Here is a 144179-nt window from a genome sequence, read left to right as displayed (position 1 = left end):
TCTAAAAATGATGTTGCTTCCACTTTTTAAAAATCAAGCCTTTTTGGTGCTGGGAGGAGAAAACGCTTTACTCCGCAGTCAGGAAAAATGCTGCCCAGTAAACAAAAATGTTTTTTAAAGAGAAATTTTTTTTTTGAACCCAAATGCAAAAACGGACACCAGGAGGAGTTTCAGGATGAAATTCCATGTCTAAAAATGGTGTTGCTTCCACTTTTTAAAAATCGAGCCTTTTTGGTGCCAGGGAGGAAAACGCGTGAATCCGCGGTCAGGAAAAATGCTGCCCAGGAAACAAAAATGTTTTTTAAAGAGAATTTTTTTTTGGAAACTAAATGAAAAAACGGACACCAGGATGAGTTTCAGGATGAAATTCCATGTCTAAAAATGGTGTTGCTTCCACTTTTTAAAAATCTAGCCTTTTTGGTGCTGGGAGGAGAAAACGCTTTACTCCACAGTCAGGAAAAATGCAACCGAGGAACCAAAAATGTTTTTTAAAGAGAAATTTTTTTTTTGAAACCAAATGAAAAAACGGACACCAGGATGAGTTTCAGGATGAAATTCAATGTCTAAAAATGATGTTGCTTCCACTCTTTAAAAATCAAGCCTTTTTGGTGCTGGGAGGAGAAAACGCTTTACTCCGCAGTCAGGAAAAATACAACCCAGGAACCAAAAATGTTTTTTAAAGAGAAATTTTTTTTTTGAACCCAAATGCAAAAATGGACACCAGGATGATTTTCAGGATGAAATTCCATGTCTAAAAATGATGTTGCTTCCACTTTTTAAAAATCGAACCTTTTTTGGTGCCAGGGGAAGAAAACAAGTGACTCCGCGGTCTGGAAAAATGCTGACCAGGAACCATAATGTTTTTTGAAGCCAAATTTGTTTTTTTCAACCAAATGCAAAAACGGACACCAGGAGGAGTTTCAGGATGAAATTCCATGTCTAAAAATGGTGTTTCTATTACTTTTTAAAATTCAAGCCTTTTTGGTGCCTGGAGGAGAAAACGCTTTACTCCGTGGTCAGGAAAAATGCAGCCCAGGAACCAAAAATGTTTTTTAAAGAGAAATTTTTTTTTTGAAACCAAATGCAAAAACGGACACCAGGATGAGTTTCAGGATGATTTTTCATGTCTAAAAATGTTGTTGCTTCTACTTTTTAAAAATCAAGCCTTTTTGGTGCCAGGAGGAGAAAACGCTTTACTCCGCAGTCAGGAAAAATGCAGCCCAGGAACCAAAAATGTTTTTTAAAGATAATTTTTTTTTTGAACCCAAATGCAAAAATGGACACCAGGATGATTTTCAGGATGAAATTCCATGTCTAAAAATGATGTTGCTTCCACTTTTAAAAAATCGAGCCTTTTTGGTGCCAGGGCAAGAAAACGCTTTACTCCGCAGTCAGGAAAAATGCAGCCCAGGAACCAAAAATGTTTTTTAAAGATAATTTTTTTTTGAACCCAAATGCAAAAACGGACACCAGGTTGAGTTTCAGGATGAAATTCCATGTCTAAAAATGGTGTTGCTTCCACTTTTTAAAAATCGATACTTTTTGGTGCCAGGGGAAGAAAAAGTGTGACTCCGCGGTCAGGAAAAATGCTGCCCAGGAAACAAAAATGTTTTTTAAAGATTCATTTTTTTGAAACCAAATGCAAAAATGGACACCAGGATGAGTTTCAGGATGAAATTCCATGTCTAAAAATGGTGTTTCTATTACTTTTTAAAATTCAAGCCTTTTTGGTGCCTGGAGGAGAAAACGCTCTACTCCGCGGTCAGGAAAAATGCAGCCGAGGAACCAAAAATGTTTTTTAAAGAGAATTTTTTTTTTAAACCAAATGCAAAAATTGACACCAGGGTGAGTTTCAGGATGAAATTCCATGTCTAAAAATGTTGTTGCTTCCACTTTTTAAAAATCAAGCCTTTTTGGTGCCAGGAGGAGAAAACGCTTTACTCCGCGGGCAAGAAAAATGCTGACCAGGAACCAAAATGTTTTTTGAAGCCAAATTTGTTTTTTTCAACCAAATGCAAAAATGGACACCAGGATGTTTCAGGATGAAATTCCATGTCTAAAAATGATGTTGCTTCCACTTTTTAAAAATCGAGTCTTTTTGGTGCCAGGGGAAGAAAACACATGACTCCGCGGTCTGGAAAAATGCTGACCAGGAACCAAAATGTTTTTTGAAGCCAAATTTGTTTTTTTCAACCAAATGCAAAAACGGACACCAGGAGGAGTTTCAGGATGAAATTCCATGTCTAAAAATGGTGTTTCTATTACTTTTTAAAATTCAAGCCTTTTTGGTGCCTGGAGGAGAAAACGCTTTACTCCGCGGTCAGGAAAAATGCAGCCCAGGAACCAAAAATGTTTTTTAAAGAGAAATTTTTTTTTTGAAACCAAATGCAAAAACGGACACCAGGATGAGTTTCAGGATGATTTTTCATGTCTAAAAATGTTGTTGCTTCTACTTTTTAAAAATCAAGCCTTTTTGGTGCCAGGAGGAGAAAACGCTTTACTCCGCAGTCAGGAAAAATGCAGCCCAGGAACTAAAAATGTTTTTTAAAGATAATTTTTTTTTTGAACCCAAATGCAAAAATGGACACCAGGATGATTTTCAGGATGAAATTCCATGTCTAAAAATGATGTTGCTTCCACTTTTAAAAAATCGAGCCTTTTTGGTGCCAGGGCAAGAAAACGCTTTACTCCGCAGTCAGGAAAAATGCAGCCCAGGAACCAAAAATGTTTTTTAAAGATAATTTTTTTTTGAACCCAAATGCAAAAACGGACACCAGGTTGAGTTTCAGGATGAAATTCCATGTCTAAAAATGGTGTTGCTTCCACTTTTTAAAAATCGAGACTTTTTGGTGCCAGGGGAAGAAAAAGTGTGACTCCGCGGTCAGGAAAAATGCTGCCCAGGAAACAAAAATGTTTTTTAAAGATTCATTTTTTTGAAACCAAATGCAAAAATGGACACCAGGATGAGTTTCAGGATGAAATTCCATGTCTAAAAATGGTGTTTCTATTACTTTTTAAAATTCAAGCCTTTTTGGTGCCTGGAGGAGAAAACGCTCTACTCCGCGGTCAGGAAAAATGCAGCCCAGGAACCAAAAATGTTTTTTAAAGAGAATTTTTTTTTTTAAACCAAATGCAAAAATGGACACCAGGGTGAGTTTCAGGATGAAATTCCATGTCTAAAAATGTTGTTGCTTCCACTTTTTAAAAATCAAGCCTTTTTGGTGCCAGGAGGAGAAAACGCTTTACTCCGCGGGCAAGAAAAATGCTGACCAGGAACCAAAACGTTTTTTGAAGCCAAATTTGTTTTTTTCAACCAAATGCAAAAATGGACACCAGGATGAGTTTCAGGATGAAATTCCATGTCTAAAAATGATGTTGCTTCCACTTTTTAAAAATCGAGCCTTTTTGGTGCCAGGGGAAGAAAACACATGACTCCGCGGTCTGGAAAAATGCTGACCAGGAACCAAAATGTTTTTTGAAGCCAAATTTGTTTTTTTCAACCAAATACAAAAACGCACACCAGGATGAGTTTCAGGATGAAATTCCATGTCTAAAAATGGTGTTGCTTCCACTTTTTAAAAATCGAACCTTTTTGGTGCCAGGGGAAGAAAACGCATGACTCCGTGGTCAGGAAAAATGCTGCCCAGGAAAGAAAAATGTTTTTTAAAGATTTTTTTTTTTTTTGAAACCAAATGGAAAAACGGAAACCAGGATGAGTTTCAGGATGAAATTCCATGTCTAAAAATGATGTTGCTTCCACTTTTTTCAAAATCGAGCCTTTTTGGTGCCAGGGGAAGAAAACACATGACTCCGCGGTCTGGAAAAATGCTGACCAGGAACCAAAATGTTTTTTGAAGCCAAATTTTTTTTTTTCAACCAAATGCAAAAACGGACACCAGGATGAGTTTCAGGATGAAATTCCATGTCTAAAAATGGTGTTGCTTCCACTTTTTAAAAATCGAGCCTTTTTTGGTGCCAGGGGTAGAAAACGCGTGACTCCGCAGTCAGGAAAAATGCTGCCCAGGAAAGAAAAATGTTTTTTAAAGAGAATTTTTTTTTTGAAACTAAATGCAAAAATGGACACCAGGATGAGTTTCAGGATGAAATTCCATGTCTAAAAATGGTGTTGCTTTCACTTTTTAAAAATCGAGCCTTTTTTGATGCCAGGGGAAGAAAACGCGTGACTCCGCAGTCAGGAAAAATGCAGCCCAGGAACCAAAAATGTTTTTTAAAGATTTTTTTTTTTGAAACCAAATGCAAAAATGGACACCAGGATGAGTTTCAGGATGAAATTCCATGTCTAAAAATGATGTTGCTTCCACTTTTTAAAAATCGAGCCTTTTTGGTGCCAGGGGAAGAAAACACATGACTCCGCGGTCTGGAAAAATGCTGACCAGGAACCAAAATGTTTTTTGAAGCCAAATTTGTTTTTTTCAACCAAATACAAAAACGCACACCAGGATGAGTTTCAGGATGAAATTCCATGTCTAAAAATGGTGTTGCTTCCACTTTTTAAAAATCGAACCTTTTTGGTGCCAGGGGAAGAAAACGCATGACTCCGTGGTCAGGAAAAATGCTGCCCAGGAAAGAAAAATGTTTTTTAAAGATTTTTTTTTTTTTTGAAACCAAATGGAAAAACGGAAACCAGGATGAGTTTCAGGATGAAATTCCATGTCTAAAAATGATGTTGCTTCCACTTTTTAAAAATCGAGCCTTTTTGGTGCCAGGGGAAGAAAACACATGACTCCGCGGTCTGGAAAAATGCTGACCAGGAACCAAAATGTTTTTTGAAGCCAAATTTGTTTTTTTCAACCAAATGCAAAAACGGACACCAGGATGAGTTTCAGGATGAAATTCCATGTCTAAAAATGATGTTGCTTCCACTTTTTAAAAATCGAGTCTTTTTGGTGCCAGGGGAAGAAAACGCGTGACTCCGCGGTCAGGAAAAATGCTGCCCAGGAAAGAAAAATGTTTTTTAAAGATTTTTTTTTTTTGAAACCTAATGCAAAAACGGACACCAGGAGGAGTTTCAGGATGAAATTCCATGTCTAAAAATGGTGTTGCTTCCACTTTTTAAAAATCGAGCCTTTTTGGTGCTGGGAGGAGAAAACGCTTTACTTTGCAGTCAGGAAAAATGCAACCGAGGAACCAAAAATGTTTTTTAAAGAGAAATTTTTTTTTTGAAACCAAATGCAAAAACGGACACCAGGATGAGTTTCAGGATGAAATTCCATGTCTAAAAATGATGTTGCTTCCACTTTTTAAAAATCAAGCCTTTTTGGTGCCAGGGGAAGAAAACGCGTGACTCCGCGGTCAGGAAAAATGCTGCCCAGGAAAGAAAAATGTTTTTTAAAGATTAATTTTTTTGAAACCAAATGCAAAAACGGACACCAGGATGAGTTTCAGGATGAAATTCCATGTCTAAAAATGGTGTTTCTATTACTTTTTAAAATTCAAGCCTTTTTGGTGCCTGGAGGAGAAAACGCTTTACTCCGCGGTCAGGAAAAATGCAGCCCAGGAACGAAAAATGTTTTTTAAAGAGAATTTTTTTTTTGAAACCAAATACAAAAATGGACACCAGGGTGAGTTTCAGGATGAAATTCCATGTCTAAAAATGGTGTTGCTTCCACTTTTTAAAAATCGAGCCTTTTTGGTGCCAGGAGGAGAAAACGCTTTACTCCGCGGTCAAGAAAAATGCTGACCAGGAACCAAAATGTTTTTTGAAGCCAAATTTGTTTTTTTCAACCAAATGCAAAAATGGACACCAGGATGAGTTTCAGGATGAAATTCCATGTCTAAAAATGATGTTGCTTCTACTTTTTAAAAATCGAGCCTTTTTGGTGCCAGGGGAAGAAAACACATGACTCCGCGGTCTGGAAAAATGCTGACCAGGAACCAAAATGTTTTTTGAAGCCAAATTTGTTTTTTTCAACCAAATGCAAAAACGGACACAAGGATGAGTTTCAGGATGAAATTCCATGTCTAAAAATGGTGTTGCTTCCACTTTTTAAAAATCGAGACTTTTTGGTGCCAGGGGAAGAAAAAGTGTGACTCCGCGGTCAGGAAAAATGCTGCCCAGGAAAGAAAAATGTTTTTTAAAGATTCATTTTTTTGAAACCAAATGCAAAAACGGACACCAGGATGAGTTTCAGGATGAAATTCCATGTCTAAAAATGGTGTTTCTATTACTTTTTAAAATTCAAGCCTTTTTGGTGCCTGGAGGAGAAAACGCTCTACTCCGCGGTCAGGAAAAATGCAGCCGAGGAACCAAAAATGTTTTTTAAAGAGAATTTTTTTTTTAAACCAAATGCAAAAATTGACACCAGGGTGAGTTTCAGGATGAAATTCCATGTCTAAAAATGTTGTTGCTTCCACTTTTTAAAAATCAAGCCTTTTTGGTGCCAGGAGGAGAAAACGCTTTACTCCGCGGGCAAGAAAAATGCTGACCAGGAACCAAAATGTTTTTTGAAGCCAAATTTGTTTTTTTCAACCAAATGCAAAAATGGACACCAGGATGTTTCAGGATGAAATTCCATGTCTAAAAATGATGTTGCTTCCACTTTTTAAAAATCGAGTCTTTTTGGTGCCAGGGGAAGAAAACACATGACTCCGCGGTCTGGAAAAATGCTGACCAGGAACCAAAATGTTTTTTGAAGCCAAATTTGTTTTTTTCAACCAAATGCAAAAACGGACACCAGGAGGAATTTCAGGATGAAATTCCATGTCTAAAAATGGTGTTTCTATTACTTTTTAAAATTCAAGCCTTTTTGGTGCCTGGAGGAGAAAACGCTTTACTCCGCGGTCAGGAAAAATGCAGCCCAGGAACCAAAAATGTTTTTTAAAGAGAAATTTTTTTTTTGAAACCAAATGCAAAAACGGACACCAGGATGAGTTTCAGGATGATTTTTCATGTCTAAAAATGTTGTTGCTTCTACTTTTTAAAAATCAAGCCTTTTTGGTGCCAGGAGGAGAAAACGCTTTACTCCGCAGTCAGGAAAAATGCAGCCCAGGAACTAAAAATGTTTTTTAAAGATAATTTTTTTTTTGAACCCAAATGCAAAAATGGACACCAGGATGATTTTCAGGATGAAATTCCATGTCTAAAAATGATGTTGCTTCCACTTTTAAAAAATCGAGCCTTTTTGGTGCCAGGGCAAGAAAACGCTTTACTCCGCAGTCAGGAAAAATGCAGCCCAGGAACCAAAAATGTTTTTTCAAGATAATTTTTTTTTGAACCCAAATGCAAAAACGGACACCAGGTTGAGTTTCAGGATGAAATTCCATGTCTAAAAATGGTGTTGCTTCCACTTTTTAAAAATCGAGACTTTTTGGTGCCAGGGGAAGAAAAAGTGTGACTCCGCGGTCAGGAAAAATGCTGCCCAGGAAACAAAAATGTTTTTTAAAGATTCATTTTTTTGAAACCAAATGCAAAAATGGACACCAGGATGAGTTTCAGGATGAAATTCCATGTCTAAAAATGGTGTTTCTATTACTTTTTAAAATTCAAGCCTTTTTGGTGCCTGGAGGAGAAAACGCTCTACTCCGCGGTCAGGAAAAATGCAGCCCAGGAACCAAAAATGTTTTTTAAAGAGAATTTTTTTTTTTAAACCAAATGCAAAAATGGACACCAGGGTGAGTTTCAGGATGAAATTCCATGTCTAAAAATGTTGTTGCTTCCACTTTTTAAAAATCAAGCCTTTTTGGTGCCAGGAGGAGAAAACGCTTTACTCCGCGGGCAAGAAAAATGCTGACCAGGAACCAAAACGTTTTTTGAAGCCAAATTTGTTTTTTTCAACCAAATGCAAAAATGGACACCAGGATGAGTTTCAGGATGAAATTCCATGTCTAAAAATGATGTTGCTTCCACTTTTTAAAAATCGAGCCTTTTTGGTGCCAGGGGAAGAAAACACATGACTCCGCGGTCTGGAAAAATGCTGACCAGGAACCAAAATGTTTTTTGAAGCCAAATTTGTTTTTTTCAACCAAATACAAAAACGCACACCAGGATGAGTTTCAGGATGAAATTCCATGTCTAAAAATGGTGTTGCTTCCACTTTTTAAAAATCGAACCTTTTTGGTGCCAGGGGAAGAAAACGCATGACTCCGTGGTCAGGAAAAATGCTGCCCAGGAAAGAAAAATGTTTTTTAAAGATTTTTTTTTTTTTTGAAACCAAATGGAAAAACGGAAACCAGGATGAGTTTCAGGATGAAATTCCATGTCTAAAAATGATGTTGCTTCCACTTTTTTCAAAATCGAGCCTTTTTGGTGCCAGGGGAAGAAAACACATGACTCCGCGGTCTGGAAAAATGCTGACCAGGAACCAAAATGTTTTTTGAAGCCAAATTTTTTTTTTTCAACCAAATGCAAAAACGGACACCAGGATGAGTTTCAGGATGAAATTCCATGTCTAAAAATGGTGTTGCTTCCACTTTTTAAAAATCGAGCCTTTTTTGGTGCCAGGGGTAGAAAACGCGTGACTCCGCAGTCAGGAAAAATGCTGCCCAGGAAAGAAAAATGTTTTTTAAAGAGAATTTTTTTTTTGAAACTAAATGCAAAAATGGACACCAGGATGAGTTTCAGGATGAAATTCCATGTCTAAAAATGGTGTTGCTTTCACTTTTTAAAAATCGAGCCTTTTTTGATGCCAGGGGAAGAAAACGCGTGACTCCGCAGTCAGGAAAAATGCAGCCCAGGAACCAAAAATGTTTTTTAAAGATTTTTTTTTTTGAAACCAAATGCAAAAATGGACACCAGGATGAGTTTCAGGATGAAATTCCATGTCTAAAAATGATGTTGCTTCCACTTTTTAAAAATCGAGCCTTTTTGGTGCCAGGGGAAGAAAACACATGACTCCGCGGTCTGGAAAAATGCTGACCAGGAACCAAAATGTTTTTTGAAGCCAAATTTGTTTTTTTCAACCAAATACAAAAACGCACACCAGGATGAGTTTCAGGATGAAATTCCATGTCTAAAAATGGTGTTGCTTCCACTTTTTAAAAATCGAACCTTTTTGGTGCCAGGGGAAGAAAACGCATGACTCCGTGGTCAGGAAAAATGCTGCCCAGGAAAGAAAAATGTTTTTTAAAGATTTTTTTTTTTTTTGAAACCAAATGGAAAAACGGAAACCAGGATGAGTTTCAGGATGAAATTCCATGTCTAAAAATGATGTTGCTTCCACTTTTTAAAAATCGAGCCTTTTTGGTGCCAGGGGAAGAAAACACATGACTCCGCGGTCTGGAAAAATGCTGACCAGGAACCAAAATGTTTTTTGAAGCCAAATTTGTTTTTTTCAACCAAATGCAAAAACGGACACCAGGATGAGTTTCAGGATGAAATTCCATGTCTAAAAATGATGTTGCTTCCACTTTTTAAAAATCGAGTCTTTTTGGTGCCAGGGGAAGAAAACGCGTGACTCCGCGGTCAGGAAAAATGCTGCCCAGGAAAGAAAAATGTTTTTTAAAGATTTTTTTTTTTTGAAACCTAATGCAAAAACGGACACCAGGAGGAGTTTCAGGATGAAATTCCATGTCTAAAAATGGTGTTGCTTCCACTTTTTAAAAATCGAGCCTTTTTGGTGCTGGGAGGAGAAAACGCTTTACTTTGCAGTCAGGAAAAATGCAACCGAGGAACCAAAAATGTTTTTTAAAGAGAAATTTTTTTTTTGAAACCAAATGCAAAAACGGACACCAGGATGAGTTTCAGGATGAAATTCCATGTCTAAAAATGATGTTGCTTCCACTTTTTAAAAATCAAGCCTTTTTGGTGCCAGGGGAAGAAAACGCGTGACTCCGCGGTCAGGAAAAATGCTGCCCAGGAAAGAAAAATGTTTTTTAAAGATTAATTTTTTTGAAACCAAATGCAAAAACGGACACCAGGATGAGTTTCAGGATGAAATTCCATGTCTAAAAATGGTGTTTCTATTACTTTTTAAAATTCAAGCCTTTTTGGTGCCTGGAGGAGAAAACGCTTTACTCCGCGGTCAGGAAAAATGCAGCCCAGGAACGAAAAATGTTTTTTAAAGAGAATTTTTTTTTTGAAACCAAATACAAAAATGGACACCAGGGTGAGTTTCAGGATGAAATTCCATGTCTAAAAATGGTGTTGCTTCCACTTTTTAAAAATCGAGCCTTTTTGGTGCCAGGAGGAGAAAACGCTTTACTCCGCGGTCAAGAAAAATGCTGACCAGGAACCAAAATGTTTTTTGAAGCCAAATTTGTTTTTTTCAACCAAATGCAAAAATGGACACCAGGATGAGTTTCAGGATGAAATTCCATGTCTAAAAATGATGTTGCTTCTACTTTTTAAAAATCGAGCCTTTTTGGTGCCAGGGGAAGAAAACACATGACTCCGCGGTCTGGAAAAATGCTGACCAGGAACCAAAATGTTTTTTGAAGCCAAATTTGTTTTTTTCAACCAAATGCAAAAACGGACACAAGGATGAGTTTCAGGATGAAATTCCATGTCTAAAAATGGTGTTGCTTCCACTTTTTAAAAATCGAGACTTTTTGGTGCCAGGGGAAGAAAAAGTGTGACTCCGCGGTCAGGAAAAATGCTGCCCAGGAAAGAAAAATGTTTTTTAAAGATTCATTTTTTTGAAACCAAATGCAAAAACGGACACCAGGATGAGTTTCAGGATGAAATTCCATGTCTAAAAATGGTGTTTCTATTACTTTTTAAAATTCAAGCCTTTTTGGTGCCTGGAGGAGAAAACGCTCTACTCCGCGGTCAGGAAAAATGCAGCCCAGGAACCAAAAATGTTTTTTAAAGAGAATTTTTTTTTTAAACCAAATGCAAAAATGGACACCAGGGTGAGTTTCAGGATGAAATTCCATGTCTAAAAATGTTGTTGCTTCCACTTTTTAAAAATCAAGCCTTTTTGGTGCCAGGAGGAGAAAACGCTTTACTCCGCGGGCAAGAAAAATGCTGACCAGGAACCAAAACGTTTTTTGAAGCCAAATTTGTTTTTTTCAACCAAATGCAAAAATGGACACCAGGATGAGTTTCAGGATGAAATTCCATGTCTAAAAATGATGTTGCTTCCACTTTTTAAAAATCGAGCCTTTTTGGTGCCAGGGGAAGAAAACACATGACTCCGCGGTCTGGAAAAATGCTGACCAGGAACCAAAATGTTTTTTGAAGCCAAATTTGTTTTTTTCAACCAAATACAAAAACGCACACCAGGATGAGTTTCAGGATGAAATTCCATGTCTAAAAATGGTGTTGCTTCCACTTTTTAAAAATCGAGCCTTTTTGGTGCCAGGGGAAGAAAACGCGTGACTCCGCGGTCAGGAAAAATGCTGCCCAGGAAAGAAAAATGTTTTTTAAAGATTTTTTTTTTTTTGAAACCAAATGGAAAAACGGAAACCAGGATGAGTTTCAGGATGAAATTCCATGTCTAAAAATGATGTTGCTTCCACTTTTTTCAAAATCGAGCCTTTTTGGTGCCAGGGGAAGAAAACACATGACTCCGCGGTCTGGAAAAATGCTGACCAGGAACCAAAATGTTTTTTGAAGCCAAATTTTTTTTTTTCAACCAAATGCAAAAACGGACACCAGGATGAGTTTCAGGATGAAATTCCATGTCTAAAAATGGTGTTGCTTCCACTTTTTAAAAATCGAGCCTTTTTTGGTGCCAGGGGTAGAAAACGCGTGGCTCCGCGGTCAGGAAAAATGCTGCCCAGTAAACAAAAATGTTTTTTGAAGCCAAATTTTTTTTTTTCAACCAAATGCAAAAACGGACACCAGGATGAGTTTCAGGATGAAATTCCATGTCTAAAAATGGTGTTGCTTCCACTTTTTAAAAATCGAGCCTTTTTTGATGCCAGGGGAAGAAAACGCGTGAGTCCGCGGTCAGCAAAAATGCTACCCAGGAAAAAAAATGTTTTTTAAAGATTTTTTTTTTTTGAAACCAAATGAAAAAACGGACACCAGGATGAGTTTCAGGATGAAATTCCATGTCTAAAAATGGTGTTTCTATTACTTTTTAAAATTCAAGCCTTTTTGGTGCCTGGAGGAGAAAACGCTTTACTCCGCGGTCAGGAAAAATGCAGCCCAGGAACCAAAAATGTTTTTTAAAGAGAATTTTTTTTTTGAAACCAAATGCAAAAATGGACACCAGGGTGAGTTTTAGGATGAAATTCCATGTCTAAAAATGATGTTGCTTCCACTTTTTAAAAATCGAGCCTTTTTGGTGCCAGGGGAAGAAAACACATGACTCCGCGGTCTGGAAAAATGCTGACCAGGAACCAAAATGTTTTTTGAAGCCAAATTTGTTTTTTTCAACCAAATGCAAAAACGGACACCAGGATGAGTTTCAGGATGAAATTCCATGTCTAAAAATGATGTTGCTTCCACTTTTTAAAAATCGAGTCTTTTTGGTGCCAGGGGAAGAAAACGCGTGACTTCGCGGTCAGGAAAAATGCTGCCCAGGAAAGAAAAATGTTTTTTAAAGATTTTTTTTTTTTGAAACCTAATGCAAAAACGGACACCAGGAGGAGTTTCAGGATGAAATTCCATGTCTAAAAATGGTGTTGCTTCCACTTTTTAAAAATCGAGACTTTTTGGTGCCAGGGGAGGAAAACGCGTGAATCCGCGGTCAGGAAAAATGCTGCCCAGGAAACAAAAATGTTTTTTAAAGAGAATGTTTTTTTTGAAACTAAATGAAAAAACGGACACCAGGATGAGTTTCAGGATGAAATTCCATGTCTAAAAATGGTGTTGCTTCCACTTTTTAAAAATCTAGCCTTTTTGGTGCTGGGAGGAGAAAACGCTTTACTTTGCAGTCAGGAAAAATGCAACCGAGGAACCAAAAATGTTTTTTAAAGAGAAATTTTTTTTTTGAAACCAAATGCAAAAACGGACACCAGGATGAGTTTCAGGATGAAATTCCATGTCTAAAAATGATGTTGCTTCCACTTTTTAAAAATCAAGCCTTTTTGGTGCCAGGGGAAGAAAACGCGTGACTCCGCGGTCAGGAAAAATGCTGCCCAGGAAAGAAAAATGTTTTTTAAAGATTAATTTTTTTGAAACCAAATGCAAAAACGGACACCAGGATGAGTTTCAGGATGAAATTCCATGTCTAAAAATGGTGTTTCTATTACTTTTTAAAATTCAAGCCTTTTTGGTGCCTGGAGGAGAAAACGCTTTACTCCGCGGTCAGGAAAAATGCAGCCCAGGAACCAAAAATGTTTTTTAAAGAGAATTTTTTTTTTGAAACCAAATACAAAAATGGACACCAGGGTGAGTTTCAGGATGAAATTCCATGTCTAAAAATGGTGTTGCTTCCACTTTTTAAAAATCGAGCCTTTTTGGTGCCAGGAGGAGAAAACGCTTTACTCCGCGGTCAAGAAAAATGCTGACCAGGAACCAAAATGTTTTTTGAAGCCAAATTTGTTTTTTTCAACCAAATGCAAAAATGGACACCAGGATGAGTTTCAGGATGAAATTCCATGTCTAAAAATGATGTTGCTTCTACTTTTTAAAAATCGAGCCTTTTTGGTGCCAGGGGAAGAAAACGCGTGACTCCGCGGTCAGGAAAAATGCTGCCCAGGAAAGAAAAATGTTTTTTAAAGATTTTTTTTTTTAAACCAAATGGAAAAACGGAAACCAGGATGAGTTTCAGGATGAAGTTCCATGTCTAAAAATGGTGTTTCTATTAATTTTTAAAATTCAAGCCTTTTTGGTGCCAGGGGAAGAAAACACATGACGCCGCGGTCAAGAAAAATGCTGACCAGGAACCAAAATGTTTTTTGAAGCCAAATTTGTTTTTTTCAACCAAATGCAAAAACGGACACCAGGATGAGTTTCAGGATGAAATTCCATGTCTAAAAATGGTGTTGCTTTCACTTTTTAAAAATCGAGCCTTTTTTGGTGCCAGGGGAAGAAAACGCGTGACTCCGCAGTCAGGAAAAATACAGCCCAGGAAGCAAAAATGTTTTTTAAAGAGAATTTTTTTTTTGAAACTAAATGCAAAAATGGACACCAGGATGAGTTTCAGGATGAAATTCCATGTCTAAAAATGGTGTTGCTTCCACTTTTTAAAAATCGAGCCTTTTTGGTGCCAGGAGGAGAAAACGCTTTACTCCACAGTCAGGAAAAATGCAGCCCAGGAACCAAAAATGTTTTTTAAAGATAATTTTTTTTTTGAATCCAAATGCAAAAACGGACACCAGGATGAGTTTCAGGATGAAATTCCATGTCTAAAAATGGTGTTGCTTCCACTTTTTAAAAATCGAGCCTTTTTGGTGCCAGGGGAAGAAAACGCGTGACTCCGCGGTCAGGAAAAATGCTGCCCAGGAAAGAAAAATGTTTTTTAAAGATTTTTTTTTTTTGAAACCAAATGGAAAAACGGAAACCAGGATGAGTTTCAGGATGAAATTCCATGTCTAAAAATGATGTTGCTTCCACTTTTTTCAAAATCGAGCCTTTTTGGTGCCAGGGGAAGAAAACACATGACTCCGTGGTCTGGAAAAATGCTGACCAGGAACCAAAATGTTTTTTGAAGCCAAATTTTTTTTTTTCAACCAAATGCAAAAACGGACACCAGGATGAGTTTCAGGATGAAATTCCATGTCTAAAAATGGTGTTGCTTCCACTTTTTAAAAATCGAGCCTTTTTTGGTGCCAGGGGTAGAAAACGCGTGGCTCCGCGGTCAGGAAAAATGCTGCCCAGTAAACAAAAATGTTTTTTAAAGAGAAATTTTTTTTTTGAACCCAAATGCAAAAATGGACACCAGGATGAGTTTCAGGATGAAATTCCATGTCTAAAAATGGTGTTTCTATTACTTTTTAAAATTCAAGCCTTTTTTGATGCCAGGGGAAGAAAACGCGTGACTCCGCAGTCAGGAAAAATGCAGCCCAGGAACCAAAAATGTTTTTTAAAGATTTTTTTTTTTGAAACCAAATGCAAAAATGGACACCAGGATGAGTTTCAGGATGAAATTCCATGTCTAAAAATGGTGTTGCTTCCACTTTTTAAAAATCGAGCCTTTTTTGATGCCAGGGGAAGAAAACGCGTGAGTCCGCGGTCAGCAAAAATGCTACCCAGGAAAAAAAATGTTTTTTAAAGATTTTTTTTTTTTTGAAACCAAATGAAAAAACGGACACCAGGATGAGTTTCAGGATGAAATTCCATGTCTAAAAATGGTGTTTCTATTACTTTTTAAAATTCAAGCCTTTTTGGTGCCTGGAGGAGAAAACGCTTTACTCCGCGGTCAGGAAAAATGCAGCCCAGGAACCAAAAATGTTTTTTAAAGAGAATTTTTTTTTTGAAACCAAATGCAAAAACGGACACCAGGTTGAGTTTCAGGATGAAATTCCATGTCTAAAAATGATGTTGCTTCCACTTTTTAAAAATCGAGCCTTTTTGGTGCCAGGGGAAGAAAACACATGACTCCGCGGTCTGGAAAAATGCTGACCAGGAACCAAAATGTTTTTTGAAGCCAAATTTGTTTTTTTCAACCAAATGCAAAAACGGACACCAGGATGAGTTTCAGGATGAAATTCCATGTCTAAAAATGATGTTGCTTCCACTTTTTAAAAATCGAGTCTTTTTGGTGCCAGGGGAAGAAAACGCGTGACTCCGCGGTCAGGAAAAATGCTGCCCAGGAAAGAAAAATGTTTTTTAAAGATTTTTTTTTTTTGAAACCTAATGCAAAAACGGACACCAGGAGGAGTTTCAGGATGAAATTCCATGTCTAAAAATGGTGTTGCTTCCACTTTTTAAAAATCGAGACTTTTTGGTGCCAGGGGAGGAAAACGCGTGAATCCGCGGTCAGGAAAAATGCTGCCCAGGAAACAAAAATGTTTTTTAAAGAGAATGTTTTTTTTGAAACTAAATGAAAAAATGGACACCAGGATGAGTTTCAGGATGAAATTCCATGTCTAAAAATGGTGTTGCTTCCACTTTTTAAAAATCTAGCCTTTTTGGTGCTGGGAGGAGAAAACGCTTTACTTTGCAGTCAGGAAAAATGCAACCGAGGAACCAAAAATGTTTTTTAAAGAGAAATTTTTTTTTTGAAACCAAATGCAAAAACGGACACCAGGATGAGTTTCAGGATGAAATTCCATGTCTAAAAATGATGTTGCTTCCACTTTTTAAAAATCAAGCCTTTTTGGTGCCAGGGGAAGAAAACGCGTGACTCCGCGGTCAGGAAAAATGCTGCCCAGGAAAGAAAAATGTTTTTTAAAGATTAATTTTTTTGAAACCAAATGCAAAAACGGACACCAGGATGAGTTTCAGGATGAAATTCCATGTCTAAAAATGGTGTTTCTATTACTTTTTAAAATTCAAGCCTTTTTGGTGCCTGGAGGAGAAAACGCTTTACTCCGCGGTCAGGAAAAATGCAGCCCAGGAACCAAAAATGTTTTTTAAAGAGAATTTTTTTTTTGAAACCAAATACAAAAATGGACACCAGGGTGAGTTTCAGGATGAAATTCCATGTCTAAAAATGGTGTTGCTTCCACTTTTTAAAAATCGAGCCTTTTTGGTGCCAGGAGGAGAAAACGCTTTACTCCGCGGTCAAGAAAAATGCTGACCAGGAACCAAAATGTTTTTTGAAGCCAAATTTGTTTTTTTCAACCAAATGCAAAAATGGACACCAGGATGAGTTTCAGGATGAAATTCCATGTCTAAAAATGATGTTGCTTCTACTTTTTAAAAATCGAGCCTTTTTGGTGCCAGGGGAAGAAAACACATGACTCCGCGGTGTGGAAAAATGCTGACCAGGAACCAAAATGTTTTTTGAAGCCAAATTTGTTTTTTTCAACCAAATGCAAAAACGGACACCAGGATGAGTTTCAGGATGAAATTCCATGTCTAAAAATGGTGTTGCTTCCACTTTTTAAAAATCGAGACTTTTTGGTGCCAGGGGAAGAAAACGCGTGACTCCGCGGTCAGGAAAAATGCTGCCCAGGAAAGAAAAATGTTTTTTAAAGATTTTTTTTTTTAAACCAAATGGAAAAACGGAAACCAGGATGAGTTTCAGGATGAAGTTCCATGTCTAAAAATAGTGTTTCTATTACTTTTTAAAATTCAAGCCTTTTTGGTGCCAGGGGAAGAAAACGCATGTCTCTGCGGTCAAGAAAAATGCTGACCAGGAACCAAAATGTTTTTTGAAGCCAAATTTGTTTTTTTCAACCAAATACAAAAACGGACACCAGGATGAGTTTTAGGATGAAATTCCATGTCTAAAAATGGTGTTGCTTCCACTTTTTAAAAATCGAGCCTTTTTTGGTGCCAGGGGTAGAAAACGCGTGACTCCGCGGGCAGGAAAAATGCTGCCCAGTAAACAAAAATTTTTTTTAAATAGAAATTTTTTTTTTGAACCCAAATGCAAAAATGGACACCAGGATGAGTTTCAGGATGAAATTCCATGTCTAAAAATGGTGTTTCTATTAATTTTTAAAATTCAAGCCTTTTTGGTGCCAGGGGAAGAAAACGCATGTCTCTGCGGTCAAGAAAAATGCTGACCAGGAACCAAAATGTTTTTTGAAGCCAAATTTGTTTTTTTCAACCAAATACAAAAACGGACACCAGGATGAGTTTCAGGATGAAATTCCATGTCTAAAAATGGTGTTGCTTTCACTTTTTAAAAATCGAGCCTTTTTTGGTGCCAGGGGAAGAAAACGCGTGACTCCGCAGTCAGGAAAAATACAGCCCAGGAAGCAAAAATGTTTTTTAAAGAGAATTTTTTTTTTGAAACTAAATGCAAAAATGGACACCAGGATGAGTTTCAGGATGAAATTCCATGTCTAAAAATGGTGTTGCTTCCACTTTTTAAAAATCGAGCCTTTTTGGTGCCAGGAGGAGAAAACGCTTTACTCCACAGTCAGGAAAAATGCAGCCCAGGAACCAAAAATGTTTTTTAAAGATAATTTTTTTTTTGAATACAAATGCAAAAACGGACACCAGGATGAGTTTCAGGATGAAATTCCATGTCTAAAAATGGTGTTGCTTCTACTTTTTAAAAATCGAGCCTTTTTGGTGCCAGGGGAAGAAAACGCGTGACTCCGCGGTTAGGAAAAATGCTGCCCAGGAAAGAAAAATGTTTTTTTAAATTTTTTTTTTTTTGAAACCAAATGCAAAAACGGACACCAGGATGAGTTTCAGGATGAAATTCCATGTCTAAAAATGGTGTTTCTATTACTTTTTAAAATTCAAGCCTTTTTGGTGCCTGGAGGAGAAAACGCTTTACTCCGCGGTCAGGAAAAATGCAGCCCAGGAACCAAAAATGTTTTTTAAAGAGAAGTTTTTTTTTTGAACCCAAATGCAAAAATGGACACCAGGATGATTTTCAGGATGAAATTCCATGTCTAAAAATGATGTTGCTTCCACTTTTAAAAAATCAAGCCTTTTTGGTGCCAGGGGAAGAAAACGCGTGTCTCCGCGGTCTGGAAAAATGCTGCCCAGGAAACAAAACTGTTTTTTAAAGAGAAATTTTTTTTTTGAAACTAAATGAAAAAACGGACACCAGGATGAGTTTCAGGATGAAATTCCATGTCTAAAAATGGTGTTGCTTCCACTTTTTAAAAATCGAGACTTTTTGGTGCCAGGGGAAGAAAACGCGTGACTCCGCGGTCAGGAAAAATGCTGCCCAGGAAAGAAAAATGTTTTTTAAAGATTCATTTTTTTGAAACCAAATGCAAAAACGGACACCAGGATGAGTTTCAGGATGAAATTCCATGTCTAAAAATGGTGTTTCTATTACTTTTTAAAATTCAAGCCTTTTTGGTGCCTGGAGGAGAAAACGCTTTACTCCGCGGTCAGGAAAAATGCAGCCCAGGAACCAAAAATGTTTTTTAAAGAGAATTTTTTTTTTGAAACCAAATACAAAAATGGACACCAGGGTGAGTTTCAGGATGAAATTCCATGTCTAAAAATGGTGTTGCTTCCACTTTTTAAAAATCAAGCCTTTTTGGTGCCAGGAGGAGAAAACGCTTTACTCCGCGGGCAAGAAAAATGCTGACCAGGAACCAAAATGTTTTTTGAAGCCAAATTTGTTTTTTTCAACCAAATGCAAAAATGGACACCAGGATGAGTTTCAGGATGAAATTCCATGTCTAAAAATGATGTTGCTTCTACTTTTTAAAAATCGAGCCTTTTTGGTGCCAGGGGAAGAAAACACATGACTCCGCGGTCTGGAAAAATGCTGACCAGGAACCAAAATGTTTTTTGAAGCCAAATTTGTTTTTTTCAACCAAATGCAAAAACGGACACCAGGATGAGTTTCAGGATGAAATTCCATGTCTAAAAATGGTGTTGCTTCCACTTTTTAAAAATCGAGCCTTTTTGGTGCCAGGGGAAGAAAACGCGTGACTCCGCGGTCAGGAAAAATGCTGCCCAGGAAAGAAAAATGTTTTTTAAAGATTTTTTTTTTAAACCAAATGGAAAAACGGAAACCAGGATGAGTTTCAGGATGAAGTTCCATGTCTAAAAATGGTGTTTCTATTACTTTTTAAAATTCAAGCCTTTTTGGTGCCAGGGGAAGAAAACGCATGTCTCTGCGGTCAAGAAAAATGCTGACCAGGAACCAAAATGTTTTTTGAAGCCAAATTTGTTTTTTTCAACCAAATACAAAAACGGACACCAGGATGAGTTTTAGGATGAAATTCCATGTCTAAAAATGGTGTTGCTTCCACTTTTTAAAAATCGAGCCTTTTTTGGTGCCAGGGGTAGAAAACGCGTGACTCCGCGGGCAGGAAAAATGCTGCCCAGTAAACAAAAATTTTTTTTAAATAGAAATTTTTTTTTTGAACCCAAATGCAAAAATGGACACCAGGATGAGTTTCAGGATGAAATTCCATGTCTAAAAATGGTGTTTCTATTAATTTTTAAAATTCAAGCCTTTTTGGTGCCAGGGGAAGAAAACACATGACTCCGCGGTCAAGAAAAATGCTGACCAGGAACCAAAATGTTTTTTGAAGCCAAATTTGTTTTTTTCAACCAAATGCAAAAACGGACACCAGGATGAGTTTCAGGATGAAATTCCATGTCTAAAAATGGTGTTGCTTTCACTTTTTAAAAATCGAGCCTTTTTTGGTGCCAGGGGAAGAAAACGCGTGACTCCGCAGTCAGGAAAAATACAGCCCAGGAAGCAAAAATGTTTTTTAAAGAGAATTTTTTTTTTGAAACTAAATGCAAAAATGGACACCAGGATGAGTTTCAGGATGAAATTCCATGTCTAAAAATGGTGTTGCTTCCACTTTTTAAAAATCGAGCCTTTTTGGTGCCAGGGGAGGAAAACGCGTGAATCCGCGGTCAGGAAAAATGCTGCCCAGGAAACAAAAATGTTTTTTAAAGAGAATTTTTTTTTTTGAAACTAAATGAAAAAACGGACACCAGGATAAGTTTCAGGATGAAATTCCATGTCTAAAAATGGTGTTGCTTCCACTTTTTAAAAATCGAGCCTTTTTTGGTGCCAGGGGTAGAAAACGCGTGACTCCGCGGGCAGGAAAAATGCTGCCCAGTAAACAAAAATTTTTTTTAAATAGAAATTTTTTTTTTTGAACCCAAATGCAAAAATGGACACCAGGATGAGTTTCAGGATGAAATTCCATGTCTAAAAATGGTGTTTCTATTAATTTTTAAAATTCAAGCCTTTTTGGTGCCAGGGGAAGAAAACACATGACTCCGCGGTCAAGAAAAATGCTGACCAGGAACCAAAATGTTTTTTGAAGCCAAATTTGTTTTTTTCAACCAAATGCAAAAACGGACACCAGGATGAGTTTCAGGATGAAATTCCATGTCTAAAAATGGTGTTGCTTCCACTTTTTAAAAATCGAGCCTTTTTGGTGCCAGGGGAAGAAAACGCGTGACTCCGCGGTCAGGAAAAATGCTGCCCAGGAAAGAAAAATGTTTTTTAAAGATTTTTTTTTTAAACCAAATGGAAAAACGGAAACCAGGATGAGTTTCAGGATGAAGTTCCATGTCTAAAAATGGTGTTTCTATTACTTTTTAAAATTCAAGCCTTTTTGGTGCCAGGGGAAGAAAACGCATGTCTCTGCGGTCAAGAAAAATGCTGACCAGGAACCAAAATGTTTTTTGAAGCCAAATTTGTTTTTTTCAACCAAATACAAAAACGGACACCAGGATGAGTTTTAGGATGAAATTCCATGTCTAAAAATGGTGTTGCTTCCACTTTTTAAAAATCGAGCCTTTTTTGGTGCCAGGGGTAGAAAACGCGTGACTCCGCGGGCAGGAAAAATGCTGCCCAGTAAACAAAAATTTTTTTTAAATAGAAATTTTTTTTTTGAACCCAAATGCAAAAATGGACACCAGGATGAGTTTCAGGATGAAATTCCATGTCTAAAAATGGTGTTTCTATTAATTTTTAAAATTCAAGCCTTTTTGGTGCCAGGGGAAGAAAACACATGACTCCGCGGTCAAGAAAAATGCTGACCAGGAACCAAAATGTTTTTTGAAGCCAAATTTGTTTTTTTCAACCAAATGCAAAAACGGACACCAGGATGAGTTTCAGGATGAAATTCCATGTCTAAAAATGGTGTTGCTTTCACTTTTTAAAAATCGAGCCTTTTTTGGTGCCAGGGGAAGAAAACGCGTGACTCCGCAGTCAGGAAAAATACAGCCCAGGAAGCAAAAATGTTTTTTAAAGAGAATTTTTTTTTTGAAACTAAATGCAAAAATGGACACCAGGATGAGTTTCAGGATGAAATTCCATGTCTAAAAATGGTGTTGCTTCCACTTTTTAAAAATCGAGCCTTTTTGGTGCCAGGGGAGGAAAACGCGTGAATCCGCGGTCAGGAAAAATGCTGCCCAGGAAACAAAAATGTTTTTTAAAGAGAATTTTTTTTTTGAAACTAAATGAAAAAACGGACACCAGGATAAGTTTCAGGATGAAATTCCATGTCTAAAAATGGTGTTGCTTCCACTTTTTAAAAATCGAGCCTTTTTTGGTGCCAGGGGTAGAAAACGCGTGACTCCGCGGGCAGGAAAAATGCTGCCCAGTAAACAAAAATTTTTTTTAAATAGAAATTTTTTTTTTGAACCCAAATGCAAAAATGGACACCAGGATGAGTTTCAGGATGAAATTCCATGTCTAAAAATGGTGTTTCTATTAATTTTTAAAATTCAAGCCTTTTTGGTGCCAGGGGAAGAAAACACATGACTCCGCGGTCAAGAAAAATGCTGACCAGGAACCAAAATGTTTTTTGAAGCCAAATTTGTTTTTTTCAACCAAATGCAAAAACGGACACCAGGATGAGTTTCAGGATGAAATTCCATGTCTAAAAATGGTGTTGCTTTCACTTTTTAAAAATCGAGCCTTTTTTGGTGCCAGGGGAAGAAAACGCGTGACTCCGCAGTCAGGAAAAATACAGCCCAGGAAGCAAAAATGTTTTTTAAAGAGAATTTTTTTTTTGAAACTAAATGCAAAAATGGACACCAGGATGAGTTTCAGGATGAAATTCCATGTCTAAAAATGGTGTTGCTTCCACTTTTTAAAAATCAAGGCTTTTTGGTGCCAGGGGAGGAAAACGCGTGAATCCGCGGTCAGGAAAAATGCTGCCCAGGAAACAAAAATGTTTTTTAAAGAGAATTTTTTTTTTTGAAACTAAATGAAAAAACGGACACCAGGATAAGTTTCAGGATGAAATTCCATGTCTAAAAATGGTGTTGCTTCCACTTTTTAAAAATCGAGCCTTTTTGGTGCCAGGAGGAGAAAACGCTTTACTCCACAGTCAGGAAAAATGCAGCCCAGGAACCAAAAATGTTTTTTAAAGATAATTTTTTTTTTGAATCCAAATGCAAAAACGGACACCAGGATGAGTTTCAGGATGAAATTCCATGTCTAAAAATGGTGTTGCTTCTACTTTTTAAAAATCGAGCCTTTTTGGTGCCAGGGGAAGAAAACGCGTGACTCCGCGGTTAGGAAAAATGCTGCCCAGGAAAGAAAAATGTTTTTTTAAGATTTTTTTTTTTTGAAACCAAATGCAAAAACGGACTCCCGGATGAGTTTCAGGATGAAATTCCATGTCTAAAAATGGTGTTGCTTCCACTTTTTAAAAATCGAGCCTTTTTGGTGCCAGGGGAAGAAAACGCGTGACTCCGCGGTCAGGAAAAATGCTGCCCAGGAAAGAAAAATGTTTTTTAAAGATTTTTTTTTTTGAAACCAAATGGAAAAACGGAAACCAGGATGAGTTTCAGGATGAAATTCCATATCTAAAAATGGTGTTTCTATTACTTTTTAAAATTCAAGCCTTTTTGGTGCCAGGGGTAGAAAACGCATGTCTCTGCGGTCAAGAAAAATGCTGACCAGGAACCAAAATGTTTTTTCAAGCCAAATTTGTTTTTTTCAACCAAATGCAAAAACGGAAACCAGGATGAGTTTCAGGATGAAATTCCATGTCTAAAAATGGTGTTGCTTCCACTTTTTAAAAATCGAGCCTTTTTGGTGCCAGGGGAAGAAAACGCGTGACTCCGCGGTCAGGAAAAATGCTGCCCAGGAAAGAAAAATGTTTTTTAAAGAGAATTTTTTTTTTGAAACCAAATGTAAAAACGGACACCAGGATGAGTTTCAGGATGAAATTCCATGTCTAAAAATGGTGTTGCTTTCACTTTTTAAAAATCGAGCCTTTTTTGGTGCCAGGGGAAGAAAACGGGTGACTCCGCAGTCAGGAAAAATGCAACCCAGGAACCAAAAATGTTTTTTAAAGAGAATTTTTTTTTTTGAAACCAAATGCAAAAATGGACACCAGGGTATATTTCAGGATGAAATTCCATGTCTAAAAATGGTGTTGCTTCCACTTTTTAAAAATCAAGCCTTTTTGGTGCCAGGGGTAGAAAACGCGTGACTCCGCGGTCAGGAAAAATGCTGCCCAGTAAACAAAAATTTTTTTTAAATAGAAATTTTTTTTTTGAACCCAAATGCACAAACGGACACCAGGATGAGTTTCAGGATGAAATTCCATGTCTAAAAATGGTGTTGCTTCCACTTTTTAAAAATCGAGCCTTTTTGGTGCCAGGGGAAGAAAACGCGTCACTCCGCGGTCAGGAAAAATGCTGCCCAGGAAAGAAAAATGTTTTTTAAAGAGAATTTTTTTTTTGAACCCAAATACAAAAATGGACACCAGGGTATGTTTCAGGATGAAATTCCATGTCCAGAAATGGTGTTGCTTCCACTTTTTAAAAATCAAGCCTTTTTGGTGCCAGGGGTAGAAAACGCGTGACTCCGCGGTCAGGAAAAATGCTGCCCAGTAAACAAAAATGTTTTTTAAGGAGAAATTTTTTTTTTGAACCCAAATGCAAAAATGGACACCAGGATGAGTTTCAGGATGAAATTCCATATCTAAAAATGGTGTTTCTATTACTTTTTAAAATTCAAGCCTTTTTGGTGCCAGGGGAAGAAAACACATGACTCCGCGGTCAAGAAAAATGCTGACCAGGAACCAAAATGTTTTTTGAAGCCAAATTTGTTGTTTTCAACCAAATGCAAAAACAGACACCAGGATGAGTTTCAGGATGAAATTCCATGTCTAAAAATGGTGTTGCTTCCACTTTTTAAAAATCGAGCCTTTTTGGTGCCAGGGGAAGAAAACGCGTGAGTCCGCGGTCAGGAAAAATGCTGCCCAGGAAAAAAAATGTTTTTTAAAGATTTTTTTTTTTTGAAACCAAATGAAAAAACGGACACCAGGATGAGTTTCAGGATGAAATTCCATGTCTAAAAATGGTGCTGCTTCCACGTTTTAAAAATCGAGCCTTTTTGGTGCCAGGGGAAGAAAATGCTTTACTCCACGGTTAGGAAAAATGCAGCCCAGGAACCAAAAATGTTTTTTAAGATAATTTTTTTTTAAAACCAAATGCAAAAACGGACACCAGGATGAGTTTCAGGATGAAATATCATGTCTAAAAATGGTGTTGCTTCCACTTTTTAAAAATCGAGCCTTTTTGGTGCCAGGGGAAGAAAACGCGTGACTCCGCGGTTAGGAAAAATGCTGCCCAGGAAAGAAAAATGTTTTTTTAAGATTTTTTTTTTTTGAAACCAAATGCAAAAACGGACTCCAGGATGAGTTTCAGGATGAAATTCCATGTCTAAAAATGGTGTTGCTTCCACTTTTTAAAAATCGAGCCTTTTTGGTGCCAGGGGAAGAAAACGCGTGACTCCGCGGTCAGGAAAAATGCTGCCCAGGAAAGAAAAATGTTTTTTAAAGATTTTTTTTTTTGAAACCAAATGGAAAAACGGAAACCAGGATGAGTTTCAGGATGAAATTCCATATCTAAAAATGGTGTTTCTATTACTTTTTAAAATTCAAGCCTTTTTGGTGCCAGGGGAAGAAAACACATGACTCCGCGGTCAAGAAAAATGCTGACGAGGAACCAAAATGTTTTTTGAAGCCAAATTTGTTGTTTTCAACCAAATGCAAAAACAGACACCAGGATGAGTTTCAGGATGAAATTCCATGTCTAAAAATGGTGTTGCTTCCACTTTTTAAAAATCGAGCCTTTTTGGTGCCAGGGGAAGAAAACGCGTGAGTCCGCGGTCAGGAAAAATGCTGCCCAGGAAAAAAAATGTTTTTTAAAGATTTTTTTTTTTTGAAACCAAATGAAAAAACGGACACCAGGATGAGTTTCAGGATGAAATTCCATGTCTAAAAATGTTGCTGCTTCCACTTTTTAAAAATCGAGCCTTTTTGGTGCCAGGGGAAGAAAATGCTTTACTCCGCGGTCAGGAAAAATGCAGCCCAGGAACCAAAAATGTTTTTTAAGATAATTTTTTTTTAAAACCAAATGCAAAAACGGACACCAGGATGAGTTTCAGGATGAAATATGATGTCTAAAAATGGTGTTGCTTCCACTTTTTAAAATTCAAGCCTTTTTGGTGCCAGGGGAAGAAAACGCTTTACTCCGCAGTCAGGAAAAATGCAGCCCAGGAACCAAAAATGTTTTTTAAGATAATTTTTTTTTGGAACCCAAATGCAAAAAATGGACACCAGGATGAGTTTCAGGATGAAATTCCATGTCTAAAAATGATGTTGCTTCCACTTTTTAAAAATCGAGCCTTTTTGGTGCCAGGGGAAGAAAACGCGTGACTCCGGGGTCAGGAAAAATGCTGCCCAGGAAAGAAAAATGTTTTTTAAAGATTTTTTTTTTTTTGAAACCAAATGCAAAAACGGACACCAGGATGAGTTTCAGGATGAAATTCCATGTCTAAAAATGGTGTTGCTTCCACCTTTTAAAAATCGAGCCTTTTTGGTACCAGGGGAAGAAAACGCGTGACTCCGCGGTCAGGAAAAATGCTGCCCAGGAAAGAAAAATGTTTTTTAAAGATTTTTTTTTTTTTGAAACCAAATGCAAAAACGGAGACCCGGAGGAGTTTCAGGATGAAATTCCATGTCTAAAAATGGTGTTGCTTCCACTTTTTAAAAATCAAGGCTTTTTGGTGCCAGGAGGAGAAACCGCTTTACTCCGCAGTCAGGAAAAATGCAGCCAAGGAACCAAAAATGTTTTTTAAAGAAATTTTTTTTTTTGGACCCAAATGCAAAAATGGACACCAGGATCAGTTTCAGGATGAAATTCCATGTCTAAAAATGATGTTGCTTCCACTTTTTAAAAATCGAGCCTTTTTGGTGCCAGGGGAAGAAAACGCTTTACTCCGCAGTCAGGAAAAATGCTGCCCAGGAAACAAATATGTTTTTTAAAGAGAATTATTTTTTTGAAACCAAATGAAAAAACGGACACCAGTATGAGTTTCAGGATGAAATTCCATGTCTAAAAATGGTGTTGCTTCCACTTTTTAAAAATCGAGCCTTTTTGGTGCCAGGAGGAGAAAACGCGTGACTCCGCGGTCAGGAAAAATGCTGCCCAGGAAAGAAAAATGTTTTTTAAAGATTTTTTTTTTTTGAAACCAAAAGAAAAAACGGACACCAGGATGAGTTTCAGGATGAAATTCCATGTCTAAAAATGGTGTTGCTTCTACTTTTTAAAAATCGAGCCTTTTTGGTGCCAGGGGAAGAAAACGCGTGACTCCGGGGTCAGGAAAAATGCTGCCCAGGAAAGAAAAATGTTTTTTAAAGATTTTTTTTTTTTGAAACCAAATGCAAAAACGGACACCAGGAGGAGTTTCAGGATGAAATTCCATGTCTAAAAATGGTGTTGCTTCCACTTTTTAAAAATCGAGCCTTTTTGGTACCAGGGGAAGAAAACGCGTGACTCCGCGGTCAGTAAAAATGCTGCCTAGGAAAGAAAAATGTTTTTTAAAGATTTTTTTTTTTTTGAAACCAAAAGAAAAAACGGACACCAGGATGAGTTTCAGGATGAAATTCCATGTCTAAAAATGGTGTTGCTTCTACTTTTTCAAATTCAAGCCTTTTTGGTGCCAGGGGAAGAAAACACATGACTCCGCGGTCAGGAAAAATGCTGCCCACGAACCAAAATGTTTTTTGAAGCCAAATTTGTTTTTTTCAACCAAATGCAAAAACGGACACCCGGAGGAGTTTCAGGATGAAATTCCATGTCTAAAAATGGTGTTGCTTCTACTTTTTAAAAATCAAGCCTTTTTGGTGCCAGGAGGAGAAAACGCTTTACTCCGCAGTCAGGAAAAATGCAGCCAAGGAACCAAAAATGTTTTTTAAAGAAATTTTTTTTTTGGACCCAAATGCAAAAATGGACACCAGGATGAGTTTCAGGATGAAATTCCATGTCTAAAAATGGTGTTGCTTCTACTTTTTAAAAATCGAGCCTTTTTGGTGCCAGGAAAAGAAAACGCTTTACTCCGCAGTCAGGAAAAATGCTGCCCAGGAAAGAAAAATGTTTTTTAAAGATTTTTTTTTTTTTGAAACCAAATGCAAAAACGGACACCAGGAGGAGTTTCAGGATGAAATTCCATGTCTAAAAATGGTGTTGCTTCCACTTTTTAAAAATCGAGCCTTTTTGGTACCAGGGGAAGAAAACGCGTGACTCCGCGGTCAGTAAAAATGCTGCCTAGGAAAGAAAAATGTTTTTTAAAGATTTTTTTTTTTTTGAAACGAAAAGAAAAAACGGACACCAGGATGAGTTTCAGGATGAAATTCCATGTCTAAAAATGGTGTTGCTTCTACTTTTTAAAAATCAAGCCTTTTTGGTGCCAGGAGGAGAAAACGCTTTACTCCGCAGTCAGGAAAAATGCAGCCAAGGAACCAAAATTGTTTTTTAAAGAAATTTTTTTTTTGGACCCAAATGCAAAAATGGACACCAGGATGAGTTTCAGGATGAAATTCCATGTCTAAAAATGATGTTGCTTCCACTTTTTAAAAATCGAGCCTTTTTGGTGCCAGGGGAAGAAAACGCGTGACTCCGCAGTCAGGAAAAATGCTGCCCAGGAAAGAAAAATGTTTTTTAAAGATTTTTTTTTTTTTGAAACCAAAAGAAAAAACGGACACCAGGATGAGTTTCAGGATGAAATTCCATGTCTAAAAATGGTGTTGCTTCTACTTTTTAAAATTCAAGCCTTTTTGGTGCCAGGGGAAGATAACGCTTTACTCCGCAGTCAGGAAAAATGCAGCCCAGGAACCAAAAATATTTTTTAAGATAATTTTTTTTTGAAACCCAAATGCAAAAAATGGACACCAGGATGAGTTTCAGGATGAAATTCCATGTCTAAAAATGATGTTGCTTCCACTTTTTAAAAATCAAGCCTTTTTGGTGCCAGGAGAAGAAAACGCGTGACTTCGGGGTCAGGAAAAATGCTGCCCAGGAAAGAAAAATGTTTTTTAAAGATTTTTTTTTTTTGAAACCAAATGCAAAAATGGACACCAGGATGAGTTTCAGGATGAAATTCCATGTCTAAAAATGGTGTTGCTTCCACTTTTTAAAAATCGAGCCTTTTTGGTGCCAGGGGAAGAAAACGCGTGACTCCGCGGTCAGGAAAAATGCTGTCCAGGAAAGAAAAATATTTTTTATAGATTTTTTTTTTTTGAAACCAAATGCAAAAACGGACACCAGGATGAGTTTCAGGATGAAATTCCATTTCTTAAAATGGTGTTGCTTCTACTTTTTAAAAATCAAGACTTTTTGGTGCCAGGGAAGAATACGCTTTACTCCGCGGTCAGGAAAAATGCTGCCCGGGAACCAAAATGTTTTTTGAAGCCAAATTTGTTTTTTGAAACCAAATGCAAAAACGGAGACCAGGAGGAGTTTCAGGATGAAATTCCATGTCTAAAAATGGTGTTGCTTCCCCTTTTTAAAAATCTAGCCTTTTTGGTGCCAGGGGAAGACAACGCTTTACTTCGCGGTCAGGAAAAATGATGCCCACGAACCAAAATGTTTTTTGAAGCCAAATTTGTTTTTTTAAACCAAATGCAAAAACGGACACCAGGATTAGTTTCAGGATGAAATTCCATGTCTAAAAATGGTGTTGCTTCCCCTTTTTAAAAATCGAGCCTTTTTGGTGCCAGGGGAAGAAAACGCGTGACTCCGGGGTCAGGAAAAATGCTGCCCAGGAAAGAAAAATGTTTTTTAAAGATTTTTTTTTTTTGAAACCAAATGCAAAAACGGACACCAGGATGAGTTTCAGGATGAAATTCCATGTCTAAAAATGGTGTTGCTTCCACTTTTTAAAAATCGAGCCTTTTTGGTGCCAGGGGAAGAAAACGCGTGACTCCGCGGTCAGGAAAAATGCTGCCCAGGAAAGAAAAATGTTTTTTAAAGATTTTTTTTTTTTTTGGAAACCAAAAGAAAAAACGGACACCAGGATGAGTTTCAGGATGAAATTCCATGTCTAAAAATGGTGTTGCTTCTACTTTTTAAAATTCAAGCCTTTTTGGTGCCAGGGGAAGAAAACGCTTTACTCCGCAGTCAGGAAAAATGCAGCCCAGGAACCAAAAATGTTTTTTAAGATAATTTTTTTTTGAAACCCAAATGCAAAAAATGGACACCAGGATGAGTTTCAGGATGAAATTCCATGTCTAAAAATGATGTTGCTTCCACTTTTTAAAAATCGAGCCTTTTTGGTGCCAGGAGAAGAAAACGCGTGACTCCGGGGTCAGGAAAAATGCTGCCCAGGAAAGAAAAATGTTTTTTAAAGATTTTTTTTTTTTTGAAACCAAATGCAAAAATGGACACCAGGATGAGTTTCAGGATGAAATTCCATGTCTAAAAATGGTGTTGCTTCCACTTTTTAAAAATCGAGCCTTTTTGGTGCCAGGGGAAGAAAACGCGTGACTCCGCGGTCAGGAAAAATGCTGTCCAGGAAAGAAAAATATTTTTTAAAGATTTTTTTTTTTTTGAAACCAAATGCAAATACGGACACCAGGAAGAGTTTCAGGATGAAATTCCATTTCTTAAAATGGTGTTGCTTCTACTTTTTAAAAATCAAGCCTTTTTGGTGCCAGGGAAGAGTACGCTTTACTCCGCGGTCAGGAAAAATGCTGCCCGGGAACCAAAATGTTTTTTGAAGCCAAATTTGTTTTTTGAAACCAAATTCAAAAACGGAGACCAGGAGGAGTTTCAGGATGAAATTCCATGTCTAAAAATGGTGTTGCTTCCCCTTTTTAAAAATCTAGCCTTTTTGGTGCCAGGGGAAGAAAACGCTTTACTTCGCGGTCAGGAAAAATGATGCCCACGAACCAAAATGTTTTTTGAAGCCAAATTTGTTTTTTTAAACAAAATGCAAAAACGGACACCGGGATTAGTTTCAGGATGAAATTCCTTGTCTAAAAATGGTGTTGCTTCCCCTTTTTAAAAATCGAGCCTTTTTGGTGCCAGGGGAAGAAAACGCGTGACTCAGCGGTCAGGAAAAATGCTGCCCAGGAAAGAAAAATGTTTTTTAAAGATTTTTTTTTTTGAAACCAAATGCAAAAACGGACACCAGGATGAGTTTCAGGATGAAATTCCATGTCTAAAAATGGTGTTGCTTCCACTTTTTAAAAATCGAGCCTTTTTGGTGCCAGGGGAAGAAAACGCATGACTCCGCGGTCAGGAAAAATGCTGCCCGGGAACCAAAATGTTTTTTGTAGCCAAATTTTTTTTTTAATCCAAATGAAAAAACGGACACCAGGATGAGTTTCAGGATAAAATTCCATGTCTAAAAATGGTGTTGCTTCCCCTTTTTAAAAATCGAGCCTTTTTGGTGCCAAGGGAAGAAAACGCGTGATTCCGCAGTCAGGAAAAATGCTGCCCATGATCCAAAAGTGTTTTTTAAAGCCATTTTTTTTTAAAATCAAATTCAAAAACGGAAACCAGGATAAGCTTCGGGATGAAATTCCATGTCTAAAAATGGTGTTGATTCCACTTTTTAAAAATCGAGCCTTTTTGTTGCCTGGGGAAGAAAACGCGTGACTCCGCGGTCAGGAAAAATGCTGCCCAGGAAAGAAAAATGTTTTTTAAAGATTTTTTTTTTTTGAAACCAAAAGAAAAAACGGACACCAGGATGAGTTTCAGGATAAAATTCCATGTCTAAAAATGGTGTTGCTTCCCCTTTTTAAAAATCGAGCCTTTTTGGTGCCAGGGGAAGAAAACGCGTGACTCAGCGGTCAGGAAAAATGCTGCCCAGGAAAGAAAAATGTTTTTTAAAGATTTTTTTTTTTTTGAAACCAAATGCAAAAACGGACACCAGGATGAGTTTCAGGATGAAATTCCATGTCTAAAAATGGTGTTGCTTCCACTTTTTAAAAATCGAGCCTTTTTGGTGCCAAGGGAAGAAAACGCGTGACTCCGCAGTCAGGAAAAATGCTGCCCACGAACCAAAATGTTTTTTGAAGCCAAATTTGTTTTTTTCAACCAAATGCAAAAACGGACACCAGGAGGAGTTTCAGGATGAAATTCCATGTCTAAAAATGGTGTTGCTTCCCCTTTTTAAAAATCGAGCCTTTTTGGTGCCAAGGGAAGAAAACGCGTGATTCCGCAGTCAGGAAAAATGCTGCCCATGATCCAAAAGTGTTTTTTAAAGCCATTTTTTTTTAAAATCAAATTCAAAAACGGAAACCAGGATAAGCTTCGGGATGAAATTCCATGTCTAAAAATGGTGTTGATTCCACTTTTTAAAAATCAAGCCTTTTTGGTGCCAGGGGAAGAAAACGCGTGACTCCGCAGTCAGGAAAAATGCTGCCCAGGAAACAAAAATGTTTTTTAAAGAGAATTATTTTTTTGAAACCAAATGAAAAAACGGACACCAGTATGAGTTTCAGGTTGAAATTCCATGTCTAAAAATGGTGTTGCTTCCCCTTTTTAAAAATCGAGCCTTTTTGGTGCCAGGGGAAGAAAACGCGTGACTCAGCGGTCAGGAAAAATGCTGCCCAGGAAAGAAAAATGTTTTTTAAAGATTTTTTTTTTTTTGAAACCAAATGCAAAAACGGACACCAGGATGAGTTTCAGGATGAAATTCCATGTCTAAAAATGGTGTTGCTTCCACTTTTTAAAAATCGAGCCTTTTTGGTGCCAAGGGAAGAAAACGCGTGACTCCGCAGTCAGGAAAAATGCTGCCCACGAACCAAAATGTTTTTTGAAGCCAAATTTGTTTTTTTCAACCAAATGCAAAAACGGACACCAGGAGGAGTTTCAGGATGAAATTCCATGTCTAAAAATGATGTTGCTTCCACTTTTTAAAAATCAAGACTTTTTGGTGCCAGGAGGAGAAAACGCTTTACTCCGCAGTCAGGAAAAATGCAGCCAAGGAACCAAAAATGTTTTTTAAAGAAATTTTTTTTTTTGGACCAAATGCAAAAACGGATACCAGGATGAGTTTCAGGATGAAATTCCATGTCTTAAAATGATTTTGCTTCCACTTTTTAAAAATCGAGCCTTTTTGGTGCCTGGGGAAGAAAACGCGTGATTCCGCGTTCAAGAAAAATGCTGCCCAGGAAAGAAAAATGTTTTTTAAAGGTTTTTTTTTTTGAAACTAAATGAAAAAACGGACACCAGGATGAGTTTCAGGATGAAATTCCATGTCTAAAAATTGTGTTGCTTCCACTTTTTAAAAATCAAGCCTTTTTGGTGCCAGGGAAGAATACGCTCTACTCCGCGGTCAGGAAAAATGCTGCCCGGGAACCAAAATGTTTTTTGAAGCCAAATTTGTTTTTTGAAACCAAATGCAAAAACGGACAGCAGGAGGAGTTTCAGGATGAAATTCCATGTCTAAAAATGGTGTTGCTTCCCCCTTTTAAAAATCGAGCCTTTTTGGTGCCACGGGAAGAAAACGCGTGACTCCGCGGTCAGGAAAAATGCTGCCCAGGAAAGAAAAATGTTTTTTAAAGATTTTTTTTTTTGAAACCAAATGCAAAAACGGACACCAGGATGAGTTTCAGGATGAAATTCCATGTCTAAAAATGGTGTTGCTTCCACTTTTTAAAAATCAAGCCTTTTTAGTGCCAGGGAAGAGTACGCTTTACTCCGCGGTCAGGAAAAATGCTGCCCGGGAACCAAAATGTTTTTTGAAGCCAAATTTGTTTTTTGAAACCAAATGCAAAAACGGACACCAGAAGGAGTTTCAGGATGAAATTCCATGTCTAAAAATGGTGTTGCTTCCCCTTTTTAAAAATCGAGCCTTTTTGGTGCCAGGGGAAGAAAACGCGTGACTCCGCGGTCAGGAAAAATGCTGCCCAGGAAAGAAAAATGTTTTTTAAAGATTTTTTTTTTTTGAAACCAAAAGAAAAAACGGACACCAGGATGAGTTTCAGGATGAAATTCCATGTCTAAAAATGGTGTTGCTTCTACTTTTTAAAATTCAAGCCTTTTTGGTGCCAGGGGAAGAAAACGCTTTACTCCGCAGTCAGGAAAAATGCAGCCCAGGAACCAAAAATGTTTTTTAAGATAATTTTTTTTTGGAACCCAAATGCAAAAAATGGACACCAGGATGAGTTTCAGGATGAAATTCCATGTCTAAAAATGATGTTGCTTCCACTTTTTAAAAATCGAGCCTTTTTGGTGCCAGGGAAAGAAAACGCGTGACTCCGCGGTCAGGAAAAATGCTGCCCAGGAAAGAAAAATGTTTTTTAAAGATTTTTTTTTTTTTGAAACCAAATGCAAAAACGGACACCAGGATGAGTTTCAGGATGAAATTCCATGTCTAAAAATGGTGTTGCTTCCACTTTTTAAAAATCAAGCCTTTTTGGTGCCAGGGAAGAGTACGCTTTACTCCGCGGTCAGGAAAAATGCTGCCCGGGAACCAAAATGTTTTTTGAAGCCAAATTTGTTTTTTGAAACCAAATGCAAAAACAGACACCAGAAGGAGTTTCAGGATGAAATTCCATGTCTAAAAATGGTGTTGCTTCCCCTTTTTAAAAATCTAGCCTTTTTGGTGCCAGGGGAAGAAAACGCTTTACTTCGCGGTCAGGAAAAATGATGCCCACGAACCAAAATGTTTTTTGAAGCCAAATTTGTTTTTTAAACCAAATGCAAAAACGGACACCAGGATTAGTTTCAGGATGAAATTCCATGTCTAAAAATGGTGTTGCTTCCCCTTTTTAAAAATCGAGCCTTTTTGGTGCCAGGGGAAGAAAACGCGTGACTCCGCGGTCAGGAAAAATGCTGCCCAGGAAAGAAAAATGTTTTTTAAAGCCATTTTTTTTTAAAAATCAAATTCAAAAACGGAAACCAGGATAAGCTTCGGGATGAAATTCCATGTCTAAAAATGGTGTTGATTCCACTTTTTAAAAATCGAGCCTTTTTGGTGCCAGGGAAAGAAAACGCGTGACTCCACGGTCAGGAAAAATGCTGCCCAGGAAAGAAAAATGTTTTTTAAAGATTTTTTTTTTTTGAAACCAAAAGAAAAAATGGACACCAGGATGAGTTTCAGGATGAAATTCCATGTCTAAAAATGGTGTTGCTTCTACTTTTTAAAATTCAAGCCTTTTTGGTGCCAGGGGAAGAAAACGCTTTACTCCGCAGTCAGGAAAAATGCAGCCCAGGAACCAAAAATGTTTTTTAAGATAATTTTTTTTTGGAACCCAAATGCAAAAAATGGACACCAGGATGAGTTTCAGGATGAAATTCCATGTCTAAAAATGATGTTGCTTCCACTTTTTAAAAATCGAGCCTTTTTGGTGCCAGGGGAAGAAAACGCGTGACTCCGCGGTCAGGAAAAATGCTGCCCAGGAAAGAAAAATGTTTTTTAAAGATTTTTTTTTTTTGAAACCAAAAGAAAAAACGGACACCAGGATGAGTTTCAGGATGAAATTCCATGTCTAAAAAAGGTGTTGCTTCCACTTTTTAAAAATCGAGCCTTTTTGGTGCCAAGGGAAGAAAACGCGTGACTCCGCAGTCAGGAAAAATGCTGCCCACGAACCAAAATGTTTTTTGAAGCCAAATTTGTTTTTTTCAACCAAATGCAAAAACGGACACCAGGAGGAGTTTCAGGATAAAATTTCATGTCTAAAAATGGTGTTGCTTCCCCTTTTTAAAAATCGAGCCTTTTTGGTGCCAGGGGAAGAAAACGCGTGACTCCGCAGTCAGGAAAAATGCTGCCCAGGAAAGAAAAATGTTTTTTAAATATTTTTTTTTTTTGAAACCAAAAGAAAAAACGGACACCAGGATGAGTTTCAGGATGAAATTCCATGTCTAAAAATGATGTTGCTTCCACTTTTTAAAAATCAAGACTTTTTGGTGCCAGGAGGAGAAAACGCTTTACTCCGCAGTCAGGAAAAATGCAGCCAAGGAACCAAAAATGTTTTTTAAAGAAATTTTTTTTTTTGGACCAAATGCAAAAACGGATACCAGGATGAGTTTCAGGATGAAATTCCATGTCTTAAAATGATGTTGCTTCCACTTTTTAAAAATCGAGCCTTTTTGGTGCCTGGGGAAGAAAACGCGTGATTCCGCGTTCAAGAAAAATGCTGCCCAGGAAAGAAAAATGTTTTTTAAAGATTTTTTTTTTTGAAACTAAATGAAAAAACGGACACCAGGATGAGTTTCAGGATGAAATTCCATGTCTAAAAATTGTGTTGCTTCCACTTTTTAAAAATCAAGCCTTTTTGGTGCCAGGGAAGAATACGCTCTACTCCGCGGTCAGGAAAAATGCTGCCCAGGAAAGAAAAATGTTTTTTAAAGATTTTTTTTTTTTGAAACCAAAAGAAAAAACGGACACCAGGATGAGTTTCAGGATGAAATTCCATGTCTAAAAATGGTGTTGCTTCTACTTTTTAAAATTCAAGCCTTTTTGGTGCCAGGGGAAGAAAACGCTTTACTCCGCAGTCAGCAAAAATGCAGCCCAGGAACCAAAAATGTTTTTTAAGATAATTTTTTTTTGGAACCCAAATGCAAAAAATGGACACCAGGATGAGTTTCAGGATGAAATTCCATGTCTAAAAATGATGTTGCTTCCACTTTTTAAAAATCGAGCCTTTTTGGTGCCAGGGAAAGAAAACGCGTGACTCCGTGGTCAGGAAAAATGCTGCCCAGTAAAGAAAAATGTTTTTTAAAGATTTTTTTTTTTTTGAAACCAAATGCAAAAACGGACACCAGGATGAGTTTCAGGATGAAATTCCATGTCTAAAAATGGTGTTGCTTCCACTTTTTAAAAATCAAGCCTTTTTGGTGCCAGGGAAGAGTACGCTTTACTCCGCGGTCAGTAAAAATGCTGCCCGGGAACCAAAATGTTTTTTGAAGCCAAATTTGTTTTTTGAAACCAAATGCAAAAACAGACACCAGAAGGAGTTTCAGGATGAAATTCCATGTCTAAAAATGGTGTTGCTTCCCCTTTTTAAAAATCTAGCCTTTTTGGTGCCAGGGGAAGAAAACGCTTTACTTCGCGGTCAGGAAAAATGATGCCCACGAACCAAAATGTTTTTTGAAGCCAAATTTGTTTTTTAAACCAAATGCAAAAACGGACACCAGGATTAGTTTCAGGATGAAATTCCATGTCTAAAAATGATGTTGCTTCCACTTCTTAAAAATCAAGCCTTTTTGGTGCCAGGGGAAGAAAACGCGTGACTCCGCGGTCAGGAAAAATGCTGCCCAGGAAAGAAAAATGTTTTTTAAAGAGAATTATTTTTTTGAAACCAAATGAAAAAACGGACACCAGTATGAGTTTCAGGTTGAAATTCCATGTCTAAAAATGGTGTTGCTTCCACTTTTTAAAAATCGAGCCTTTTTGGTGCCAGGGGAAGAAAACGCGTGACTCCGCGGTCAGGAAAAATGCTGCCCAGGAAAGAAAAATGTTTTTTAAATATTTTTTTTTTTTGAAACCAAAAGAAAAAACGGACACCAGGATGAGTTTCAGGATGAAATTCCATGTCTAAAAATGGTGTTGCTTCTACTTTTTAAAATTCAAGCCTTTTTGGTGCCAGGGGAAGATAACGCTTTAGTCCGCAGTCAGGAAAAATGCAGCCCAGGAACCAAAAATGTTTTTTAAGATAATTTTTTTTTGAAACCCAAATGCAAAAAATGGACACCAGGATGAGTTTCAGGATGAAATTCCATGTCTAAAAATGATGTTGCTTCCACTTTTTAAAAATCGAGCCTTTTTGGTGCCAGAAGAAGAAAACGTTTGACTCCGGGGTCAGGAAAAATGCTGCCCAGGAAAGAAAAATGTTTTTTAAAGATTTTTTTTTTTTTGAAACCAAATGCAAAAATGGACACCAGGATGAGTTTCAGGATGAAATTCCATGTCTAAAAATGGTGTTGCTTCCACTTTTTAAAAATCGAGCCTTTTTGGTGCCAGGGGAAGAAAACGCGTGACTCCGCGGTCAGGAAAAATGCTGTCCAGGAAAGAAAAATATTTTTTAAAGATTTTTTTTTTTTGAAACCAAATGCAAAAACGGACACCAGGATGAGTTTCAGGATGAAATTCCATGTCTAAAAATGGTGTTGCTTCCACTTTTTAAAAATCGAGCCTTTTTGGTCCCAGCGGAAGAAAACGCGTGACTCCGCGGTCAGGAAAAATGCTGTCCAGGAAAGAAAAATATTTTTTAAAGATTTTTTTTTTTGAAACCAAATGCAAAAACGGACACCAGGATGAGTTTCAGGATGAAATTCCATTTCTTAAAATGGTGTTGCTTCTACTTTTTAAAAATCAAGCCTTTTTGGTGCCAGGGAAGAGTACGCTTTACTCCGCGGTCAGGAAAAATGCTGCCCGGGAACCAAAATGTTTTTTGAAGCCAAATTTTTTTTTGAAACCAAATGCAAAAACGGACACCAGGAGGAGTTTCGGGATGAAATTCCATGTCTAAAAATGGTGTTGCTTCCCCTTTTTAAAAATCTAGCCATTTTGGTGCCAGGGGAAGAAAACGCTTTACTTCGCGGTCAGGAAAAATGATGCCCACGAACCAAAATGTTTTTTGAAGCCAAATTTGTTTTTTTAAACCAAATGCAGAAACGGACACCAGGATGAGTTTCGGGATGAAATTCCATGTCTAAAAATGGTGTTGCTTCCACTTTTTAAAAATCAAGCCTTTTTGGTGCCAGGGGAAGAAAACGCTTTACTCCACAGTCAGGAAAAATGCTGCCCGGGAACCAAAATGTTTTTTGTAGCCAAATTTGTTTTTTTAATCCAAATGAAAAAACGGACACCAGGATGAGTTTCAGGATGAAATTCCATGTCTAAAAATGGTGTTGCTTCCACTTTTTAAAAATCGAGCCTTTTTGGTACCAGGGGAAGAAAACGCGTGACTCCGCAGTCAGGAAAAATGCTGCCCAGGAAAGAAAAATGTTTTTTAAATATTTTTTTTTTTGAAACCAAAAGAAAAAACGGACACCAGGATGAGTTTCAGGATGAAATTCCATGTCTAAAAATGGTGTTGCTTCCCCTTTTTAAAAATCAAGCCTTTTTAGTGCCAGGAGGAGAAAACGCTTTACTCCGCAGTCAGGAAAAATGCAGCCAAGGAACCAAAAATTTTTTTTAAAGAAATTTTTTTTTTTGGACCCAAATGCAAAAATGGACACCAGGATGAGTTTCAGGATGAAATTCCATGTCTAAAAATGATGTTGCTTCCACTTCTTAAAAATCAAGCCTTTTTGGTGCCAGGGGAAGAAAACGCGTGACTCCGCAGTCAGGAAAAATGCTGCCCAGGAAACAAAAATGTTTTTTAAAGAGAATTATTTTTTTGAAACCAAATGAAAAAACGGACACCAGTATGAGTTTCAGGTTGAAATTCCATGTCTAAAAATGGTGTTGCTTCCACTTTTTAAAAATCGAGCCTTTTTGGTGCCAGGGGAAGAAAACGCGTGACTCCGCGGTCAGGAAAAATGCTGCCCAGGAAAGAAAAATGTTTTTTAAATATTTTTTTTTTGAAACCAAAAGAAAAAACGGACACCAGGATGAGTTTCAGGATGAAATTCCATGTCTAAAAATGGTGTTGCTTCCACTTTTTAAAAATCGAGCCTTTTTGGTGCCAGGGGAAGAAAACGCGTGACTCCGCGGTCAGGAAAAATGCTGTCCAGGAAAGAAAAATATTTTTTAAAGATTTTTTTTTTTGAAACCAAATGCAAAAACGGACACCAGGAGGAGTTTCAGGATGAAATTCCATGTCTAAAAATGGTGTTGCTTCCCCTTTTTAAAAATCTAGCCTTTTTGGTGCCAGGGGAAGAAAACGCTTTACTTCGTGGTCAGGAAAAATGATGCCCACGAACCAAAATGTTTTTTGAAGCCAAATTTGTTTTTTTAACCAAATGCAGAAACGGACACCAGGATTAGTTTCAGGATGAAATTCCATGTCTAAAAATGGTGTTGCTTCCACTTTTTAAAAATCGAGCCTTTTTGGTGCCAGGGGAAGAAAACGCATGACTCCGCGGTCAGGAAAAATGCTGCCCAGGAACCAAAATTTTTTTTTTAAAGCCATTTTTTTTTTAAATCAAATGTATAAACGGACATCAGGATGAGTTTCGGGATGAAATTCCATGTCTAAAAATGGTGTTGCTTCCACTTTTTAAAAATCAAGCCTTTTTGGTGCCAGGGGAAGAAAACGCTTTACTCCACAGTCAGGAAAAATGCTGCCCGGGAACCAAAATGTTTTTTGTAGCCAAATTTGTTTTTTTAATCCAAATGAAAAAACGGACACCAGGATGAGTTTCAGGATAAAATTTCATGTCTAAAAATGGTGTTGCTTCCCCTTTTTAAAAATCGAGCCTTTTTGGTGGCAGGGGAAGAAAACGCGTGACTCCACGGTCAGGAAAAATGCTGCCCAGGAAAGAAAAATGTTTTTTAAAGATTTTTTTTTTTTTGAAACCAAAAGAAAAAACGGACACCAGGATGAGTTTCAGGATGAAATTCCATGTCTAAAAATGGTGTTGCTTCCACTTTTTAAAAATCGAGCCTTTTTGGTACCAGGGGAAGAAAACGCGTGACTCCGCGGTCAGGAAAAATGCTGCCCAGGAAAGAAAAATGTTTTTTAAAGATTTTTTTTTTTTTGAAACCAAAAGAAAAAACGGACACCAGGATGAGTTTCAGGATGAAATTCCATGTCTAAAAATGGTGTTGCTTCTACTTTTTAAAATTCAAGCCTTTTTGGTGCCAGGGGAAGAAAACGCTTTACTCCACAGTCAGGAAAAATGCTGCCCGGGAACCAAAATGTTTTTTGTAGCCAAATTTGTTTTTTTAATCCAAATGAAAAAACGGACACCAGGATGAGTTTCAGGATAAAATTTCATGTCTAAAAATGGTGTTGCTTCCCCTTTTTAAAAATCGAGCCTTTTTGGTGCCAGGGGAAGAAAACGCGTGACTCCGCAGTCAGGAAAAATGCTGCCCAGGAAAGAAAAATGTTTTTTAAATATTTTTTTTTTTTGAAACCAAAAGAAAAAACGGACACCAGGATGAGTTTCAGGATAAAATTTCATGTCTAAAAATGGTGTTGCTTCCCCTTTTTAAAAATCGAGCCTTTTTGGTGCCAGGGGAAGAAAACGCGTGACTCCGCAGTCAGGAAAAATGCTGCCCAGGAAACAAAAATGTTTTTTAAAGAGAATTATTTTTTTGAAACCAAATGAAAAAACGGACACCAGTATGAGTTTCAGGTTGAAATTCCATGTCTAAAAATGGTGTTGCTTCCCCTTTTTAAAAATCGAGCCTTTTTGGTGGCAGGGGAAGAAAACGCGTGACTCCACGGTCAGGAAAAATGCTGCCCAGGAAAGAAAAATGTTTTTTAAATATTTTTTTTTTTTGAAACCAAAAGAAAAAACGGACACCAGGATGAGTTTCAGGATGAAATTCCATGTCTAAAAATGGTGTTGCTTCTACTTTTTAAAAATCAAGCCTTTTTTGTGCCAGGAGGAGAAAACGCTTTACTCCGCAGTCAGGAAAAATGCAGCCAAGGAACCAAAAATGTTTTTTAAAGAAATTTTTTTTTTTGGACCCAAATGCAAAAATGGACACCAGGATGAGTTTCAGGATGAAATTCCATGTCTAAAAATGATGTTGCTTCCACTTCTTACAAATCAAGCCTTTTTGGTGCCAGGGGAAGAAAACGCGTGACTCCGCAGTCAGGAAAAATGCTGCCCAGGAAACAAAAATGTTTTTTAAAGAGAATTATTTTTTTGAAACCAAATGAAAAAACGGACACCAGTATGAGTTTCAGGTTGAAATTCCATGTCTAAAAATGGTGTTGCTTCCACTTTTTAAAAATCGAGCCTTTTTGGTGCCAGGGGAAGAAAACGCGTGACTCCGCGGTCAGGAAAAATGCTGCCCAGGAAAGAAAAATGTTTTTTAAATATTTTTTTTTTTTGAAACCAAAAGAAAAAACGGACACCAGGATGAGTTTCAGGATGAAATTCCATGTCTAAAAATGGTGTTGCTTCTACTTTTTAAAATTCAAGCCTTTTTGGTGCCAGGGGAAGATAACGCTTTAGTCCGCAGTCAGGAAAAATGCTGCCCGGGAACCAAAATGTTTTTTGTAGCCAAATTTGTTTTTTTAATCCAAATGAAAAAACGGACACCAGGATGAGTTTCAGGATAAAATTTCATGTCTAAAAATGGTGTTGCTTCCCCTTTTTAAAAATCGAGCCTTTTTGGTGCCAGGGGAAGAAAACGCGTGACTCCACGGTCAGGAAAAATGCTGCCCAGGAAAGAAAAATGTTTTTTAAAGATTTTTTTTTTTTTGAAACCAAAAGAAAAAACGGACACCAGGATGAGTTTCAGGATGAAATTCCATGTCTAAAAATGGTGTTGCTTCTACTTTTTAAAATTCAAGCCTTTTTGGTGCCAGGGGAAGAAAACGCTTTACTCCACAGTCAGGAAAAATGCTGCCCGGGAACCAAAATGTTTTTTGTAGCCAAATTTGTTTTTTTAATCCAAATGAAAAAACGGACACCAGGATGAGTTTCAGGATAAAATTTCATGTCTAAAAATGGTGTTGCTTCCCCTTTTTAAAAATCGAGCCTTTTTGGTGCCAGGGGAAGAAAACGCGTGACTCCGCAGTCAGGAAAAATGCTGCCCAGGAAAGAAAAATGTTTTTTAAATATTTTTTTTTTTTGAAACCAAAAGAAAAAACGGACACCAGGATGAGTTTCAGGATAAAATTTCATGTCTAAAAATGGTGTTGCTTCCCCTTTTTAAAAATCGAGCCTTTTTGGTGCCAGGGGAAGAAAACTCGTGACTCCGCGGTCAGGAAAAATGCTGCCCAGGAAAGAAAAATGTTTTTTAAATATTTTTTTTTTTTGAAACCAAAAGAAAAAACGGACACCAGGATGAGTTTCAGGATGAAATTCCATGTCTAAAAATGGTGTTGCTTCTACTTTTTAAAAATCAAGCCTTTTTTGTGCCAGGAGGAGAAAACGCTTTACTCCGCAGTCAGGAAAAATGCAGCCAAGGAACCAAAAATGTTTTTTAAAGAAATTTTTTTTTTTGGATCCAAATGCAAAAATGGACACCAGGATGAGTTTCAGGATGAAATTCCATGTCTAAAAATGATGTTGCTTCCACTTCTTAAAAATCAAGCCTTTTTGGTTCCAGGGGAAGAAAACGCGTGACTCCGCAGTCAGGAAAAATGCTGCCCAGGAAACAAAAATGTTTTTTAAAGAGAATTATTTTTTTGAAACCAAATGAAAAAACGGACACCAGTATGAGTTTCAGGTTGAAATTCCATGTCTAAAAATGGTGTTGCTTCCCCTTTTTAAAAATCGAGCCTTTTTGGTGGCAGGGGAAGAAAACGCGTGACTCCACGGTCAGGAAAAATGCTGCCCAGGAAAGAAAAATGTTTTTTAAAGATTTTTTTTTTTTTGAAACCAAAAGAAAAAACGGACACCAGGATGAGTTTCAGGATGAAATTCCATGTCTAAAAATGGTGTTGCTTCCACTTTTTAAAAATCGAGCCTTTTTGGTACCAGGGGAAGAAAACGCGTGACTCCGCGGTCAGGAAAAATGCTGCCCAGGAAAGAAAAATGTTTTTTAAAGATTTTTTTTTTTTGAAACCAAAAGAAAAAACGGACACCAGGATGAGTTTCAGGATGAAATTCCATGTCTAAAAATGGTGTTGCTTCTACTTTTTAAAATTCAAGCCTTTTTGGTGCCAGGGGAAGAAAACGCTTTACTCCACAGTCAGGAAAAATGCTGCCCGGGAACCAAAATGTTTTTTGTAGCCAAATTTGTTTTTTTAATCCAAATGAAAAAACGGACACCAGGATGAGTTTCAGGATAAAATTTCATGTCTAAAAATGGTGTTGCTTCCCCTTTTTAAAAATTGAGCCTTTTTGGTGCCAGGGGAAGAAAACGCGTGACTCCGCAGTCAGGAAAAATGCTGCCCAGGAAAGAAAAATGTTTTTTAAATATTTTTTTTTTTGAAACCAAAAGAAAAAACGGACACCAGGATGAGTTTCAGGATAAAATTTCATGTCTAAAAATGGTGTTGCTTCCCCTTTTTAAAAATCGAGCCTTTTTGGTGCCAGGGGAAGAAAACGCGTGACTCCGCAGTCAGGAAAAATGCTGCCCAGGAAAGAAAAATGTTTTTTAAATATTTTTTTTTTTTGAAACCAAAAGAAAAAACGGACACCAGGATGAGTTTCAGGATGAAATTCCATGTCTAAAAATGGTGTTGCTTCTACTTTTTAAAAATCAAGCCTTTTTTGTGCCAGGAGGAGAAAACGCTTTACTCCGCAGTCAGGAAAAATGCAGCCAAGGAACCAAAAATGTTTTTTAAAGAAATTTTTTTTTTTGGACCCAAATGCAAAAATGGACACCAGGATGAGTTTCAGGATGAAATTCCATGTCTAAAAATGATGTTGCTTCCACTTCTTACAAATCAAGCCTTTTTGGTGCCAGGGGAAGAAAACGCGTGACTCCGCAGTCAGGAAAAATGCTGCCCAGGAAACAAAAATGTTTTTTAAAGAGAATTATTTTTTTGAAACCAAATGAAAAAACGGACACCAGTATGAGTTTCAGGTTGAAATTCCATGTCTAAAAATGGTGTTGCTTCCACTTTTTAAAAATCGAGCCTTTTTGGTGCCAGGGGAAGAAAACGCGTGACTCCGCGGTCAGGAAAAATGCTGCCCAGGAAAGAAAAATGTTTTTTAAATATTTTTTTTTTTTGAAACCAAAAGAAAAAACGGACACCAGGATGAGTTTCAGGATGAAATTCCATGTCTAAAAATGATGTTGCTTCCACTTCTTAAAAATCAAGCCTTTTTGGTGCCAGGGGAAGAAAACGCGTGACTCCGCAGTCAGGAAAAATGCTGCCCAGGAAACAAAAATGTTTTTTAAAGAGAATTATTTTTTTGAAACCAAATGAAAAAACGGACACCAGTATGAGTTTCAGGTTGAAATTCCATGTCTAAAAATGGTGTTGCTTCCCCTTTTTAAAAATCGAGCCTTTTTGGTGGCAGGGGAAGAAAACGCGTGACTCCACGGTCAGGAAAAATGCTGCCCAGGAAAGAAAAATGTTTTTTAAAGATTTTTTTTTTTTTTGAAACCAAAAGAAAAAACGGACACCAGGATGAGTTTCAGGATGAAATTCCATGTCTAAAAATGGTGTTGCTTCCACTTTTTAAAAATCGAGCCTTTTTGGTACCAGGGGAAGAAAACGCGTGACTCCGCGGTCAGGAAAAATGCTGCCCAGGAAAGAAAAATGTTTTTTAAAGATTTTTTTTTTTTTGAAACCAAAAGAAAAAACGGACACCAGGATGAGTTTCAGGATGAAATTCCATGTCTAAAAATGGTGTTGCTTCTACTTTTTAAAATTCAAGCCTTTTTGGTGCCAGGGGAAGAAAACGCTTTACTCCACAGTCAGGAAAAATGCTGCCCGGGAACCAAAATGTTTTTTGTAGCCAAATTTGTTTTTTTAATCCAAATGAAAAAACGGACACCAGGATGAGTTTCAGGATAAAATTTCATGTCTAAAAATGGTGTTGCTTCCCCTTTTTAAAAATCGAGCCTTTTTGGTGCCAGGGGAAGAAAACGCGTGACTCCGCAGTCAGGAAAAATGCTGCCCAGGAAAGAAAAATGTTTTTTAAATATTTTTTTTTTTGAAACCAAAAGAAAAAACGGACACCAGGATGAGTTTCAGGATAAAATTTCATGTCTAAAAATGGTGTTGCTTCCCCTTTTTAAAAATCGAGCCTTTTTGGTGCCAGGGGAAGAAAACGCGTGACTCCGCAGTCAGGAAAAATGCTGCCCAGGAAAGAAAAATGTTTTTTAAATATTTTTTTTTTTTGAAACCAAAAGAAAAAACGGACACCAGGATGAGTTTCAGGATGAAATTCCATGTCTAAAAATGGTGTTGCTTCTACTTTTTAAAAATCAAGCCTTTTTTGTGCCAGGAGGAGAAAACGCTTTACTCCGCAGTCAGGAAAAATGCAGCCAAGGAACCAAAAATGTTTTTTAAAGAAATTTTTTTTTTTGGACCCAAATGCAAAAATGGACACCAGGATGAGTTTCAGGATGAAATTCCATGTCTAAAAATGATGTTGCTTCCACTTCTTACAAATCAAGCCTTTTTGGTGCCAGGGGAAGAAAACGCGTGACTCCGCAGTCAGGAAAAATGCTGCCCAGGAAACAAAAATGTTTTTTAAAGAGAATTATTTTTTTGAAACCAAATGAAAAAACGGACACCAGTATGAGTTTCAGGTTGAAATTCCATGTCTAAAAATGGTGTTGCTTCCACTTTTTAAAAATCGAGCCTTTTTGGTGCCAGGGGAAGAAAACGCGTGACTCCGCGGTCAGGAAAAATGCTGCCCAGGAAAGAAAAATGTTTTTTAAATATTTTTTTTTTTTGAAACCAAAAGAAAAAACGGACACCAGGATGAGTTTCAGGATGAAATTCCATGTCTAAAAATGGTGTTGCTTCTACTTTTTAAAATTCAAGCCTTTTTGGTTCCAGGGGAAGATAACGCTTTAGTCCGCAGTCAGGAAAAATGCTGCCCGGGAACCAAAATGTTTTTTGTAGCCAAATTTGTTTTTTTAATCCAAATGAAAAAACGGACACCAGGATGAGTTTCAGGATAAAATTTCATGTCTAAAAATGGTGTTGCTTCTCCTTTTTAAAAATCGAGCCTTTTTGGTGCCAGGGGAAGAAAACGCGTGACTCCACGGTCAGGAAAAATGCTGCCCAGGAAAGAAAAATGTTTTTTAAAGATTTTTTTTTTTTTGAAACCAAAAGAAAAAACGGACACCAGGATGAGTTTCAGGATGAAATTCCATGTCTAAAAATGGTGTTGCTTCTACTTTTTAAAATTCAAGCCTTTTTGGTGCCAGGGGAAGAAAACGCTTTACTCCACAGTCAGGAAAAATGCTGCCCGGGAACCAAAATGTTTTTTGTAGCCAAATTTGTTTTTTTAATCCAAATGAAAAAACGGACACCAGGATGAGTTTCAGGATAAAATTTCATGTCTAAAAATGGTGTTGCTTCCCCTTTTTAAAAATCGAGCCTTTTTGGTGCCAGGGGAAGAAAACGCGTGACTCCGCAGTCAGGAAAAATGCTGCCCAGGAAAGAAAAATGTTTTTTAAATATTTTTTTTTTTTGAAACCAAAAGAAAAAACGGACACCAGGATGAGTTTCAGGATAAAATTTCATGTCTAAAAATGGTGTTGCTTCCCCTTTTTAAAAATCGAGCCTTTTTGGTGCCAGGGGAAGAAAACTCGTGACTCCGCAGTCAGGAAAAATGCTGCCCAGGAAAGAAAAATGTTTTTTAAATATTTTTTTTTTTTGAAACCAAAAGAAAAAACGGACACCAGGATGAGTTTCAGGATGAAATTCCATGTCTAAAAATGGTGTTGCTTCTACTTTTTAAAAATCAAGCCTTTTTTGTGCCAGGAGGAGAAAACGCTTTACTCCGCAGTCAGGAAAAATGCAGCCAAGGAACCAAAAATGTTTTTTAAAGAAATTTTTTTTTTTGGACCCAAATGCAAAAATGGACACCAGGATGAGTTTCAGGATGAAATTCCATGTCTAAAAATGATGTTGCTTCCACTTCTTAAAAATCAAGCCTTTTTGGTGCCAGGGGAAGAAAACGCGTGACTCCGCAGTCAGGAAAAATGCTGCCCAGGAAACAAAAATGTTTTTTAAAGAGAATTATTTTTTTGAAACCAAATGAAAAAACGGACACCAGTATGAGTTTCAGGTTGAAATTCCATGTCTAAAAATGGTGTTGCTTCCACTTTTTAAAAATCGAGCCTTTTTGGTGCCAGGGGAAGAAAACGCGTGACTCCGTGGTCAGGAAAAATGCTGCCCAGGAAAGAAAAATGTTTTTTAAATATTTTTTTTTTGAAACCAAAAGAAAAAACGGACACCAGGATGAGTTTCAGGATGAAATTCCATGTCTAAAAATGGTGTTGCTTCTACTTTTTAAAAATCAAGCCTTTTTTGTGCCAGGAGGAGAAAACGCTTTACTCCGCAGTCAGGAAAAATGCAGCCAAGGAACCAAAAATGTTTTTTAAAGAAATTTTTTTTTTTGGACCCAAATGCAAAAAATGGACACCAGGATGAGTTTCAGGATGAAATTCCATGTCTAAAAATGATGTTGCTTCCACTTTTTAAAAATCGAGCCTTTTTGGTGCCAGGAGAAGAAAACGTGTGACTCCGGGGTCAGGAAAAATGCTGCCCAGGAAAGAAAAATGTTTTTTAAAGATTTTTTTTTTTTGAAACCAAATGCAAAAATGGACACCAGGATGAGTTTCAGGATGAAATTCCATGTCTAAAAATGGTGTTGCTTCCACTTTTTAAAAATCGAGCCTTTTTGGTGCCAGGGGAAGAAAACGCGTGACTCCGCGGTCAGGAAAAATGCTGTCCAGGAAAGAAAAATATTTTTTAAAGATTTTTTTTTTTGAAACCAAATGCAAAAACGGACACCAGGATGAGTTTCAGGATGAAATTCCATGTCTAAAAATGGTGTTGCTTCCACTTTTTAAAAATCGAGCCTTTTTGGTGCCAGGGGAAGAAAACGCGTGACTCCGCGGTCAGGAAAAATGCTGTCCAGGAAAGAAAAATATTTTTTAAAGATTTTTTTTTTTGAAACCAAATGCAAAAACGGACACCAGGAGGAGTTTCAGGATGAAATTCCATGTCTAAAAATGGTGTTGCTTCCCCTTTTTAAAAATCTAGCCTTTTTGGTGCCAGGGGAAGAAAACGCTTTACTTCGTGGTCAGGAAAAATGATGCCCACGAACCAAAATGTTTTTTGAAGCCAAATTTGTTTTTTTAAACCAAATGCAGAAACGGACACCAGGATTAGTTTCAGGATGAAATTCCATGTCTAAAAATGGTGTTGCTTCCACTTTTTAAAAATCGAGCCTTTTTTTTGCCAGGGGAAGAAAACGCATGACTCCGCGGTCAGGAAAAATGCTGCTCAGGAACCAAAATTTTTTTTTTAAAGCCATTTTTTTTTTTAAATCAAATGTATAAACGGACATCAGGATGAGTTTCGGGATGAAATTCCATGTCTAAAAATGGTGTTGCTTCCACTTTTTAAAAATCAAGCCTTTTTGGTGCCAGGGGAAGAAAACGCTTTACTCCACAGTCAGGAAAAATGCTGCCCGGGAACCAAAATGTTTTTTGTAGCCAAATTTGTTTTTTTAATCCAAATGAAAAAACGGACACCAGGATGAGTTTCAGGATAAAATTTCATGTCTAAAAATGGTGTTGCTTCCCCTTTTTAAAAATCGAGCCTTTTTGGTGGCAGGGGAAGAAAACGCGTGACTCCACGGTCAGGAAAAATGCTGCCCAGGAAAGAAAAATGTTTTTTAAAGATTTTTTTTTTTTTGAAACCAAAAGAAAAAACGGACACCAGGATGAGTTTCAGGATGAAATTCCATGTCTAAAAATGGTGTTGCTTCCACTTTTTAAAAATCGAGCCTTTTTGGTACCAGGGGAAGAAAACGCGTGACTCCGCGGTCAGGAAAAATGCTGCCCAGGAAAGAAAAATGTTTTTTAAAGATTTTTTTTTTTTTGAAACCAAAAGAAAAAACGGACACCAGGATGAGTTTCAGGATGAAATTCCATGTCTAAAAATGGTGTTGCTTCTACTTTTTAAAATTCAAGCCTTTTTGGTGCTAGGGGAAGAAAACACCTGACTCCGCGGTCAGGAAAAATGCTGCCCACGAACCAAAATGTTTTTTGAAGCCAAATTTGTTTTTTTCAATCAAATGCAAAAACGGACACCAGGAGGAGTTTCAGGATGAAATTCCATGTCTAAAAATGATGTTGCTTCCACTTTTTAAAAATCAAGACTTTTTGGTGCCAGGAGGAGAAAACGCTTTACTCCGCAGTCAGGAAAAATGCAGCCAAGGAACCAAAAATGTTTTTTAAAGAAATTTTTTTTTTTGGACCCAAATGCAAAAATGGACACCAGGATGAGTTTCAGGATGAAATTCCATGTCTAAAAATGATGTTGCTTCCACTTTTTAAAAATCGAGCCTTTTTGGTGCCAGGGGAAGAAAACGCGTGACTCCGCAGTCAGGAAAAATGCTGCCCAGGAAACAAAAATGTTTTTTAAAGAGAATTATTTTTTTGAAACCAAATGAAAAAACGGAGACCAGTATGAGTTTCAGGATGAAATTCCATGTCTAAAAATGGTGTTGCTTCTACTTTTTAAAAATAAAGCCTTTTTGGTGCCAGGAGGAGTAAACGCTTTACTCCGCGTTCAGGAAAAATGCTGCCCAGGAAAGAAAAATGTTTTTTAAAGATTTTTTTTTTTAAAACCAAATGAAAAAACGGACACCAGGATGAGTTTCAGGATGAAATTCCATGTCTAAAAATGGTGTTGCTTCCACTTTTTAAAAATCAAGCCTTTTTGGTGCCAGGGAAGAATACGCTTTACTCCGCGGTCAGGAAAAATGCTGCCCGGGAACCAAAATGTTTTTTGAAGCCAAATTTGTTTTTTGAAATCAAATGTATAAACGGATATCAGGATGAGTTTCGGGATGAAATTCCATGTCTAAAAATGGTGTTGCTTCTACTTTTTAAAAATCAAGCCTTTTTTGTGCCAGGAGGAGAAAACGCTTTACTCCGCAGTCAGGAAAAATGCTGCCCGGGAACCAAAATGTTTTTTGTAGCCAAATTTGTTTTTTTAATCCAAATGAAAAAACGGACACCAGGATGAGTTTCAGGATAAAATTCCATATCTAAAAATGGTGTTGCTTCCCCCTTTTAAAAATCGAGCCTTTTTGGTGCCAGGGGAAGAAAACGCGTGACTCCGCAGTCAGGAAAAATGCTGCCCATGATCCAAAAGTGTTTTTTAAAGCCATTTTTTTTAAAAAATCAAATTCAAAAACGGAAACCAGGATAAGCTTCGGGATGAAATTCCATGTCTAAAAATGGTGTTGATTCCACTTTTTAAAAATCGAGCCTTTTTGTTGCCTGGGGAAGAAAACGCGTGACTCCGTGGTCAGGAAAATGCTGCCCAGAAACCAAAATATAATAAGATATTTATTATATTGGGATGCTATAGATTCAGCTTGTGATACGAATTATGGAATGGAATGGAAACAGGAATAGAATTGGAACAGGAATAGGAATTGGAACAGGAATAGAGTTCGAACAGGAATAGAATAGGAATAGAATAAAATAAACAGAGTTGAAAGGAACTGTCAGATGTAAATGCCTTATTCTCTAATGTGTAAATAGTATATGAATGGGGTATCAGGGGTTAATTTATTCTTCACTTCTTAATGTATTTATAATTCACCACTCCCATATCTAGCTCCACCCATTGTATATATAAGGAGCTGTATGCACCCATTTCCTTGCTTCTATCTGTGAATATTCAGTGAATATAGAATGCCTAATGTAAATAAAAGGAGAAATATTTAAACCTTTAACTCTTACTAAATTTATTGAGTCTGATCCTGAAAATATTGCAACAAAGCTGGTAGCAGAGAATGGTTAATTGACTCAATAAAAAATTTAAAAATGTCTAAGAGAGATAGGCCCAACACCAGGGCATACAGCAAAGAAATGGAAACGGACCAAGAAATAATCGACGAATCCACAAACGCGATTTCGAGAGAATCCGAAGAATACACCACTGAAGACGAAGAAATAATAGATGAAAATGATGATCGGGAGGAAATCGAAATAGAAAACAACGAACTCAGGTCAGAGATATTAAAACTATTAAAGAGCCAGAAGAATGATGAAAGCCTCATCACGAACCTCCAAGATATGCTGAAGAACAGCGGAGCAGCGAGAGAGAAGCACATCACTAATGAAAAACCCAAAGACCCAAAAATAGTGAGTGATATGACTGCAGAAAAAAATACTGTGAAGAAGAAAAACGGTGATCCCGCACGAAATTTTGAATGGCAGCCATCTTGGTTTCAACAGACCTCCAGGGTGAGCGAAGCAGAGCCAATCAGAAAACTCAATTCAAAATTTCTGGCGCGAAAAACATTATCAGACAACGAAAACGAAAAAGAAGATTCAAACACCTCAGAAGAATCGGAATCGGAAAGTGAAGGTGATTCAACAAATAATCAGATAAAATCAGCAATGAAAACGCTTTTTGCTGCATTTGGGCCAAAACTAAAAATTACCAAAAAGCTAACTAAGAAGCGAGCGAGCAAGCCAATGCCTCAAAACCTACCCGCTCCCATCCTGACTACGAGAGCGCCGACGCCCGAACCCAGAGAGCCCTGCCGATACCGCCCCACGCCACAGACCGAAGCAAGCACCAACGCTCTCAAAAGAAGAGGAAGAGCAGCCACCATCGTCAGGACTCCCAAGATCGAGCCAGAGACCGATTCGTCTGAGGAGGAGCAGAACGAGCGAGCCGCAACGACGAGAACCTCTCACGACGACTCCAGGGACGAAATGGACAACGCGCATGCACAAGACTACACAGACGGTCCGGGAAGACATGAATTGCTGAGAAGACTGTGCAGACTCGTTGCGAGCATCCCCACGCCGTTTTGTAACTTTCAGCATTTACGAGACCACGGACTACCTCAGGTTGTAAGTAATGGACCTAATAATGTCGGAAATTTACCCAGTGACTTCCCAAAGCTGAGGATAGATGGCATTAATTTACAAGAATGGTATCAGCAGCTCCAGGTTGTCTTTATGAAAGAAAACTTACTGTTTTTTATCACTAGTCCCCCAAAAAGACCTTGGACTCTAAAATTAGACTGTTTACACCATAGAGCATTTTTCTTATTAATTTCTAGTGTATCTCCTGCAATGTATCACAGCATTAAGCAAAATCTGACTGTTTCAGAAATTATTCAATGCATGTTCAATTTGTTTCACAGTGACAGTGTAGCTACTACCACAAGGATGTCTAAAGATTTCTTTTCATCTAGGATAAAACCAGGGGTTTCCATAAGTGAGCACTTAATATCTTTAAACAAAATAAGAGCTGAACTGCATTTAAGGGGGGAGGTGATTTCAGACCAAACAATGAAAAGTGTTATCATCAACTCACTTGACCCATCATGGGATAATTATATGTCACACTTAGACACAATCAATCTAGGATACTTATCCATAGAAAGTCTATCCAATAAGTTAATAGCAGAAGACAATTCAAGAAGGAATCGTTCTAACAATCACATAGAACACAAACCATATAGAAAAGTAGCTTTTCAAGAAAAATATAATGAGACATTTAGATGTCACAGATCCAGGGAACACAATAGAAGAGATTGCCCCAAAATTTCAAAAGAAAGACATAGGTCAGAATATAGAAACAAATACAATTATAGACAGTCTTCCATGGATAGACATAGATATAGAAGCCCACCAAATTACAAAGAGAATAGAGGGGGCAGAGATAATTCAAAGGATAGAAAATCTGGTTCACTGAATGGATTAAATAAACAAGACAACATTAACATACAGCAGAATGAGAACAATAATTGGCTTATTGATTCTGGAGCAACTAATCACACCACTAATAACAAAAATATATTATCTTCATTTGTAGAAGATAAATTTGTAATAAAGGTAGCTAACCAAGAAAAGGTTCAAGTATTAGGTAGAGGGAATGTAACCTTACCTGGCCTAGGAAAAATAGAGGGGGTATTACTAATACCTGAAATACCTCATAACATACTAAGTGCCATAAAACTAAGCAGGGATTCTGATATTAACATTGTTTTTTCTAAAGGAAAAGCGACTTTGGAGAAAAATAAAATAGATATAGGCACTGTGATGATTAAAGGAGGCCTACCTTATCTAATAACAAAAGAAAAATGGTTGCACAACATTGATTCAAATATGGAAGATTGTATTGAAGTAGATGATGAAAACATTAGCAACAGTGACAATGATGAATGTAAAATATCTCATGATCACAAAGATGCACATAATGAAAAAAAACCAAAAATATGTAAGCCAATTCATGATGAGTGTGCTCACATCTTACATAGGAAGTTAGGACATGCCAGTTTTCCTGTAGTACAAAAAATGACTGAACACACAGAAGGTGTTAAAATAAAAAATTGTGAAAACTATTTGGAATGCTCAGTATGTAAATCTACAAAACTAAAAACTAGCCCCAGGCCAAGAAAATCTACTAGGTCAACCAACAAAATTTTTGATTTAGTACACATGGACTTAGTTGGTCCACTAACTCCATCAATCACTTATAGAAAACGTTACTTCTTGACCATAGTGGACGATTATAGTCGCTATGGATTTGTTTATACATTAAAACACAAAGATGAAACCTTTCAGAAATTTAAAGAATTTTATAAACGCATAGAAACACAACACAATATCAAAATAAAACAAATCATGACAGATAGGGGATGTGAATTCATGTCTAAAGAATTCTCCCAATGGTTGAAGGACAAAGGAATGTTACATTACACATCTAGTCCATTTTCTGCGTTTCAGAACGGGATTGTAGAGAGGAAGAACTCAACATTACAAACCATGATTAGATGCACATTGGAAGATGCTGGCTTAAGCAAACAATTCTGGTCAGAAGCCCTACATTATTCCAATTACACACAGAATAGAACCTGGTCCAGCATTGTAAATAAGACACCATATGAAGTGATGTATAATAGGAAACCAAAATTGGCACACATGCACATATTTGGAGTCACTGCAGACGTACACATACCTAAGCAATTAAGAAGAAAGGGAGAAAACGTGTCCAGAAGACTCAGATTTATGGGATATGAGACAGGCACTAAAGGGTACAGATTCATTGATAATAATAACAAATTTATAGTTTCCAGAACAGCTGTGTTCCATGAGCAGGCCAACTGGTCTAAAATACATCTTAATGAAATATTTCCAAGTAACAACAAAGATACAAAATCTCAAGAGAAAGGGACTATAGAAAAGGAAAATATCAACAAACATAGAAACAAAACCAAAACATGGACAAATAGCCAACACAAAATAAAGACAGATACACTAACAAAAAAGGAAGCAAGATATTTGCATGATAATAATAGTAAACCTGAAAAAACAATTAGAAACACCAGAAATCAGATGCCAAATAAATACAAGGATTACATAATGCATATGGATGGTGAGTCAACGACACCTAATACATATGAGGAAGTGTTAAAACTTCCTCGTAAAGAAAAAGAAAAATGGGAATTAGCAATGAAAAAAGAGATGGAAAGTTTACAAGGATTAAACGTATTTACACCTGCAATTGCACCAAAAGATAAAACAATTATTGGTACTAGGTGGATATATAAAATTAAAAACTTAGAGGGAGGCAATACCCTATACAAAGCTAGACTAGTTGCACAAGGTTATGCACAGAAATATCCGGAGGACTATACTGACACATATTCCCTCACAGTAAGAACTGAGAGTGTCAAAACAGCTCTAGTAGTAGCATCAGCACTCAATCTCGATGTATTCCAATATGACATACAGACTGCGTATCTACACGCAAAACTAGATAAGGAAATATATGTAAGAGCACCTCACAGTCAATACACAAACAAGAATGAGACTTGGTTGTTAAACAAGAGTTTATACGGGTTAAAACAATCTGGTAAACGATGGTATGATTGTTTAGTAAAAGTACTTAAAACTATGGACTTCAATGCTACCACCGCTGATAACTGTTTCTTTGTCAAAAAGGGTGATGATTACATAGAGTTTGTATTGATCTATGTGGATGACATTTTATACATAGGAAAACATAAAGAGAGAAGAGAAACATTTGTAACTAAGCTAAATGAACATTTCTCATTGAAATCTTTAGGCAAAGTAAATAAGTATCTTGGTGTTCAAATTAATAAGACTAAAAGAGGATTCAAACTTACTCAGAGAGATAAGATCATAGAGCTCTTAAACAAATGCAATCTAAGTGATGCCAAACCTTGTGATACTCCTATGCAGACTGACTTTCTAAGAAATGCTGATGAATCATCCCCCGAATTCAAAGATAACACGTTTTATAGATCAGTCATAGGTTCACTTCTTTATATCTCTAATTGGACAAGACCTGATATCGCTTTACCCCTCAATTTATTATCCAGACATGTCAGCAAGCCAACAATGTACCACTGGGAAGCTGTTAAAAGAATATTAAGATATCTGAAAAATACATTAGACTTTTGTTTAATGTTAGAACCTAACAATAATAAAGAACCAAAGCTCACATGTTACGCAGATGCGGATTGGGCTGGAGACACCTCATGTAGAAAAAGTACATCTGCTTATATATTCCTCTTAAATGACTGTCCAGTTTACTGGTACACTGGTAAACAAGAATTAGTGGCCACTTCAACGACAGAAGCAGAATATGTTTGTTTATCTAAAGCTGCAAATAACCTTGTATGGTTTAATGATTTAATTTCAGATGTTTGGAAAAAACCTGCTTTACCTTTTGTTATGCATGAAGACAATAAAGCAGCTATTGAAATATCTAGATCTGACGCCATTGGACAAAGGTCCAGACACATAGATATAAAATTTAAACATGTGAGACAATTATCTCAGGATGGATTTATTAAAGCAGTGCATTGTGAAACTTCAGAACAATTAGCTGACATATTGACAAAGCCTTTACCTTCTAAGCAGCATAAATATTTAACTTCTAAGTTATATGTATTGTACTGTCCTGAATCTGAATGTAATTGGTGTAGCATAACGAATCGGCATTTAGAGGGGGATTTGTCAGATGTAAATGCCTTATTCTCTAATGTGTAAATAGTATATGAACGGGGTATCAGGGGTTAATTTATTCTTCACTTCTTAATGTATTCATAATTCACCACTCCCATATCTAGCTCCACCCATTGTATATATAAGGAGCTGTATGCACCCATTTCCTTGCTTCTATCTGTGAATATTCAGTGAATATAGAATGCCTAATGTAAATAAAAGGAGAAATATTTAAACCTTTAACTCTTACTAAATTTATTGAGTCTGATCCTGAAAATATTGCAACAGGAACCTTGGAGGTTTTGTAGTTCAACTCCCTATACCAGTGATGGCTAACCTTTTTCTCTTCATTTGCCAAAAGCACGCATGTGTGCAACACATGCATGTGCTGGCACGCACAATTCAATGCCCCGTACATGCGCGCATGATCCCCCCATGCATGTTCCCCCACCCCCTGTGCATGTGCATGCAACCCCTGTCCCCCACGCATTCGCATGTGACCCCCATGCATGTGTGTGTGACCCCCACACATGTGCACGTGTCTCCTGCATGCGCCCCGCCCCCACACATCCCGAAAATCTGCTGGTTGATGGAAGCACCAGCATGCATGCGCGGTGGAGCTGAGCTAGGCGATGGCTTGCGTGCCCGTGAGAGAGATCTGGGTGCCAGCTGTGGCACGCGTGCCATAGGTTTTTCATCATGGCCCTATACCATTTTAGACAAATGATTATCTAATCTCTTCTTTAAAACTTCCAGTGTTGGAGCATTCACAACTTCTGGAGGCAAGTTGTTCCACTGATTAATTGTTCTAACTGTCAGGAAATTTCTTCTTAGTTTTAGGTTGCTTCTCTCCTTGATTAGTTTCCACCCATTGCTTCTTGTCCTGCTTTCAAGTGCTTTGGAAAATAGGTTGACTCGCCTCTTCTTTGTGGCAACCCCTGAGATATTGGAACACTGCTATCATGTCACCCCTAGTCCTTCTTTTCATTAAAGTAGACCAGGGGTGGGTTCTACTTACCTTTACTACTAGTTCGCAGCAGGGCCGTGCGTGCGCTCTTCTGCGCATGCGCTGAAGCGTTTTGGTGACGTCGGGGTTGGTGGGCAGAGCCTCCCGGTTTTCCTACCAGTGTTATAGAACTGGTGCGAACCGGAGACAACCCACCACTGAAGTAGACGTACCCAATTCCAGCAACCATTTTTTATATGTTTTAGGAGACTGTTGGCATTTTCCTATAATACCATGAAATAATATTGCATATTACAGAATACAGAAGTTGAAAGCTCTCTCTGTTCTTTTTAAATTTCTGCTTTGCAACCCTGCATTCTCTGCTACTACTTTAGGAATGCTTTCCCAAGTTTTCTATCTAATCCCTGTTGAAATCTTGTCTTGTCACTTCCCTCCATCGTTCCCGGGTAGGCTGAATCAGGCACTGGGTCATCTCCCAAATTTAGTTTGTTTGCTTTTTTAAATTGCAGAACCTGAAATTCAACTTGAAGAACTGTTATCGGCTTGTTTCACATTAAAGGCACTGGTGGTGTGTTGACTCTGCCTGAGGAACATGCTGCCCGACAAAAAGTAAGCGAATATTTATGATTTGAAGAACCTATTGTCTGACAAATGTTATGCTCTTGCTTTATTTTAATTTAAGTTCATTTTCTAAACAGTGTATTTTAGAACTGCCATTATATCTATCTTCTAAGAGAAAAAGAGAGTTAAATCTGGTGGGGAAGGAAACTGTGATTTGTGCTGGAGAGTGAGTTTGCTTTCTTAATATTTGGTTTTTTTATCTTGGGGGGAATTGGCGAACCTTTTTGGACAGCGTTGATGAATCTTTTTGGCACCGACTGCTGAAACGGGAGCGTGGACGCATGCCGGAAACCAGAAGAGCAGCCGCCCGGTACGTATGTGTGCTGGCCACCTGGTTTTCTGGTTTCTGGCACATATGTGCATGTGAAGACCAACTGGCCAGTGCAGATGCATATGCCAGAAACTGGAAGAGCGCATGCATGGGGCTGGAAAGATTATCTTCCAGTTTCTGGCATGTGCATGCACACCGGCCACCTGGTCTTCCTGTTTCTGGCACACATATGTCTGCGAAGACCATCATGTGCACTGGAAATCGGAAGATCATCTTCCTGGTGCGCACTTATGCACCAGGCGGCTGCTCTCCCAGTTTCCAGTGCTCCTGCGCACATGAAGATCACCTGGATGGTGTGCTGGAACCTGGAAGAGCAACGGGCGATGGCTCGCATGGCCAGAGATATGGCTCCGCGTGCTACTTCCAGCACACGTGCCATAGGTTCGCCATCATTGGTATAGGACATGGATGTTTAATAATAGAAGTTTAATGTTGATTTCTCGAGTGGTCTGGAACAACCCATTATCTCCATGGTGTTTGCATTACACCCATCAAATGCTTTTTGCCTGCACTGAGATAATCCTTCGTACTTCTTGAAATGTTGCTTAAAAACTCTTTTACAGCCATGGTCCTCTGTAAAGGATTTGCTATAGGATGAAAAATTGTATAATTTATGTATTATTAACAGAAGCAGCAAGTACAGGCAACCCTCAACTTAGATCCACAATTGAGCCCCAAATTTATGTTGCTGAGTGAGACATTTGTTATGTGAGTTTTGCTCCATTTTACGACTCTCCTTGCCACGTTCGTTAAGCGAATCACTGCATTTGTTCAATGAGTAACATGGCTGTTAAGTCCGTTCCCCCCCCCCCTCCGCAATTGACTTTGGTTACCAGAAGGTCGCAAAAGGGGATCTCATGACTCTGGGACATTGCAACCATCGTAAATGTGATTCAGTTGCCAAGCATCTGAACTTCAAACATGTGACCATGGGGATGCTGGAAAGGTCATAACTGTGAAAATGTCAGGGAAATAACTGCTATCAGGATATAAGGCAGGGAATGAGTCAGCAAGATTTTTGGAGCTGATGTGACTTTAAGAGGCTTTATATATAAGAGAGGCCCTGTGAGGGTGTCTCTCTCTCTCTATGTGTGCTTCTGTGCTATAGTTGATGATTGATTGCCTGACTTTGCCTAGTATGTGTATGTATATATTCCTTGTAGATAAACCACTATTTGAAAGACAAACCTCTGTTTATTGTATTTTGCTCCTGGGTTGTCTCAAAAATAGTCACACTATGCGCATTCTGACAGAAAAACAACACTTTTTTCAGTGCCATTGCAACTTCGGCTTCTCATCCCAAATGGCATAGCTAAAATTCTGTAGAGATTCTCAGACATCCAGGTCATGGTTGTCCCAAAGGTTCTTTTTTTTTCCTGGAGATGAACATTTGGGATGAACACTCTTCAAATGGTGTGGGAGTATGAATGGATTTCCAAAAAATATTGCAGACAAGACTATAGGAACCATGAGCGCCACTCAGGTGACCCGGAGGACACAGATAAACCTCCAAGTGCTTCAACGACCCTCTAAAAAGATGCAAATAACCAGCTGTCTGTAAGGAGTATAAATCTTTCCATTCCCCACCATCCAGTCAGAGCTGAAGAAGCTTCTTGGATGAGAAGTGAAACGTCTTAAAAAACACCCCAAGAAAGTCCAGTTGCCTTCTGAAAAAAGCACCTTTGGGACAACCACGACCTGGATGACTGAGAATCTCCATAGAATCAGAGCTGAAGAAGCTCCTTGGATGAGAAGTGAAACGTCTTCAGACTTTTAAAAAGGGGATGAGCAAATTCTGGAAGTGGTTAGCACTTTTTCCTCAAGGATTATTACATATGACAGATCCACATAAGCCTGGTTGAAGCCATTTTGATTTTATTAATGCAAGCACAGCAAACTCAAACACGGAATATCCTGCTTATGGTACAGCTTTTTATATGTAGCAATTCAGTTCCCAATAACAAAACACAGATGTTTTTGAAGGGATGATTCAAACTGAAGCCTAAGGGGCAGGAGGATGAGTAGAATTTGAGAATTTGTGTGGGAATCACACGTTTTTTAATTCAAGGATATAATGGAACCAGCTCGGATAACCACTGGAGTGCACATTCATATCAAAGCTTTGCTATGTTTTATCTTAAATATCCCTACACATCATGTGTTCTGGAACTGTGTTTCTCATATATGACATCTGAAACATCCTGTTGTAAATTTCAAATACATCAACAAAGCCAAATATACAAATTTCATAGGATTTGACAATGTTCCTAAGTAGGAGACCCCTCAAAGTGCAAGAAAGAAAAAGAAAAAGAAACCCTCATTGAAACAATACAGTACAAATATTTATTTTTCTCCCACTGGGATCAAAAATCAATACTTCAGGATCGGGAGCGGGGGAAAATAGCAGCAGCTCAACCAATAAACCGAGCTATTAATTCTGTCTGCCTTTGTGGTGTTCTTGTTCTATAAATTCATATATGTTTGTTTTGATCAGTGTAAATCAATTTTATTGTTTCTCTCGTTGCTTCCTCTGTGTACCCTGAACAATCTGAATGCAAGTCGCAAAATGTTTTTGGCAAAATATTTTTTTTTTGAGTCAGATAGATAGATGTTCTAATGTATTAATCAAAAGAATGGAATATTTGTTATACCATGTACATATGGACAAATTTCATAGCATTTTAATGGCTATCCATTTGGAACTCATAAACGTAAAATTGGTAAACCATTATTGAATAAATTAAAAAGGGTTTCTCCTAATTTTTAAATTTTAATGAGCAGATAGTTGGAGAGTAACAACGAGCTAATTGAATTCTGGTGATATAGACATATGTTTTAGAATTAATATATATTTTAAAAAGAACTGGATAGTTTCATGGGTTTTTTCCCCCCACTTTTTTAAAATTGTAATTCATGGGGACTGTATCATGTCTTTCTCTGACTTGGCCAAACTGCTTTTTGGTTCTTTTTAAAAATCCAATTTTTAAGCCTTTTACAGTCTTAGGCTTTTTATTTTCTGACAACAGCTGAACTACAAAATAGCCAATAATGGTTGAACTTAGAAAAATCAAATAATTAGCTTGCATTTATGGACAATAGACCCCCTCTAACTAATTGGATTTCGAAGCCAAAGGTAAGAACATAGCATGTTTATGCAAACTTTGTAATACAGCCACATTTTCTCCTAGGAAAGGACACGGATGCCTTAAAAGGTTATAGTAGCTGCAATACAGGTAATCCTCGACTTATGACCACAGCTGAGCCCAAAATTTTATGTTGCTAAGTGAGACATTTGCTAAGTGAGCTTTGTCCCATTTTACGACCTTTCTTGCCACAGTTGTTGAGTCAAATCTCTGTAGTTAAGTTTGTAACGCGATTGTTAAGCGAATCTGACTTCCCCATTGCCTTTGCTTGTCAGATGGTCGCAAAAATGGATCACATGACCCCGGGTACACTGCAACTGTCATAAATATGAGTCAGTTGCCAGGTATCTGAATTTTGATTGCGTGATCGGGGGGGGGGGGGGGAGGACCGCTGCAATGGTCATGAGTGTGAAAAATGGTCATACGTCATTTTTTTCAGTGTAAATTCAAACGGTCACTAAATGAATCATTGTAAGTCGAGGATCACCTCTATTCACAACCTTCTGACATTCAAAGCATTTATTTGCACAGGCTGAATGGCCACTTCTAAGGTTTTTTTCCCGCTGAAACTAATGCAATTTTAAAACGCAGAAAGCAAGAAATTAGAGTCGCTATGATCAGAAAACATGTTTAGAACAAAATAAATTAACATTTCAGGAGGCACTGAAATACACACACACACACACACACACATTTAAAACTTAGTTCTAATGGAAATAGAACATGGCAGATAACTTTTTAAAAAAATATGTGGTCTCAATTCCGGAACAGGATCCAAGAATTCAGCAAGAGCGAAGAGGGTCAATTCTAGTGAACAATACAGCCAGAACAATTAGATCTATCAAGCTTTGTCATGGTTTTAACTCTTAATGTAGAGTTACTGTATTGGTTTATACCCATGATGGTGGACCTATGGCACGCGTGCCAGAAATGGCATGCAGAGCCATCTCTCCCAGCACATGAGCCATTGCCCGTTGTTCTTTTGGGTTCCAGTGTACCAGCCAGCTGGTTTTCATGCACACAGGAATGCTGGAAAACGGAAGAGCAGCTGCCTGGTGCACATACATGTGCCAGGCGGCTGTTTTACTGGTTTCTGGCACGAGCATGTGCACCGGCCATTTGGTCTTCCGGTTAAAGTCTTCTGGTGAAGACCAACTGGCTGGTGCGCATGCTGGAGACCGGAAGATTATGTCCCCGCCGTGCATGCGCAACAGGCGGCTGCTCTTCCGGTTTCCGGTGTGTGCGTGCGCCCTGGCCAGTTGGTCTTCACATGCGCATGTGTTCCAGAAACCGGAAGATCAGGTGTCCAATGTGCATGCATACGCCAGAAACCGGAAAAGCAGCCGCCCGGTGCGTGCATGCGTAGTGGGAGGCTGCTCTTTCGGTTTCCAGCACGCAAACGCGTGTGAGCGGTCCCGATTTGGCACGGTGCCAAAAAGGTTCGCCAACACTGGGTTATACGGATAACTCTTATCTGTATAACTAGCTGGGAGCCAAGACAAAGAGAAGATGCTGTCAATTTTTTATTTTATTTTTTCGCAGACCAAAAAAATTGTCCTCTTTATAAAAGCCAGCATCTCTTGTGAGCTCTTATGGTAGATTTAGGGAAATCCACCAATAGGAATTTTTGTATTTATGGGCAACGGGTTATAATAGTCAACATCACCCCAATGCCGGTTGCTGAAGATTATGATTCCTTCAAATTTTATATCCCTGATGAACAAAATTCTGATGCAAATTGAAAACGTTCTTAACATTGGTAAAACTGTCTTAAGGGGAGAAACAAAAAACAATTTTTTTAAAACATTGAGCGATTCACCTATGGTCTTTTGGTAACAAAAATAATTTCTGCTGCACCATTATTAATCCAGAGAAAGCTAGACGCTTATTTCGTCGGATATATCCTCCAGGTTATTTACAAAGTGATAGCTGGTTTTTCGAGACATCCCTAGTTTTAATTTGCTTGTTTTCTGACACTGAATTGTAATAGAAGGTACGCTAAACAATTTCAGTACCTTGTAAGGCACTAATTTCTGATGTGAGAGGGGGCAGCTAGGCTGCTACAACAACGATTAAGGCCAGAGACAGGAAGGACAGAATCCTTGCGTGGTCACGGGGCACCAATACTGTGTTTCCGGTTGATAAAAGTTCCTTTGTGCTACAATGCAATGGGGGAAATGCAACAGGGAAGCTTAATCTAGGATAAATTGGGCTGAAGATGATGTGTCTGGGTGCTCCCCATCAAAATTAAGTTGGCTTGCTTTCCTACAACAAGCTAATTCAAGCTGCAATCTTTGGTCCTTCAGAGAGCATTTCTGGAGTTTACAAGGTGTGTTTGTGTGGGCTAGCTTTGATTTCCTTTCCAAAATAGGGATAAAAGCTTTTACAGGCACATCACTCTCCTTCCCTGCTCTGCCAGCTTCTAAGATTGGGTTGATCAAATATGGGGCATTCACATCTGAGCTGCAAAAATGGAGCCGGCCACCAGATGGCAGCAAAGGGGTTGCTGTAAACTCGTGGCCACCCCCTAACCATCCTTTTGCAGGTTTGCAGTCTGGGTTTAAAAAACATGCTGAGAGTTAATTCAAGGAGTCTGCTGAGACTCCTTGGACTCTCTCTGGGTCAACCATATACAAGCAACTTTCTTATTAAAAAATATAGATGTGATTAATAATTGGACTGCCACCTTTGGGATATTTTTGAATCTCTCTGTCTAGCTTCCAGTCCTAGGATTTTCTATTCCCATCCAAGAGCACAAAACATTGCTCTAAGATGTTGTAGATCCCACCAAATGTTTGTAGGGAGAGGAAAAACCTGTATTTTTAAAAAAATCTCAAGAAAGGAGAGATTAAAAATTCCTTTCTCCCTACTTTTTGCCCTGCCAGCAGAGCCTTCTCAGAATTGGATCTTTTCTCTTTTTTCAATTTTCCTCTTTTTCAAAGAAGTTTGCCGTTTCCTTCACGCCATCATGGCCTACCCACATTTTCATGAAGGCCCACTTTGATCCTTTATTGAAAAGCCTTGGTGAAATCCAATTTTTTTTACTACCGGTTCTGTGGGCGTGGCTTGGTGGGCGTGGTGTGGCTTGGTAGGCGTGGCTTGGTGGGCATGGCAGGAGAAGGATACTGCAAAATCTCCATTCCCACCCCACTCTGGGGCCACTCTGAGGTGGTATTTGCTGGTTCTCCGAACTACTCAAAATTTCTGCTACCAATTCTCCAGAACCTGTCAGAACCTGCTGGATTTCAACCCTGAAAGACCTCCTTTCTTGGGCCTGCGGTACCCACAAAAGGAGCAGGAGATGAGAAATGTTCCTTTTTGTGTACTTCTTTAAGTCGTCTTGTTTTAGCAACCCAAAGTCAACGGAAAGCCCTGGCATCTGGGGAGAAGAAAGATTTAACTTAGTCTTCTAATACCACACTTTTCCACATTGTTTTTTTTTTCTTCTACACAGTTCCTTGAACAAGCCACCAATGCAACACCTTTGTCTTTAGGATTAAATTCTGGGCAAGAATTAATTGATTTTGTTGGCTGTTTAATATAGGGCTGTGCAGAACCTTTGAAGAAGCTGCTTTGGAACTTCTAAGCCTTTTAAAGCAGCTGCCTCTTTGTCCAAATTTCCCACAGGGACTCCCCAAGCTAGGGTAAGATAGGTCAAGATGGCATCCATGATGGTGCGAGTGAAACTCTGCTCTTTGTTATGTGTGTGGCAGTGCAGATATGGCTTCTATCACTTGTCTGTGACCACCATACTGAATGTTCTTTAAACCATTTTCTTTAAAGCATTCCAGAGTATGCTTCCAGGTGATGCTTTCCACTTCATTGGGGACGGTGGTATGTAGTGGTGGTATTCAGCCGGTTCTATCCGGTTCTGGTGAACTGGTAGCAGCGGCTGTGGGAGGCTCCGCCCACCCACCCAGACATCATCACATCCTGTTTTTGATGTTCTGCGCATGCACAGAAGGCTCTGTTCATGCACGGAGTTGGCGTGTGTGAGCAAAGCGAATGCGTGCACACACACGCTCACATTTGCGAACCAGTAGAGAAGGTAAGTGATTACTACCCCTTGTGGTGTGGGAGGGAGGAAATCTATGTAGTTGTGTGCACACATGTATGTAGCTTCCTAAGCAACCACAATTCTTGTGGAGGTGGGAATGGCCAATGTAACAATTTGGGATGTGGCGGGAAGGTGGGGGAGAGGAAGAAGCAGCTTTGTACATTTCCTGAAGGATTTGTACATCCATAGTGTTAAGTAGAAAAGCAAAGCACCCTCCACGTCACTGGAGGAAAATAAATACATAAAGCGGCACAGAAACAAAAAATTGGGATGGTTCTGCAAGAACGGCAGTATGGAATATATTGCAGCAAACGAATGACTCATCCAGGGCAGCCTTGAGACAAGCAAATTTACCCTTTTTAAAAATTTCTCTAGGCAAATGCCTCCTTTACCAGATTCAACCCAGGGGAAAAATATATATATGTGAAGTATAGCTAGAAATTTGGCGGCAGAGAAGAAGCACGCCTATGGGAATATCAGTTCATTTAAACAGGTGTGTAGTTTGACAAAAGGCTCCATGCTTAAGTTTCGTAGTTAATCAACCTGGGGTAATCCTCGAATCAACTCGGTTGCCTCTTTGGGTCAGTGTTTTCTAGATGCTCCTCACCATGAAAGCGCCAGGCACACGCCAGACCACGATGCATTCGCTCCACACCATGAAAGCGCCAGGCACACGCAAGGCCACGATGCATCCGCTCTTCACCAGGAAGTCCCAGGCACACGCAAGACCCCCCAAAATGAGAGAGTACCAACTCCCTGGCAAGAGGGTACATGTACAGTATTGGGTAGAAATCGTCACACACGAAAATAAAGATCTTGATGGCCCTCCGAGAAGACATCACCACGGATTCTACTTCCCCACAGTCCATTTCATCTCTGAGACCAGGGCCCTGCCCTTGATTTGGAGTTTTTCTTTTTTTAAAAAAAAAAAAAAGACCAAAAACTGTCATGAAGTGCCTTAAAGTTGACGTGAAATACTATCGAGCACAATTTTTTTTTCAGTTGTTCATAAAAGGTATCATATATATATATACAAAACTGACCCCAACCAGTGAGGCCTTCTTTTCACAAACCAAGCCTTTCAGGATTTTAAAAAAAAAAAAAATCAAAACAGTGTTTGTAGAGTGTGCTTTAAAATCCAAAAGTCCCCATTCTCAGGCTCGGTTGAGGAGGGTTGTCCTAAAAACGAAAAGACAAAAGGTTACTGTCACAGGTTCTTTTAGGTGGCAGCAGCCAAAAAAGCGAATGAAAAGAGCCTTGATAGTATAGTGGTCTAAGCACCCTGTTATTAACACAGCTGCCTGCAATTTACTGCTGGTTCGAATCTCTCCAAGGCTCAAGGTTGACTCAGCCTTCCATCCTTTCTAAGGTAGGCGAAATGAGGACCCAGTTTGTGGGGGCAATAAGCTGACTTTGTATAAATATACAAAAGTATGAAGGCTATTGCTTAACGCATTGTAAGCCGCCCTGAGTCTCCGGAAAAGGGCGGCATATAAATCAAATTTAAAAAAAAAATCCTTGGTTGAATAAACAGAGGCATGGTATCAAAATAATTAATACCTAATACTTTATAAATCCTTGGTAAGGCCACACCTGGAATCCTGTTGAGGATGTTGAGACTTTGGAAAAGGTGCAAAGAAGAGCAAATAAGATGATTAAAGCCCTTCATATGTTTTTGGAGACAAAAACGTATGAAGAACAGTCGCAAGGATTGGGTATGGCCAATCTAGAGAAAAGAAGTACCAGGACTGACATGATTAGAATGTTCTGGTATTTGAGGAGCTGCCACAAAAAAAGGGGGCTCACTCAGGGGTGAAATGCTACCGGTTTGGACCGGTTCGCCTAAACCGGTAGTAATAAAAGCTACCATTTCGGGTGAACCGATAGTAAAAAAATGCTACCGGTTCAGATGAACCGGGTATTTCCAACAATCAGCTGTGCCACGCTTTCTAGCAAATCTAAATTGCATGGCAGAACTGTTCCTCCCCCTCGCTGTTCTACTTACCTTAGAAAGCCTCTTTTTTCAGTGCTGCATGGTAGCGCCTGCGGTGCACCTGAATGCATGCAGCGAACCAGTAGCAGACTCCAGACCATTTCACCACTGGGGTCACTTATTCTACAAAGCATCCGAGGGCAGGACAAGAAACAATGGGTGGAAACTAATCCAGGAAAGAAGCAACGTGGAATTAAGGAGAAACTTCCTAACAATGAGATCAATTAACCAGTGGAAGAGTTTGCCTTCAGAAGTTGTGGGTGCTCCGTCACTGGAGTCCCAAAGATGCTTTTCCAAGAGGCAACTAGACTTACTGGTTTTTCTTTGAAGATGTTTCGCTTCTCATCCAGAAGCTTCTTGGATGAGAATCAAAACATCTTCAAAGAAAAACCAGAAAGTCCAGTTGCCTCTTGGAAAAGCACCTTTGGGACAACCATGGCCTGGATGACTGAGAATCCCCATAGACATTCATCACTGGAGGTTTTTAAGAAGAAACTGGACAACCAAATTAAAATGTATAGGGTCTCCTGCTTGAGAAGGGGTTGGGCTACAACACCTCTAAGGTTCCTTCCAGCTCTATTTTGACACTGGGGAAATGTACCCCCAAGTCAGTGGGCTCCAAAACCTAAGAGAGCCCATACAAAAATACAGGTCACTATGCAACGCACATACACAAGCAATTCTAGTGTTCACTGCTCTTTACTACACTTTTTCTACTACTAGTATAGGCGCTGGCTATTTTGTGGGCATCTTATCATCTCACATCTAATGCTATGTGATTTTAATGCTGAGGAGAAGTCAGTCTACGTTGATGTGAAACCTCAGCTTCCCTTGACTTCCCACTTAAGTTTTCTCTGAGAACCTCAAAAATCGGGCTGATGAATTAACAGAACAGAAGAGTTGGACAGGACTTTGGAGGTCTTCTAGTCCAACCTCCTGCTCAAGCAGAAGACCTTATACCATTTCTGACATATGGCTGTTCTAGTCCCTTCTGAAAAAAACCCAGTGATAGAGCACTGGAGGCAAGCTATTCCACTGGTTAATTGTTCTCAGTGTCAGGAAATTTCTCCTTATTCCAGGCTGTTTCTCTCCTTGGTTAGTTTCCATCCATTGTTTCTTGTCCTGCCTTCCGGTGCTTTGGAAGATAAATTGACCCCCTCTTCTTTGTGGCAGCTGCTCAAATACTGGAAGACTGCTATCATGTCATCCCTAACCCCTTGTCTTTGTTAGATGGGACATACCCAATCCCTGTTGTGATCGTTCTTCATATGTTTTAGACCCCAGTACCCTAATCATGAAATTTCATGCTTCTTTTGTATAAGGAACACTGAAATTGTCCTTGTGTTCTGATTTCTGAAGATGATTTCCAGCCAGGCCTCAAAACATATGCTCAAAATTGTCTACAGGCAAAACTTGTCAGTGCACAAAAGTTTTGCCTGTTGTCCCCTTCTTGCGAAATGTGCTATAAAAGCAGGCCAAAACCACAGGGTCTGTTTGGTGCTTTAAATGGAATTACAGTAAATCCAGTTAGTAGAAAGCAGACCTCTAATCCCTGAATAATTCAGAACTCTCCCATTGGATTACTCCTCTGTTGGGAAAAGATGAAAATGAGGTTACTGTGCTAAAATCCTGAGATGGTAAAATGAAGATAATTCTTCTAGGTGTTCCCCAAGTTAAAACACCCACGCACAAATTAACAGAGGGATGTGGTGGCTCAGTGGCTAAGATGCTGAGCTTGTCGATCAGAAGGTTGGCAGTTCAGCGCCGCATAACAGGGTGAGCTCCCGTTAACTTGTCCCAGCTTCTGCCAACCTAGCAGTTCGAAAGCAGGTAAAAAATGCAAGTAGAAAAATAGGGACCACCTTTGGTGGGAAGGTAACAGCATTCCGTGCACCTTTGGCATTTAGTCATGCCGGCCACATGACCACGGAGACATCTTCGGATAGCGCTGGCTCTTCGGCTTTGAAACAGAGATGAGCACCGCCCCCTAGAGTTGGGAACGACTAGCAGATATGTGCAAGGGGAACTTTTTTACCTTTAAGTACTTCAGATCAGATGTTTTAATACTTTTGACTGTCTCCATGCTTTTTACTGTTGTTATTGTTCTTACTCTTTTAAAATGTTTTTTTATTATTATTTTAAATGATAACGTATGTTTTGAATTATGAGCTGCCCACAGTTGTTTGTTGTGAGATGGGCGGCTTACAGAAAACAAACAAATAAATAAATACTTCCTGGAAACCTTAAAATGAGAAAAGATTGGGGAGAAAAAGCTTAGCTTGGTCTATGGTCTACCATGCAAGGAGTTTTTGACCTTAACCATTCAAACATTAAAATTGGGGTCTGCAGCAGGATGAAAGGTCAGGATGTGACCACAACTTTTAGGACTGAAAGTTGCATTCTGACCCATGTAAAGAAGGGGGCAGGGCTATTTTTTTTTTTAATTTGATTTATATGCCGCCCTTCTCCGAAGACTCAGGGCGGCTTACAATGTGCTCAGCAATAGCCTTCATCCTTTTGTATATTTATACAAAGTCAGCTTATTGCCCCCACAACTTTGATCCCATCTTGGTGGCCATCATCTCAATCTCTGTCCGCGTTCCGGAGGACCTCCTGATTTAAATAGTCTCCTCCCCCTTCTCAGTAAAGAAGCATAGTTTATTTCTTTGCTCCATATTCAGAATGGCGAGGAAGGTTTTGTGGCTTTGAGTTGGCCCAAGATGGTTGGTGGCTTGGTCACTAGAAGAACTAGGGAGGCAAGTCTTTCTTTGAATGTTCTCCTTTCCTTTGTGGCCAATAGGACAATTACTTGTGCAGTTGTGTTTTTGTTTTCCTGAGTATGAGAAGCTCTACTTTGCATAATGGCTAAGTAGCCTTTTTGGCTTCATTCCAGCAACATCGTTGCTTCCACATTTATCAATAACCGTGATTACCTGAGAGTCTTCCAGCTGTCTTTCTCCATGTGGTTTTCTGGACCTTCGCTTTCAAATGAGGCAATAAACAAAGCTGGAGGAGGAAGAGAAAGACAGATAAGTGACAGGACGGTTGATCAGTTTGTGATGATAATAATGTCAGAAATATGCCATTTGGGGCTGACTCGGTAGGTAGGTAGGTAGGTTGGTGGATTGATCGATCGATAGATAGAAAGATATAGATTGATATATAGATACAGAAAGATAGAGATGATAGAGGGGGGATAAAAATAGATTAGGTAGGTAGGTAGGTAGAGAGATAGGTATGTAGAGATAGAGATAGATAGATAGATAGATAGATAGATAGATAGATAGATAGATAGATAGATAGATAGATAGATATGGATGGATGATAAGTAGATGGATGGATGGATGGATGGATGGATGGATGATAGATAGATAGATAGATAGATAGATAGATAGATAGATAGATAGATAGATAGATAATAGGTAGGTAGGTAGATGGATGATAGATAGATGGATAGATAGTTGATAGGTAGGTAAGTAGGTAGGTAGAGAGAGAGAGAGACAGAGACAGAGAGAAAACAGAGAGATAGAGAGATAGAGACACATATTCTATCAAATGTGGTTAACTCTGTTCTGTTCCTCATTGACCTCAATCCTACTTTTCTAGAATGGCATTATGGTTAACAGACCCATCGCATACATTCTTCCAACTGAAACTCCAACAGCAGAAAAAAATGATTCTATAGAAAACATCAATGCATTTTTGTGATTTAGGCTTAAATTGGTCCAGAAAGGGATTGGCCTTTCCTGCTCAATTCTACAGCTCTTCTGTACTTGCAGAAAGTGTAAGTGTGAGAGCTTAAAAGGCAGTTGTGGGGAACTATTCTTTTTTTTTTTTTAAGAATAATCACCACCACCCCTTCCCCCGCCCCATAGTCTCACCTTCTTCACTGTAAATAGGTGCAGTGAGCAGGTAGCTCTGAATCTTCCGGTCCTTTTCGAAAGGACATTCCACCTGTTTCCATGTGACAAAGTCGTGGATTTGCCTTGAAATTTCCCAGAATTTCTGCAGGAGATCCACACCGACCAAAAACAGATGGAAATTTGTATTGTTAACATCATGGAATCAAAAGAATCCCTCCCTCCACATTAAAAACACGCCTAAGAAATGGCTGCTTGTCATCCCTGTCAGGAAATTTCTCCTTATTTCTCTTTGGTTAGTTTCCACCCGTTGCATCTTATCCGGCCTTGCTTTGGTCAAGGGGAGGAGGACAAACACTCCTCAGGGCATCCCTACACCTTCCTTGCTTATTGGTTCAGAAGTCACATTCCTGTTAGGATCACTTTAGCTTCTGTTCCACTGCAATCTGTTTTTCTCCCATGAAATCAAGACTTTCTCCTGCATGTAGCATGCTAAAATGAGCAAAGTGTCATTCAAAGTGACAATAGTCTATTCTATTCTGTTCTGTTCTGTTCTGTTCTGTTCTGTTCTGTTCTGTTCTGTTCTATTCTATTCTATTCTATTCTATTCTATTCTATTCTATTCTATTCTATTCTATTCTATTCTACTTTCTACATTCTATTCTATTCTATTCTATTCTATTCTATTCTATTCTATTCTATTCTATTCTATTCTATTCTATTCTATTCTATTCTATTCTTCCCTATCCCTATCCCTATCCCTATCCCTATCCCTATCCCTATCCCTATCCCTATCCCTATCCCTATCCCTATCCCTATCCCTATCCCTATCCCTATCCTATTCTGGATTTTTACCAAATGGAGTATCTACCAGTTTACAACCAGTTCTTTTTCTGCAACAATAAATCTGAAATATGTGTTCCGTTCAGGGTAACTAAGTGGAGCAAAGACGTTTATTTTTTAATTGTGATATGTGTGCATTGAAACATAGTTTCTAAATTCTGCAATCACCCTTGAGGCTTCACTGAGGCAAACTTATTCCAGAGGATAGTAATGAAAACAAAAACAAAAACGAGCATAAAAGTAGCAAAATGGCCTCTTTTTTAAAAAAAGGGAGCACTTTTTTTTTTTCATTTCGGTTGCCATCTTCACCCATTTATTGCATGCTGTGTGCATTTATTGTACATCGCAAAATGGCTGCTTACCTTGAAGTTGATTTGTCCATTCGGCAAGTGGTTGGTGTGTATCTTATGCAGGAAGTAGATATCTTTAATGAAAAGATTGAAAACGGGGATGACAATTTTCTCCCGGCTGCTATGTGCTGTCTGAGATCTCTGTGCCGCCCCTTGGAGAGCCGTCCGATAGTTACAAAAGTTGCTTGAGGGATCCATGTGATGCTATTTCCAAAGAACAAGAAGAAGCAGGGGGTTAATCAGGAATTATCGTTACTTTCTTTTCTTTTCTTTTTTCTTTTTGTTAATATAATGATGGCCTGATTAAAAACTAGAATAGAGGTAGAAATAAGAATACACACCTTTATATAAAGTAAGAGTTAGTTTGGAGGTTGAAAGATGATACCGTGTTTCCCCGAAAATAAGACCCTGCCTTATATTTTTTTGAACCCTGAAATAAATGCTTGGCCTTATTTTCGGGGAGGTCTTATTATTTTGGGGCATGTGGAACAAGATTGGGCTTCTCCTGCCGTCTTACCTGATTTCCAGCTCTGTGTTTAAATATTTTCGGGGAGGGCTTATTTTTGGGGCGAGGCTTATTTTAGCGCATTCGCTCAAAAGCCCGATTGGGCTTATTATCAGGGGATGTCTTATTTTTGGGTAAACAGGGTATTATTATTATTATTATTATTATTATTATTATTATTATTATTATTATTATTAACCTTTATTCATTAAACATGAAACTCAGTCAACTGAACATTTAAAAATGTATCAAATATGATTGACTGGTGTTAATGGTGGATATGGGTTCCTGCCAGCATTCTAGATATCAACCAAGTATCTTCTTAAAATATATAATGTTCTGAGTAGCGCAGTTTTTTGCAATTCCACTGATGTTATTGCAGGAAGCTGCAATTTCTTAATGTGTTTTCTAAAATTCTTGGATGATATTATTATTATTATTATTATTATTATTATTATTATTATTATTATTATTATTATTATTATTATTATTATTATTATACCAATGTAATGGATATTATTGTAAACAGTAAAGGGAATATTATTGTAAACAGAGTATTATTTCCTAAAATTATTTGTACCCAGACAACACAGTTTAAATAAAAATGGAATTCTTATGTTATAAAATAAAATTTAAATAATGTTAATGTTAATGTTGATATTGATGTTGTTGATTGTGATGATAATAATAGTAATAATAATAATAGTAATAATAATAATAATAATAAATAATAATAGCGCCTTTGGGGCCTAATCATTTTTATTTTCAGTTTTGTTTGAGATGGCTTGCTTTTTGTTAAATCTTGAATATAATTCTCCACCAGATGGCAGGTTTTCATGAGAAATGTGCCAATATGACACCTCTAATAAAATGGAACTTTGAGGAACTGCCTGCCTCGGAGTCTTCTTTGGTTGGGGGTGGGGGGAGTGTTACTTGGAACCCTGACAATAGGTGGATTATGAGTGGCCATCACCCTTGTCTTTCAAATACTATCAGCTGCAGCCACAGTGTGAAAATTGTTACAGGTGGAAGAGGATCCGTCCAGCATGATATGGAAGGTTTCCCTCTTAAACTGATGAAAATATGTAAAAAAAAAAAAAAAGCACTGAGAAAGACAGACTTTTAGCCAATCAAGGCACACCTGCTTGAGTGCCTGCTGACAACTGAGGAAATTCTTTATATATTATATATATTCTTTATATATATGCCTGCTGTGTTGTTCTTCTCCCTAACTCTGAGCAGGGAACTCTGGTTAAGCCCACCTCTTGTGCTGCTATATTCTGGCTTGTCATTGCTTTTAAAAATGAAAATGAAAATGAAAAGAATCCATTGAGTGAAAAACCTTGACCCAATGCAGCAAGGTATGACATATTTACCTCTAAAACATCAAATTTGGCTGTTTTCACTTTGGACCATGTTTTCTTTAGCCGGGCAACAGGACTCAAGTTCATGCCAGCTGCAGAAAGAAAGAAAGGAAGGAAGGAAGGAAGGAAGGAAGGAAGGAAGGAAGGAAGGAAAGAAAGAAAGAAAGAAAGAAAGAAAGAAAAGGGGAGGGGAGGGGAGGGAGGAAGAGAGAGAGAGAGAAAAAAAGAGAAAGAAAGAAAGTGAAAAGAAAAGAAATAAAGAGAAGGGGAGGGGAGGGAGGAAGAGAGAGAGAGAAAGAAAGAAAGAAAGAAAGAAAGAAAGAAAGAGAAGGAGAGGGGAGGGAGGAAGAGAGAGAGAAAAAAAGAGAAAGAAAAAGTGAAAAGAAAAGAAAGAAAGAGAAGGGGAGGGGAGGGGAGGGAGGAAGAGAGAGAAAGAAAGAAAGAAAGAAGGAAGGAAAAGAGAGAGAAAGGAAGAAAGGCAGAGAGAAGGGGAAAGGAAAAGAGAGAAGAAGAAACAAAGAAAAAAGAAAGAAAAGGATTTTTAAATGCAAATAATTTGCAATATTTCAGCATGCATTTCAAATGCTTCTCTAGCAACAATGGTCTTTCATAAAACTTCACTCAGGACTCTCTTGACTCGTGTCAAAGGGAATCTTCTGCAGACATGTGGATTGTCCTAAGCACATTAAACCATTCAGAAGCCAAAGGGTCAAAATGTTCTCAACCCCCTCTCCCCTGGCTTCTTCATTCTATATTCCTCCAATCTACCTTGAGGTGTTAAGTATTGGCATGCCACACCTTCCAGCAAATTGAATCGTATTCTTTCAAGCTAATGTCCTATACGTTTTTGATAAATCTACTGCTTTTCCACCTAACAGTGGTCTTCCTGGCTTGCTTGCTTTCTTGTGCGCATCATCATCTGTTTTACAGTGATGATAACTTTGTCTCTGAATCCCTGCATTGAGCAAATCCTGCCCTCCAAACCGCAGCTTTTACAACAACAGGGACCAAGTTTTGGACGAATGTTAATAGTTGAGCAGGGCACAGCATGCAAGAAATAAGGGGGGGGGGTGTAAGGTCTTGCCTCTCCAATCTTCCCAAGAAAGCAGGACTCTTGAAACTGCAGTGGTTCCAAAAGGAGCTTTTCAGAGGTGGGATTCACATAATTTAAGAACTGGTTTGCCCAGCACCGAAAATGTGAGCATGCACACACACTTGCTTCACTCTCTCTTGCACCTTCCACACATGTGGTTTGCTCACACACGGAGCTTGCACGCATGCACACGGCTTAGAAAACATGGCTAAATAGGACGGCATAGCGCTGGGGCAGGTGAGTGGGCCACCTGCAGGTTGCAACTACCGGTTCACCCAAACTGGTCTGAACTGTTCCGAACTGGCTGAATCCCATCACTGGAGCTTTTATTAAAAGGTTTGTGATAACAAGAGATCTAGGCAAGAACTGAAGCTTCTCACTTAAAACTAGCTATTTAAAGCAATGCTAACCAAAACCCTCCCACACTACATCATTGCAGGGAAACAGAAACAGAAACTTCATACAGAGCTTAGCATAGTAATGCAGGAAACAGAAACCTCATGTACAGATCACTCCATTCCTCCCCTTCTTCCTCCCACCAAAATGCCAGCGTCCCTGTAGAAATATCTAGGACCTGACAGGGGGTTTGCTCTAAAAGGAAAGTACAGCTGAGATAAAGAACTTTCTGTTTTGCTCCCAAATCAGTTACTGGGAACTCTCAACCCAAATTGCTTAGCACATTGTAAGCCGCCCTGAGTCTCCGGAGAAGGGCAGCATATAAATCAAATTAAAAAAAAAAAAAGAGTTATTGGGAAAATATTTGCATACAGATAATCTGTAAAAAAAGAACTAACTTGGCACACACAACCCTAAATAGGAAGTTGATAATATCAGCTGTGTCATGCTGCCTGATTTAATATATCACACAGATATTTCTTTTAAGATTTAAAAATCTTTAAACAGAAGGTGTAATCTCCAGCTTTGACCGACAATTGCTTTTCCAGTTGTTTCCCCCTTCTCCCCTCTTACTAAAAGGAGTAATTAATTCCTGGTAGCTTTCTGATGCTGGCAAAACTGTTAGCTGCATTTCCCCACTTCTTCAGAAGGTTGAATCTCTCCTTGTTCAGTTTCCATCCATTATTCCTTGTCTGGCCTTTGGGAGCTTTGGAAAATAGCTTGACTCCCTCCTCTCTGTTCCAGCTCCTCAAATATTGGAACACTGCTATCCTGTCTCCTCTGGTCCTTCTCTTCACTAGACTAGCCATGCCCAGTTCCTGCAACGTTCATCATATATTTTAGCCTCCAGTCCCCTAATCATCTTGGTTGCTCTTCTCTGCACTCTAACTAACTGCAGAGCAGTTAATATTAGTAGGAGATGACACCGATGTGCTAAATAGCTGACTTGCATTCTCAGGCTAAGTTTTTATCTACTCAAGTCTTATTTTTTACTGATGCTGTCATGCCCACAGAGACCTTACTCACAAATAATGGCCATCATGGAGTTGAAATTCCCAATGTTGAAGCATTCTCTTGCCACATCAATGAAAAATTCCACGATTCTTGTTCGCTGCTTTTTCTTCACCACCTGCAACATTAAAAGGATATTCAGTGAGAAGAGGGGAAGCGTACTAATCGTCTCCTTTTAATGACCCCATAATCCCTTGCGGGGCAGAGTCTAGGCAACTGAATGGAGTTGAGTTTTTACTGGCCGGATGCCCTTCCTGTCACCAATGTGGAATTTTTTCCCCCCAGCAGATATATTCTCATTGTGCCCAGAAAGAGAAATAATTGCCTCTACCTAGGATCGAACTCACAGCCTCCTGATTGTAAGGCAAGAGCTCCACCTCTAGGCCACCACACCACCGAAGAACCATACTAATACCACAGGAATATTAAACTAATAGCAGAGCCAACACATTTGTTGTTGGAAAATCGACAGGATGAATTCCATTTTTCATGGAAGTCTTCAGGGTTAGGCAGTACGTTGAATTTCTCCTCTGTCTTTTAGGAGAACACCAAAATCCTTCATGTTGAGTTGTTAGGTGCTAAGTGTGATTCCCTGCTTTAGGTATTCAGGGTTTTAAGTGCTTCTGAACTAGCAAGAATTTAAATAATTTCCTTCTAATCAGGAGAAGAAATGCATGAAAAAAAATGCCTCTAGTGAGCTAAATACGGAAAAGTGTTTAAATTTTCTAGCCTTAAAAGATAGAAACTGCCAAATATGTTGTCCCGCTTCTAAAAAGAGAAGATTGCTTTGATCCTGTAGGGTTTTGATTATGACACCGAGAAGCCATAATTTTTAAGCGTCATACTTGATGCAGAACATATTCTACCCTAAAACAAAACATTCCTCGCTTCAAATATGCAAATAAATGAGACCAATAAGCTTAAAAGCTGATTTGATTCGACTTAATTACAACGGCTGTTGAATTCAGGTTTGGATTATCTCCTGATTACATATTTTATTACACAGATCCCACAAGGACTTCGAGATATTTCCTCCCAACAATGCTCTTAGGTCAACAATGACAATTATCCTTTAATACATCAAGATGTTTTTCTGCATAAAATATGGGCAATCAGCCGAGAGCGAGCCACGCAATGCATTTCATATCTGACCATGCTCTACTTGGCCATTTGGAGGTCTCTGATCACCAGAGACTGTCCAGATTAACCAATATGATGCAGGGATATCTACAGGCCTTTAATCATCTTAGTTGCTCTTCTCTTTTTCCACTCTTTGCACTTTTTCCAAAGTCTCAACATCTTTTTTTGTAATGCAGGGAACAAAGCGGATGCAGGATTCTAGGTGTGGCCTTACTAAGGCTTTATAAAGCGGTACTAATGCTTCATGTGATTTTGATTCACTGCTCCAATAGCAGGCAATTTTGGAAAATTGTATAACAGCGATGAATATCGTTGCTTGGAAAACAGACAGATAATGCCTTAACTCTCCAGCATGAATCAGGTCTAAATACTTTGATGAAAGTCACAGCAAAATAAAGAAAAGCAGATTTATTGGTTGACAGGAGTTGTTCTCCTGGCATGTGAATCAGCTACCCTCAAAACAGAGACATTGAACTGGTTAGTAGTACATCCATCCCCCAGTACATTCCTTTCTCCTGTGGATACTTACCCTACAAATCTCTGTTGCCACCAACATACTGAGGCAGTTAAACCAATTGTCGTAGGCTTCGAGATTGTAGGTCTTCGTAACATCGCTTCGGCACTGAAAAATCAAACATCCACAGTTAAACCTGAGTCAAAATGAGGACACCGCTTCCAGCAAAGTCATCATCTCTTCTTCATAAGTAAACCCAGCTTAGATGTATGTTTAACAGATTAACAGAGATGAAAGGGACCTTGTAGGTCATCTAGTCCAACCCCTCGCCCAAGCAGGAGACCTTATACCTGTGATGGCGAACCTATGGCACACGTGCCACAGGTGGCCCGAGGAGCCGTATCTGTGGGCATGTGAGCGTTGCCCTAGCTCAGCTCCAGCACGCATGCACGCGCTGGCCACCTGATTTTCGGACCTTCCGGGCCCACCGGAAATCAAGAAACGGGCTGTTTCCAGCCTCTGGAGGGCCTCGGGGGCTGGGGAAGGCAGTTTTCGCCCTCCCCAGGCTCCTAGAAAGATTCTGGAGCCTGGGGAGGGTGAAAAACGGGCCTATCGGGTCCACCATGCCATCACGTGCCAATAGCGGGGGAAGAATGGGGGGGTCACACACGTATGTGTGAGGGTGGGGTGAGGTGCATTGAATTATGGGTGTGGGCACGTATGCGCGCTAACTCTCCGCACTCCCCCCACTTTTGGCACGCAATGGCAAAAAGGTTAGCCATCACTGCCTTATATTATTTCTGACAGGTGGCAGTCCAGTCTCTTCTTGAAAGCTTAGTATAGCATTTTTAGTAGTTTAGTATTTTTTTTTTTAAATGGACCTCTCCCAAGTAGCAACCTGCTTTTAGGAGATTCTGAGTGTGCATGTGAAACAGAGATAGGATTTTCACAGTCCAAATGTGTACCCTGTCTATAGGTAGTCCTTGACTTACAACAATTCATTTAGTGACTGTTTGAAATATACAAACAATAAAAACAACAGGGTGGATTTAAATCACTAGTAAAAAGGCTTGATTTAAAGCAATTCAATTTAAATCATAATTTTTAAAGAGGAACTGTCATCTCTGCCCCGCAGAGGCTCCTTCTCTGACCTACTGTTGACTCACTGACAGTCCCAGTATTGCAGAATATATAGCCTCATGCGACATAATGAAGCTCCATTTCATGCTGAATAAACTAAATTATTAATGTATCTTAAATAGGAAACTATCTTTAGATAGATTTTTTACTTCAAATGCATTTTATTAAAATAAATTCAATAAAAATAAAAAAAAATCTGATTTAAATAAAAAAAATCAATTTTTTTGCTTTTTTTTTTTAAAAAAAATCATGCATTTTTATCCACCCTAAAAAACAATAACCCCACCTCACCCCCACAACAATCAAATGAACTACTTGATGGGTTCCATCCCACTGTGGGATACTCCAAGCCCGTTGGAAAATGCCAGGTCTTCAGGGCCTTGCAATGAGAGTCAAAGTGGGGACTGTCTAATTTCTGAAGGGTTGACGCTCCACAGGGAGGGAGCCACCACAGAGAACGCTCTTCTTCTGGGACCCAGCAGATGGACTTTCTTAAAAGAGGGGGACCCACAACATTACCTCTCTCCCCCCCCATTCTGTTGGGTTGGATAGATGTCACCAGGAAAGGACAGTCCTTCAGATAATCTGGTCCCAAGCCATGTAGGGCTTTGAAGGTGGCAACTGGCAGCCTTGAATTATATTTGGAAGCAGATCGGCAGCCAATGTGGCTCCCACAAGAGAGGTGACACCTCTTCACATCTGGATCTTCCCAAAATGATATGAGCCGCTACATTTTGAACCAATTGAGGCTTCCTGATACTTTTCAAGAGCAGTCCCAAGAAGAGTGCATTACAATAGTCAAGACGGCAGGTGACTACGGCATGACTAGAGATTGTTGATTAATCTTTCTCTTTCCCATGTCCGCTTCATTCAAATTTTGAAAACTCACCTTGTGGTTATCCAGGGAATCCACGTGACTGACTATCTGCATGAGATCTTCTGGATAAATGTTGCTTACCCTTTCCTGAAACAAAAAAAGATGATCAAGATCACAGATGTGTAAAGAAGACACCAATGTAACATTAATTAACATTAAGAGGTGTGCTTTTCATCCCAGTGTAGACAACTGCCTATTACCAGTGATGGCGAACCTTTTTGGCACCGAGTGCCCAAACCGGAATGTGCATGCATGTATGAGCTCCTGTTACTTGTCCCAGCTTCTGCCAACCTAGCAGTTCGAAAGCATAAAAAACATGCAAGTAGAAAAATAGGGACCACCTTTGCTGGGAAGGTAACGATATTCAGTGTGCCTTTGGCATTGAGTCATGCCGCCCCCATGACCAGGGAGACGTCTTCGGACAGCACTGTCTCTTTGGCTTTGCAACGGAGTTGAGCACCACCCGCTAGATTCGGGAACGACTAGCACATATGTGTGAGGGGAACCTTTACCTTTAGGTCAGAACAAGGACAAGGAAGGGCTCACTCACCAGTTCGATGTGTGTTAGCTGCTGCGCAAGGACCAGAGGGTCACAGCACACACTCAGAACGTCCTTCTGGGATGCCTGTGGCTTAGTTTTGAGGATGGCACCCTTGTCGGTCCCCGGTTGGCGAAACTTTTCTCGGATCTCTTGGTACTGATTGCGGGCAGCAAGAGCCATCAGAAGATCTTGTGTCATCTGGCTGATGATCTTCTTGACCGTTCCATTTTCCTAATCCATAAAATAGAAGAGTTGATTGAGAACGGGTAAATTATTCTGGGCAGGGCATTGGAGTAGAAGACCGCCAAGGGCCTCTTCCAACTTGGTTATTTTGTAAGGGTAGACCTCTCCTTACAACTGCTCTTTTGAAGTTGCAAAGGCACTGGGGGAAAAAAAGACTTGTGATCATTTTTCCACACTTAAGACTTGCAACATCCCCATGGTCAGGTGACCCAAATTTGGTTGCTTGACCACTGGTGTGTATTTACGACGGTTGCAGTGTCCTGGGGTCACGTGATCCCCTTTTGGGTCCTTTTTTGGGACAAGGAAAGCCAGATTCACTGAACAGCCATGTCACTGAATATAGCAACTAGAGTGATTCACTTAACAACGGCGAGGACAAAGGTTGTAAAATGAGGGCAAAGCTCACTTAACAGCCATCTGGCTTAGCAATGGAAATTGGGGGCTCGATTGTCATCGTTGGTTGAGGACTACCTGTGTAAATTCTGTATAAATATTTTGAAAAGGCTGATGGGTTTAGAATTCAATCTCAAGCAAACTAATTGTTCCTGCCAAATTTGCTTAAGGCCACCACCTATGGGTTTTCATCACCGAGAAATATTCCAAGGCTACAAAATTTTTGCTTATATTCTTCCCTAACTAAGGACTAGTGCTGCATTATATTTATAGCTGCATTCAGAGGTGGTATTCAGCCGGTTCAGACAGGTTCGCCTGAATCGGTAGTGGCGACCTGCGGGTGGGCCTGCCCCCGCCCACCCGCAATCCTGTCCTATATTCCTGTGTTTTTGACACTGCATGCATGTGTGGATGGCACGCGTGCATGAATTGCACACTCACATTTCCGGTGCTGGGCGAACCGGTTGCTACAGTGTGTGAATCCCACTTCTGGCTGCATGGTATATGGGTGTTGCTGCCTCAGTCTTCTCTTTATACAGGTAGACCTCGACTAACGACTGCAATTGAGCCCAATTTTTTGTTGCTAACTGAGACGTTCGGTTAAGTGAATTTTGCTCCGTTTTATGACCTTTCTTCCCACAGTTGTTAAGTGAATCAAAGTGCTCAATTTTTTTTAAAAAAATTTTTCACCGGTCAAACTGGTTATCGGTGTAATATGTAGCCCAGCCTAAGTTCTGCTGTAGGTATTTCCCACCTGCCATCTTGGAGACAGATAATTAGGTCTAATCAGTTACGGCATCATCGTAACTGGAAGATTAAGATATAGAATTAGACAATTGGCAAAAAACTTTGGGAAAGAAACTACAAACTAATGACGTCAACAACATATAAAGACAATCTTTACAAAATGTTCTACAGATGGCATTTGCCACCATCAAGAATGGCAAAGATGTTCCAAAACATATCTCCAGAGTGCTGGAAATGTAAACAGATACCGGGTTCCTATTGCCATATGTGGTGGACCTGTCCAAAGGCAAAAAAAAAATATATATGTATATTTAAAAGACATTTGATACAGACAGTACACTGCCATTGCAGAAATGGAAATGTTATCTATAAAAAAAGGAAAATTATAATAAAAATAATAATTTTTAAAAAGTGCTCATTTTTTTTTAAAAAAAATTCACTGGTCAAACTGATTATGGGTGTAATATGTAGCCCAGCCTAAGTCCTGCTGTAGGTATTTCCCGCCTGCCATCTTGGAGACAGTCTCTGGCTTCCCTAATTAGATCTAACCAGTTACGGCATCATGGTAACTGGAATATTAGGATGCATTTGCCTTGATGATGTAGATACTAACATGCTATTTGTGTGTGTGTGCGTAACTTAATTGGGATCTCAAAAATATGCTTAATGGACTTTGGTTAAACGTCTTCATCCTGCCTGCGTAGGTGTGAATACCTCTTGAGGTTAAGCATCTCCGTTCAGACCTGAGACTTGAAAGAACAAGCCGATACAATAATGTGCTTCCTTGTTCCTGAAATTTCAGACATGTCTGCATTTTTGCCTACTTAGAGACGAAGAACTCATACAACAATGACCACATTTAAATTTTTTTTAAAATGTATTTTTTTTAAAAAAAAAGAAATAACAAATGGCTATAGGGAGAAGCTATAGGGAGATGCAAGGGATGTGGTGGCTCAGTGGCTAAGATGCTGAGCTTCTCGATCAGAAGGTCGGCAGTTCAGCGGTTCGAATCCCTGGAGCCGTGTAACGGAGTGAGCTCCAGTTACTTGTCTCAGCTTCTGCCAACCTAGCAGTTCCAAAGCACGTAAAAATGCAAGTAGAAAAATAGGGACCACTTTGGTGGGAAGGTAACAGTGCTCCGTCCACCTTCAGTGTTGAGTCATGCTGGCCACATGACCATGGAGATGACTTTGGACAGTCCTGGCTCTTTCGCTTAGAAATGGAGATGAGCATCACCCCTAGAGCCAGAAACGACTAGCACGCATGTGCGGGGAATCTTTGTTTTCACTTTATAGCGAGACACATGCATGGTTTTATGCCAGGGGTTTCCAACCTTGCACCTTTAAGACCTGTGGACTTCAACTCCCAGAATTCCCCAGCTAGAACACCTGCTGGCTGCGGAATTCTGGGAGTTGAAGTCCCCAAGTCTTAAAAGTTGCCAAGGTTCGACATCCTTGCTTGACACGATCATCTGCTACTTTGGCTCAGCAGACCATCTCGCTGAAACAAAACAGTTTGATAGAACAAGCAACAAAAGAGACAACATTTCTAAAACATCTGATGTAAAATCAAAACAATCCCTGCAAACAATCATTTTAAAAAAATAAACCTATTATCTCAAAGAGGAAATATCCCCTTTAAACCTTCCCCTGTCATCCTAATTTACCTCTTGCCACGGCCACACAGATGGGAACATCCTTCAACCTTGAAAGATTAAATTCTGTATATTTCTGCTTCTCCACCTAGTGAGCATTGGCATCTACGTCCCTGTAATTTCTTGAGCATCTGTGGAGGGGTTTTTTGGGGGGAGGGAGGGGGTACATATTCCAGCTAGAGCTAATATTTAGTTTTTGGCTTGTCTAGCATTTTTTTTTCCAGTGGGCCATTTGACATTCGTCAGGGTTCCTGAACAATGGCACATTCTCACTGGATTTAATTACTCGTGGCTTTAAATTGAAAATTGCAGAGACCTGGATTAATGGTTTATCTCTCCAACTTTGGAAGTAAGCCTGGGACATTTATAGAGTTGGTTTCTCTTCCACGGGGCCACATGATCCTGAATTGGCTGATGAGGGCTGTGTGATGATTTAGATTTGAAAGCAAAGAGGTGGCTTGGGCCATGCTGAATTTGGCTTCAGAGGTGGGTTTCAGCAGGTTCGGACCAGTTCGATAGCAGAAATTTTGAGTTTTTTCCCATACGCCATCACTCTGCTAAACAAATAATTCCCTCAACACTGTCAAACTATTTACTAAGTCTGCACTACTATTAATCTTTCCATCGTTCTCATCACCCATCTCCTTCCACTTATGACTGTATGACTGTAACTTTGTTGCTTGTATCCTTACGATTTATATTGATAGTTTCCTGATTGCTTATTTCTACCCTATAACTATCATTAAGTGTTGTACCTTATGATTCTTGACGAACGTATCTTTTCTTTTATGTACACTGAGAGCTTATGCACCAAGACAAATTACTTGTATGTCCAATCACACTTGGCCAATTAAAAAATATATATATGAAATTTTGAGTAGTTTGGAGAACCGGTAAATACCACCTCTGACTGGCCCCGCCCCCATCTATTCTCTGTCTCCCGAGTCCCAGCTGATTGGGAGGAAATGGGGATTTTGCAGTAACCTTCCCCTGGAGTGGGGAGGGAATGGAGATTTTACAGTATCCTTCCCAAGCCACGCCCACAGAACACCCCCACAGTAAAAAAAAAAAAAATGAATCCCACCACTGGTTGGCTTGCCTTGAATCTGAAGCATTGCATATTTCTAACTTGCATCCATTTCCAGTTTTAGATATTTTTTTTCATGAATTTCGGGACTAGGAACCATGAGTTTATTACAACAAAAATAAATAAAATGGGGACAGGTTTGTACACTAATCCTGGTCACATTAGAAGTGGCTTTCTTTTTTCTTGGGTTCAGGATGCTTTTGACTTTCCAGTGGAAACTCAGATTAGATTCCATTAGAACAGAATAACCAACCCAAATAACATGTAAGCAACGTATTAGGCAGAGGAACACTTCTTACAGACTAATGCAGAATAGCAAGAGTTGGAAGGGACTTTGGAGGTCTTCTAGTCCAACCTTCTGCTTAATCAGGAGACCCTATACCATTTCAGACAAATGGTTGTCCAATCTCTTCTTAGAAACACTCCAGTGATGGAGCACCCACAATTTCTGGAGTCAAGCCATTCCACTGATTAATTGTTCCATCAGGAAAACCCTAGAATTTCCTATTGGTGCCCCATCCCAATACAGCCACTTCTGACGCTGCTTATTTTTTTTATTGCCAGCTTATTTTTTTTTTCCTTTTCTTTTTTAATTTTTTTTTTAAATTAAATTTTGTTCGCCGCCCGTCTTGCTTTGAAGCAACTCTGGATGACTTACACCATTAAAAGCAATAAAAACCACAAAACCAATTTTCTATCATCACCTTCCTGAGCCTTTTTACGACACCTTTTCTTTAATCAGATGTGGCCCCACCCATGGGACGCCTATTTTGGGAAAAGCAGCGAATTAAACCTGACTGCCAAAGAAAACAAGAATTTCCTTGCAGTCTACCAGTTTTGAAAGCATGTGCTTGCAAGCATGTTTTTAATCATTATCCATATGACCTCCACCGTGGCTTCTCCTCCTCAAGATGTGACATTCCAGTAAACAGCTGGACTGACGAATTGGAACATGTCCGGCTGACGACACTCTTAATAGTTAAGTGTCAAGTTTAATCATCAAAGGTGCAGTCTGCTTTATAGCTATTAATGTTTTTAAATAAGCACAGGCTCAATTACTCTTAAAGCTTTATGACCAATCTCAAAACATCATATTTTTTATTTATTTATTTTTTTAAAAGGCCTTATTATCTTTAAATTTTGCATTACTTAATACCGCATGGTGCGTTCTTCAAAAATCATTTAGTAGAAACATCTTGGCCCTCATATGAAAGCGAGTGCAAACATTCATCCAAGCAAACTGACCTGCTGGAGGGGATTTGGTTGGAACCAAAACAAAGATTAGGTTTTTTCAAAGCAGCAGTCAAAAAATTGGGCTGCTTTAATGAGTTGCAAAGAGGTGCTTTGTCACGTCTGAACCCTTTGTCTGTGGAGATTCTCAGTCATCCAGGTCGTGGTTGTCCCAAAGGTGCTTTTTTAAAAGGCAATTGGGTTTCCTTTTTTTTCCCTTGAAGACGTTTCGCTTCTCGTCCAAGAAGCTTCTTCAGTTCTGAGTTAGAACAGTGCTAACTCAGAACTGAAGAAGCTTTTTGGATGAGAAGCGAAACATCTTCAAGGAAAAACAAAGGAAGTCCAGTTGCCTCTTGAAAAAGCACCTTTAACATCTGAACCAGGAATGGATGGCTGGGAGTTGGCAGAGGTTCGGGAGAACCTCTAGCTAAGATTCTGTACAGTTCAGAGAACCCCCAAATCAGTGGTGGGTTGCTCCCGGTTCTGTCCGGTTCTTGTGAACCAGTAGTAAAAGTGGCGGGAGACTCCGCCCACCCACCTGGACGTCATAATTGATGATCTGCACATGTGCAGAAGCTTCTGCGTGCACACTCCCATTGCAAACCGGTAGTAAAGATAAGTAGAACCCACCCCTGTCCCAAATCAAACTCCTGGCTGGCCTCACCCACCCCACCCCTCCCAGGAGTCCCCACGCGATCCGTTTTGGATGCAGGTAAGTGCAGGGTGTGCACGGAGGCTCAGGGAGGGTAAAAAATGAGCTGCCAGAAGTTTGGGAAAGCCAGAAACGGGCCTGTTTCCAGCTTCCAGAAGGCCTCCAGAGCCTGGGGAGGCCATTTTCACCCTCCCGGAGGCTCAAGAAAAGCCTCCAGAGCCCAGGGAGGGCAAAAAGCCCCCCCCAGCCGTGGTGCAGGAGGCCGACTAGGCCACGCCCACCATGGCCATGCCCACCCAGCAACTGGGCTGAGAACCCATTGCTAAAATTTTTGAAACCCACCCCTGATCTGAACCCCTTCTCCAAAATAAGTGTGCAGAGAAACACCGCTGGCAAAATCTTACACTAATGTCTTCCTAATAGGAGTTTGAATTCCATCTGTTGTGTTTATCCCATTTCTGGCTGCTTCTTTGCCTAATGTCTCTAGGAAGGGAAGTTTAGGGATCTATAAATCCTTAGTCTGTTTAGAACGATCGATTCAAGCTCCTGTCTTGGAAGTGAGCAAACACCACAGCAGCAATGTTAGGTAGCAAAAGGAGGAGGCTTGTTTGCTTTCCAGAAAAGAATGGAAGAAAAGGCAGCAATCAAATCACAAGCCCGGGCTGCATTCCCACAACCAATAAATAATTGTGGCTATCAAGAGCAACACATGATACTATTCTGGCAGCTGATTCAATGCGTTGGGGTTTTTTTTTTAAAAAAAACAAACCACCGTTTAGCTCTGCAATAAAGCATTCTTGAAAAGACAGAGCGGTTTAAAAAGCAATAGCAATCGCACTTAGATTTATATACAGCTTTCACAGTGCTTCACAGCCCTCTCTAAGTGGTTTACAGAGTCAGCCTTTCGCCCCCAACAATCTGGGTACTGCATTCTAACTGCCAGGAGGGAGGGAGGGAGGGAGAGAGGGAGGTAGGGAGGGAGGGAAGGAAGGAAGGAAGGAAGGAAGGAAGGAAGGAAGGAAGGAAGGAAGCAATAGCACTTAGACTTCACAGTGCTTTTACAGCCTCTCTAAATGGTTTACAGAGTCAACCTCTTGCCCCCAAAAATCTGGGTCCTCATTTTATTGACTTCAGAAGGATGGAAGGCTGAGTCAACCTTGAACCGGTCAAGATCAAACTCCAAGCTGTGGGCAGAGTTAGCCTGCACTACTGCATTTCTAATAACCGTGCCACCACAGCTCTAAATGTTAAATGTTTCCTTCTAGTTTGGCTGTATCTTTGCTGGGCTTTGAAAGAGAAAAATATTTTGGAAAACATGGATGTGCACCGAAAGATCCTTCTGATCCAAAGTGCTCCATGTCCCAACTGCGTAGGGCAAATTACAGTCAACAGTCTGTCTGTCTCAGTGCTGCCTAAGACATAAATCTACTGCTACCAATAAACATTTTTCCCTTTGACAAGTTAATACGTGGGTTGGTAACAGTGAGCTTTTTTTTTTTTTTCTTTCCCACCACTCATTCTTTTTTCTTCCTTACCTCATCACACTGGGTGATCCGGTGAGCAATTTCCTTTAGCTCCTTCATGGATTTCTCATCCTGGAAGTCATATGGAAATGTTTCAGTCCATTCTTTCAGAAGCTGGATTATCTTCGCTGCAAAGGCCTTGAGCTTCCCCTAAATGAGAACAGGGGGTTTGTTAATCAGGGTACCAAAAATCTTCCTAACTCTGAATTTTGGACAACCTTGTGATGCTGTTCAGTGCCAAATGTAGGAGAGGAGGTGTGAGGGTGTGAGAGTGAGGAAAGGGTCAAATGCATCATCAGCCTCGAATCCTTTCATGCCCACAAGAGATTTCAGTCCATCCCTCCTTGAATTCTGTTGACTCTTTTATTTCTTTATTTTTTTTTTAATTTAAATAAGGATAATTCTTTCATATGGAAAGAGCTAATACAATCACATATTTGAAAGGAGAAATCATACAAACTGGGAAAACAAAACAAAACAAAACAAAACAAAAAAGAAACCCGACCTCCCCCCCGCCCCCCCACCCAAAAAAAAAAAGAAAGAAAGAAAGAAATACCACCCCATAAAAGGGCAAACGAGAACTGTCTTTTACCAGCCTTGGCAGTTCTCCGAAAGATTTTAAAACGCGTTGCATGTCTGCAAATGTTATTCACTGTTTGCCCTTTCAAATATCTGCTCTACATGAAAAGACAAAACACAGGAGAAGCCTCCCCCCCACCAAAACAAAAACAAACAAACAAACAAAAATAATTTACTCTACAGGTTTGCAAGATTAAAACATGAACAGGTACAATACCATCTTTAAAATAAAATTTAAAAAAAGAATGTGATTTTTACTGTTGACTCTTATCTACTGCCAATTTGCTTTGACTCTTAGTCAAAGAGACTATAGAGAGTTAGCATGGACTAGCTGCACTCATTTGAACAAACTCATTTGATTCCTGACACCCAATTTTGAACCCTCAATTAGAAAAAGGGAGAATTAAAACAAAGGAAAAGATAAATTTGTATTTGTGTTTACTCTTTGCTTCCAGAAGTTGTGGGTTCTCCAGTTGTTGAGGCTTTTAAGAAGAGATTGGACAGCCATTTGTCCAGTTCTCCTGCTTGAATCAGTATGTTAGACTCGAAGACCTCCAAGGTCCCTTCCCATTTGGTTATAGAACATTCTGAAATAACATTCTGTATACTGCATTATGTTAGACCTACGCTGGTTCTCTAAATCGGCTTGGTTTTGAAATTTGTTTATAAAGAGAAAGATTATAGGTATGGATAAATGCTTATCCCAGCACACTGCCAACACCATGAGTTGAAAGAAGACGCTGCAGCTCAAAGAAACATGAAATGAATTGGACATGGCAAGGAAGGATTTGAAAGGCTCCCGGTGAAAAACACTAGCAAATCTAAGTGCTATTTTATACTCCTAGGATAAAGGATCTTTCAGGCTCACTTAGCTTGAAGCTTTTCAACTCCTCTAAAACCAGTATAAATAGCAGGCTGGTGCCTGCGTTTTGAAGTGGGTGAGAGTTTTCAGCATTTCCAAATGGGGGTATATCTGTGCAATTTTTATACAAGAGAACAAAAAGCACTGGTCACATCATCCCTGGAGAAAGTGGGCTGTGTTCCTTGAACATCTTCAGAATTTGCAGTGGGATTCGGGTTTTTAATATGGAGAAGAGCATGAAAAATATTAAATGCATGACTTGAGATCAATCATACAAATTAATAATGAATTAAGTAGATACGTCAATGAGATCATATCAAAATTATTTTTGTCTTAATTTCATTAGAGAATAGAATAGAATAGAATAGAATAGAATAGAATAGAATAGAATAGAATTCAGAACAGTGTAGAGTAGAGTGTATAGTAGAGCAGAGCAGAGCAGAGCAGAGCAGAGCAGAGCAGAGCAGAGCAGAGCAGAGCAGAGCAGAGCAGAGAGGAATAGGAATAGGAATAGGAATAGGAATAGGAATAGGAATACGGGTAACAGCGTTGGAAGGGACCTTGGAGGTCTTCTAGTCCAGCCCCCTGCTCAGGCAGGAGACCCTATATCATTTCAGACAAATGGTTGTCCAATCTCTTCTTAAAAGCTTCCAGTGTTTTTAAGAGCACCCACAACTTCTGGAGGCAAGTTGTTCCACTGATTAATTGTTCTAACTGTCAGGAAGGGCCCCCAGCATAGGGGCATCCATGGTGGGAAGGGTAAAAAATGAGTCAGGATGGCCACAGCGGTACAATCAAAGCTTGGTCCCTTTATTTCCACAAGATAACAGAACAAAAAGTGTGACTTTGCATGGTTGCGACCTCCACCTTGACTTTCTGGAAAGTGTCACTCCTGTGAATGGACCATCCTAGCACACCGCTTAATGGTTGACTAAGGTGGGATGGAAGAACTTCTTGAGAAGAAGAAAAACGCAACTCTTCCTAGCATTATCAAATTCATAGAGAGATGTTCCTCCAGCTTTATTGGACATTAGCTTGAATTCAAAGATGATCAGATTTCAATGGGGCATTGTTGGAGAGAGTTGGAAATATGCTTCCTTATTGAGTCAGTCAACCGTCGCCTGGAGGGTGGGGACTTTCTGGTCCCCCCTTGGTCACAGGGCATTTTGTTCATTGCTCCTGGTGCCCATTGTTGCCATAAACCTCATCCTGTTTCTTTATATTAGTATGGATGGCTGGGTATTAATTGAGAGCTAGTTCTCAAGGAAGGGAAATGCTTAAATGCTTGTTCTGGGAGTGAGTAGAGAGATTTCTTTGAACGAAGTGGTGAGAAGCAAGGACTTCCTTTGTTCACCCTTCTAATCAGATCAGCTGAAAAGTTTATGACTGTTTCTCCCTCTTTTGAAAGAGGAAGGAAAACGGGTTATTCCTTCTGTGCTGTGTACCCTTGCTTGGGAATTGAGAGAGTCCAAGAAATGCCAAATTAGTCCAATTCCCTTTAGGAGAAAAAGGAAGATGTATTTTATTTTGAATTTCCTCTACAAGAGAATGCTCGGTTTAAATTGGGATTCTGCAATAATGATGATGATGATGATGATGCCGCCTGGAGACAGCAGAAGAGAAGAGAAAGAACTGGAGAAGATAGCAAAATACAAAGACCTACAAATAGAAATAGAACAACTATGGCAAAGGCAAGCAAGAGTAGTACCAATAGTAATAGGGGCCTTGGGTGCAGTCCCAAAACAACTGGAGCACCACTTAAACACCATCGGCATTGACAAATTTGCCATCCGTCAATTGCAGAAGGCAGCTTTACTTGGAACTGCTTCCATCCTGAGACGATATCTATAACACTGCCAAAAACATCCAGATTTGCCTATCCCAGGTTCTTGGTAAGGACTTGATAGGTAGGCAAAAATGCCAAACCCAGTCTGAACATCTGGCTAGCTGTGTGAATCATCATCATCATCATCATCATCATCATCATCATCATCATCATTCTCCCTGGCAACAGCATGGAAGGAACTGCTGCTGTCTATTGTGAAGTTCTTAAGACACCCCAAGCTTGGTGTTCTCAACTAAGTTACTTGCCTCCTGCTAAGTCACAGGAGAGTTGGGGATCTCATTTATAATCGTCCGAATTGAACTCTTGAAAATTTCAAATGATTTCTCAGGTAACTGGGTGATCCTAACATCCCTTTTGTCCTAAGCGGGTGGCTTCAACGGGTTTGTTTCACTTCCCTTCTTGTGGCACCCAATACTTTTGATTTTGGATGACACCATCGTCATTCAATCAATTAGAATAGAGCTGGGAGGGACCTTGGAGATCTTCTAGTCCAACCCCCTGCTCAAGCACTTTATTGAGTCTCCATCATCATCATCGATAAAAGATTGGACTTGAAACTTCTTTAAATGCTCCCAAAAACTCTAGGTCTCTGCTGAAGGAGAAAGAACATAGAGAAGGAACATCAAACTGGATATTGAGGACTTTATATAGGCTAACAAGGTGGTCAGGAAGGAGAGGTGGTAGAACATGGTCCAATCACTTTTCTTCTTCTTCTCCTAAATTTCCAGGGATCACGTTTAAACAGATCGCTCACTCTTTTTCACTCTACTAACACAGGCAGCATTTAGTATTTCGGCTGAACTAAAAAAAACTCTGCAGAATCAAAAGTTGGTTAAGTAATCAGATGGAGCTCCACAAAGCTAGACAGGGAAGTAAATAAAATGAACCCTAGAAAAAAGCAAATCTAGACACTAAAAGCAGAGACATCACCCTGCCAACAAAAGTGCGTATAGTCAAGGCTATGGTTTTCCCAGTTGCAATGTATGGCTGTGAAAGTTGGACCATAAGAAAGGCTGAGTGCCAAAGAATTGAGGCCTTTGAACTATGGTGCTAGAGAAGACTCCTGCGAGTCCTTTGGATTGCAAGACGATCAAACCAGTCAATCCTAGAGGAGATCAATCCTGACAGCTCTTTAGAAGGCCAGATCCTGAAAATGAAACTCAAATACTTTGGCCACCTAATGAGAAGGAAGGACTCACTGGAGAACAGCCTAATGCTGGGAACGACTGAGGGCAAAAGAAAGGGACGGCAGAGAACGAGATGGCTGGATGGAGTCACCAAAGCAGTTGGCGTGAGCTTAAATGGACTCAGAGGATGGTAGAGGACAGGAAGGCCTGGAGGAACGTTGTGCATAGGGTCGTGATGGGTCGGACACGACTTCCCAACTAACAACAAAAGAACAAAGCAAGGGCAACTAAGATTGCTCCCAGGAAAATATCACATATCTGCCTGTAGAATCCAGCTCAGTTCAAGGAGCTGTTGCCTGAAATGCATGCTCCTTCTGCGTTTGATACTGGTAGATGAATATGAAAGTCATAACTACCTCTCTGCATTTGTAAAATCGCTTCAGACCCAGAGTACACATGACGGGAGACGTTGGCTTGAAACAGATCAAACTCTTATAACTGGGATTTGACATTTAAAGAACAAGTCAGATGCTTGTTCCAGATTTTGTAACACATTGGCATGTTGCATAAGGACATGTTTTGAAGCAATGTTGTTTATGTATAACAAACAAGAACAAAGTGAAGATACTAAGAAAATTGTTCCCTGTTAACTGTCTGGGATATGGGTAACCTAGCTACTCTAGGTAGTGGTCGACGTATGATCACAAATGAGCCCAAAATTTCCATGGCTAAGCAAGGGGCTTGTTAAACAAGTTTTGCCCCATGTTACAACCCTTTCTTGCTGCGATCACTGCAGTTGTAAAGTTAATCACACGGTTGTTGATTGAATCTGGCTTCCCCACTGACTTTAGTAAGATAGTAACAGTAACAGGGACCTTGAAGGTCATCTAGTCCAACTCCCTGCTCACGTAGGAGACCTATACTAGGGATTCGAACCGCTGAACTGCTGACCTTTCTGATTGACAAGCTCAGCATCTTAGCCACTGAGCCACCTAGCCAGGCTATATTTTGCTTGTCAGAAAGTTGCCAAAGGGGATCACATGACCCCGGGATTTTGCAACCGTCATAAATACATGCCAGTTGCATCCAAATTCTGATCACATGACCATCATGTGATTGCAGTGGTCAGAAGTATGAAAAATGGCCGTAATTTCCTTTTTTTCTAATGCCACTATAACTTCAAATGATCATCAAACCAACTGTTGTAAGTCGTGGATATAAGTCATATATCCACGACTTACTGTAGTTATATATCATAGAATAAAAGAGTTGGAAGGGACCTTGGAGGTCTTCTAGTCCAACCCCCTTCCTAGGCAGGAAACCCTACACCACTTCAGACAAATGGTTATCCAACATCTTGTTTAAAACTTCCAGTGTTGGAGCATTCACAACTTCTGGAGGCAAGTCGTTCCACTGATTAATTGTTCTAACTGTCAGGAAATTTCTCCTAAGTTCTAAGTTGCTCCTCTCCTTGATTAGTTTCCACCCATTGCTTCTTGTCCCGCCCTCGGGTGCTTTGGAGAATAGCTTGACTCCCTCTTCTTTGTGGCAGCCCCTGAGATATTGGAAGACTGCTATCATGTCTCCCTTGGTCCTTCTTTTCATTAAACTAGACATGCCCAGTTCCTGCAACCGTTCTTCATATGTTTAGCCTCCAATCCCCTCTAATCATCTTTGTTGCTCTTCTCTGCACTCTTTCTAGAGTCTCCACATCTTTTTTACATCGTGGTGAGCAAAACTGAATGCAGTATTCCAAGTGTGGTCTTACCAAGGCATTATAAAGTGGTATATATGTTCTAATGTTCTACTTTTTCAGCAACCATGTCAATTCCACCTTACTATTATATTAGGATTGTTTCCTGAACCTTAGATGGATTTCCTGTTGTTTTCTGCTTAGCCATCCTTGGCAAGGTTCACATAACCCACTGAAGGCGTAATAAAGCTGGGGATTTGAGATGCCTCCTTGTCACGTCAAGCCTCCCAAGTTGATATGAGCAGCGCTAAAGTTTGCTTTTAATCTGCCAGTTTACGATTTGGAACAGCTTCTTTGAGATTTCGTTAGCCGCTGGTGGCGCTCACATGGGGATGACAAATAGTTTAGCATGGAACAACAACAACACGGGGTATTCCTGCCAATGTTTCTACTTACACAACCATCGGCCAGCTTTGATTTTCATACAGTGTGTCTGCCAATACTTTATCGCTCTGCAAGGTGTGTGGGTAAACCCTCCCTATTTTGCATCGTAGTCCCTTTTGATTGATATCCTTACTTTACTGTTTTTTTTTTAATTATTTTCAAAATTTGGGTTGAAAGAAAAATCATTACGCTGTTGATTAAAACATGTACCGTATTTTTTGGACTATAAGAAAGACGCACAAAGATTTTGAAGAGGAAAACAAGAAAAAAAATAGTTTTTGGCCTCTGCAGTTCTGGTTTTTGCTCTCCCCGGCCCCCGGGAGCACTCTGCAGACCTCCCAAACCCTCTGCGCATCCTGTTTTTGCGAAAAATGGGCCCGTTTTTGGCCTCTTAAACCCCCCCATGCCAGTGGTGGGTTGCTCCCGGTTCGGACCGATTCTTGCGAACTGGGAGCAACGGCAAAAGGAGGCTCTGCCCACCTGCCTGGACATCATCATGAATGATATGTGCATGTGCAGAAGCTTCTGGGCATGCACACACATGCTCCTGTTGCGAACCGGTAGTGGCGGTAAGTAGAACCCACCCCTGGCCCATGCATCCCGTTTTTGCCCTCCCCAGTCCCCATAGTGCTCATGATGTTACCTAGTTTGGTAATGAAACATCTGCAAGGAAATCACCAAGCTCATAGAGCAACAAGGACCCTGCAGTAGGCAAGCTCTTAGCCCAGAAACTAGCTTATTCTGGTTTCCCAACTCTTTTATTCAACTCTTATACAGAAAAGTAACATTACGCTAGCCTAAAACAATACAATAGGTAAGGAAGTTCCAATCATTAAATATAAATATAGGGTATAAGAGACCTCTAATCGTCTGACATTGTGTTCATTAACTCATGCCGTTGGGCGAAGGGCCTGTTTGTCCATTAGTGACGTTAGATGTCACTGCAGAAGGAAAGAAAATGCAAAGCTAAAATCAGGGAACAACTTGATCGCTCGCTTACCTTGTCTGCTTCAACCCCAGTTTCCAGCTGCTGCTTCTGCTTCAGGCAGAGGTGTCCAACTTTAGCCAAGAGCTCATGAGGATGAATGAAGACACGGGAGCTCAGAAGGAAGGTGAAAATGTATGTCTTCTGTATCGAAAAGACGGGAGAACGAAACAGAAAGGAACTTTAAAATTGATTTTCCCCCCTGAAAACTACACACACATACACCGATGAGAGACTTCTAAAGATTAGTTGAAGACAGGCCAAGAAAACCCCATGGAAAGATTTGTGAAGGTGTCAAGCTTGCCTTGAAGGAGGTTTGGACACTTCTCTTTTGAAGAATGGTGATAGCAATAGCAATAGCACTTAGACTTATATATTGTTTCATAGTGCTTTTACAGCCCTCTGTAAGCGGTTTACAGAGTCAGCCTATTGCCCCCAACAATCTGGGCCCTCATTTTACTGAACTCAGAAGGATGGAAGGCTGAGCCAACCTTGAACCTGGTGTGGTAGGTAGGTAGGTAGGTAGGTAGGTAGGTAGGTAGATAGATAGATAGATAGATAGATAGATAGATAGATAGATAGATAGATAAATAGATATGGATGGATGGCAATAGCACTTAAGACTTACATACAGCTTCACAGTGCTCTACAGCCTTTTCTAAGCTGTTTACAGAGTCAGTCTCTTGCCCCCAACAATCTGGGGCCTCATTTTTCCCACCTCAGAAGGATGGAAGGCTGAGTCAACCTTGAGCCTGGATAGGTAGGTAGGTAGGTAGGTAGGTAGGTAGGTAGGTAGATAGATAGATAGATAGATAGATAGATAGATAGATAGATAGATAGCAATAGCAATAGCAATAGCAATAGCAATAGCAATAGCAATAGCAATAGCAATAGCAATAGCAATAGCACTTAGAATTTTATACCACTTTACAGTGCTTTTACAGCCCTCTCTAAGCAGTTTACAGAGTCAGCCTATTGTCCCCAAACAATCTGAGTCCTCATTTTACCAACTTTGTAAGCAGTGGTGGAATTCAATTTTTTTTACTACCGGTTCTGTAGGTGTGGCTTGGTGGACATGGTGTGGCTTGTTGGGTGTGGCATAGTGGGCGTGGCAAAATCTCCATTCCCTCCCCACTCCTGGGGGAAAGATATTGCAAAATCTCCATTCCCACCCCACTCTGGGGCCAGCCAGAGGTGATATTTGCCGGTTCTCTGAACTACTCAAAATTCCAGCTACCGGTTCTCCAGAACCTGTCAGAACCTGCTGAATAGCACCCCTGCTTGGAAGGATGGTAGGCTGAGTCAATAGCACTTACTTATATACAGCTTCATATTGCTTTACAGCCCTTTCTAAGCAGTTTACAAAGTCAGCATATTGCCCCCAACAATCTGGGTCATCATTGGATCAAAAACATTTTCCTTATTTTGAGCTATCCATTTTCCCCGGTAGCTCATGGAACAAAGCTGTAAATACCAGAATTAACACCAATCAGGGATGATGAAACACCCCCCTCCCCTATCAACTAAGAAAGAAATGCAGACAACACAACTCCAAAACATATTAAAGCATCCCCAGAAAGTATCATGTCAATGCTCTGCTGGAAAGTGTCAAATCAATGTTCTTATCAAGATGAAGCAGCTCATTAAGATAGATCTCTGCAGAGCTTCTCAGATACACACTAAAGGCAAGAATCTCAAAAACATAAGTCTCAGAGCTACCCACAGGATGATTCTAAATACTCCATAACAAGGAGGCTTAACAAACCTCCACCAGAAACGCATTCACACAAAATCTGACTCTCTGTGCCCTTCCATGATTGTGGCTCTCAAGTCGAGCTTTGATTGAAAATCTTAAAATGGGGTGGGCAGAGTTGAGACCCCTCTCAAAGAAGAGGGAGGTCTACCTATTTTCCCAAGCATCAAAAGGCAGGACAAGAAGCAATTGGTAGAAACTAATCAAGGAGAGAGAAGCAACCTAGAGCCCTCAGCAGATGCCAGCACTCAAGAGTTAAAGAGCTAATTGAAAGAAGCCAAGTATCTAGGTAGCTCTATTCATTAGCAAAAATTCCCTGCAGCAAAGATAGGATTAACCCTCAGCCACAATAGGAATTGCCCAGCAAGCCTCTTCATTGCATCAGCAGTCCCAGCTTCAACCAAACCCGGGAGCTCAGACAACCTACAGAGCCAGTTATGACCTCCTACAACAACCAATAGAATACATGTTCTTGCACAGGAACAGGAAATTCAAGTTCAAAGCCCACTCTCAACTCCATGTGGTCAGCTGCGCTAGAACCACCTATGTGGTTCTGTTTCATCAATAAACCATCTTTCCAATCAGCCTCCATGTTTCCTGTGTCTTTCTCCCAGCTTGGAACTGAACCAGATGGATATTTCTTTCCACAACAATCAAACCAGACTTGCGAGGCTGCTTTGAAAGCTAGCGGTGCTGTTTACACACGTGCGGGCTGCACAGGACAGCTGATTTGTCTCCCTGGCGGACCCTTTAGAAGCGGTGTCATTGTGTGCATACAAACACACAGGCACGTGTGAAAGCCGGGGACAGCTTTCGACAGCTGGCCAAATCTTACAAAAGACGGGAACCAGCCTGACGCTTCAAAGCGATAGGTTTTGTTTGTGCAGGATCCATTTTTTGCAAAATGGGCCTTTTGAACCCTTTGAGCAGCTGTGGTGAATGAAGCCGAAATAGGACACCAAGCTTTTTTTTCTAACTTTGATTCTTTGAAGATTTTTTTGTGGCGGGGAAGCTTCTGCGCCTCTCTTCCAAACCAAAGCCAGACTTAGGTTGCATCTGTCTGGAGTCCTTTTTGATTTAGCGTCCTTCACCACCACCACCAACTGGTTGTAATGGATCTTGGCTCCATCTGGTTCGAGGAGCTCCTGATTAGCTCTCGAAAGCAAAAAAAAAAAAAAAAGCTTCCCTCCCCACCAAAGCTCCAAATTTCCGATTTACATTCGCTGACCTTTTTTTTTTTTTTTTTTTTTTTGCACAAATCCAAACGAACTGCTTACATTTAATGCTTACATTTTAATTTGGAAGGTATTGCAAAGAAAGTCAGGTGGGATTATTTCGTTGCTGGAGTCTGGCATACCCTCCAAACTGCAAATGGTAGGGCACAAACTAAGCAGACCAGAAGAACAGAGTTGGAAGGGAGCTTGGAGGTCTTGTAGTCCAACACCCTGCTCAAGCAGGAGACCTTATATTAGTGGTGAAATCCTGCCGGTTCTGTCCAGTTCGCACGAACCGGTAGCGTCGTCATCGTGTGGTTCTGCAAACTGGTAGCGCCGGCTGTGTGAGGCTCTGCCCACCAGGAAGTAACCCGTTTTTGATCCTCTGTGCATGCGCATAAGACTTTGTGCATGTACAGAGGGTCAAAAATTGGACATGATGATGGCGCACACGCAAGTGGAGCAAGTGCATGTGCATGGCGCACGCACTTCTGAACCGGTAGGGAAGGTAAGTAGATTTCACCACTGCCCTATACTATTTCTGACAAATGGTTGTCCCTTCTCTTTTTGAAAGCCTCTAGTGATGGAGCACCCACAACTTCTCAAGGCAAACTCTTCCACTGGTTAACTGTTCTGTCAAGAAATTTCTCTTTATTTCTAGGTTGTTTCTGTCTTTGATTAGTTTCCATCCATCACTTCTTGATGAAGCACCCACAACTTCTGGAGGTAAGCTGTTCCACCAGTTAATTGTCCTCACTGTTAGGAAATTTCTCCTTAGTTCTAGGTTGCTTCTCTCCTTAATTAGTTTCCATCCATTGTTTCCTGTCCTGCCTTTAGGTGCTTTGGAGAACAGGTTGACCCCCTCTTCTTTGGGGCAGCCTCTCAAATACTATTTTTTCTTCTTCTTTTTATCCTATCCTGGCTTGTATCCAAGCTTGCCAAATTTTGAAAAGTGGGTAGGCTTCAAAATGCTACACAGGTAGTCCTCGACTTATGACTGCAATTGAGCCCAATGGTTTTGTTGTTAAGCAAGACATTTGTTAAGTGAGTTTCACATCATTTTGTAAACCTTTCTTGCCACCGTTGTTAAATGAATCACTGCACTTATTACATTGGAAACAAGGTTGTTAAGTGAATCTGGCTTCCTCCTTGACTTTGCTTGTCGGAAGGTCGCAAAATGGGGATCACGCGACCCTGGGACGCTGCGACCATCATAAATATGAGTCTGTTGCCAAGCCTCTGAATTTTGATCATGTGTCCATGGGGATGCCGCAACGGTCGTAAGTGTGAAAAATGGTCACAAGTCACTTTTTTCAGCACTGTTTTAACTTTGTTCACTAAGCAAATTGTTGTAAGTTGAAGGCTATCTTAAAAATTAGAATTATTGGGATCTGCAGATCTGGGCGCAGGATATAACCCTGTGGTGGTATTCGGCCGGTTCTATCCGGTTTGGGAGAACTGATAGTGGCGGCTGCAGGAGGCTCTACCCACCTCCCTGGACATCATCCTGTCCCATTTTTGACGCTCTGTGGATGCGCGGAAGGCCCACACGTGCGCGCTCACATTTGTAAACCAGTAACAAAAGTAAATGAATACCACCCCGATATAACCGTCGAACAGATTCCAAGTGGATCAAGCAAATGCCCCTAATTTTATTTGCATGTGTTTGAAAAAAACATCTCTACAAGAGGAGAGACTGTTTAAACACACACACACACACACACACACACACACACACACACACACACACACACCATGTATGGGTTGGGAGAGTGAAGAGCAGATAAGCAGACCTTCCACGGAGGAAGTCTTGAAATGAATTCTGGCTGTTGAATGCAATGAAAATAAGGACCAACCTTTGGCCACAGACAGGAAGGGAGACCTAGCCCCTGCCTGATCTGTCTGCTTGCGTGGAGATAGCTGACTTGATGTGACAGATTATTGATGTAGGTCGCAAGGAGAGGACAACCAAGCACAAATTGTTCTGAAATGACGATTTTTTCTTTTCCTCCTCCCTTCCTTTGCTGGCTAACTATTCTACGTGTGGGTCAACACAATCCAACAGTGTTAGCTGATGTTTCCACCACCTTCCCTTCTAAGTGTTGAGCTCAAGCCCCGTTTCTTTTCCTCCATATTACGTAACAGAATAAGAAAATAACAGAGTTGGAAAGGGACCTTGAAGGTCTTCTAGTTCAATCCCCTGCTCAGGCAGGAAACCCTATCCCCGTGATGGGAAACCTATGACACCTGTGCCACAGATGGCACGCAGAGTCCTCTCTGAGGGCACACCAGCTGTCACCCCAGCCCACCTCTACCACGCATGCATGTGTGCCTCCCACCAGCTAGCTTGTTTTTCGATCTCTGCAGCACATATGTGGGGGGTGGGGGGCATGCGAGGGGGGAGCCTTGGTGGTGCAGCGGAACTAAACTGCTGTTAAAGTAGCACTTAGCTGCCCGCTGCCTGCAATTACTGCGAGTTCAATTCTCACCAGGCTCAAGGTTGACTCAGCCTTCCATCCTTTCGAGGTAGGTAAAATGAGGACCCGGTTTGTGGGGGCAATAAGCTGACTTTGTATAAAATAGAACACCGCTTTGGGGGGGGGGCAAAAAAGCCCTACTAAGCAGGTATATACAAAAGTATGAAGGCTATTGCTTAATGCATTGTAAGTCGCCCTGAGTCTCCGGAGAAGGGCGGCATATAAATCGAACTAATAAATAAATAAATAAATAAATAAATAAATAAATAAATAAATAAATAAATAAATAAATAAATAAATAAATAAATAAATGCAGGGGGGTGCATGCACGGAGGGCACTCACATTGCATTTTGGGAGTTCACATGCATGCCCCCCATGCCCTGTTGTGGGCCTGGAAAGCCTCCTGCACCAACCTGGAAGCCAAAACAGGGTATGGGTGTGGCCGGGGCACATGCGTGGGGGGCACTCACATTGCATTTATGGGGTTCGGGCATGCGCGCATGCATTCGCGTGAGCATCTATGCTTTGCGCACTCGGTACCAAAAAGGTAAACCATCACTGCCCTATCCTATTTCAGACAATTGGTTGTCTAATCTCTTCTTAAAAACTTCCAATCCTGGAGCATCCACAATTTCTGGAGGCAAGTTGTTCCACTTACATAGTGGGTGGATAGAAACAAATCAGAGAGCAGTGATGTAAAATCAACTCCTCCTGGTCCAGACCTCTTAAATTTGCCAAGTTTGAGAAACCCTGTTTTAGAAGCAGATGAGAAGCATTTTGCAGATTAAGTGGACAAAATGAACATGTCCAGTGTCTCCAACAAGCAAAGATGGAACAGCTTGTCTTCAGAAGTTGTGGGAGTTTCATCACCTGGAGGTTTTTAAGAAGAGACTGGATAGCAACTTGCCTGAAATGGTATAGGGTCTCCTGCTTGAGCCTGAGGGAGGGGTCAAACATGTCATCAGTCTCGAGTCCCTGCATGCCCACAAGAGATCTAAATCCAGCCCACCTTGAATTCTTATCTACCGCCAATTTGCTTTGACTGTTACTAGTTCGGATTCTTGCAAAGAGCATTAGCATGCAATAAACCAACATTCCTTTGAACTGCTTGGACTCTTGATTTCCAAGAGTACAAAATATTCTTGATTTTGTATTGAGTTCCATTGATTCTTATCTACCGCCTATTTGCTTTGACCGTTAGTAGTTCAGATTCTTGTAGAGAGTGTTAGCATGCAATAAACCTATATTCACTTGAACAAATTGTGGATGCTTCATCACTGGAGGTTTTTAAGAAGAGATTGGATAGTCCCTTGTCTGAAATGATGTAGGATCTCCTGTTTGAGCAGGGGGCTGGATTAGAAGACCTCCAAGGGCCCTTCCAGCTCTATTCTAATTGATTGGATGTGGAATCTGAATAGCTAATCTCTCACACACCCCTACAGCAAAAGCTGTAAATATTTCAAAAGACCAATCTATGAAATCTGAGAAATCTGTACAGCGCTTGCTCAAGTCGGAAAGCTGAACAGAAAAACAGTGAGCAGGTCTGAATTCCAAACACACGTGGCCTGAAAAAATGTCCCACATCAACAAGTTTTTCTTCCGTTCATGTTCTAGTTCTACAGACAATTTTCATAAACCTCTTGCAACGAGAAAGGAAACAAAACATCTTTTTATCACTTGTCTCCACGTGGCAGCCCAAATATCTCTGACTCTAAAGAGTCAGAGATTATTTGTACCCTGTCTTTATTATTTTTAAAAATACCTCAAGGCAGCGCACATATCCAGTGTGCCTTCCTGTTTTTCCCCATAACAATAACCCTGTGAGGTGAGTTGGGCTGAGAGAGAGGGAGAGTCATTGTCCCAAAGTCACCCAGCTGGCTTTCAGGCCTAAGGTAGGACTAGAACTCACAGTCTCCCTGTTTTCTAGCCTGGTGCTTTAACCACCTGACCCAACTGGCTCTTATGGTCTAGTTCTTCCATTACTGGATGGTTACCTCTTTCCTAACCTAGAAATGGAAGCATCTATTGAGGCCTTCACACTCCAACTCGGGTTAGTGCAGGGATCTAGACTGGGAGTCCCCAACCACTGGGTCGTGGCCCACTACCAGGTCACGGCCCATTTGGAAGCAGGCCACACAAACAATGGGTGACTGCATGCATGTGCAAAGCTCCCCTTGTGCGAGCAATGGGTGGTTGCACTCAAGTGCAAAGCTTTCTTTTTGCGCCCGCCACTCAACAAATGGAGCTGGGTGTGCTTGGGGGAGGGGGGGTGCCTGTCTGCCACTTGCAGGAAACCATCCACTCTGCCCCCTCCCCCAAGTCAGAAAGGTTGAGGATCACTGATCTAAACCAAAGGGATTAGACTCAACTTTGCTGGACTGTACATCAGGTTCTAGATGAAGGGTCGCTTCAGAATAGAATAGAATAGAATAGAATAGAATAGAATAGAATAGAATAGAATAGAATAGAATAGAATAGAATAGAATAGAATAGAATAGAATAGAATAGAATAGAATTCTTTATTGGCCAAGTGTGATTGGACACACAAGGAATTTGTCTTTGGTGCATAAGCTCTCAGTGTACATAAAGAAAAAATAAAATATATTCATCAAGAATCATAAGACACTTAGTGATAGTCATAGGATACTAATAAGCAATCAAATCATATAGGAAACAAATAAAACAATATAAATCGTAAAGATACAAGCAACATGGTTATAGTCATAAGTGGGAGGAGATAGGTAATAGGAAGGATGAGGAGAATAATAGTAATAGTCTGTTAGTAAATAATTTGACAGTGTTGTGGGAATTAATTGTTTAGCAGAGTGATGGCATTCAGGGGAAAAAAATGTCCTTGTGTTTAGTTGTTCTGGTGTCCAATGCCCTATAGTTATTTGGAGAGTAAGAGTTGAAATAATTTACGTCCAGGATGCGAGGGGTCTGCAGATATTTTCACAGCCCTCTTTTTGACTCGTGCAGTATACAGGTCCTCAATGGAAGGCAGGTTGGTAGCCATTGTTTTTTCTGCAGTTCTAATTATCTGTTGAAGTCTGTGTCTGTCTTGTTGGGTTGCAGAGCCAAACCAGAGAGTTATAGAGGTGCAGATGACAGACTTAATACTTCCTCTGTAGAACTGAATCAGCAGCTATTTGGGCAGTTTAATCTTTCTAAGTTGGTGCAGAAAGAACATTCTTTCTTGTGTTTTTTTGATGATGTTTTTGATTTTAGGTGTCCATTTTAAGTCTTGAGATATGAAGGACTCTACTGTTGAATTAAATGAGCAAGAGAACGAGACTTATTTAACTGCATGCATATAGTTTATTTATTATTGCATTCACATCCCACTTTTTCCTCTGGGATTCAAGACACCATCCATAGAGTGTCTCTTCCTTCCCAGGCTGAGAAACAGGCCCAAGTCATCCATGGAGGACTGTGATCAAAGACAGACTCTGATCTTCTCTAAAGTCCAATGCTGTAACCACAGCACTGGTTCCACCAGCCGAAGTTGTTGTTTTTTTAAAACACCAACATGCCGATTTGTGTAATCACTAGAAAGGCTTATTCCTTTATTAGAGTTCCGAGGCTGCCCAGTTCAATGGGAACTATTGACAGCGTACAGTTTACAAACAACGCCATGGCAACTTGCATCTCCGAAGAATCAAAGGTGATTGTGAGGACAGAACAAGCGAGCACCATAAATGGACTAAACATAATCCAATCCAGGTGAGCACACGTCACCTGAGGAAAGAAAAATCCTAGGATTTCCAGACTCATTGAAAATACAGCAAGACCAAGTGTTCTGACCCAGCCTTAGCAGAAACAAGAAACAGACTCCTTGTCACAAAAAAACTCCTCTTTATTTACCTCTTATGAATTAATGGCATTCACACACTGAAAAGTCCAGGCAAGAGTCCTTCAAGGAGTTAACTGCAGTAACAGACCTTATCAGTTCCTTGCGATAATTGCAAGGCCGTGAGCGCCCAGCCAAAATTAAGTTCTCGCAAGCAGTCTTTATGACACCAAACACAATGAGCAAAATCTCCAGAAATACGAACTGTTGTCTCCTACAACCACCACTCCCCTTTCCTTCTATTTATTCCCCAGCCAGGGAGGGGCCATTCAGCATCCACATGTGCCTTACTTCCCGAGTTGACTCCTTGTCCTCCACTGTCCTCCTCTCCTAACAGCTCTGCACATATGTGCATCTGGAACAAGCCCCAGCTGTTCTTCCTTCTCACTCATATCATCCTCCAAAGGCAGCTGCCTCTCTGGTGGCTGAGAAAGGTAGGATGGTCCTGGCTCTAACATCCGACACAGAGCATCCAACAGAGCCTTCCCCAGACTCCAAAACTGGCCCAAGTTCTTCCTCAACCTCCTCATTGTCTGAGTCTGTCACCAGCTCCTCTGGCAGCTGGTGGGCCACAAGACCAAACTTGTCTGAATCTGCAGGTGGTAGGGGTGCTATTACAGAAGGCAGACACTACAACAGAAGGTTGACATTGTCAAACCTTACAATAAACATCTTAGGCAAGGAACTGCTTCATAGGAATTTTGTTGTTGTTGTTATTGTTCAGTCTCTAAGTCATGACCCATGGACCACAACATGCCAGGCTCCCTTGTCCTCCACTGTCTTCTGGAGATTGCCCAAATTCATGTTCCTCATGTTGATGACATCATCTAACCATGTCATCCTGTGCTGTCCCCTTCTCCTTTCATCTCCCATCTTTCCCAACATCAGGGTCTTTTTCCAAGGAGTCTTCTCATTAGGTGGCCGAGGTATTTGAACTTCAGCTTCAGGATCTGTCCTTCCAAAGAAGATTCAGGGTTGATTGAAATGTTACTTTTCATGCTTTCAAACCCAAATTCAGCAATCTGTAATGTCTCTGTTTTGTCTCTTAACTGTCTTGCTCTGTGTTGTGGCTCCGTTGCCTGAGCCTGGGCTATCGACAGATGCAGACTCTGAGAGTGAGGAGTTGGCAAGGCCTCCCTCTCCCGGATCCTCCTCTCTGGCAATGCCTCCGGAGGACACCGAAGGCCAAAAGATAGGCTCAGAGCCAAGCACGTCCCCGCAACCACAGGTGGACAGCGACGAAGTAGATAAGTGCTGGCTGGACCCTCGGCAGAGGCTCAGGGAGAAGCGTGTGCAGCAGAGGGGAAGGCGTGCCAGAGATTAGCTGAGACACTGGACCACACCCCACAGGGTATAAATGTGGGTGTGGTGGCCGGTTCAGTTTGTGACGAGCAAAAACTAGAAATAATCCATGATCTCTGTGTTACTTTTTTTTTTTTAAAATTTGATTTATATGCCGCCCTTCTCCGGAGACTCAGGGCGGCTTACAATGCGTTAAGCAATAGCCTTCATTCTTTTGTATATTTTATACAAAGTCAGCTTATTGCCCCCACAAACTGGGTCCTCATTTCACCTACCTTAGAAAGGATGGAAGGCTGAGTCAACCTTGAGCCTTGGAGAGATTCGAACCAGCAGAAATTGCAGGCAGCTGTGTTAATAACAGGGTGCACTAAACCCCTGTACTATCAAGGCTCTTGACTCCTGCATGCCTTATCGGACTGCATTTGGACTAATCCTTGTATTGTTGAAACTTTGCCTGCTTTATCGGAATGCTTGCAGTCTAATCTTTGTTTTGTGTGAGTCTGAATTGGCAGCTAGCCACTGGGTTGCTGCCAGCTTTATCTTCAAAGATTTTGTTGTATGGCTTATTAACTCCGGGCTGTCTGTGGGGGTGCGTGTGTGGGACGGGATCAGAACACTCTGTATTCCCATGGTTTACTAAGAATTCTATCATTATGTTTTGTTGCTTTCGTTGTTCAGTCGCTAAGTCATGTCTGACTCTTCATGACTCCATGGACCATAGCATGCCAGCTTCCCTGTCCTCCCAAGAGGTCCTCTTCCGGAGTCCACCCAAACCAGGGGTGCTATTCAGTAGCTACTGACAGGTTCGGGAGAACCGGTAGCAGAAATTTTGAGTAGTTTGGAGAACCGGCAAATATCACCTTCGGCTAGCCCCAGAGTGGGGTGGGAATGGAGATTTTGCAATATCCTTTTCCCAGGAGTGGTGAGGGAATGGAGATTTTGCAATATCCTTCCCCTGCCATGCCCACCAAGCCACGCCCACAGAACCAGTAATAAAAAAAAATTGAATTCCACCACTGACCCAAACCCATGTCCATCATGTCAATGACACCATCTAACCATCTCATCCTTCTGTGCCCCCTTCTCCTTTCGCCTTCCATCTTTCCCAACATCAGGGTCTTCTTCTCCAAGAAGTCTTCTCATTTGTTGGCCAAACTATTCGAACTTCAGCTTCAGGCTCCGTCTTTCCAAAGGACAGTCGGGGTTGATTTGCTTTAGAAGTTTTACACAATAACATTGACCGTATCTTCCATTCTTTTGATTTAAGCCCCACGTGCCTCAAACAGTGACCTCCTCTGAACCAACGGCTACCATCCACAAAGAAGGACACCATAGATGGAAGGTAAAGTCCAACTCTGGCAGTGTTGTATATCAGTTGTGATTTTAAAAATGAGCCAAAGGAATAGAAAACCTTGAACTCCCAGACTGAACTGTGAGTAGTTTGTCAGAAGATTACACAAATTTGGGGCCAAAGGAAAACAGAAACAAAAACAAAAGAAAATCCTTTGGAATGAGTTGGAAACGGAACAAAAGAAGGCTTCAGGGTGCTCAAAATAGGAAAGAATGAGGCGAATTCCTCCAGTGCCTAAACTTGTTGCTAAGAGACGTGATAAATTAAAGGAGGGAAGATCGAGAGGGTGAAAGAGCGAGGAGAAGAGAGACTAAAATAGTAACTGCTAGTTAAGGAGCAGGAATATAGAAATATCTTCTGGGGAAGAGGAAGGGGGGAAAAAAACCAAAAACAACCCAGCATATTGTGCCCTTCAGTTTATGCTGGTGGATCTGGAATCGTTTATTTGTTTGAGCGTTTGGAGAAAGAGTTGCTTGCAATGGTCAGGCACCAAGAGTTGGAGTTCAGTACATTCCATTCTTAAATTCCAGACACGGAGCTTCATTGTCCTCGGGTGAGGACCCACATTTCCCTGGGTGCCAAACAAGCTCTTGTATGCAAATGGATTTTCCTGGAGAGCCGGCAGTTTTTTTTTCTCGCCAGCATGGCAGGAGAAAAAAAGGGTACTCCAAGTGAATTTCTTTTCTTTTCTTTTCTTTTCTTTTCTTTTCTTTTCTTTTCTTTTCTTTTCTTTTCTTTTCTTTTTTTTCTTTTCTTTTCCTTTCCTTTCTTTTCTTTCTTTTCTTTTCTTTTTTCTTCCTTCCTTCCTTCCTTCCCTCCCTGCCTCCTTCTTCCTTCCTTTCTTTCTTTCTAAAGGCAGCCAAATTGAGCCAATGTATCCAACACACCTTCCTCCTCCAATGTTGTAATGTTTATTTATTTATTTATTTATTTATTTATTTATTTATTTATTTATTTATAAATAAATAAATAAATAAATAAATAAATAAATAAATGGCAGTGCTTGATACTATAAGTATCACATATGAAGACATGTGCAGTTTTGATTTAAGTCTGAATGGGAAAATAAAAATCTTGTTTCATTTAAAAATACTGCATGGAAGAAAAATACCTTTTATTCTATCTGACTGTCATCCATCTATCTCCTTATCTGTTTGTCCTTTGATCCATCCATCCATCCATCCATCCATCCATCCATCCATCCATCCATCCTCCCAATATCCCAAGCATCAAAAATTTATAATCTCCAACATTTTAATAAGATCTTATTTCCAAAGAGAAAATAGTATCTACTGAACAAGTATATTTGTGTACAACAAGTGTGTGTGTGTGTGTGTGTGTGTGTGTGTGTGTGTGTGTCTGTTAAAGGAAGGTCTTCTTGAACCAAAGGTCGTTTCCTGTGGATTGCAACATGCCCATGCATTTTTCTTGGCAAAAATATAGATAGAGGTGACATGCGATTAACATCTTCCAGAATTGTTTTATAGTTTTCCAGTCTAGCAGACAACATTTGGATTTTCTTGACATATCCCATTCAGTTACTAACCAGATCTGATCCTGCTTTACTTTCCAAGATCAGCTGTGTTTTATATTATTTCATTAGCATGATGCGATGAATGACAGCTGAAGATGCTGAGAATAGCATTAGCACTTAGTTTTACATACCGTTTCACAGTGCTTCACAGCCCTCTCTGAGGGGTTTACAGACTCAGCCTCTTGGCCCCCAACAATCTGGGTCTTCATTTTACCCACTTCAGAAGGCTGAGTCAACTTTGAGCCGGTCAGAATCGAACTGCTGGCAGTGGGCAGAATCTGCCTGCAGTACCACATTCTAACCACTGCGCCACCATGGCTCTTTATAAATGAATGAGTGAGTGAGTGAACAAACGAATGAACGAATGAATCGAAAGGACAACTTTTTGAAATAAAGGATCACCGTTTACAAGAAAGGAAATAGGGTCACTATATAGAAAGACCTACAGGAGAGGAATAAAGCTAATAGCAATAACAATAGCACTTAGACTTATATACCGCTTCACAGTGCTTTTACAGCCCTCTCTGAGGGGTTTACAGAGTCAGCCATCTTGCCCCCAACAATCTGGGTCCTCATTTTACCGACCTCGGAAGGATGGAAGTCTGAGTCAACTTTGAGCCAGTCAGAATTGAACTGCTGGCAGTGGGCAGAGTTTTCCTGCAATACTGCATTCTAACCACTGCGCCACCACGGCTCCAATCTTGAGCCGGTCAGGATTGAACTCCTGGCAGTGAGCAGAATTAGCCTGCAATACTGCAGTCTAACCACTGTGCCACCAGCGTTCATCCAGATTGCTGTTTGGCTTTCTTATGCCAACTCTGTCCTTGCAAGATTTCTTCAGGAAATACCACTTTATGTCTATCATATCCTCTCCCAAAGCAGGAAGTTGTTGCTGCCTATAAACAACTCCAGGACTAAGGAAGGAATTGTTTTTTAATTATTTCTGGAGCTCTTGACAAAAATAAAAAAAATACTTACTGCACTTGCAAAAGTCCGTAATACAGGTAGACCTCGACTTACAACAGTTCGTTTAGTGAACATTGAAAGTTACAACGGCACTGAAAAAAGTGACTTACGACCATTTTTGACAATTATGAACGTTGCAGCATCGTGTGATCAAAATTCAGGCGCTTGGCAACAGACTCATATTTATGACGGTCACATAATCAATCCCCTTTGATGACCTTCCAACAACGCAAAGTCACTGGGGAAGCCAGATTCGCTTAACAACACGTTTTTCCGAATTTAGCAACGACAGTGATTCGCTTAACAACTGCCGCAAGAAAGGTTGTAAAACCGGAGAAATCGCACTGAACAGACGTCTCAGCGACAGAAACGTTGAGCAGCCATAAATCGAGGACTACCTGTATTGTCAACGCTTGAATCTAGCAAAAAGATGAGTGCCATTATAAACCGTCTACTTACATCTGGATAGTAATCCATGGTGGGAACCAGATGCTGGATGAGGACCTCCAGGGATCCAGAAATGAGATTCCCATCCTGATAAATAGGATCACCATTCCTCTCGCCTGATTCTGGTTGCACCTGTCCTCTACATCCTGTCCCGAGCATGCTGGAAAATATCGGTGTCTGTGGCATAGTTTCCTGTAAAAAGGAGAGGAAGCAACATGAAGGACTTGGAAGCATCATGAATGTCCCAGAATTTTTGGGTCCTGTCTCTGTTAGGAAGGCATGATCACTTATTCTTATGCACCATCAAGGTTGGCTTATTCCTTTGGAAGCAATGGACTGGTGTATGACCAGGGATGGGCTGCTGGGGATGTGCAGGGGTTTGGGAAAACCTCTAGCTAACATTCTGTGCAGTTCGGAGAACCCACAAATCCCACTCCTGGCTGGCCCCGCCCTGCCCCCTGCCCCTCCCTCCCAGGAGTCCCTACGTGGCCCATTTTGGATGCAGGTAAGTGCAGGGCATGTGCAGAGGCTCGGGGAGGGCAAAAAAACGGGCCTACCGGAAGTTCAGGAGTGCCTCCGGAGCCTGGGGAGGCCATTTTCACCCTCCCAGAGGCTCAAAGAATGCCTCCAGAGCCCAGGGAGGACGAACACCCCCCTCCCACCATGGTGCAGGAGGCTGACTAGGCCACGCACACAATGTCCATGCCCACCCAGCAACTGGGCAGAGAACCCCTTGATAAAAAATTTTAAGCCCACCCCTGTGCATGACTAAGGACATAGAAGCAAACCATGCACTCCTCCTGCAAGTTACCATTACGGAAAGTATTTTCAGATGATGCATCTGGAAGGCTGGGCCTCACAAGCCTTTCCTTGTGATTTGATTAAGGGCAGGCTCCTCGCACTTAGCAATGGCCCTTAGACTTAGATACCACGTCATGGTGCTTTATAGCACTCAGCATCAGAGTTTGGATGGCACAGTGGTTGGATGGCATAGTGGTTGGAATGCCAGTATTGCAAGCGAACTCACTGCTCACTCCAGGAATTCAATCCTGACTGGGTCAAGGTTGACTCAGCCTTCCATCCTTCCGAGGTCAGTAAAATGAGGAGCCAGATTGTTGGGGGCAAGAGGCTGACTCTGCAAACAACGCAAAGATTAGAGAGTACTGAGTACTGTGAAGCGGTATACAAGTCTAAGTGCTATTGCTGTTGACTCAGCCTTCCATCCTTCCGAGGTCAGTAAAATTGATTGTTGGGGGGCAGTAGGCTGACTCTATAAACCATGTAGGCAGGGGTGGGATTCAGCCGATTTGGACCAGTTCGGGCGATTCGGTTCGGATGTTAATTTTAATCTGGTTCGCCGAACTGGTTGTTCCAAGGACTGGCTGACCCCGGCCACCCTGCCCCTCTCCTCCCAGGAGTCTCCACGCGGCCTGTTTTGGATGCCAGGTAAGTGCAGGCATGCATGGAGGCTCTGGGAGGGCAAAAATGGGTCTACCGGAAGCACCAGAAGTCTGGAAATGGGCCCATTTCCAGCCTCCGGAAGGCCTCCGGTGCTCAGGGGAGGCCATTTTTACCCTCCTGGAGGCTCGAGGAAAGCCTCCAGAGCCTGTGGAGGGTGAAAACGCCCCCCACCCCCATGGTGAAGGAGGCTGAGTAAGCCACACCCCCATGGCCACACCCACCCCACAATCAGGCAGCGAACCAGTTGCTGAAATTTTTCAATCCCACCCCTGCACTTAGGGCTCTAAAGCACTGTGAAGGGATATATATGTCTAAGTGCTATTGCTATTGCTATTGATTCAAGCCTTCCATCCTTCTGAGGTGGATAAAATGAGGACCCAGATTGTTAGGAGCAATAGGCTGGCTATGTAAACAGCTTAGAGAGGGCTGTAAAAGCACTGCGAAGCGGTAGATAAGTCTAACTGCTATTGTTATATTGCTCTCAACAATCTGGGTCCTCATTTTACCCACCTTGGAAGGATGGAAGGCTAAATCAACCTTAAGCCGGTCAGGATCAAACTACTTGCAGTCGGCAGAATTAGCCTGCAATACTGCGTTCTAACCAGTGTGCCACCATGGCTCTTATGCTGTTATTTGGTTGGCAGGATAAGATTTGTCTCACAATTGAAGGGTTAAAAAAAAAGCAACCACCTTAACCAGAAAAAAAGGGATTGCAAATCAACAACCCTAACATGGTACATTTAATTTGTTATCATCAAGACATTTGTTAATGCACACTACATTCTTTTCATTTCATTAGGATAGGACATATTAATTGCAATCGTTCATTGCAATTGGTGCCTTCCTCCGTGCCCTTAAAACCTTCTTTTTTCAGCAAGCCGGGCTGGCTTAACTTTTAAAAATGTTTTAAATTGGTTTGTTATTGTTTTTAAATTACGGGGCCAAATTTATATATATCCTTTTAATACTATTTTAATGTTTGTAATTTATGTTTTTATTCGGCTGTACACCGCCCTGAGTCCTCAGGGAGAAGGGCGGTATATAAATTGGATATAAAATAAAAATAAAAATAAAAAAAATAAGTCTAAACCTATTTTTAAAAAGCTCTCATGTGAGTTAAAAACTGATAAAATACAATTTAAGAGCCGAAAGAACAGAATGGCTTGAAACCAATATGCATAAAAACTTTTTAACAGTGAGTATAATTTGAGAAATAATTTCAAGGACCTTTACTTCCTAGGCCTTGTTCAATGCTTGGTTAAATTACATAAATAACTGAATAACATAGTTGGAAGGGACCTTGGAGGTCTTCTAGTCCAACCCCCTGCTCAATTAGGAGATGCTATACCATTCCAAACAAATTATCCTAGATTGACATGGAAGAAGATGCTTTTTTTTTTTTGCTCAGTTATGATCAATCTCAACTGGTTGGAAAGATAGAACATAGAGCAGGAAGGGAACTTGGAGGTCTTCTAGTCCAACCCCCTGCTCAGGCAGGAGACTCTATACCATTTCAGACAAATAGTTGTCCAGTATCTTTTTGAAAGCCTCCAGTGATGGAGCACCCATCCCTGTTCAAAGGCATCCAATTTGGATGTTCAAAGGCAACTAATTTGGAATGTCTATTTGGTATGTCAATGCTTCGTATCAATGCTACCGGTGGTCCTCCGGATCTGCTTCAAGGTGCTGGTATTGATGTATAAAGCCCTACATGGCTTAGGTCCGGGGTATTTGCAGGACCATCTCCTGCCTGCTTCCCACCGTTCTGTCCGCTCCCATAGGGTTGCTCTCCTCAGGGTACCATCGACCAGGCAATGCCGTCTGGCGATGCCCAGGGGTAGGGCGTTCTCCATGGGTGCCCATACCCTCTGGAACGAACTACCCACCGAGCTCCGGACAGCCCCGGATCTCCGCTCCTTCCGTCAAGGCCTGAAGACTTGGTTATTCCAAATAATGGGCTGATTCTGATCCATGGGTTATTATTATTTATTATCTTAATCTGGTTTTAGTGGGTTTTTATTATTGTATGTTTTTAATCTGTGTTCGCCACCCTGAGTCCTTCGGGAGAAGGGCGGCATATAAATTCTGTAAAATAAATAAAATAAATAAATAAATTTTGTTTCACCGATTCGAGACCTGGCAAGGATCTTTCCTTAAGAGTTATGATCCACTCTAAAAGGTAAAGGTAAAGGTTCCCCTCGCACATGTATGCTAATCGTTCGTGATTCTAGGGGGCGGTGCTCATCGCCATTTCAAAGCCAAAGAACCAGCGCTTTCCGAAGACGTTTCCGTGGTCATCTGACCGGCATGACTAAATGCCGAAGGTGCACAGAACGCTGTTACCTTCCCACCAAAGGTGGTCCCTACTTTTCTACTTGCATTTTTTATGTGCTTATGAACTGCTAAATTGGCAGAAGCTGGGACAAGTAACGGTAGCTCACTCCATTACGCGGCGCTAGGGATTTGAACCGCCAAACTGCCGACCTTTCTCATCAGCGTCTTAGCCGCTGAGCCACCGCGTCCCCTATGATCCCCTCTAGAAAAGATCAAACTGTAATTGCCACTTCTGGCTTGCTGCTAACCAAAGGGCCAGTTGGGGCCAGCTTCATTGCCAAAGCCAATTTAGCAGAAACTAGCTACTATGGAGGGAAAAAACATGCAGGAACACATAATGATTCTTGTAAACTGATCAGAAGCCAGCGAGATGCAACTGAGACATAAGCCTGAAATAATAACACTTAGTTCAGACTGCCTTGCATGTTTCTGCTTGTTCATGGACGACAGCACACCCACACTGCTGAACCAACAGCAGAGATCTGTTCTCCGCCCCCCTCCCCCTCCGCTATGGTTCCCCATAACTCTTTGGTTCCATCCGTGGTCACCCAGATTTTTGCAACCCAGTCTGTTGGTCCTATTCTTTTCCCCAAGTGTCTTTATTCCACTGTGCAACAACTATAAATATCGGCATTGTCGAAGCGAAACGGAACAGAGGCGAGAAAAAGGCAAGTTGCCATGGCTTTTTAAAAAGAAAACGATTGTTACTACTACACGCAGATGTCAAAGCAATTTGAGTCAAGCCCTCCTCCACATGGTTTCTCAATAGCTTGTGTTTACTAATTCTGAGATTTCAAGGTTACTAAGATGTACGTTATGGAGGCGCTAAGGGAATATATCAGAAACTGCTCTGGTGAAATCAGCTTCCTTCCTTTGTTCCAGGATAATTCTTCCATTCTCCACAAATACAAGTGGTTCTCAACTTACGACAGTTCATTTAGTGACTGTTCAAAGCAGGGGTGAAATCTACTTACCTTCCCAACCCGTTCGGGAGGGCACGTGCCGCGCGCGCACTTGGCCCCTTTGCATATATGCAACCCCTTCTGCGCACACGCAGAGGGAAAAAAACAGGTTACTTTCTGGTTAAAACCAGGAAGTAATGACAACTGAGTGGGTGGAGCCTCGTGCCACTATTGCTGCCAGTTCGGCAGAACTGGTCTGAACCGGTAGCATTTCACCCCTGCAACTTCCCCATCTAACTCACAGCCCTGGGATATTCTTGTCTGTCCAAGTCTTAACCAGGTTTGACCCAGCTGAGCATTTAAAGCTTAGCAAAGTGACACTACCTAGCCGAATTTAATTTCCTAACTCCACCGAAGAACATGTACTGTATTTCACCATGATAGACACAAAAACGTCACTTCCTACCCCCCACCCCCCAAGAAAGTTAATATTCTAGGCCAGCTTTCAGAAGTTGTGGGTGCTCCATCACTGGAAGTGTTTAAGAAGAGACTTGACAGCCACTTGTCTGGAATAGAATAGGGCAGAGGTCAGCAACCTGTGGCTCTGGAGCCGCATGTGGCTCTTTCACCCCTCTGCTGTGGCTCCCTGTCACTCAAAATATGCATCACAACTGCCAATGTGTGACACTCAACCGGCACGCGATTTATTGAGCTTTTCAACCCCCGGTAGGCCAATCATGGATAAATCCAAGAAAAGAAAAGTTTCAGGAAGAAAACAGAATATTTAATTCAACTACATATGCTAGTTTTGCGGCCACTCAAGAAATAGTCAGGGACAGGAAGGGTTTTGTGGCTCCCGATGTTTTCTTTTCTGTGGGAAATGGGTCCAAATGGCTCTTTGAGTGTTTAAGGTTGCAGACCCCTGGTATAAGGTCTCTTGCTTGGGCAGGGGATTGGACTAGAAGACCTCCAAGGTCCCTTCCGACTCTGTTATTCTTAGTGGCATTCTACTATCTATTACAACTACTAGTATGGAAACTTTTCATTCCTCTCCCAATCACTTCATTGCCTGAATCCACCATTTCCTAAACCCGCTTCTTCTGCGTAGCTATCCTTATTATTACATTGCTCTTTTATAGCCAGTAGTAGGAGAAAAATGTTCTGACTTCTGATAGTTTAGCACTTCAGCCAGTCCTTGTTAGGGACTTTTACAGCCTCCTTTTATTAAACTAATTTGGATAAGCCTCGGTAACCATTTCCATTCTCCTATAGGCTTTTTTTAAAGTTAGGATTTACGTTTCTTGCAACTGCAGCTCCTACTGACTGTTTTGAAACATGTTGCAGCATTATCTCGCACCTGCCCATATAGATAGGAACATCTAGCTTTGAGTCACTGATCAAGGACGCTAAACAAGACCGACCCTGGTGAGCATTTTAGTAGGGAGTCTATTTTGGAAATATAGGCTGTAGGATAAATTGGAAGGTCAGAAGAAAACAGTGCCAAACCGTTTTCATATAATCCGAAGAAAACAGAACGGAAGTGTCCCTATAAATCACCATGGGTTAAACTCAATTCCGAGATGGCTTTCATTTATTTTAGCTCTGCGCGATATTAAACGTCTCCTCTGATAGTAGCAGACACCCAATCATGGTGTCAGCCATAATTTCTTGCAATTCTTCCATTTTAAACAAAGCAGATAAAACCTCTCTCTCTCTCTCTTTCTCTCCTTTCCTTTCCTTTCTCCTTTCCTTCTATCTCCACCCTCCCTCCCTTCCCTCCCTCTTTCCTTTCCTTCTTTCCTTTCCTTCTTTCCTTTCCTTTCCTTTCCTTTCTCCATGTACTTCCTTTCCTTTCCTTTCCTTTCCTTTCCTTTCCTTTCCTTTCCTTTCCTTTCCTTTCCTTTCCTTTCCTTTCCTTTCCTTTCCTTTCCTTTCCTTTCCTTTCCTTTCCTTTCCTTTCCTTTCTTTTGGAGTCTGTATTCACTTATGGAGAAGGAGGAGGAAAAAAAATGCCAAACTCAAAGCAGAAATACTACATGTAGAATGTGGAATGAGTACAGACATACAACATGTGCTGGAGATACTTTGCTGTGTAAAGCGGTAACTCCAAGCTCCTCTTCCCTTTTAAGGTAGCTTCTTCCAAAACCACCCTTAATATTTATCTAATGATTTGAGAATTTGTCAAATCTGTTCACTCAGCCCTCAGTGCTGATACTAAGAGATGACATTAAAAAAAAAAAAAGGAAAGAAACAGTTAAACAGTTTTTCAACTGTTTCTCCTCAAAACGGTTAAAAATAGAACTTGTACATCTTGTCCAACAAATTCTGCATGGCTATTTACAAATTAGGACAAGAAATGTTCCTAATAGTAAACAGAAGCATTCTTCCCGCAGTTCAGTCCAAAGTTTGCCATTCAAATGTTTGGGAGTGAGTCACGAGAACTGGAATTTGAAGACAGAATGTACAGCCGCTAAAGAAAATCTAATTGAGGAATGAGACGGGGTGATTGTACGCCAAAGTGCTTCTGCAGTAATTTTCAGTGGCATTTCATAAATTTAGTCACAAGGCATTGTTTGGGGAACACACAGGATAGCTTGAGAAGTGGGAGTCTGCTGGAAGATAGCTTGATTTTGCTTGGGAGTTCACTTTGTCCATTTCAGGTTCAGGGCTGAGATTTCTGGTGGGCTGCTAAGATATACAGGCAATTAATCTGGATCAGCGGTGGGTTTCACATTACGTTACTACCATTTTGCCACGTGTGTGCACGCTTGCTTCGTGCATGCGTGCGCCAGGTTTGTGCGTTCTCCTGCCTTCCGCACATACACCTGGCCTTCCGCGCATGTGCTTTGCTCATGTGCGTGCCTTCTGCGCATGCGCCTGGCCTCAAAAAGGTGCCTAAATAGGATGGCATGATTTCCAATACCAGTTCGGGCGAACCGGTGTGAACCGGCTGAATACCACTTCTGATCTGGCGGCATATTATAGATTTTGGAATGGAGGAAAACCTTCTATCTCTGTTCTGGTAGGGATGACACGCATGCGAAACTGTGTTAAGGGTTGAAATGAGAGGTCCTTGGTGCTCTCTGAGCTTGGTTGTTTTCTTGCAGAAGTTTCATGGCCCAACTTGGTAACATCATCAATGCTAAAAGGGAATGGGGTTTGCAGAAATGAGGAGGAGGAGAAGGAGGAGGAGGAGGACTGTGAAGTCCTTAGTGCTCTCTGAGCTTGCTTGACATTTCATTACCCAACTAGGTAACATGTCAAGAGCCTCAGTGGTCCAGCGGACTAAAGTGCTGTTAAGTGCTAGCACTTAGCTGCCAGCTGCCTGCAATTAGTGCGAGTTCAAATCTCACCAGGCTCAAGGTTGACTCAGCCTTCCATCCTTTTGAGGTAGGTAAATTGAGGACCCGGATTGTGGGGGCAATAAGCCAACTTTGTATAGAACAACACTGCTTAGGGGCCCCCGAAAGCCCTAATAAGCATGTATATACAAAAAAGTGTGCAGGCTATTGCTATAATGCATTGTAAGCTGCCCTGAGTCTACGAAGAAGGGCGGCCTATAAATTGGACTAATAAATAATAAATAAATAAATAAACATCATCAGTATTAGAACCTGATGATGTTATCTAATTTGGACCTGATGATTTTACCTAGTTTGATAATGAAATGTCTTCAAGAAAACAACCAAGCTCAGAGAACACCAAGGACCCTTCAACTTAGGAGCATGTGAAGATAGACAATGCATAAAGTGGTCTGCCACTTTCTACATTGTCCACCTTCACATACATCTATGAAGGAACCCTTTTATCAATCCTAACCTTGCCACGCAGTTTCACAAAAGTGTCATCCGTCTTCAACAATATGATAGCGGTCTCCCATTACAGGAGGGGCTGTCACAGAGAAGAGGTGACTGACTTCTTCTCTAAAGAACCCGAGGGGAGGACCAGAAGTAATGGGTGGAAGATCATTAAAGAGAGATCCAAGCTAGAACTAAGGAGAAATTTTCTAACAGTGAGAACAAATAATCAATGGAATAGCTTCAATCCTGGAGTTGTGGGAGCTCCATCATGGGAGATTTTTCAAGAAGAGACTGGACAGCCATTTCACTGGGATCGTTAAATGCCTCCTACTAAGGCAGCATTTAACATCCAGCTGCCTGCAATTACTGCGAGTTCAATTCTCACCAGGCTCAAAGTCGACTCAGCCTTCCATCCTTTCTAAGGTGGGTAAAATGAGGACCCGGTTTGTGGGGGCAATAAACTGACTTTGTATAAAATATCCAAAAGTATGAAGGCAATTGCTTAACGCATTGTAAGCCACCCTGAGTCTCCGAAGAAGGGCGGCATATAAAAATAAATAAATGAATAAAATAAATAAAATAAAATAAAATAAAATAAATAGTCTAGGGCAGTGGTGAAATCTGAACCGGTTTACTACCGGTTCACTGGTTGCGCATGAGCAGTGCGCACCACGTACCAAATGTGAGGTGTGCGTGCACAGTGCATGCCAAAAGGAGGCACGCGGTAAGTAGAACAGCATGCGAGGGGGTGTGATCAGCTATGGTGCGCAATCTTTTTTTTTTACTTTTGAAAGCATTGCTTTTAAAAGTAAAAATAAAAAGCCTTTGACGATCGCGCTGCTCAGCTGTGATCGTCAGAGGCTTTTGTTTTCTTTTAAAAGCATTTTTTCAGCTGTGATCGTCAGAGGCTTTTGTTTTCTTTTAAAAGCATTTTTTTCTACAACCTCTTCGGCTGAAGAGGTTGTAGAAAAAATGCTTTTAAAAGTAAAAAAAAAAAAGCCTCTGATGATTGCGCGGCTCAGTTGGGCATGGGAGGGGGGGCAGGGATTTTTGCTACTGGTTCTCTGAACCACCCGCTGCCATCGCTACCGGATCAGGGGATCCGGTCCAAACTGGGAGCATTTCACCCCTAGTTTGGGGTTTCCTCCTTGTGCAGGGGGCTGGACTAGAAGACCTCCAAGGTCCCTTCCAGCTCTATCCTGATTCTGAAAACTAGAGGCTCATTCTCATTCACCCAAAGCGACAAAAACATGCTATGTGGAACTCAACAAATGTAGCAATGCCTGAATATCATTCACAGCAGAATACCGTGTGTAACTGAAATCACAGAATTAGGCCAGTGAAAAAGGAAGTCAAGTTCAACATTTGAAATATTGGATAAAACCAAGTATCTGAAGAAAGTGTCTAAAATGGACAACCCCCAATGGTGGGATTCAGCCAGTTCACACCACTTTGGGAGAACTGGTTGTTAACTTTCTGAACAGTTTGGCAAACTGGTTGTTGGAAGAAATCATTAGGGCAGAGAACCGGTTGTTAAATTAAGTTGAATTCCACCACTGACAACTCCTACAGGGTGAGCTGTTTGGTCATGAACTCAACATATGTCCATATTGAGAATAGTATTTCCTGATCTCAATTATAATTATTCCTCAGCAGGCACAGATAGAATTGCAGTATAACTTTACCATATCAATGTTCACAGCTAAATTCTTTAGCAGGGGTTGGGATAGACTAGCAGACCTCCGGGGTCCCTTCCATCCCTATGATTCTATTTTCTACTCTCATATGTATTTCTCCATTCCATTTTCCCTTATTGATTCTTGACTTCCTGGGCAACTGGAAGGGACTGTTTTGAACCGGGCGGGGAATTTTGATCCCTCCCGCCCACCATATATTGACTCTCCTACAACTCTTCATTTTGATTTGAGCTGGTTAACATTTTCCTATCGCTTTGAGCTTGTTGTGACGTTTTCCTGTTCCTGTCAAACCCTTGCAGGTTTGACAGCTGCAAGGTTTTCACTACCCGTGGAGTCTGACAAAGACGAGCCTTTAAGAGGCTCTAAGCTCTGACAGCTCAGGGCAACAACTCTTCTAGAGAAGAGGCTGATGTCAGAGAGACCACACAGGAAGAGCTCTCCCTTCCACAGCCATTAAGTTTCCCAGAAGCAAAATTACCTGGCTGGCTATTGTTGAAAACAAAAGGCAAAATGGATCTTGGATCTGCTCCAGCAGGAACTTATCAAGATAGCAATAGCACTTAGACTTAGCCCTTAGACTTATATACTGCTTCACAGTGCTTCACAGCCCTCTCTAAGCAGGTTATAGAGTCAGCCTATTGCCCCCCAACCATCTGGGTCGTTTTTTTTACTAACCTTGGAAGGATGGAAGGCTGAGTCAATAGCAATAGCAACGGCCCTTAGACATTCATTCATTCATTCATTCATTCATTCATTCATTCATTCATTCATTCATTGGTTCGATTTATATGCTGCCCTTCTCCGGAGATTCAGGGTGGCTTACAATGTGTTAAGCAATAGCCTTCATACTTTTTGTATATACCTGCTTAGTAGGGCTTTCAGCCCCTCCTAAGCAGTGTTCTTTTTTATACAAAGTCAGCTTATTGCCCCCACAATCCGGGTCCTTATTTTACCTACCTCGAAAGGATGGAAGGCTGAGTCAATCTTGAGCCTGGTGAATTTGAACTCGCAGTAATTGCAGGCAGCTGGCAACTAAGTGCTACTTAACAGCACTTTAGTCTGCTGCACCACCAACACTCCTGTATACCTCCTTATATACCACTTCACAGTGCTTTACAGCCCTCTCTAAGTGGTTTAGAGAGTCAGCCTATTACCCCCAACCATCTGGGTCGTCATTTTACTGGCTGAGTCAATAGCAATAGCAATGGCCCTTAGACTTATAAAGCACTTCACAGTGCTTTACAGCCCTCTCTAAGCAGTTTCCAGAGTCAGCATAGTGCCCCCAACACTCTGGATCCTCATTTTACCCACCTCAGAAGGATGGAAGGCTGAGTCAACCTTGAGCCTGGTGAGATTCGAACTGCTGAACTGCAGGCAGCCGGCAGTTAACAGAAGTAGCCTGCAGTACTACATTCTAACCACTGTGCCACCACGGCTCTTAAGATATGCCTTAAGCCATCCAGGAGTTTGAATAACTTCACGGATGCAGCCATGCCATATTTTTTTTGGGGGGGGGCTGTATATTTATATTTATATTTATAGTCCTGTTCTGTGGACCAGGCAATCTTTCTCATCCTAGCCTACTTTACAGGGTTGTGGTTGTGAGTAAAATCGGAGGAGCCATGAGCTCCTGAAGGAAAGCAAGAATATACATTTAGCCAACATATAAATAACAAATGTAGGGCCAGAGAAGGGGAAACTCCCAACCTGCCACCCTGTAGGCACACAATGGAGATACACAAACCTCTCTAGACTATTAAGAATACTTGCACAATTCTCATCCTGATATTGATACATTTTATCTTAATCATTGTCACTTTCTGCAAATGTAACAGAAACCCAAATATTTCTGAAATGACAACTCTACAAAATATCTTGTGAATATCCCAGGATCATTCTTAATGCTCTCCATATTAATCAATTGTCCTCAGAGCTAGAACAATTAATCAGTGGAACGACTTGCCTCCAGAAGTTGTGAATGCTCCAACACTGGACTTTTTAAAGAAGATGCTGGATAACAATTTGTCTGAAGTGGTGTAGGGTTTCCTGCCTAAGCAGGGGGTTGGACTAGAAGACCTTCAAGGTCCCTTCCAACTCTGTTATTCTATTCTATATTATGTGTGAAACAGTGGTGGGTTTCAAATTTTTTACTACCGGTTCTGTGGGCATGGCTTGGTGGGTGTGGCAGGGGAAGGATACTGTAAAAACTCCATTCCCACCCAACTCCAGGGGAAGGATACTGTAAAATCTCCATTCCCTCCCCCCTCCAGGGGAAGGATACCATAAAATCTCCATTCCTACCCCACTCCAGGGGAAGGATACTGTAAAATCTCCATTCCCTCCCCAATCCAGGAGAAAGTTACTACAAAATCCCCATTTCCTCCCGATCAGCTGGGACTTGGGAGGCAGAGAATAGATGGGGGCAGGGCCAGTCAGAATTTTTACTACCGGTTCTCCGAATTACTCAAAATTTCCACTACCAGTTCTCTAGAACTGGTCAGAACCTGCTGAAACCCACCTCTGGTGTGAAGGACCGATCCTTGTAATGTTTAATTTTTGATTTAACCTATTGAATTTTAATTGCTTTGTAATATTTTTTTTTTACTTTTACTTTTTGAATACGTTGTAAGTTGCCCAGAGTTGCTGTTATCAGTGAGATGAAGAACATAGACATGAAGGATTCTGCTCAGCAACTTTGAATGGGCAAGATTAGTTTGCTTCCTACACAGGTTCAACTTTTGTGATCTCCCTTCCACGTAGGATCTCAAAAGACAAAAAGAGAACTGTTGTTAACTGCCATCCGTTGTTTAATCTCTGGCAACCGTCCAAGGCTTTCTTTGACAACGTCTCCTGGGATGAAACTGGCACACGTTGCTCAGCACCTGTGACAACTCCTAAGTGTCGTTTACCAGCCAATGTGCCAACTTGTGTCCCTGTGACTAGGAAACAGTCACCTGTGGTTTGCTCTGAGCATATGCATATATCTCATAGGCAGGAATCTAACTGCTTAGCAACCCTCTCGATTTTCAGTGGAAGGCAAAACCACAGGGATAATTTCTGATTAGATGGGTCTGGCAATGCAGTCTTCCAACAGGTAAGGGATTGCCACACAAAGAAGGGGGGAGGGGTCAACCTATTCTCCAAAGCACAAGGTAGAACAAGAAGCAATGGATGGAAACAAGGGAGCACCCACAACTTAAGAACATTCTTAAAACATCTTCTTAAAAACTTCCTGTGTTGGTGCATTCACAACTTCTGGAGGCAAGTTGTTCCACTGATGAATTGTTCTAACTGTCAGGAAATTTCTCCTTAGTTTTAAGTTGCTTCTCTCCTTGATTAGTTTCCACCCATTGCTTCTTGTCCTGCCCTCTGGAGAATAGCTTCGCTTCCTCTTCTTTTTGGCAGCCCCTGAGATATTGGAACACTGCTATCATGTCTCCCCTAGTCCTTCTTTTCATTAAACTAGACATATCCAGTTCGTGCAACCGTTCTTCATGTGTTTTAGCCTCTAGTCTTCTAATCCTCTTTGTTGCTCTTCCCTTTCTAGAGTCTCAACATCTTTTTTACATCGTGGCGACCAAAAGTGGATGCAGTATTCCAATTGTGGCCTTACCAAGGCATTATAAAGTGGAATTAACACTTCATGTGTTCTTGATTCCATCTCTCTGTTTATGCAGCCTAGAACTATGTTGGCTTTTTTGGCAGCTGCTGCATGCTGCTGGCTCATATTTAAATGGTTGTCCACTAGGACTCCAAGATCCCTCTCACAGTTACTACTATTGAGCAAGGTACCACCCACAGGTGGGTTTCAGCAAGTTCTGACCAGTTCTGGAGAACCGGTAACAGATATTTTGAGTAGTTTGGAGAACTGGTAGTAAAAATTCTGACTAGCCCCGCCCCCATCTATTCTCTGCCTCCCAAGTCCCAACCGATCGGAAGGAAATGGGGATTTTGCAGTAACCTTCCGCTAAAGTGAGATGGGAATGGAGATTTTACAGCATCCTTCCCCTGCCACACCCACCAAGCCATGCCATGCCCACCAAGCATACTACCAGAACCAGCAGTAAAAAAAATTTGAAACACACCACTGGTACCATCAATACTTTACTGTGCATTTTGTTTTTCTTGCCTAAATGTAGAATCTTACTTTTTTTCACCATTGAATTTCATTTTGTCAGATAGTGCCCAGTGTTCAAGTCTGTCAAGATCTTTCTGTATCTTAAGCCTATCTTCTGGAGTGTTGGCTATTCCTGCCAGCTTGGTTTCAATTGCTTTGAAATGTTCAATTCTCAATTCACTGGCAGCTTTTGAATTCCTTTTGAGCCACTTGAGGCATGAAGTCGGTGGCTTCAAAAAGTTACCAGAAAAGTGAGCTGCTCCTTTTGTTTTTCTATGTTCTTGGGTTAATGAACCAAGACCTCCTTGCCCCCAGGAGCTTGCAATTGTTCCCCCACATTTGGGAGAGGCAACCTTGAGAGAGAAAAGTTGAGAACGGTAGATTGTCTAGCTCCTTTTCATTGGCCGATTCACGACAGCGCGGGGGCAAATATTGCCTTGTGATGATCTCTCCACAAATTAAGCAGCGAACTTTGGAAAAGTGCCCAAATGAACAACATCCGTCTGCAGTGGTAGGCGAGCTATTTTTCAGGAAACAGAGCAAAAATGCACCCAAAACACAGCCTCCAGTTACAAGTTAGCAAGCATTTGCGTGAAAGAACCTCTGGCACGCTAAGAATCTTTTGAGTCAAAAAAATGTTTGCACACCTTCCCGCATGGAAGCTAAAAAGTCCCTTGCACTTGTTGTTATGTCTGTCTTTGCTGTCAAGAGAGACCCAAGAATGCAGCTGCTGCAGCTCTCCTATTTCTAAATCAAACTGTTCAAAGGCGTGTGTATTTTCACTGTCTCCAAAGGATTGAAAAAGCTCCTGTTATTATGTTTATTTACCCAACGGCAGCCCAACTGCTTAAGCCAAACCAGAAAGGGCAGTTTGAAGCAGCAACGAAACAACTCGCTTGGATGGCAAAAGAAAGGAAAAACTTCAAGCTCTGTTTAACATTTGAGTTACTACGTTCTTCTCCTACGGTAGCCAGAACCGCTAAAAATATTCCCACGCCTGACTTTTAAAAAGTTGCCTAGAGTAGACTGGAGATCAATCAATTTCCCCCCCCCATTCAACTTTTCTTTAAGAGAGTTTTCAAATATTAGCGGCTCGCCCTTGCAAAGGGAGCGAAAAAGGAAGAAAGGAAGGAAGAAAAAGCGATAAGAAGGAGAAAAAACAAAATCTTTCTTACCCTCATGGCTTTCTGGAGTATGTACATATAGGTTTTCTGGCAGGTATATAACCCCTGTTAGCCCAGCATTGTAGTTTCAGCCTGAGAGGAGTAGGGAATGAGAGAGAAAGAGAGAGCAGTGCTCTCCGTCCAGCAACTCTTCCCGCCAGCTCAGATCTAAAATAACAAAGCTTGCAAGCATCCCATTTCCAGACTAGCTCTGACGTCAGCAGCTGCCTCAACCCACTGTTGGCTGAGCCGGAGGTATGTCGGATTCAAAAGGAGAGCTGGTTGACCCCATCTGTCTTTTGTGCCAGCCTTGGAAATTGAAGTGGCGGGGGGGATAGGGCCCCTCTAGCTTTTTGGAAACAAATGGATCGGGATTCCTTGCACTCCTGTTCGGTGTCTTTCCTTCAGTTTTTGGTAGCTCAGAAAGCCCAGGACCGGGTGGCAAGGAACAAAAAGGAGCCAGTTGCCTGGAAGTTACAATAACAGAAAATACAGCTACTCCTTGACTTATGACCACCATGGGGCCCAACATTTATAGGTTGCTAAATGAAACATTTGTGTTTTTTTTTTAAAGTTTTTAATTAGTAGTTCAAAATTAAAAACACTAGACATAGATATGACATCATTGGTCCCAAGCATCTTCCAACACTTTAAACTAATACATAATATACTAATGATAATATAATAATATATTCCTTACACCTGATACGTTATTTAAACATAGTATAATAATAGTAATTTATACATTATTCCTATACAATTATACATATCTATACCTACATATTTATTTATTTGTTTATTTATTTATTTATTTATTTATTTATTGGTTCGATTTATATGCCGCCCTTTTCCGGAGACTCAGGGCGTCTTACATTGCGTTAAGCAATAGCCTTCATACTTTTGAATATACCTGCTTAGCAGGGCTTTCGGGCCTCCCCAAGCGGTGTTCTTTTTTATACAAAGTCAGCTTATTGCCCCCACAAACCGGGTCCTCATTTTACCTACCTCGAAAGGATGGAAGGCTGAGTCAACCTTGAGCCTGGTGAGATTTGAATTTGCAGTAATTGCAGGCAGCTGGTGTTACTTAACAGTGCTTTAGTCTGCTGCGCCACCAAGGCTCTTATATACCTTGTATACCTATCTATACAATTCACATACTTATTTATCTATAATAACGTATATAATTCTAGTCTAACACTACACATTTGTCTCGGCTCTCCTCCTTTTATCTAACCATTCATAGAATTTTGCCCAGATTTTATAGTACAATGTTTCACTTTTATCCTTGAGTTCAATGAAACATTTGTTAAGTGAGTTTTGACCCATTTTATGACCACTGTTGTGAAGTGAATTGTTGCAATTGTTCCCCTCATCTGCTCACAACAGAATACCTTATGTCACCAGGCTTGAAATTTTGGGCTTAGACAACTTAGAACTACGCCGACTTCAGTCTGACCTAAGCATAGTACATAAAATTATCTGCCACAATGTTCTTCCTATCAATGACTACTTCAGCTTCAACCGCAATAATACACAAGCACACAATAGATACAAACTCAAGGTAAACCGCTCCAAACTCGATTGCAGAAAATACGACTTCAGCAACAGAGTGGACAAGGCCTGGAATGCACTATCTGACTCTGTGGTTTCATCCCCAAACAAATCCCCAAAACTTTAACCTTAGACTGTCTACTGTTGACCTCACCCCCTTCCTAAGAGGTCTGTAAGGGGCGTGCATAAGCGCACCAGCGTGCCTACCGTCCCTGTCCTAATGTTTTATTCATATCCTTTTCATGTACTTATAATTATGTTTACACTTATATCTGTTATCTTATACGTGTTTGACAAATAAATAAAAATAAATAAATAAATAAATAATTGTTTAGTTAGTAACACGATTGTTCAGTGAATCTGGCCTTCCCCCTTGACTTGGCCTGTCAGAAGATTGCAAAAGGTGATCTGACTTTTTTCAGTGCCATTGTAACTTTGAACAGTCACTAAATGAAGTTAAGTTGAGAACTATTTGTAACAGAGTCGGAAGGGACCTTGGAGGTCTTCTAGTCCAACCTTTTGCTCAAGCAGGAAATCCTATATGATTTCAGATGGATGGCTGTCCAATCTCTTCTTAAAAATCTCCAGTGTTGGAACATCCACAACTTCTGGAGGCAAGTTGTTCCACTGGTTAATTGTTTTAACTAAAATCTCTCCTTAGTTCTAGGTTGCTTCTCTCCTTGACTAGTTTCCATCCATTGCTTCTTGTCCTGCCTTCGGTGCTTTGGAAAATAGGTTGACCCCTCTCATCTTTGTGGCAGCCCCCCAAATATTGGAACACTGCTATTATGGCTCCCCTAGTCCTTCTTTTCACTAGATTAAACATACCGAATTCCTGCAATTACATGCATAGGATTATCTGGTAGGGTCCCATTCAACTGTGTTGAACTTTTGACTCAAGGAGAAAAGTTTAAAAACTGTAGTTCTCCTCTTAAGGAATGAGGATTATGGAGCATGCTGAAACATAGAATAGATAGAATAGAATAGAGATGGAAGGGATCTTGGAGGTCTTCTAGTCCAGCCCCCTGTTCAAACAGGAGAACCTATACCATTTTAGATAAGTGACTGTCTAGTCTCTTCTTAAAAACCTCCAGTGATGGAGCGCCCACAACTTCTGGTGGCAAGATGTTCCACTGGTTAATTATTCTCATTGTTAGGAAGCTGAAATTCAGCTCTCTGTGTTAATTTAGAAATGAGGACTAGGTTCCATGCATTTACACCTAGGGAAATGTAGCGCAGGATGGAAAGACTTACTGCAGAGGTCTTCAAACTTGGCAGCTTTAAGACTTGTGGACTTCTATTCCCAGAATTCTCCAGCCAGCTGGCTGGAGAATTCTGGGAATTGAAGTCCACAAGTCTTAAAGCTGTCAAGTTTGAAGACCTCTGATTTAGTGGGTGATTCAGGTATGCTGGAAGTTTCTCCAAATACTTACATCAAAAACTTGTTGATTTGAAATTTGGGCAGGCGTGAAATGCCACTGAAAGATATTTGGAGTCATTGGTATTTGGTAATCACTACTTAGTCACATTTAAGTAATTTAACCTTAGGTCAAAGTTGTCAGTTGTTTGTTGTGCCTCGGTGAAATTCACTGTGTCAGGGAAGTTTTAAACGTACATATTTGAATGTAATTAGACACCTCCACTGTTTGAATTCTTGGCGTGCTTTCTGTAAATCTGATAAAGAAATATGACTTGGAAAGTAAAGGACTTTTTTACTTGTTCTAAAGAAAACTTGGGGGGAAAAATGGGTCACTTACGATTAATGTTTTCATCTTGAATATTCCTGATTGGAGAAGGACACAACTGCCTGTTGTGCTTTCCTCTGGCTGGATAAAGGCCAGGGTTTTTGGTTCCACCTAAAAGGGGAATTTAGAGGGACACGGTGGCTCAGTGGCTAAGACGCTGAGCTTGTCGATCAGAAAGGTCGGCAGTTCAGCGGTTCAAATCCCTAGTGCCGCGTAACGGGGTGAGCTCCTGTTACTTGTCCCAACTTCTGCGAACCTAGCAGTTCGAAAGCACGAAAAATGCAAGTAGAAAAATAGGAACCACCTTTGGTGGGAAGGTAACAGCATTCCATGCGCCTTTGGCATTTAGTCATGCCGGCCACATGACCACGGAGACGTCTTATTTATTTATTTATTTATTTATTTATTTATTTATTTATTTATTTATTTATTATTTGCATTTTTATACTGCCCTTCTCCTGAAGGACTCAGGGCAGTGCACAGCCAACACTAAAACACACATATAAAAAATTTAAAAACGATTTTAAAATATATTAAATAATTTGGCCCCAGTCTTATTAAAAACTAAAACACCCATTATAATTCATGTTTAAGACAGCCCAGCTTGTTGAAACAATAAGGCCTTGAGGGCACGGCGAAAGGCGCGTAGGTCAGGGATCATCCGTATCTCCGGGGGCAATTCATTCCAGAGGGCAGGTGACCCCACAGAGAAGGCTCTCCCTCTGGGGGTCGCCAGTCGACATTGTTTGACCGACGGCACCCTGAGGAGTACCTCTCTGTGGGAACGTATTGGCCGGTGGGAGGCTATCGGTAGCAGAAGGCGATTTTGTAAGTACCCAGGTCCTAAGCCATGGAGCGCTTTAAAGATGGTAACCAACACCTTGAATCGCACCCGGAAGACCACCGGGAGCCAGTGCAGCTCACGCAGGAGAGGTGTTACATGGGTGTGCCGTGTCGCTCCCATAATCACCTGCACGGCCGCATTCTGGACCAGTTGGAGCCTCCGAGTGCTCTTCAAGGAAAGCCCCATGTAGAGAGCATTACAGTAGTCCAGACAGGAGGTGACGAAGGCATGAGTGACCGTGCACAAGGAGTCCTGGTCCAGAAAGGGACACAACTGGTAAATCAGGCGAACCTGATTAAAAAGCCCCCCTGGCCACAGCCATCACATGATCTTCTAGAGACAGCCGTGCATCCAGGAGGCCACCTAAGTTGAGAGCCCTCTCTGAGGGGGCCAAAATCTCACCCCCAATAGTCAACGATGGAACCATCTGGCTATACCGGGACGCCGGAAACCACAGCCACTCGGTCTTGGAGGGGTTGAGTCTGAGCTTGTTTCTCCCCATCCAGATCCGCACGGCCTCCAGGCACCGGGACATCATGTCAAGGGCATCATTGGGGTGGTCCGGGGTGGAGATGTACAGCTGGCTCTCTTCAGACATCGCTGGCTCTTCGGCTTTGAAACGGAGATGAGCACTGCCCCTTAGAGTCGGGAATGACTAGCATATGTGTGTGAGGGGAACCTTTACCTTTACCTTTAAAAGGGGCTTTACTTAACTTTGTGGATTGATAAGAAGCAGGATTTTCAAGCGAGATGACGAAGGAGAACAAAGGGCATTTTCTTCATGAAAATGCTATTATTTATGTCCTTGGCTTGCTGCTTGAAATTGCTGGGCCAAAATTTATACTTTCTACACTTGGACTCTCCCAAAAGTAGTTTTTCTACCCACTTGCCTTATTGTAAAGCTGTTTGTTCAAGGTGCAATAGACACCTTGCTTGGAAACTTGTGAAACTTATTTGAGCCTATTATTAGTATTGGTAATACTGATTTGGTAACATAGCTCCCTAGATGTTTCTTTGTGGTTGTCCCTGGAAAAGGCTAGAGATTAAATTGGAGCATTTCTGATCCAGCTAAGAACCAAGCTGTTCAGTTTAAATAGTTCTGTAATAAAATGAAAAAGATTTACATGGCTGAGGGAGAGGGAGGACGAGGGAGGGAGGGTGAGGGCAAGGAGGAGGAGAAGCAGAAGGAGGAGGAGAAAGGGAAACGAAAAGGAAGAGGTAGAGGAAAAGGAGGAGGAGGAGGAGGAGGAAGAAGAAGGAGAAGAAGGAGGAGGAGGAGGAGAGGAGGAGGAAGAGGAAGAGGAAGAGGAAGAAGAAGAAGAAGAGGAAGAGGAAGAGGAAGAGGAAGAGGAAGAGGAAGAAGAAGAAGAAGAAGAGAGGAGGAGGAGGAGGAGGAGGAAGAAGAAGAAGAAGAGAAAGAAGAAGAGAGGAGGAGGAGAAAGAAGAAGAAGAGGAGGAGGAAGAAGAAGAAGAGGAAGAAGAAGAAAAGAGGAGGAGTAGAAAGAAGAAGGAGGAGGAGGAGGAAAGAGGAGGAGTAAGAAGAGGAAGAGGAGGAGGAGGAGGAAGAAGAAGAAGAAGAAGAAGAAGAAGAAGAAGAAGAAGAAGAAGAAGAAGAAGAAGAAGAAGAAGAAGAAGAAGAAGAAGAAGTAGTAGTAGTAGTAGTAGTAGTAGTAGTAGTAGTAGTAGTAGTTGGGTTGGGACCTTATTTTTTGGGACATTGTTGATTTATTAAATTAAATTAAATTAAATTAAATTGATAGAGCTGCCACGTCTCTCAACTCTTGATGGCTTACGATAAAAACAACCATTTTTTTTTAAAAAAAATAATGATTTGCATGAATTGATTAATTTAATAACACTCCGCCCCACCCCCACCCCAAAAGATAAGTTTTTCTCATCTCAGGACTTGGGGAAGTGCCAGGTCTTCCAGTCTTACTTAAAGAAGGACAGGTTGTGATATTCTGAAATAAATGAGACAGAAAAAGAACGTAACATGATCCAACGATTAAATTGTGGGCTGGCTATGTCAGTTAATATATTTTAAGCACACCTGTAGCTGTAGCGTCAACAGACATCTAAGCCGAATTCCACTGACACTATGCTTCAGTTCTCTACGATCTTGACCCGAGACTTTGATTTCATGGGTGGGTTCTACTTACCTTTACTACCGGTTTGCAATGGGGCCATGCGCAGAAGCTTCCTGATGATGTTGGAGTCGGTGGGCGGAGCTTCCTGCTGGTTTTACTACCAGTTCTTGCGAACCGGTCTGAACCAGGGGCAACTCACCACTGTTTGATTTCCTTCTAAGTCATTGAGACCAGTAATGAGTTTCACTTACCTTCGCTACCGGTTCGGAACTGAGAGCACTCACACGTAACGCTTCTGCATATGCCCAGAAACTTCTGCGCATGCGCAGAGCATCTGCGATGACATCCTGCCACCACCGCTACCGGCTCACCCAAACCGGGGCGAACCGGTAGAAACCCACCCCTGATCGGGACGCGTGCAGTAAAATCTACCTTGCCTTGGCTGATCTCAAAAAAATCTAATACTGGATAGCACACCACGAGGAAATCCCAAGCTGGGAGCTCAAAACAAAAACAATCTGGAAAAATACGGTATCACTACGGTCTATTTCCCAACTGTGGCTGAGAAAACTACAGAGTTGTATCAAAGGAACCCATCTGGATTCAAAGAAAGCTATTTTCAATATAAACATTGCGACCAGATGAGCAATTGTTTTTGTTTTTGTGCAAAGCCTTCGAGAAGAATTTGATAGCTCTCTTAATGGGCTCCGTGACCCAAACTATCCAAACAGGGAGGCAGTCAAGAACATAGCAAGAACAGGGTGTTGCTAAGGAGGCAGGAAGAACTGGCTCGGTGAGTCAATTTTGTTTGGCCTTGGTTGCGTGCCAATTTTTTTCTTTCTTTCTTTTACTTAATGCACCTTTGGTTGCTTAGTGTTCCTTTTCCAAGCTACTCTCTGTTTAGTTTGACAATCCATGACTAATACTCGAGCCATTTAGTACAGTATTTATGCTGTTAAATGCCAATCATATGATATTTTAACAACGGCTAAAAGCACTTGGCTGTTATGGCTGGGTTCCCATTTCATGCCGACCTGTGTTTTGCAGGACAAGCCATGATGGGCCGTGATTACACACGCCAAGTTGTAAACCGCACATTGCAGGGGTCCTGCTTCTTTTTGAGATGCCTTTTTAAGCAAAAGAGAGGTCAATTGTGCTTTGTTTCAGCTCTGTGGACTGTGTAGCTGGTAAACAGGTTTCTTGGTTATGAATAGCATGCAAAGCTAGGAACCAGCGAATTAGCGTCTAGCACTAAGTCTGAATTTAATTCGAGATTGTTCCTCTGCGTTGTAAAAGACTTTGTGCTTGCTTTTTTTCAAAGCCAAGTCCATTTATTTGTAATATGCAATTTGCACAGTTCTATAAGCACTTTCTGACAAGTAAGATAGTTCCACTGAGTGAACAGGGGAACATTTCAGAAATAAGCAGGCATAGAAATTATGCCAAAGTGCTTTTCAAAAAGCAATGGGACTTCCTTGGTTTCTCCTTGAAAACGTTTAGCTTCTCATCCAAGAAGCTTCTTCAGTTCAGAACTGAACTAAAGAAGTTCCTTGGATGAGAAGTGAAATGATTGCATCCAGTTTTGGCTGTCACGATATAAAAAAGATGTTGAGACTCTAGAAAGAATGCAGAGAAGAGCAACAAAGATGATTAGGGGCCTGGAGGCTAAAACATATGAAGAACAGTTGCAGGAACTGGGTATGTCTAGTTTAATAAAAAAGAAGGACCAGGGGTGACATGATAACAGTCATGTCCAATATCTCCAATATCCCAGGGGCTGCCACAAAGAAGAGGGAGTCAAGCTATCCTCCAAAGCACCTGAAGACAGAACATGAAGCAATGGGCGGAAACTAATCAAGGAGAGAAGCAACCTAGAACTAAAGAGAAACAGTGACAACCATTAACTAGTGGAAAGATTTGCCTCCAGACGTTGTGGGTGCTCCAACACTGGAGGTTTTTAAGAAGAGATTGGACAATCATTTGTCTGAAATGGGATAGGATCTCCTGCCCAAGCAGCGGGTTAAACTAAAAGACCCCCAAGGTTCCCTCCAACTCAGTTATTTCAAGGAAAAATCCAAGAAAGTCCAGTTGCCTTTTGAAAAAGAGCCTTGATGGTACAGTGGTTTAATGCACCCTGTTATTAACACAGCTGCCTGCAATTTCTGCTGGTTCGAATCTCTCCAAGGCTCAAGGTTGACTCAGCCTTCTATCCTTTCTAAGGTAGGTGAAATGAGGACCCAGTTTGTGGGGGCAATAAGCTGACTTTGTATAAAATATACAAAAGAATTAAGGCTATTGCTTAACGCATTGTAAGCCACCCTGAGTCTCCGGAGAAGGGTGGCATATAAATCAAATTAAAAAAAAAAAAAAAAGCACTTTTGACCCATAGGATTGAGAATCTCCATAGCCATGGAAATTGTGGTACAGATTTCATCCATCCACAAATGTGTAACTAAAGGTAAAGGTAAATATTCCCCTCGCACATATGTGCTAGTCGTTCCCGAATCTAGGGGGCGGTGCTCATCTCCATTTCAAAGCTGAAGAGCCAGCGCTGTCCGAAGACATCTCCATGGTCATATGGCCGGCATGACTAAACACCAAAGACGCACGGAACACTGTTACCATCCCACCAAAGGTGGTCCCTATTTTTCTACTTGCATTTTTTACCTGCTTTCGAACTGCTAGGTTGGCAGAAGCTGGGACAAGTAATGGGAGCTCACCCTATTATGCGGCACTAGGGATTCGGACCGCTGAACTGCTGGTCTTTCGATCGACCAGCTCAGCGTCTTAGCCACTGAGCCACTGCGTCCATTAATGTGTACCTAGTTGCACACAAATACATACACAACCCAACCCTATATATAGAATGTATGTTATATAGATATAGACCCCATGCAACTAATGGTGGCTAACTAACAAACAAACAAACAAAAATAGCATGCACATTTTGTCAGTGTTCTTATTTCTGTTCCATAATTATTTTCTTTTTAAGTCAAGTAGGAGAAGATGAACTAAGATAATTGCTAGAAGTCAAATATAAATTGGAGGTTGAATTACAGTGTGCTGCATGCAATTTACTTAAAGGTACTTGGCTGAATTGCCTGCCTGATTTCCTATCAAAGAGTAACAAGTAATTACAACAGCCTCAATTTACATTCTTCCAACCTAGACTGCTTTCTTAATTACAAAGGAAAATAACTCCGGCATATGCCATTTACCTCCTTTTATTACATCCACAGGACAGTTTTTAGACTTGTTTTGTAACCCCTGGCTTTTACAGGATGCGACGCCTGCCTGGAAAAGATGCTCAGGCTAATCCCTGGATAGACAGAAAGTTTAGCTGTTTCTCAGATGTTGCCGTTCTTAGCACTCAAAACAGGAATTAAATTGGGGGCTGGAAATTCACTTTCAAAGGTGCATTTTGCGGAGATACATTTAAATACAGGGATGAAATCCAGCAAGTTCTGATAGGTTCTGGAGAACCGGTAGCGGAAATTTTGAGCAGTTTGGAGAACCGGTAGTGGAAATTTTGAGTAGTTTAGAGAACCGGTAGCGGAAATTTTGAGCAGTTCGGAGAACCAGTAGCAAAAATTTTGACTAGTTTGGAGAACCGGTAGCAGAAATTTTGAGTAGTGGAAATTTTGTGTATTTCAGAGAACCGGTAGCAGAAATTTTGAGCAGTTTGGAGAACCAGTAGCGGAAATTTTGTGTAGTTCGGAGAACCGGCAAATATCACCTCTGGCTGGTCCCAGAGTGGGGTGGGAATGGAGATTTTGCAATATCCTTCCCCTGCCACAGCCACCAAGCAACACCCTCAGAACCGGTAGTAAAAAAAATTGGATTTCACCACTGTTTAAATACCTGTCTTTTTAAGTTTACACACACATACACACACGATAAATAATGCCAACAGACCTGGGGAACCCAGAGCGGGATGGAGCCCATTAAATAGCTCGTGTGATCTGCTGTCGCCGGGCGGGGTGGGTGGGAGGTGGGGGGTGATTTTGTTATACTGTACTATATTAATTTATTTTATTCTTTTTGTTAGTTTTTATTGTTTTAAATGTGGTTTTATATTCTGCAAGCTGCCTTGAGTCGCCGTGGGCAACTTTATTCAATAAATAAATAAACAAACAAATAAATATATATATATAATTTTGAATATATACATGTTGTACATATATTCATGCACATGCACACACGCACAAACATATGTAGGTAAACAGCTGTTTGTTTAGTGACCATTTTAAGTAGCAACTTATGACCGTTTTCACACTTATGACTGTTGCAGTGTCCCCATGGTCATTAAATGTGATCAAATTTCAGGCACTTGGCAATTGATACACATTTATGATGGTTGCACTGTCACGTGATCCCCTTGCAACTTTCTGACAAGCAAAGTCTATGGGGAAGCCAGATTCACTTAACAACCATGTTACTAACTGAACTACTGCAGTGGTTCACTTAACAACTGTGGCGAGAAAGGCCGTAAAACAGGGCAAGGCTCACTTAACAACTGTCTGGCTTAGCAACAAAAGTTTTGGGCTCAATTTGGTGGTAAATCAAGGACTACATATATACAAAAGGGACGCAGTGGCTCAGTGGCTAAGATGCTGAGCTTGTCAGTCGAAAGGTCAGCAGTTCAACGGTTCGAATCCCTAGTGCCGTGTAACAGGGTGAGCTCCCGTTACTTGTCTCAGCTTCTGCCAACCTAGCAGTTCGAAAGCACATAAAAAATGCAAGCAGCAAAATAGGGACCACCTTTGGTGGGAAGGTAACAATGTTCCGTGCGCCTTTAGCATTTAGTCATGCCAGCCACATGACCATGGAGACGTCTTAGGACAGTGCCGGCTCTTCGCCTTTGAAACGGAGATGAGCACCGCCCCCTAGAGTCGGGAACGACTAGCACATATGTGCGAGGGGAACCTTTATCTTTGCCTTTTTACATATATATTGTATGCATGCATGCATGCATGCATGCATGCATGTATGTATGTATGTATGTATGTATGTATATGTGTGTGTACAGTTAATATCTCGAGTTTCTTCCCATGTAATTGTAAACATATCCCTAAAAGGGTAGTAGCAACATTTCGACAAAATCACATTCGTCATCTTCTGGCTGAAGTTCTCGGTTTGGTGCTTATGGGCAAACTGTGTGAACGTAACTGACGTTTTTCTATGAAAAGAGGCAAAGGTGTATTCAGATTGGCCAACAGTGTTGTTGTATTCTGATTGGCTGATGACGTAGCTGTATTTTGATTGGGTGGAAGTACCAAAGCACCAAAGCACCAAACCGAGAACTTCAGCCAGAAGATGACGAATGTGATTTCGTCGAAACGTCACTACTACCCTTTTAGGGATATGTTTACAATTACACGGGAAGAAACCCGAGATATTAACTGTACACACATATATACCCGTGAAAACTTACATGAACTGCACTGGCTCCCGGTGGTCTTCCGGGTGCGCTTCGAGGTGTTGGTTATCACCTTTAAAGTGCTCCATGGCATAGGGCCTAGCTATCTTCGAGACCGCCTACTGCCACCGACGACCTCCCATCGACCCGTGCGCTCCCACAGAGAGGGCCTCCTCGGGGTGCCATCAGCCAAACAATGCAGGCGGGAGGGGGGGGGCCTTCTCTGTGGGGGCACCCACCCTCTGGAATCAGTTGCCCCCAGAGATAAGGAGAATCCATGACCTCAGTGCCTTCCGCCGTGCCCTTAAAACTTTCTTTTTCCAACAAGCCGGGCTGGCCTAATTCTTTTTAAGGGTTTTTAATTGTTTTGTTTTGTTTATCATTTTAATTAATGGGGCCAAATTTATATATATTTTTTAACTGTATTTTAATATTTGTATTTGATGTTTTTATTTGGCTGTTCACCGCCCTGAGTCCTCAGGGAGAAGGGCGGTATACAAATTCAAAATAAAATAAAAATAAAATAAAATAAAATAAAATAAATAAACAAATATATATATATATATATATATATATATATATATATATATATATACACATATACATATATATATATGTGTGTGTGTGTGTGTGTGTTTGTGTGTGTGTGTGTGTGTATGTATATGTATATGTGTGCGTGTGTATTTATTTATTTGAGAGGGAGGTTTCATTGAGGCATATGTTTCACATCCAAATACACATTTTCATCTTTTAATCACTGTAGGAATCATAATGATTAAAAACCTCAAAGCAACATTGTCAGCCAACCAATTAAATATGAGCCAAGAGTGTGCGTCGGCAGCCAAAAATGCCAATGCCATTCTAAATTGCATTAACAGAGGGATTGAATCAAGATCACGAGAGGTACTAATACTTCTCTATAGAGTAAGGCCACACCAAGAATATAGCCGCTTTGAGTCTTCGGAGAAAGGTGGCATACAAGTTGAACAAATAAATAAATAAATTGCATCCGGTTCTGGTCACCACACTATAAAAAAAGAGGTTGAGACTCTAGAAAGAGTGGAGAGAAGAGCAACAAAGATGAATAGGGGACTGGAGGCTAAAACACATGAAGAACGGTTGCAGGAACTGGGTATGTCTAGTTTAATGAAAAGAAGGACCAGGGGAGACATGATAGCAGTATTCCAGTATCTCAGGGGCTGCCACAAAGAAGAGGGAGTCAATCTATTCTCCACAGCACCTGAGGGCAGGACAAGAAGCAAAGAATGGAAACTAATCAAGAAGAGAAGCAAGCTTTGCAAGGTAATCCAGAGAGTTACCGCAGACTCAGATAAACTAATTCTACTTTGCTATAAGGTTACATTAGCAGGACTTTGCAAGTCTGAAAGTACTCGGTCACCTTTACAGCCCAAGAAATTAGGGAGGGTCCCTTTTGAGTTATTCACCATACCCCCGCTCCTTCGACAGCTAAGATGCCTCTTAACTGATCCTTCCTTTGGCTGTGACTCTTTCCTCATCCCCCAAGGTCATTCTCACATCCCATTACATAACACAGAAAGCAGCACCTGTAACAAAGTGCAGTGACACTGAAATGATGGCATGTGTTTCGTGACAACCTCATGCTAAGAAAATGTCTTCATACTTGCATCACAACTTTTGATGTAAGTAAGTTAGATCATTTGCATCATGACATCCATGATCCATGGGTCATCTCTTGTCTTCTCTTGGGTGACCATGGACGAGAGAGAGAAGGAGAGAGAGAGAGAGATGATAGATAGATAGATAGATAGATAGATAGATAGATAGATAGATGGATGTAGACAGACAGATAGACAGTCTAGATAGATAGATGGATGGATGGATGGATATAGATAGATAGATAGATAGATAGATAGATAGATAGAAGTAGGTAGGTTAGGTAGGTAGGTAGATGATAGACAGACAGACAGACAGACAGATGATAGGTAGGTAGGTACATACTGTAGGTAGATAGAAGGTAGGTAGGTAGGTAGGTAGATATGTATCCATCTCTAAAGCTTGGCCACACTGGAAAATAGAACACTATGGAGAAGTAGTGATGAAGCTAGATCATACTAAACTATTTTTGAAGAGTAGGGTTAGCATTAGGTAAGATTTCTTCTTTTAAAAATTTTTTGCACTCTCATTTGAATTTTAAAAATGAGGAATGTCATCAGTTACATCATCTTTTCATGCCATCCACTACAGTGCTCTATTTCAGATTTGAACTGAACCCTAGTTCAGTCAGTTAAGGATGTATTGAATGTCTCACTTACATAACAGCAAAACACCTCCATAAAAAGAACATTCCTGAAATGTTTTAATCGGCATGCTTTTATGAGTTGGGTTGCTAGTATCACCTCCAGTCTGGTTCCTTGGGTGTGGTACTGTAGCGCAAAGTAGAAACATTTCAGCTAATTTCAACACATCCAGTTTGTCTCACCTAACCTACAGCCCAACTTCAGCTTCAGGTGTTTGCAAGTGTGACCCAGCAGAGCCTCAGACAGGCTAAAGTCCACAAATTGTTGTACAGCCAAATGTAGCATCATCAGGTTAAAGTTTGTTATCTCTAAGAACCTTCTCACTTTGGCCTTCCAAGGAAACCCCATGATCAACCTGGATTCTGACTCACTCTGAAGTACCCATGGATGTTCTCTTGTGGATGGAGAAAAGCCATCCAAGATTGATAGTGGAAACCCAGTTAGCCTTCAAGAAAGCTTGTCTGCCATTCCTTGCAACCAGAATAATCCTCAAGTGGTATTTGAGTTTAGAAGCCATTCACAGTATACACATAGTCCTCAAGTTACAACCACAATTGAACCCCAAATTAAGTGAGTGCTGTTGAGTGTTAAGCGAGACAGTTAAGTGAGTTTTGCCTCATTTTACGAGCTTGCTTGCCACAGTTGTTAAGTGAATCACCACAGTTGATAAATTAGTAACCAGGTTAAGTGAATCGGTTTTCCCATTGACTTTGCTTGTGAGAAGGTGTGTTATAAGCTGCTGGGCTGGGTGGCAACAGTTTTGCTCCCCTGTTCAACAGCCGCCCTCCAAAGCAGGCAGGTGAAAGAGTTTCTGTAATGTGCAGAGAAATGAAGACAAGGGAAGACAGTCCTTCAAGTAACTGGATCTCATGCCATTTTAATGCTTTGCATGTCAAAGATCAAAATAAATGTGACATGAGCCAATAGCTTCTTTTATTCTCCAGGAGGGACATTTATCTTAACAGGCAGCATTGTTCAGAGCATCTTGATTGCACAAATTAATGGGTTATTGAGAAAGATCAGCTTTGTCTGATCCACCAAATATATCATCTTAAACCAGAAGAACCTTCTCTGCTTCCTTTCCCCTTCTTGTCCACCACTTCCTTCTCCTTCTCTCTCCTTCTTGTCCACCACGTCTCCTCCTCCTCCTCCTCCTCCTCCTCCTCCTCCTCCTCCTCCTCCTCCTCCCCCTTCTTGTCCACCACTTCTCCTTCCCTTCCCTTTTTGTCCACCATTCCTTCTCCTCCTTCTCTTTCTCCTTCTCTTTCCTTTTCTTGTCCACCAATTCTCCTTCTCCTCCCTCTTTTTCCCTTTCTTGTCCACCAGTTCTCCTTCTCCTCCTTCTCCTCCTTCTCTTTCCCTTTCTTGTCCACAACTTCTCCTTCTTCTCCTCCTTCCCCTTCTTTACCACTTTTTTCTCCTCCTCCTCCTCCTCCTCCTCCTCCTCCTCCTCCTCCTCCTCCTCCTCCTCCTCCTCCTCCTCCTCCTCCTAAATACAGCCTTCTCCGTAGTCAGTTACAACTTTATAATGAAACTACTTGATTTTCTTCCTCACAATATTTTTATCTCATCTGCATCAAGTCTTGTTCCCCACATTCACTGCGTAACAGTCTCCAGACCTTCCTCGGGGTTTCTATAACCTTCCTGGGATGGAAAGGAGCTGTTAAGCTGTGTGATTTCTGCATAGTGTTTACTATGTGCTGTGCATCGTTTTAACAAGTGGCCTTGTTCTTTGGCAATGTGCTGACTGAAGCACTCCTTGGCTCCACTTCAAAAGACAGAAGCAAACCATTGGGTGGGGGGGGAGGGTATTCCAAGGGTCTACACGGAGTACCTTCAGTGCCAAAACCCACCTGCAGAACATTTTGTAAGCCAGGTCGAAACATATTTTGATTATACTTAAAATCATGCAGAGACAAGAAGCTGCTCTGCCTCCTTTTTGCATGTTTTTATCGTTTTTAATAAAGCAGATACATTTTGGACGCCAACTGTAAAGTCAAGCTTTTTATCAGACCTCTCATTTCATTGGTCCAACTCATAATGTTTCAGGAACAGCCATAGATGTATTCCTGCTTCAAATGAGTCTTGGCATCCTTGCCAAGTAAGAGGATGTTTCTAACTGTGCTCTCCTGTTCTTTTTATCCGTGCATTATTCCAGGCTTTGAGCCAGAAATCTGAATTTATGAGCTATGAATCCAGCAGACTCTGGGAATCCAGCAGTCTTGCAAACAAATGGGAAAACTTGAGAAACAGTTCTACTAACTTGTAAGTTGTGCTTACAGACCCACACACGTAGAGCTCAAACTAGCTACTTTATTGCAGTCAAAAAAAGCCAATGCAATCCTAAATTGCATTGACCAAGGGATTGAATCAAAATCCCGTGAAGTACTAGTATCACTCTATAAAGCCTTAGTAAGGCCATACCTAAAATCCTGCATCCAGTTTTGGTCACCACACTATTAAAAAAAGATGTTGAGACTCTAGAAAGAGTGCAGAGAAGAGCAGCAAAGAATGATTAGGAGCCTGGAAGCTAAAACATACGAAGAACGGTTGCAAGATCTGGGTATGGCTAAGTCTAGTGAAGAGAAGGTAACATGATAGCAGTGTTCCAATATTTGAGGGGCTGTCACAGAGAGGAGGGGGGTCAAGCTATTTTCCAAGGCACCCAAAGTGGATGGAAACTGATCAAGGAGCGATTCAATGTAGAAATAAAGAAGAATTTTTCTGACAGCAAGAACAATTAACCAGTGGAACAGCTTGCCTTTGGAACTTGTGTGAGCTTCATCACTGGATAGATTGGACAGCCACTTGTCAGAAATGGTATAGGATCGCCTTCTTGAGTAGGGGGCTGGAGTAGAAGACCTCCATGGTCCATTCCAACTATTCTATTCTATTCTATTCTATTCTATTCTATTCTATTCTATTCTATTCTATTCTATTCTATTCTATTCTATTCTATTCTATTCTATTCTATTCTATTCTACTCTACTCTACTCTACTCTACTCTACTCTACTCTACTCTACTCTACTCTATTCCCATTCTTTGACATGGTCAACAAAAATCTGATAGTGCATCCCAATTGTTCATAATTTGGTTAGCAGTGATCTGTTGAAGGTGTGGGTTCATGGGCCCTGCATCTTCAGTACCTCATGATTTATGGATCACAAGAGAGCCGTAGGGTGTAAATATAAAGTTAAAGGTTTACTTTGTCATCTTTCTTTAGCTATTTCTTGGTGGCGCTTTGTCTTGGAAGTTGCTGATCTGAGGTCCTTTTATCCTAGCTACAGATGCACAAAGATTGTTATTGAACTCTCTTTCTGGTAGGATATAGTTAGTTAGATGCTAGGCTTTGCCTATCCCTATAATGTGTTTCGTTTTGTGGATAAATTCTAGTCTGTTATTCAAACTTCTGTTATATTTATAATAACTGCTTTGGTTAGGTTCCTGCTGTCATAAATTCTCCCACCACACACAGAGAATGCTTTAACCGCCCAATGTGTTCCACCTTCTGCTAAAGCTGAGATACTAAAAAATGTTCATGTGTCTGCCTCAAATGAATTCCTAATAAACAGAGTAAGTAAAATATATGTAGTCTGAGAACAATTTATTATATCTTAATCTCCAGCCTGGCTTCCCTCATTTAGTTCAAAATTCTTCAATTTCCAACAATGTTTACAGAAACAAAATTGAAATTGTGGGGAAAAGATGAGTTTGAAAGAGTAATGTGATTTATCTGATGAGATTTCCAAGGCTTCAAGTGACTTGGCTTGGTCACCTTA

At 40.5% G+C, this 144179-nt stretch overlaps 1 protein-coding gene across 1 annotated transcript; it reads right to left on the bottom strand.

Annotated features, from left to right (window-relative positions):
- Positions 1 to 66597: 66597 nt before the first annotated feature.
- RASGEF1A (RasGEF domain family member 1A) lies at positions 66598 to 126532 on the bottom strand. Its single transcript, XM_070945050.1, has 13 exons — positions 126487 to 126532; positions 111013 to 111192; positions 96121 to 96249; positions 88582 to 88713; positions 81050 to 81271; positions 80512 to 80586; positions 78558 to 78650; positions 76904 to 77006; positions 74401 to 74480; positions 72532 to 72723; positions 71348 to 71471; positions 70400 to 70472; positions 66598 to 66652 (listed from the first exon to the last, which is right to left on the bottom strand). Exons 1-13 carry the CDS (start codon positions 126511 to 126513, stop codon positions 66628 to 66630), a joined length of 1455 nt encoding a protein of 484 aa, XP_070801151.1. The 5' UTR covers positions 126514 to 126532; the 3' UTR covers positions 66598 to 66627.
- Positions 126533 to 144179: the final 17647 nt, after the last annotated feature.

Source organism: Pituophis catenifer, unplaced genomic scaffold, assembly GCF_029215685.1.
Source record: "Pituophis catenifer annectens isolate HBS135680 unplaced genomic scaffold, rPitCat1.0.hap2 SCAF_6, whole genome shotgun sequence".
Taxonomy (NCBI): domain Eukaryota; kingdom Metazoa; phylum Chordata; class Lepidosauria; order Squamata; family Colubridae; genus Pituophis; species Pituophis catenifer.
Note: the sequence above shows the minus strand (reverse complement) of the source record. Positions and strands in the feature narration are given on the sequence as shown.

Bases quoted from the DNA above. Each gene is read 5' to 3' on its own strand.
- RASGEF1A (XM_070945050.1), bottom strand. From the start codon at position 126,513: ATGTACATACTCCAGAAAGCCATGAGG. The intron at 111,193-126,486 runs GTAAGAAAGATT...TCCTTTTTACAG, and splicing joins TACTCCAGAAAGCCATGAGG to GAAACTATGCCACAGACACC. The intron at 96,250-111,012 runs GTAAGTAGACGG...TTTTCGATACAG, and splicing joins CCATGGATTACTATCCAGAT to AAGACATACATTTTCACCTT.